This window comes from Anser cygnoides, chromosome 2 (assembly GCF_040182565.1).
Source record: "Anser cygnoides isolate HZ-2024a breed goose chromosome 2, Taihu_goose_T2T_genome, whole genome shotgun sequence".
NCBI lineage: Eukaryota > Metazoa > Chordata > Aves > Anseriformes > Anatidae > Anser > Anser cygnoides.
In genome coordinates this window covers 108,932,658-109,067,513 of record NC_089874.1, presented here as the reverse complement: position 1 = coordinate 109,067,513, position 134,856 = coordinate 108,932,658, and the positions used below count along the sequence as shown (strand labels likewise).

The window sequence follows — 134,856 nt, the reverse complement described above, 5'->3', positions numbered from 1 at the left end:
TGAAGTGAGACAGATTTACGTTCAGTCCTTTGCCTATTTAAGTGGAAAAAAACCACATCATTTAAGTTTGACCTCTCTGTTCTCTTATCAGTTTTGCTCTGTTGAGTTTATAGAAATACAAAAATATTGTGTTTTTCTTTTTTTTTTTTTTATGACATCTTTCTTTTCAGCACAAACTTAAAGATAACAGAGAGAGGATTGTGAGTTTTCTCCTGCTTTTAAAGTATCAAATGTCAAAGCTTTCAATAAACACACAAAAAAATCAGTTGGGATTGTTCAAAACCCACAAACATCAAAACTCTATGTTTACAAAATTTACATTTTTTGATAGAAGAAAACCTTCGTTAATTGAAAAAATGCCTACCATCCCACTGACTGAATTATACAATGGCTTGGTGACAGTTCCAGGAATGAAACCCAGAAAATTTACTTCTTCATGTCAAGCAGGCCACATTGCCCCATTCATTTCCAAGCAGAGCCAATTCTTCATGAAAGATCTCATGAAAGCATAAAAGACCCATTTTGTGAGTATTTTGAAGGTGAACATCTGAAATTTGGGATGAATCCAGGATAAGTGTTACTGACCCTTTTTTAGACTGAATATTAATACGCAAACCTAAAGGATGTTGCTGCATTAGTGTTTATGCTTTCAGTGTATATAAATAAATAAATAAAAAACTATAAAAAAGGGAATGTTTGCATGTAAGTAACCAAGACAAAATGTTCAAGGCAGAGGCCCTGAATTTGCAGTTACAGTCAGATGAGCTTGAAAATACTGTAGTTCATCTTGATAATCAAATATATTTACCCATTTCCTCCATAACCTCTGAAACTTTGTCTTCAGGAAGGTGTTTTTTTTTTTTTTTATTAAATTACTTTTATTTACCCTGGAGGACAAGATAATCCAATATAGATCTTGAAATAGCATATGGGTATTTATACAGAACATCAGTAGAACAGGATAATTATTATTTTTTTTAATTGGCACATTTCTTTTTTGCTTCAAACTCACAGGTCTAATCTGGCCCAACCTATCTTTTGTCTGTTCTGTTCCAACATGCCTGATTAAGTGCCCAAAGCTTGGGGAATCAGGTATTCTAGGGATTAGTTTATCCACTTTTTAAACACCTTCTGTACACTGCAGTGCAAACAGAACAAACTGTTTGTCATCATGCATGCGTAGCTCCCCTTGACTTCCATACAATTGTGGTTCCTTATTGGTGGTTGGAAGTGAAGATGGAGTTGAAAGATTATGGTGGTTGGAAGTTGAAGATGAAGGACAGAAATGTTGGAAGAAAAGAGACTAAAACAAGCTGCTGTCGACAAAAGAAGAGGGTTTGCCAGTAACTTGAATAGGAAATAGTTGAGATACTAGCAAAAAGCTGACAATAAAAGTAGTTTTCAGCATTAAAAATAGAAAATAGGAACATGAGAATGGCAGTGCTGGTCAGACCGGGCACCCACCTAACGTAGGGTCCTGTCTCTAATGTTAGGGAGCTGTGGCTGCCTAGGCAAGAGTAGAACAGAGCTTATTGCTTATTGCATAGTACTTGCCTGGTGTGCTCTCCTGCCAGCCAACAATTCAGGGCTTAAAAATCTCCTGAGCTGGGAGTTGCATCTGTAAAATGCAGAAGTCCGTGGCACATGTTTATTTCGTGAATTTATCCGTCTGCTTTCTGAAACTGCTGTTATCCACAACGTCCCAGGGCAAAGTACTCCAGAGCTTAATAACATGTTGTGTGCAGAACCACTGCCTTTTCCTTGTTTTGAACCTGCCACCTTCTCGTTTCACGTTATGCCCCCGGTTCCTGCCCAGGAAGGGACACTGTTCTCATTGTTCCCAACTTGTTCCCTCCGTGACACATGTGATTTATGGACCTCTGTCATATCACCACTCAGTCATTTCATTTCCAGCCTATTCTGTTTAGTGATTCCTAGTTGGGAAGCTGTTCCACACCTTTGATCATCCTTGTGACCTTTTCCTGAACCTTTCTCAGTTCAAATATATCCTTTCCGAGGTCAGAGAAACAAAACTGCACACAGTATACAAGGTGCAGGCACATGAGAAGCACATGCAGTGGCATAATAGTAACTAATTTTGGTCTTTTCTTAAAAGTTCTCACTGTTCAATTTTCCTTACTGGTGGCTTCTTGATACCAAGCCTGTATTTAAGTTAAAATATCTACTCTAAGGATCTTACTTGAGAGGGGTAATCAGCCATCATTTCATATCTGTCTCTGTAAAGCTAGACTAGATGAGGATGAACAGCAGTAATACCAAAAAAAAGTTTGTTTTAAGAAAAACAAGGTAGTATGATTGTTTTAAAATTCAGAATCAAAATAAACATTTTTAGGGCAATTCACCCAAATTTTCCTTTCAAACTTTTATTTGAAAAGGTTTTGCTTGAATGTGTTCTTTATTTTTCTCTCATTTTTATAGGAATTCTTGGATTGTTTTAGAGATCATTTAGGAATTTTCAAGCCATAAACCTTACATTCAGACCTTGCAAAAAACTAAACCAGTGAAATAAAATGAATCCGGAAGATCGTAATAGGTCTTTGCAGTGGAAAGTTGACCTGGGGAAGCTTGCTGGAATTCTTTGAGTATGTCAATAAAGTGGTCAGAGGATGAAGAAAAATGTGTTGATAACATTTATTTAGACTTGGAAAGACCTTTGACAGCAACTGTTAAGAAATTAAGTAGTCACCAGTGAAAAGTCAAAGAGCTGTTTTTACAGAAAAAAACGGGAAGGGATCAATTTCCATCGGTGATCAGTTTTCATTATTGCAAAATCTTAAGAGGAGGGTCTGACAGGTTTCCATATTAGGGACAATGTTTGATGTGTACAGTAATAATTTGGAAATGATTGCGAGCCCACAGGCAGTAATTCAGCAGCAGATGTCTCCCACATAATTTAGGTTAACCAAGGTGAAAAAAGTAGGTAGGAAGACAGAGACAGGGAGAAATTAGGTGAACATTAACAAATCAGACAAATGAACCACTCATAGCAAACAGAGTTCGGTTTTGCTAAATGCAGTTTATAAATGCAGTAATAGTTATCAAAACAATCGCTAAATGCAGTGCAAATTTACAGAAATGTTCTGTACACTGTAGAAAGAGTTTTATGCTACAGGAATTCAAGAAAAAAAAAAAAAGTAAAACCCCTGCCAAGAGTGTAGCTACTAGGCTGCTGGATGTAGCATATACACTAGACAAAGTTCTACCCACACAAGAAACAAACTATTCAGGTAGTCAAATCATTCCTTTTTAATTTAAGAAGTCCCTGAACCGCACAGGTTTAAAAGACAAAACATTCATAAAGAACATAATTTTGAAGATACTTCTTCCCTCTGCAAAATTATCATCTTGGTAACAGCCAGAAGAGTGTTGTGATTGGCCAAAACCCCAACTTTAACTAAATTAGGTTAATCATCATTCTAAGTTGTTTGAAGATTATGAAGATAACTATCTTTTGATGTACCGATATTTCCAGTAAGTTTGAGAACGTTCTTACATCACCAGCTTAGTTTACTTAAGACTCATGGAGTGGCTTCTATTTTGTGATTGACCGGTGTAGTAATATACCCCTGCTTCTTGTAGAATCAGGGGAGAAAGCACTTTTTTTTTTTTTTCCCTTCAATATGAAGCCTTGTGTATATCTACCTTCTACAAACAGTTGAGCTAATAAAACCTGATATCACAAATAGCCAGAAAAAGCAAGCATAAAAGAGCAAAAAATGTGGAACATTTGTTTAGAAAGTTGATCAAATATTTACAGACTTTTTTTTTTCCCTTCCTCCCCCCCCCCCAGGTATTTACTCTGTTATGTAGGCACAGAGATAGCTTTACTTCTTTATGTAGACAATGCTTTTCACCTGGAGAGCTCCAATACCTTTTACAAACGAGCTGATATATAAACTTCAATTCAATATTACATTACTGTCATCTGAAGTCTGCTTGCCTGTGGTGTGAAAGAGACAGTGCACATCAATCCAAAGCAATCTTCCTTATTTTTGAGAGCGTGTCAGCATTGTTTCAAAGGTGCAAAATAAATGGTAGAAATGGAATTTGACCAGCACCCTTTAATCAACACTGTCATTGTAACGAAGAACACCCTGTGTGTTTTTGTGACTGTATAAGTAGCAAGGGGCAGCACTTAACCAAACCCTCTGGCTGGCTCAGTGGGTCAGGGTGGGGATGGGAAGAAGGTGCAGAGGTTCTGCAGTGCTCTGGTGTTTGTCTGAAGTCCTGCAGTAATGTGCAGACCTCTTCCAGCTGTTTTTAAAGCAGAAGGGAGCATAGAAGGCATCAGAGAGCAGTTGGTGTGCAACATGCATGGGGCAGTGAGTGACCTGCTGTCTGCCTCTCTTTTCTTTTCTTTTTTTTTTTTTTTTTCTTTTCCTATTTTTTTCTATTCAGGTAGATTTGCCGCAGCTTGAATCAAATGGATTCCATTTGTCAGTTTTCGGGGTTTATGCAGTATCTTGCCTTACATCTTGATTGACTTTTCACTCTGTGCTTTTCGCTCTGCAGCTGCTCACAATTCTTTACTGTAAGTTGTCACAGATGTAGACTTTGACTCACATGCTTGCAAAGTGAATCAGTGGCAACATCTGTTCCCCCAGAGGCATGGGTGCACCAGCCTCAAACCACCCACAGCGTCAGTGCCTATGGAAGCTGGTATTTCCTGGCCCGCGTTCCTGCAAGCATGTTTGTTAAGGGGGGGAAATCAATCCATGCTTCTATGCTTTTGTGCATAGGTGTGAAGATCTCCCCTGTACTCAGAGAGACAGGCTTAGAGAATGGGAGTCATGTGGCATTAAGACCAACATGCATTTGAATGTTCCAGTTTAATCCAAGGTTCCCTATATAATTATTGCAGTTGGAGATGCCATGTTGCATGGGGGGCAGATGTTCCAACATCCTGTAAAGAACTATTTTTTATGAAAGCAGAGACTAGTTTGCATTTTCCCCTCTGTTGCTCTAGTAGACACACATGTATCTGAAGCAGACCTGTCAGGATATTCCACACAGAACTGGAAGTGGATCCTTTTGGGGTTCTACTAATCCACAGCGGCATCTGCAGACTGACAAATGAAATGTGGTGGGATTTGGGGCTGTTCAGAAGAGAAGGTACCACGGAGAGGGAACACATGCGTGAGTTTGATTAGGTGTCAGTTTCAATACTAAATCATGACCAAAGTCTACAGTTCTTCTGTGATTAGCTGTATATTATCTTTTAAAGAGTTCTGAAAGAGATCATATGATTGAAAACTCTCCAACTTCAACGGTAAAATGGAGGGAAGCCAGAGATGAACAGCCAGAGAGTTAATATCAGATGAACTGATTTATGAGGGAAGGATTAAAAATGAAGGGAGGTTTACCAAGGTGGCTTGTTTCCCCTACCAACTACTAGTGACACAAGAACCATTGCGAATTGTGGGTGATGTGATGGCAAAGGAGTCATGACAAGGTGTGGTTTCACACCCTGTTTGTGGCTGCACTCAGCCCTGTGGCATCCTACATGGAGATCCTGGTGGTCAGTGAAAAGTCCCCTTGATTCTGAGGAATTGTGACCGGGGTACAGCCTGGCTGAGGGAATACTATTTGGGCTTCTTGGCCCATGTGTATTTGGAGGGTTTAAACATCTTAGTTCTATGGTTTTAGGACAGAGGTTCAGTTACAGAATCACAGGGTGGTTTAGGTTGAAAGGGGCCTCTGGAGATCATCTATGAGGACCATTCCAGGACAAAATTAGGTGGAAATATCTTCTTCTCTGATGTGAGCAAATACAGTATATGAACAAACAGTCTGAGATCTCTGTGGTTTGCTGGCAGCAGCTGTGCTGAGGGAATCACAATGGAGTTACCTCTTACGAGACCCCTAGGAGCACTGGTGTACAAACAAGAGGTTGTAGTACTTAAGAGATGGCCCGATGGGGACTTGATTGCAGGAGTAGGGCTTGCAATCAGAAGTGGGGTCATGAGCCTGGAAGTGCAATGGGAAGTGAGTTCGTGAGTGGAAAAAAACTGAGAAACTGCCCTAAAAGATGCATTTAGTGCATGTTTGCCCTTGCCTCTCTTACATGCTCTTATTGCTGTGTCCTTAACACTTCCACAGACGACTAAAAAAACCCTTCCTGATTCATGAGAGTACTCACTTGAATCCCATTTCTTTGGTACAGTTCAAAACACTTGCCAGCAGGTTAACAACAATCTCCTTTGTCAATGCGAGGAAAAACCTGGGAACTTTGTGATCAAGGACTATTTCTCTTTTTCATTAAAGCAACAGGAAAAGGCTGAGCCACAGGGGAGATATTTAGAGTCAAAGAATAGAACTTGCCTCAGAAAAGCTATAATGCATACACACACACACAAAACTGCATAGCTTAGAAATCTCAAAGTCTGTGAGAATGATCATTGCCCTTTGATTAATGTTGACTGTAATGCATAAGAAATGAGGCTTAATAGATATTTGTAATTACGAAAGACTATTTGTTTATATGTCCCCTTCTCATGAATCCAGAAAGAGGCTAGTTTTTCTCAGTCAAATAAAGAGAAAGTCAAATCTCTCTCATTTTCATTTGAAACTGTGTTAATAGAGGAACTAACGGAGAACATGTGAAATGATGGTGAGATGTTTAATGAATACTGAACCATTAGAAAGGAAGATGGTGCATTGTTCTGTGCAAGCAATATAATAATTTTATGTGATGGCTAATCCTTTTACCGCACAATATTTATGGTCTTCTAGTTTATATTTGATTAGGAATATTTTCCTGAATGTGCAATAAGATCCTTATCTGTATATATTAATTATGTCCCCTTATAAGGAGGCCTTAGAGAGGGTTTCTGTTCTTTACAAGAGGCAAGAGAGATGCAGGATTTCCTTAGAACTGCATTTGATCTATAAACAAAGTTCCTCTCCATATCTCTGAAAGCTTAAATGCCACCTCTTAAGCAAGAAACAATGGAAGTATCTCAGAGTTTGCCAGTTTTGAATAATTATTTTAATTGAGAGCATTGGGTTGTGTTCCCATTCCTACACCAAAATGTCTTGCAGGCACAAAGAAGAGGAAATATTTGTGGAATGCAGCATCAACCAAGTCTCAACACACACGCTGGGAGGAATTGGCATAAGTTCACCTGGTTTTGTGTGTAGTGAAGTGTTGAAATGTAGGAGTTTGGACTTTTTTTTTTTTTAATTCTTTTCATTAATATTAAAGAATAGCAGATCTAAATTACCAGTTGCTTGCTTGCTTTTCACATTTCTCTAAGTCAGAGGAGCTGCGGCTGTCAATAGGACTTACCTTCTTGCAGACAGCATCAGACAATTTTCTCTTCCTCTCCTCTCCTCTCCTCTCCTCTCCTCTCCTCTCCTCTCCTCTCCTCTCCTCTCCTCTCCTCTCCTCTCCTCTCCTCTCCTCTCCTCTCCTCTCCTCTCCTCTCCTCTCCTCTCCTCTCCTCTCCTCTCCTCTCCTCTCCTCTCCTCTCCTCTCCTCTCCTCTCCTCTCCTCTCCTCTCCTCTCCTCTCCTCTCCTCTCCTCTCCTCTCCTCTCCTCTCCTCTCCTCTCCTCTCCTCTCCTCTCCTCTCCTCTCCTCTCCTCTCCTCTCCTCTCCTCTCCTCTCCTCTCCTCTCCTCTCCTCTCCTCTCCTCTCCTCTCCTCTCCTCTCCTCTCCTCTCCTCTCCTCTCCTCTCCTCTCCTCTCCTCTCCTCTCCTCTCCTCTCCTCTCCTCTCCTCTCCTCTCCTCTCCTCTCCTCTCCTCTCCTCTCCTCTCCTCTCCTCTCCTCTCCTCTCCTCTCCTCTCCTCTCCTCTCCTCTCCTCTCCTCTCCTCTCCTCTCCTCTCCTCTCCTCTCCTCTCCTCTCCTCTCCTCTCCTCTCCTCTCCTCTCCTCTCCTCTCCTCTCCTCTCCTCTCCTCTCCTCTCCTCTCCTCTCCTCTCCTCTCCTCTCCTCTCCTCTCCTCTCCTCTCCTCTCCTCTCCTCTCCTCTCCTCTCCTCTCCTCTCCTCTCCTCTCCTCTCCTCTCCTCTCCTCTCCTCTCCTCTCCTCTCCTCTCCTCTCCTCTCCTCTCCTCTCCTCTCCTCTCCTCTCCTCTCCTCTCCTCTCCTCTCCTCTCCTCTCCTCTCCTCTCCTCTCCTCTCCTCTCCTCTCCTCTCCTCTCCTCTCCTCTCCTCTCCTCTCCTCTCCTCTCCTCTCCTCTCCTCTCCTCTCCTCTCCTCTCCTCTCCTCTCCTCTCCTCTCCTCTCCTCTCCTCTCCTCTCCTCTCCTCTCCTCTCCTCTCCTCTCCTCTCCTCTCCTCTCCTCTCCTCTCCTCTCCTCTCCTCTCCTCTCCTCTCCTCTCCTCTCCTCTCCTCTCCTCTCCTCTCCTCTCCTCTCCTCTCCTCTCCTCTCCTCTCCTCTCCTCTCCTCTCCTCTCCTCTCCTCTCCTCTCCTCTCCCTCTCCTCTCCTCTCCTCTCCTCTCCTCTCCTCCTCTCTCTCCTCTTTCCTCTCCCCTTTCCTCTCCCCTTTCCTCTCCCCTTTCCTCTCCCCTTTCCTCTCCCCTTTCCTCTCCTCTTTCCTCTCCTCTTTCCTCTCCTCTTTCCTCTCCTCTCCTTTTTCGTGAAACTAAATCATACTGTCTTTTACTTAGACTTGCTTTGCACACCTTCCCCTGTTGCAGCAATTCATTTTTGTAGCCTGGAGTGCTTACAGTTGCTGAGCAAGTAAGACCTAGCAATTGCAATTGATAGAATGAATTATTAAGGCTATGCAAAGCACTGTTCCTTTTTTTTTTTTTTTTTTTTTCCTCTCTTGACCAAGTTAAAAAAAAAAAAACAACAAGATTTTGGTTTGGATTAAAATGAATTTAGACTTTTTTTCCATTTTTTTTTTCTCCACAAGGAAGAATGAAAACTCAGAAAATTATGTTATATGTTGAATGAAACATTCTGTTCAACCCAAAATGAAACATTTCATTTTCCAAGCATTTGCAAGAAAAGCAAAGGAAATGAAGGGATAGATTCACAAAACTGGAAAATGAAAAGGAGGAGTCAGACACTTTTATCCCATTGCCAGAGAAATCTTCTGTTTTGTCACTTTTCAACTTTGTATAAACATTTATTGGAACACAGACATGAGCCCAGAGGAGTATTCCAACTTGCAGACTACCTATGCCTCCTCCTGAATCTCTTTCCCTTGAACATTTTAAAAAATGTTTAACAAAAATTTGACCAGAAAGCACCACCTTTACTCAAATCTCTGTTCTGAAGCACAGCAGTGGTAAAGATGCAGGAAGAGTTTACATGCTCCTCCTTTGCATGGCACAGCCTTTAACCCCTTCTGACCTGTACAGTTACTTTCTTTTTCTTTCTGAAAGTTTTGTACTTTCTATCAAACTGCTGAGTCAAAAAGCAGTGAATTTAACTCCCACCACTGTAGTAAACAACTAAATTATCAAGCTTTAGTGGGGCCCCATCAGTCCCTTCTGTTTGAAGCTTTTTGGCCAAGAAGGCCAACGACATCCTGGCTTGTATCAGGAATAGTGTAGCCAGCAGGACCAGGGAGGTTATCATCCCCCTCTACTCAGCTCTGGTGAGGCTGCACCTCAAGTGCTGTGTTCAGCTTTGGGCCCCTCAGTACCAGAAGGACATCGAGGCCCTGGAGCGTGTCCAGAGCAGGGCTACGGAGCTGGTGAAGGGCCTGGGACACAAGTCCTGTGAGGAGCGGCTGAGGGAACTGGGGTTGTTTAGTCTGGGGAAGAGGAGGCTCAGGGGAGACCTCATTGCTCTCCACAGCTACCTGAAAGAAAGGTGTGGGGAGCTGGGGGTCGGCCTCTTCTCACAGATAACCAGTGATAGGACTACAGGGAATGGCCTCAAGTTGCATCAGGGGAGGTTCAGGTTGGAAATGAGGAGACATTTCTTCTCAGAAAGAGCAGTCAGGCATTGGAACAGGTTGCCCAGGGAGGTGGTGGATCACAGTCCCTGGGGGTGTTTAAGGAAAGGTTGGGTCTATGATTCTATGGTTGTCTTTCACTCTGCAAATAATTTTTCGATCCTGAGACAACTACAGCAAATTAATATGACTCCCTACCCCAATGGGTAGGATGTGCAACTGAAAGGTGGAAAACCTGCAGTTTAGTGATTTCTTAAATTCTGTGATTACTAATGAAACTTGAACAGTTAACAGGGCAGACTGAAAAGGATTCCCTGTCCTGAATACAAAAAGTGTTGATATTGTGGGTGAACTTCTGGGAGGTGAGGGCTGTTGGTTACACATCCTCTAGCAGAGGAAGGAAAATGGTGTTTTCTCACATCCGCCTAAGATCTCCAAGTGCTGTAAGACTAGTTAAAAGAACACCACAACTAATGCTTTCCTGTGTCTAGCTTTTTAAACTTTTCCTCAAACCAAAATGATTTGGTGAATTTGACCAGTCTGCCCTTTGCTACATGTATTACATGGCAGATATTGCACCAAGTAAAAAATGTCCATGTGTGAATTTACTGTGTGAGTCCAGAGTAAACAGCAATCTGAATGAAGCCTTTGAGATGAAATTAACCTTTTCTTTCAGAAAGCTCTAGAAATCAAGACCATGCATGGCATTTCTCTCCACACAAGCAGAGCTATAGCAGACTGCTCTATGGGCAGTGAAGGACTTTAAATTGCAGATTTTATAGTATCCTGTACGTGCAGTTTTCTACTCTGTCTAAAGCCCTTGACTGAATAAGCTATGCTGAAGTTGCTTTCAGCATTTGGGTGTCTACAGAAAGAATATTAAAGACGAATATAAGGAAAAGCCACTTCAAACTACTCTAACAATGAGGAATTGCTGAGAGAGACCTCATTTAGGACTGAACAGACTTACCAGAATTGTACCTCTCTGTGATGGCATCTTCGTGGTTACGGAAACTTCCCATGTTTTCCTGACACAGTCAAGGAAAAAAAGCTTAGATCAAGTTGATTGCTCTGCATGAAAATAATTTACTCATATTTTGAACTGTGCAGACTTGCAGACTATTTTCAATTCAGTTTTAGAGTTCAGTCTTGGAAAGTACTCTCATCTAGTTTTTGTAGAAAATTGTACCCATGCATTTTTCTGTATACAGATAGAGAACTTTTGTTGGCAACCTCAACTCGTGCTCAGAAAGTCTAACGTAAGTTGAGCAAAGTGCATTAATAACAGTCATTTACTAACATTTATGCCCTGAGGGTAAACAAAGGGAGAGAGAGAGAGAAAGAAATGAGATTTTGCATTCCAATTTTTGGTTAGAACAAGGAAGAAGATGAAAAGTAATTTTGGAGAAGTGAAAAAGTTTCATTTTGTCTGTAAAAATTCAGAAAACTTAGAGAAAACTGAAAAGGGAAAAGTAAGCCTTGCCTCCAGAGTTCCATGCATGATCTCCACTGAATTTCAGTTTAGTAGCTGAATTGAGGACATTGGAATAAACTTCTGATACAATGTTGACCCTAAGTGATTTTTTTTTTCTGTTTTGCAAGACCTTAGTATTAAGACTTTCCTGTGGCATTAAAACATGATATTCGGTATATTTTAGAATAGCAAAGAAGAAAATGACCATCTCCACACTTTACCACTGTGGCTGAGTAAACAGATACACGTAATTTGCTTTATGATTGATATAACTGCATATGTTTACAAAATATTAATATTCATGCTAAAAGCCACATACCCATATGTAATTATACTATAAAAACAAAAACAAATTAATATTGATCAAAACCTTTTGTTTGACTCAAAGTCAAATATTTAGTTTCCTTTGTGGGATTTTTAATTCTTTTAAAAACTCTTTAAAGTAATTGGAAAATTTTAAAGTAAAAAAATAAAATTTGAGATGAGAAAGGAAAAGAATGCTGAAAATATTAATTGAAACTTTGCCTTGTCCTTCATCTTTCAAAGATCTCACTGCCAAAACCATTAATTAAATTTAACCTATCCTTCCCCTGCCTGTTGTAAAGTGTTTTTCAGCAAATGAAATACTTGCTGAGAATAACTAACCTAATCTACCCTAGAGTTCACCTTTTGCTGTACTTCTTTCTCTAGTTTACGCACATTGTATTTGTTATTATTTGCACGCTTAAATAAGTGCCCTGATATTCACTTACACGTTGAGCTGTGCACAGAAATGTACAAGAAGTACTCTTCAAAAGTTTAAACAGAAAAATATAAGATACAAACATACTGTGACTGCTGCAGGATCTGAGCAGCTGTCCTACTAAATTTCCAAAAGTACAGTGAGCAATGTCAATTTAACCACTGATAATGTCATGCTATCCTGCTTTCAGTGAACTGCCTCCAATGGTCTTTCTTTTCTGCTTCCTCATGGACTATCATGCTGGTTCTGCTGAACTTCAACTTCAGTTCTGCATGTTAGCAGAGGAAATAGGATTACTTTTTGCACATCTGTATATTTGTTTTGTTTTCTTCTGTCAAAACCCTTTTACCTGAGAAAGAAGGAGTTAATAAAAATAGGATTTTTGCTCTTGAAATGTCAACCACAGTTTCTCATCACCCCATGAAAAGCTCTCTTGTTTCCTTGCTCAGCTCCTCCTGAACTTCAAACAGTCCTATAATCCCTTTGACCTTAGAAGGTCAAAGATATATAAAAAGTATCATTGTTTGTGTAAAAGCACATTAATCATTCTTACCTAGCCCTTTACTCTCTTTTGAGGGACCTATGATATTTTAATTCAAGAACTTTCTTCTAGCATTAACATGTATATTTTCAGTTCTTTTTTCAGGCAGGTGAAAGAGGAGAAATCCTCTCCATCTCCAGTTTTTTATGCTGACTCCCTGAGTACAGGCATGCAATTTATTTTCATGATTAATTTAATTGCATAATTTAAATAATTAATATTCAGTCAAATTACACCTATGTAGATGCAATTGTACTATAAATATAACTAAAATACTTTAATGAATAGAGGTAGATTTTAAAGGATGCTGCTATAATTTTCTATGAATTAGACAGGACTTAACAGTCCTGGGACTGAATACCGCTATCTTTTATGTCAATGCAAATATGGAGTTTAATTTAGATCACTGAAAAAAAACCAACCACCACCACGACCACCACCACCACCACCACCAACAACAAAAAAACACCTCTGGACCTCTTCGCCTGAAGATAGAATTCATCTCCCTTGAAGAACAGTATCCTGCAGCAGAGGGGGAAATGGATGAGACCAAATGAACACCCTGCTAGAAGTGAAACAAATGACAGCCAGACTTAATTAACTGTGTGGAGCCTGTCAAAGGTCAGCACGAGATCATGCAGGAAATACAAGTGCAAGACTGAAATAACCCTGGCAACGGGAAAGCAAGGGCAAAGAGAGAAATGGGATTTTCAGTAGGCATGGCTTCATGCCAGAAAGCCACGCCAGCCCTTTGGTGTGGTTAGCATGCCTGCAAGGGAAGAGCTCCTGTCTCCTTAGATCTTGTCTGACAAGAGATTAGATGTGTATTGATGCCACTGGCCAGTAACTGTGCTTTTCACTGAGCGTGTGCTCAGTGCACTGATGGATCAGGCCCCAAATTCAGTGCAGACTGTGGAAAGTGCTGCACTGAGGCAGGCAGTGGAAACTGGGCAGGCTTTTAAGCTGCTTTGAGACTGATTCATGCTTTCTCAGCTATCCACACCTGATGCATTTGTAGGATTTTTTTTTTCAAGTGAAAGATCTGTGCACTGGTGCTATTATTTCACTTTTTTATTTTATTTTATTTTATTTTATTTTATTTTATTTTATTTTATTTTATTTTATTTTATTTTATTTTATTTTATTTTATTTTATTTATTTTACTTTTATTTTACTTTTCCAGTAGGATTCTGCATGATTGCCAGCGGATTGGCAGGATAGTTTTTAACTGTAATGTAATGAACACTGTTGAAACCAGCAGGTTTTACTACATGTTTGATTGGAGGATGAGAGGCTTGGGAAGGCAGTGCACAGAAGCCTTTCTGAATGGTGTGCTTCGAAGTAAAACCACATAAGAGCTTCAGAGTGCCACAGCTGTAACAAAAATCACAAGACATCTCTCAATTATTTTTCAATGGTCTTGGGAATGTGGAGAGGTCCCAGTTGAGTGGAAGGTGGCAAACGTTGTTCCAATTTGCAAGAAGGGAAAGAAAGAAGACCCTGGTAATTACAGGCCTGTCAGTCTCACTTGAGTGCCTGGTAAAATTATGGAGAAGATTATTCTGGGAGTTATTGAAAAACACCTGAAAGACAATGTGGTCATTGGCCACAGCCAACAAGGGTTCATGAGGGGAAAGTCCTGTTTAATGAACTTCATTTCCTCTTATGACAAGGTCACCCACGTAGTTGAAAGAGAGAAGGCAGCTGATGTAATCTTTCTGGATTTCAGCAAAGCTTTCAGTGCTGTTTCTCACAGTATCCTTCAGGACAGAATGTCCAGCATAAAGCTAAACATAACGTGATGGGCAAACAACTGGCTGACAGGTCCAGCTCAAAGGGTTACAGTAAATGAGGTTACATCAGGCTGGCTGCCAGTCTCTAATAGGGTTCCACAGGGCTCCATTTTAGGGACAGTTTTCTTCAATGTTTTCATAAATGACTTCAATGTAGGACTTGAAGGTATACTAAATAAGTTTGTGGATGATACTGAATGGAAAGGAGCAGTTGAATCCCTCAGGAACAGAGAGGCCTTGCAGAGAGGTCTTGACAAAATAGGAGCTGGGCAATCACCAACAATATGAAGTTCAACAAGAGCAAGTGCTGGATTCTGGAAAGGGCTGACCATGCCCTGGGATGCATCAGACATGGCACTGCTAGCGAGTCAAGGGAAGGGGTTGTCCCACTCTGCTCTGTGCTGGTGCGGCCTCACCTCGAGTGCTGTGTGCAGTGTTGAGCACCACAATGTCAGAAGGACATAAAAGCGTTAGAGAGTGTCCAAAGGAGGGCTACAAATATGGTGAAGGGTCTGGAGGGGAAGACGTATGAGGAGCAGCTGAGGCCCCTTGGTTTGCTCGGCCCAGAGCAGAGCAGGCTGAGGGGAGGCCTCATGGCGGCCTGCAGCTCCCTCACGAGGGGAGCGGAGGGGCAGGCGCTGAGCTCTGCTCTCTGGGGACAGCGACAGGACCCGAGGGAACGGCATGGGGCTGGGACAGGGGAGGGTCAGGCTGGGGGTTAGGGAAAGGTTCTGCACCCAGAGGGTGGTCGGGCACTGGGACAGGCTCCCCAGGGCAGCGGTCATGGCAACGAGCCTGCAGAGTTCAAGAAGCGTTTGGACAACGCTCTCAAACATTGGGTCTGATTTTTGGGTAGCCCTGTGTAGAGCCAGGAACTGGACTCGATGATCCTTGTGGGTCCCTTTCAGCTCAGGATATTCTATTATTATATGAAAAATCCCAAGGTGATTAATTCTACCTTCTGTATTGAATTTATTCTTTCTGTTGTAAACAGCCTGGTACCAAAAGAATACAACTGGCAACACTGACTGCTTGAAATTAAATGGCTTGATACAGCTACAAGCAGGAAGATATGGGAAAAGTAGGATGGGGAGATGTGAAAACAGGAAGTGAAAATAGAAGAGAAATAAAGAAGGCCCATGCCCTATTTCTTATTCAGCAGTTGAAGAAGACAAGGAGAAAGCTGGGTCTGAGAAGGCCTTTTTACCACACCATTTATTGCATGATGGGCTCTGGCCATGTCCATAAGAGTTTTTGGTTCTAGCTGTTGCTGTGTTGGTGTGCCAGGGAAGGTATACTGATGTGGGCAGACACCTCCACCTTTTTCTTTACCTGCTTTTCTAGGATAGGAAACCAGGTCTGGGGCTGCACTGAAATTTGGGTACCCAACACAGGTGTTCTCAGCTTCCTTCAGCCTTGCTGGCGTTGTTCCAAGACCAGCATAAAGCCCTTGTGCATCTCTTTCAGTCTTGGGAAAGGACAGTGAGGTGATCAGAGAAAGATCACAAAAAAAAAAAACCAAACAACAAACAAACAAACAAAAAAAACCAAGCAAGCAAGCAAATAAACAGTAAAAAAAACACAAATGGAAAATGTCCATTTTTAAATGTGATCCGTCTCCACAAATGCTGAGGCAAAATGTTTCTTGCTCGTTGTTGTCTCCCGCTGGCTATGGAAAAGCTGTTTCTGACAGTTATGTGATTCCTTGGTATTTTTATCTTTCCTTCCTTCAGAGTTAAGCAGCTGTGAAATTGTCCTGCTTCTTAACATCAAATCTATCTCAGGGAAAGGACCAACCATCAGCCCACTGCTCTGCACACACTTGTCTTGTCTGACTCTGTCCTTTGACACCACTGCCTCTGCAGCTCTGCAGCTTTCTTGAGCTGCTGGTGATGGCTGTCCTAACCTCAGGCTCACCACTCCCTTTCCTCATGAGCTTCCCTGTAAGTCTTTTCTTCCTTGTAGTGTAGGGTGACCCAGCCTCCTTCCTGCAATCTCTGTCTTTTCTCTTTTCCCAATAATAAAATTTAAAATTCTGTCTTCCCACCAAGGAAGGACATAAAGGACTCCTTCCCTGGGTCCTAGCAAAAGTGTAGCACTGTGTTCCAGGGCTGTCTCTCCAGATATTTGTCTTTTCTTTCTTAAAAATCTTCAGCTATTTTTGTCCTCAAATATCTCTCTGCCTCCCAGGGAAGTTACCCATTTTAACCTCCTAACTTCTGCTCCAAATAGGTCTTTTATCTACCCCTAGTTATGCATTATCTTGGCCACTGAGCCAAGTGACTGTGCAGGAGAGACTCTTCCTAGTCCTTTTCTCATAGATGAGATCTCAAAATTACATATAGGCGGTGTGTATTTAGTGTTCTTGGTCAGCACCTATTCCATTGTCCAAGCTGTGTGTGGCTTGGTGTCCTGAGCCCACATCTGAGCTGGCTCAGTCATTAAGGAACCCTATTTGGATCAGACATATGATATGGGGCATGAATTTCTCTAACTTACCTCCCAGAATTTGAGAGGTGGGTCAATAGTTCAAGCCTGAGCTGTGATCCCAGCCCAGCTTGGAAAACGATTGAAATCAAACCCTTCCTTACAGTAGAGAGGACAGAACACTCCTCCAGAGACTTGTTGAGAAAAGTACATAGTTGCCTGCAAGTTTATTGGGGGAAAAAAAAAAAAAAATTATTAACCTAGAAACTGTCAGACCAGGTGCTTTACCAAGCATTATGGGTTTCAGGGTATTGGCAAGCTCTGAAGTTGTTAATGGACGTCCCAGGTTTCCTGCTGGGCCACCGAGAATAGGGGCATTTATATTTTGGCAAAGAGCATTTCCAGATACACGTGTGAAGGGAAGAACTGGAATTGCAAAGGCTTGTGTGAAAGTTAAAGAATCTCTTGTTTATATCCTTGGGAACAATGCACAATTTATTCTGGGTGCTTTGATCTGCTGGAATGGTCATATCTAAGCCCCCTTGCTTTTGTGGAAGCTCTGACACATTGCCTGCCTTCTCCTTACTAAAATCCTTCCCAAATCCAAGAAGTGTGGGCATAGCCTGAGACGTGTGCTACACACTGAGCTCCTACCTGTTTCTGGTGAACATGAGGAAGAGTTCAAGGGAAGGATTTTGAGGCACACTCCCCACCCAGCTCCTTTGCTTTCTTTTCACTCCCCTTTTATAGCTGGAGCAAGGCTAATAAGTCTGCCTCTGAGAAAGGCTTTCATGTGTTACAAAGAAGCTGGCTAGAGGAAGTTGACAGTTCATTGGAATCCAGGAAGAGGTTGATTTCCTTCTTCATAAACATCTCAGAATAAGGCTATAGAAGTAATAAAATACTAAACCTCCACCTATTTAGTTTCTTGGGCAGTCCAACAGGAGAGAAGTGAAGGAGAAAGTCAAAGAATCATCAGTGTGCCAGTGCATACAGATTGGATTATTTCCTCAGAAAAGAAATAAAAAGTGTCTGTGAATATCTTTTATGAGGAAGGAGGAAAAACACATAACTTCTTGCTGTTAGAGTCACAAACATCTACTTAGCCCTAGTACCTTTACTAGAGCGGCCAACAACTTTCTGGATTGCATTGGTTCACAGGTATAAGAAAAAGATTAAAGGAAGGATCTAGTACAGGCTCTAAAGCTTAATAAAAGTTGCCTGTGACTTTGAGAAGGTGTACTGTTGTGCAACCTGGTGAAGAATCTGTGCACAGTATCTGCCTTATACTTACTGGATTCCTAATATTAGTCAGAATTAATTTAAGTCTATTTATGAGTAGCCAGTGTATGTGAAACTTTTTGTGAATAGCCAGGGCTTTACCAACAGCAGCTAAAGCAGATTTTGTTCACCTGGCTAGGAGCTGATTCTGACTTTGATGTTGTGGAAGACGACAAAGCCTTTCTACCAGTCCCAACCCCAGTTTACAGTGCTGTCTAATTTACATTGTTTGGGTATGTTGTAACACCCAGAATTCCAGGGAGCTTCGACACACAGACAGAAAACGGTCTGAGGAACCATCCCTCTTTTTCTACCTGATGCCATGGGAAAAAGCTAGCAGATGCAGGCAGGGTGTGGACAGGGGAGCTGCGTTCATCAGTAGGGCTGGGCTTCTCATGCTCAAGAAGGAGTAGTTCAGGTGGAGAATAGACACTTTTGGTTCAGGAGTGGCAGATGAAGGGAAGGGCAGTGACCTTATGTCTGCTTGGTGTCTGTCTGCACAGAGTGTCACAAAAATAGGATGAGACCGGAACAGTAACATGAGACTTGGAGATTTGAGTGGCTAGCTCTGCCTTGGGCTGTTGATGTCCACTGCCAGAGTGGGAAATATGCTTTGTAACAAAACACAGGAAAAGCCATCTTTTACTTGGAGTGTGCAGGGTGGGTCCAGGATATCTCATGCTTGTCTGGGGCCTCTCCTGTATTCAAATGCTTAAGTACAGAAATGTAAAAAGGAATGCAAACTATTTCAGCCTGAATAATATCTCCAAAAGGGGGAGAATGTTTGATGTGGAAGGGATAGGTTGTCTCAGCAATGAATGTAGGCTGGATATCGGTAGTCTTCAAAGATGACTCAGGGGCTAATCTACCACGTTCATCTTCCCTGGAAGGTAAAAGTTATGCAGTAGGATATGGGTAATCAGCCCCCCCACCCCCAACAAGAATCAAGTTGGCATCAGGCTTGGAGGTGGGATGTAGGTTCTGCAGTCAATTACAATTTGGGAAATAGGGTACACTCAGCCAGAAGGGCAAGAAGGTCTTTGGAGGCTTAACCACAAGATCAGGGACTAAATTTCAGAGCAGATTCTGGGATAGCAGTAGAAATAAAGTTTAGGCAAAGTAATACAGGCAGGTCAGGATTAGAAGGAAGAAAATCATCAAAGGTCAAATCAGAAGTTTGTGCAGAAGGGTCAGGAGCTAAGTCGAGAATTACAAGTGAAGTTCGAAGGTCAAAGAAAAGACTGAGCAGACAAGGAGCGCTGTATGCTGAAAACTTACATGTCCCCCATGGCAGAGTCTACCTGTATTGTATTAACTAGGATTAGAAATTGAATTTGTACCAGGGCACAAAGTTTTTCAGGGACCAAACTTGGAGGCTGCAGTTATTTTTCTTCAAAGAAAGAAGATTGCTTTATGATAGACAGTGAGTCTCACTTCTTTAGTAGAGTCTACAAAGATGACTTGATTTAAAAAGAAAAAGGTCTGAGGTTTCACACTTACAGCTAGCTAAACTCCACCACAGTGCTCTTACTCTCCCTTCTTGAAGACAGGGAGAGAATATGATGAAAAAGGTCTCAAGGGTTGAGATAAGGACAGGGATATTGCTCACACATCACCCTCATGGGCAAGGAGATTAATATAATTTAAGGAGATTGATATAATTTGTTGATTATTGCTGACAGACTCAAGTAGTGAGAACTAAAAACCAAGCTAAAAACACCTTCCCCCCACCCACCCTCTTCTACCTTTTCCCCCCAAGGCGGTGCAGGGGAATGTGGAATGGGGGCTGCGGTCAGTCCCTGATGCTTTGTCTCCGCCACTCCCTCACAGTCACTCACTGCCGTGGGGTCCCACTCTCCCCGTGGGGTCCCTCCCACGGGATGCCGTCCTTCCCGAACTGAGCCTGCGGGGGCTGCCCACAGGCAGCAGCTCTTCAAGAACTGCTCCCACATGGCTCCGTACCACAGGGTCCATCCCCCAGGAGCAAACTGCTCCAGCACAGGTCCCCCACGGGCGGCAGCGTGGAGATCTGCTCCGTGTCTCCATGGGCCGCACCTCCTCCATGGGGGGCTCCTCCACGCAGGGGAGATCAGCCAGGGGGACAGCCTGCTCCACCAGGGGCCTCTCCACAGGCTGCAAGGGAACTGCTGCTGCCTGCCTGGAGCACCTCCTGCCTTCCTGTTGCACTGACCTGGGGGGCTGCAGGGCTGGTTCTCACTCCTCTTTCCCAGCTGCTGTTGCCCAGAAGTTTCCCCCCTGCCCCTTTCTTCAATCTGCTCTCCCAGAGGCCCAACCAGCATCGCTCACTGGCTCAGCTCTGGCCAGCAGCAGGTCCCTTTTGGATCTGGCTGGAGCTGGCTCTGATCTGACATGGGGCAGCTGCTGGGCTCTGCTCACAGAGGCCAATCCTGCAACCTCCCGCCTTCCTGTGACCCCCAACAAACCCTTGCCACATAAGTCCAAAGCAGATAATAGTATCATAGATGGTAGTTCTGTCCTTTCTTGAGGGAAATTGAGAATTTGCCGTGTCTAAACCCCTTCCCAGTCATACAAGGGTTCGGGTCTCACTGCAGGAATTGCTGGGTGACGTCTGTAGTCTTCATGCCATGATCACAACAGTCCCTCTGTCACCAAGTACCATGATGTACTAAAAAGTCATACCTTGTGGCATATGCAAGGGTTCCTTACCCAAAGTCGATGCTTATTCTAATTATGCTTTTATTACATCTGGGTTAAAAACTGGCAAGCAGAGAAAAAAGGGTAAAATCAGTGCCATTTTTCTTAGCCTCAGCAGGCTACAGACCCATATTATCAACCACAATAAAATCATGCCTGAAGAGAATTTAATATTTTGGCGCTTGAATGAGCTTCAAAATCTTGTGTGTTCCAGTTAAAAGATCAACATCATTTTGGTTTGAAAATGCTGACACCGCTCTGGATGGCTGCTGCCATTATGACTTCATTAGTGTGGGGCAGATCCTTGTCTCCCTCACCCTGGTTTTACACCGAAGTAGCTCTGTCAGCCCACTGGAGGTATGTTTGACTTAACTCAATATAGCTGAGAGAATCAGGCCACAAATGTCCCAGGCCTAACTCTTTCAGACAGGAAGGAACTTCTGGCTATGATCCGTTTGGGTTAAGAGAAAAAAAAAAATGCTTTTGAAACCTCAAAACCAAACATAACCTTTCTTTCCCCTCAGCAGCAGGTTTTGCTTATGAAGTGGTAGTATATGACTCTATTTAGCATGCTGGAGCTGCCCCACAATGATACAGTACATTTTCTATTTTCCTTCTGGGAAGGAGCCGGCTCCCTAGCAATGATGTGTGGACACAGTTCGGTTAGCTGTTGAACCGGGAAACAGTGGGTTTGCAGAGCTGACGCAGTTTGGCTACATCTGTCATCCTCTGATGGCACAGAAAGAGTTCATCAGGGCAGACGTGACCTAGAAGGATGTTTATGCAATAAGACAATGAAGTATTTGTTTCAGGCAGCTCCGATGACACTAAAGTGATATCAGTAGAAAAGCATCTTTTTCCAATGGTAATTGCAGCTTACTGCTAGATCAAGATCCTGACATCATTTTATTAGTCTTCCTGCCTACCTGACCCAATGTGGGTGTACTGCGACACATCACACTAAAGCAGAGACGATGAGAGTGGAAGAGTGTCAGCATGGCACGGGTAAGGTCCCACAGCAGAGCAATGGCAGAGCTGGGAGCTTGTTTTGGGTTTCCTAAGTCACAGCTCAGCACCTGAGATCTCCTTTGTACATGAAACTGTTGTTACAGCTCACAGGTCCAGTTGTGCTCCAGAGCAGGACAGACTATACCAGTTCTTCTCCAGTGCAAGCTCCTTACTTGTGGGTGCAGCTGAAAGTGTTCATACTGACTTCTGGGCAACAACCTGACAGAAAGGTTATTGCACACAAGGATGCTTGATTCCTTGTACAGCCTGGAGGAAGACCTTTTGAAATTCTGCTTGTCTTCCCAAGTGAGATGAGTATATTGTTAATATAAACAGTGGATTATTAGTATTAATTGATTATGGCCAACTTATGATAGATCTACCGATAGTAAACCCTAACCAATCATTCTTAAGGAAAACTACTTTCTCTGCTAATTTTTTTCCCCTTTAGCTTTGGAGAATCTGATCTTTATGACATGGTGCAAGGCTCAAGTCACTCCCAAACTTCTCTCTGATGACTGGGAGTTGTTGCCTAGATGTTGGTTTTATTCGGGAATTTGGTTTAAGCCAATCTATGACTTTGTTTATACGCTCTCAGAGGCTTTGGTAACATAGGCATTTACAAACTAATCTGTCCATGTACAAGTTGGCAGCCTGTGTTACAGCTCTTGCAAGCCAGCACTGTACTACAAAACACAATAGGATGGATTCATCAAAGTGATAGCAGGGTCAAAATGGTAGAATTGCCAAGACATAATTCACTGCAGTTTAGAGGTAATTTTAGTTTTATTTCCTTTTTGATTAATGTTTAAACTTTGATTAAACGTTTCCAGGGGAGAACAATAGAACTGTGGGATGGATGTTTAAGTCCAAACAGATAATGAAAAACAATTAAAGAAAAAAGGCCACTTTAAGTCCCCCTAAACCTCTTGGCAGAACTTTTTCCAAGAGATGTCCTTCATGTCAAAGCAAACAGGCTGTTCCCCTTCCATCTCTGTTGTTCTATGAATGCTGGCTGTCTGTAAATAAAACTAACCTGTTGCCCATCTGTTATGCACAACTAAAGGAAATTTACAGACAATGCTACTAGAAGTCCCAAAGATATCATCTAACCCAGTAAATAATTTATTTTCACAGTTCAGATCAAAGAGCTTGGGGATATTTGACTCAGTCTGTTTCCACCCCCCCCCTTCCCTCTCCCCCCCCCAAAAAAAAAAAAGAAAAAAAGAGGAATAACATTGGTATGTTGGGTGAGATGGAACATTCAGATGGAAGAGAGTTGGCAAAGTTTAAGTGTTGTTATTTCTCAGAAAATTTTGACGTATTTAGATTTGAAATCATTCTGATTCAGCTAGAATATCTATTTCAAAGTTTTCATTTAAATGTAAGTTGCATATTGAATCCTTGGGCATGAAGATGACATTGTACCTTTCACAATTTCATTGGTGATAAAGGTGCCACTTTTAATTCTGCTTGCTTCTGGTGCAAATGTGGGATTTGAATTTCATACGGGAGTCACTGAAGTAAAATAGTGATAGGTCTTTTGGCTGGCTGCTTTCATGAGTGCTTGGAGGGCATGTAGAAACATCTGCTGATGAGGTAGTACTGCCAGAGCAGGAGAGCTGAGGCGGGGCTCCTCTGCCAGGATTACCAGGTACTCCTGCTGCTGCCAGTCCTGTTCCCTCCATAGAATCACAGAATCATGAAGGCTGGAAAAGACCTCCAAGATCATCTGGTCCAACCATCACACTACTAACAATGTCACCCACTAAACCATGTCCCTAGCTGATCTCCATCTCTGTGTAGTCACTACAGAGTCTCTACTTGTGTGTGAGATGGTGCTCTTCCCTCTTGTCCTTCTGGATGAACTCCTCCCTTGCCTGGTTGAAGTGTTAGAAGCCCACTCTGCCACAGCTGGAGAGTTGGCTTGGTGCGTGGCTGGGAAGCTGGGGACTGTGGTGTATTTTGTGTCTATGAGTCTAGTACTAGAGACTATGCTACATAAATACATTAAGTCCCTAAGACGAAGGCCTGTTGGGAATGAAAATACTGGCTAAAACTGGAAATTAATGATCACTTGGGATTTTGTTTTGTCCTTGTCTTCTGTGTGGCCAGTATATCAGAGCCATATCATGTGGTACCTTATAGGAAGGCATTTATCAAGCCCAATGAATGAAGAAGATAAGGGGGAGGAGAGTCCACCAAGTTTGTGTTCTCCTTCCTTGGGGGATAGGTGAGTGTAATTCAGCTGATGGGCTATACACACACTCCCAAGTGATGGAGATCTTCTAAACCCAATAGTCCTAGCCATTGGCCTGGTGATGGGATGTCTTCCATGACTGCTGGTGGTCTAATGCTGGACCATGACTGCTGGGTTGTAGGGCTGATAGCAAGCTGCTCATGGAGACCTGTTGTTGTGCTGATCCTAATGGGGCTGTGGAGGTCTTTTTTTGAACAGACAGTGTGTCCTTTGTGAGAAACTCACAAAGCAATGTGATTATTATGCCACTGCCCTCTGAAAAATCCTTAAGCTCAAAAGTTGCCTTTGCTCCATTTTTCTCTCATGTCCCTTGAACTGTTTCACATCACTTGTGCTGTAGCCATTCACATCATCCTCTCTAGATTATTATTATTATTTTTAATTATCCTGGATGGTGCTGAGATCCCATGTTGTGCTCAGGTGAATATTATGTTGCAACATGAGTGACAGACTGTCAGAAACACCTCGAACTTGAAGAAGGAATTTTTCACCCTAGAGTGGGGTTGTGTTTTTGCTTTTAGTCTTCTAGAACTGGCTGCTCTCCTGTGCATAACGCTGTTGAGCTATACAGTTAATATACCCAACCCACAGCCCTGTGTTGGGTGTACCAGTTTTGGGAGGCTTTATGAAAATGCTGGTGCCGTACATACTCTTGGATAAAGCAAGGAGGGCTCAGGTCTTCTCTTTGGACCTTGCCGTGCCCCACACAATCAGCTCTTGTGTAGTGGATTAGGCATGATGGAGTGATGTTACCACACATGGGAGAATGCTACCTGTTGAAGGCCAGAGCATATGGGGTTATGTGTTATGTTGGGTTATGTGTTGGGTGATTCAAGCCACAAAGATGCAGAAAACAGGCTTCATGGAGGGGCACACAAGTGCCACAGCTCCGACATATTCATTATGGTCCAAGGTGAGCATGGTATGGGCAACAAGGAAATCAGCTTTGCAATAGTAACTGGGAGCCCTGTGACTTTCCTATAGAGGTGGAGAAGTTATGCTTCACAACAAAATGTAGATTAATACCAAGGAGCCACACAAGATCAGTTTTCTCCTTTCTGGTTGAATGGTGACTACTGATTTTCCTTGGGTAATGAGAAATCTGAGAAGCAGATTGTACACCCATTGCAGACAGTTTGCAGAGCTTTTGGCAATAGGACAGTATGGCCATAGCCAGAAATACATGGTAAAATAAGCCCTGTTCCTTTTAGCTTGTTAAAGCAGGAGAGATTGAGAAAAATGGCCACACTCAAATGTATTTTGTCAGCTACTTAAGTTTCCCTATTCTTTTAGTCACTTTTAATCCTGTGGGGATTGAAGACTTGATGTGGTGGGCTGGGAAAATGTGTTTTGAATTGCCATACGATGTATGTATGTCTAAGAAGTGAGATGAACAGCAGGGCTGTTTGTAGTGCAGATAAGCATACATTATGTTAGTCCTCAAAATGCCAGGAATGGACCTACTTATTTTTGAACAAGCTCTGCTATACCCTCATCTAAAACCTAATTGTTTACATGTACACAGGAACAAAGCAGTTTCTTAACACCATATGCTTAAGGCAGTAACTGGGTATCTAAAGATCTCATTGCTTAAAAATTCTTACTGCTTTAATGTAACTGTTTTAATTTAGTTATTCTGTTGGATCTGTATGTTTCAAAAGGGCAAAAAGGAGATGTTAATAATTACAGGGCAGCAACACCTTCACTGAGTGATTCTTGTCCTTGCTTAAAAAAGAGCATTGAAAGTGAAATAAAACATTAAAAATATCATGATGTATTCAAATATAACTGGCACAGCTTTTGCAATCTATTAGTAAACTTAGGTTGGGTCATAATAAAATAAAAGACAAAGGAAAATTGGTTGATAATTTTAAATTAGTCATTGATCTTGGTAAAACATATCCACAAAAGGTTTAAACAGCCATGGTATGAGAAACTAAGTGTCTTGAGAAAATAGGAGTGTCAACCCTCAACGTAATATTTACAAGAAGGGAGCTGAATTCATATCCTGAGATGGAAGTTACCATATATATTTGCTAATGATATGCAAAAAGGGATGAATAAATCCAAAGTAATAACAAAAAAATATTTCAGCTAATGTGACTGGGGAGAATGACAGATGGATTTAACTGAGTCGAGTGGATGACAGATAAAATTCAAGGGAAGTTACAAAGTAATGTACCTTTGGAAGGAACATCTGGAACTCTGAATGAACTCTGTCATCACATAAAAAGACCTTAAACTGAAGCCAACCAGCATTGATAAGGAAGATGTCCGACACAGGAGGAGGGAAGATCATCTCAGGTATTTGCTGTAGACCTCTTAGGTCTCCCACTGAAACACTTGGACATTGTTGGAAACAGGACTGCAGACTGAGACTTTGACTCTTACACTGTATGGTGATTTTTGTATCCTGATAAACAGTATTTTGGGTGTCATTGTGAAAGCTTTATGTTCAGTATATATATATAAAAAGAACTTAAAATCAAACCTATTGGTCAAATAGCTAAGACACGGGAAGTCAAACAATTGCACGCTCTGATGTCTTCATGGTGATGTCACCTCATTGGAAATACTCTGCTCAGTTATCTGAAGTTATCATCTTATCTGAAGACTGGTTTTAGAGTTTATTCTAGAAAAGAGATTGCTACCTCTGGAGACGCTGACAGGGACTACTCTTAAAGATAAGTCTGTGGACGAGCTGGGGCTGCTCCTCTGGTTTGGTTCAGCAGTGGTGTGTTGCCTTTGTCTCTAGCATGTTAAATATTTAGGCAATGACTATTTCATTTCCTGAACTTGCATTCATCTTGTTTAAAGATGCACTTAACTGATGTTTAATAAAATATCATGGATAGTCTTGAATTTAATGAGTTGCCATGTCAGATTTCATTTAAATGCTTTGATTTTTGTCTTAGTTTTATAGCCTAGAGCTCTGTGTTTCATTTTGACCAGAATTATTGCTCTAGCTATTGGCACTGGATTGCCTGTATTTACATACCTACAAAATAAAGATTGAGCCAAACTGAATTAAAACTTAATAATAATAAAAGCCCCTCAGAAAACGAAAACAACAACTGAGCTCCATACTTCACCTCCTCAGAAATCCTAAACCACAACACATCAGCAAAAAGTACTTTTTTGCCTTATTACTCAAGGCATGTTTATGTATTTTGGGCCTGAAATGAATGGGCCCTTCTTAAATAAGACATCTGTGTATTTTAAAGCAAGCAAAATTTTTCTGCGGGGATTATGCTAAATTGACATCCATGGAGATGACAGAGTCGTCTTTTCATGTGGAGAGAATGTCACCCCACATGTTTGTTTTTGTATGCGTATGTAACCCATGCTCCTGCAGTGACTAAAATAGCTGGTTTGCTTGGGTGGGTCGGGGGATAACGCAGCCTGTGTTCTTGGAGCTCCGAGTCTGCTGATATTTGCATGCATGCATTTGCATATAAGCAGCCATGCCATATGTGCATGTTATATGCCACATGTGTATGTGCAAGAACAGGCCCTGTTGTCGTGATGTATGGCTGCAAGTATTCCGCAGCTAATCCACATGTGAATGAGAGTACCACACTTGTGCATATAAAAAGCAGGCACAGGGCTATGCTACTCCATTAGAAGCCATGAGGGCTTTTGGTAAGACAGAGCAAAGCAGGAGGAGGTATGTGCTGCCCTTGTTGCTTAAGGATCAGTCATGGAATAAAACATCTCTTTGTCTTCCGTGACTGATGTTTTCTCTTAAAAACTGCTTCCACTCCAACAGAAATTTTGCAGACTAAAACTAGTTTTTTAAATGCTTAAATGTTTGAGATGATTACTTTTTTTTTTTTTTTAATTTTTTATTTATTTTTTCCTATAAAAGTTTTGGATGAGCTGTGGTGTTTGAGATTTATGGGGTAGTGGTGCTTTTGGTTCTGACCATTCTATTATGCTGTTATTCTGTTTGGTAACATCCTTCTTTTGCAGCTATGTATATACAGGTAGGTAAACACAGTGGTTAGCAGTATGCACTCAGAGTGGCACATATGAGCAGAAACTTCAGAGTTCACAATATGAAATTACAGTCCCTAAGGCTGCTTCTGCTGTGCATTATATTGTATTATCTGAGAAACTAAAGCAGGCATGTCATGAGATATATCTGTGATGAATATGAGCAATCCGTGTGAGAGAACCTCATGGAGACAAAGCTTCAGTCTTTCATATTCTCATATTTGCCCTTAGCCTTGAATCATAAACCTGGGTGTTCTCCCAACTTAAATTTCTTATGAGACAGATGTTTGCAAGCTTGATGATGATTTAACAAAGTGATTTTGTGAGTGTATTTTTCACCCACTGTATGAGACCTGTTAAAATACTTTCTGACAGGTGAACAGCAGCTAATGTAGCCGTATTCTTCAGAAACAGATGATCAGGTGTGCTCTGGTGAAGAAGCCTGTAAAGTTAACTGCTGTGCGTAGCTGTTCATGCCATTGAAAGATGTATTAGCTGCTCTTTTCTCTACCATTGATGTAATCTCTTGAGAAAAAAGGTCTGCCAGAGGGAATGGCACTGCAAGCTAAATCAAGAGCCACGTTAAAGTTGTAATCAAGCTTTTCCCCCGCCAGACTCTGTTTAACTAAGTAGCTCATGGGAGAGGTTTATTTGGCATTTATAGTGAGCTCAAGTGGGACAATGGGCTTGTGTGGTGAAGGATTAAGAGGAAAAGACCAAGGCAGTCTTTCTACCATTGTGCTTCTTTCTAAACTGAAGAACGAAATGGTACATCAAATACTTCCCTTCTTGTACTTCTGTAAATCACAAAATCACATTCTCTCCTCCCCTATCCCCCCTCAGTTTTCCTTTACTTCATCTCAGGGCACTTTCCTTTCAAACTACAAAGCATTATTTATATACTTCTGTGATTTCCAACCTTTCCTTTAAAGTTTGTTTCCAGGGATTACAAAACGAGCAAGCCCTACAAAAATAGTTTAAGAAAGTTGTAAGCACACTAATCTGCCCCCTGTTACAAAAGAGAGGTGATTGAAATGAAACAGAGATGTGTATAGGGCTCACTCTTTCAGGGCTGATAATGAGATGAAAAAGAAAAAAAAAAAAGATAAATAAATGCTCCTTAATTAAGCACCTGTTATGTTCCATCATGATCAGTGCTGAATGGGACAAAAATTCCAAATGACAGTGACATTTTTCATGGTTTGGAAAAGACAGCCTTTCTACTCACCCTTTGCCTAAAAAATACAACGGGGCTGGTTTTGGTTTGCTAGTAGGTATTTTAAAATCAGTTTGGGAAAAGTTATTCCATGAGGTGAAAATCCTGTTTGAAGTCAACGCTGTTCATCTGAAGAAACATCCGTCACAAGACATGAAAAGAATGATTTCTTTGTGACTGGGAAATCAATGAGACATCTGTTTTAATGTACAACCCAGAAATAATGCATCTAGTTCAAAAGGGAATCATAAAGAAAGCTGCTTTTTGTCTCTCCTCTCCGGAGTGTTTGGGATGGGATTCAGAAAGGTATTTTGCATCAGCAGAACTTCTTGAGTTTGAGTCCTCAGCTCTGTGGTGGAAACGGATCTTTTGGGAACTCTCTAGGGCTAGAGGAGCTGCGGGAATTCATGCGTCCCGACCTCATGAAAGAGTCCCATTTGGGGCTGCAATCTGCTCCTGTTTTCGGGCAGCAGATTAATCGTGTGGCTGACCCTGCCCTAGTCTTGGTGGGGAGTGGGAGCTGGAGCCCATGGAGCCCCTGGGATGCCTGGCAGGAGGTCAAAGCACCAGCTCACCCCCTGCTTTCTCTCCCTGAAAAATCTGTGCCTGGGCTGTGGGCTCCCTGTCCAGACAGGCAGTTGCAGACACCTCTGCACATGGTATGACTGCGGTGGTTTGTCCTGCTTGCTTTTTCTCCATGCCCTGAAGCCCCTGGAAACTGTTCGTAGTCCCTGTCTCTTGTCTTTCAAATGCATATGTAATAGATTTAGGCTTTACCTTCCAGACTGTTCGCTGCAGCCTTTAGCTTTCCAGACCGGTAATGTTGTGGGAAGCAGCAGAGAGAAGTTTAATAACAGTACACATCTTATGCTGGAAGGATCCTCCCCACAAAGCCTAGATACCCTGAATGAGGCCTAGCCCCTTATTTGTAAGGCTTTTTGAGGACGAGAAGAAATTCTAAATCAAGGACTCGATTACCTCGAGGCACTTCAGACTGGTAGTATTTTATAGCTCCCTGGAGCAGATGCATTGTATAAGACACAAAACCGAGAGGAACCCCCAGGCAGGAGGTAACCAGCTTGTGGGAGCTCCGCTGGTGTGTGCAGTACGGAGTCTCCTTATGGCAAAAATGGCCTTGCAGAGGTCTTTTTTTTTTTTTTTTTCCCCCAAGGGAAGGAGAGAATAGCATGGGGATGTGCAGCTCTGGCAATGTTTGAAATCTGAGATCAATGGTTGCCCTGGAAACAATATGCTGAAAATCCAAAAAACCTCCTGGCAGCTCGTGGGTGGAGTGAAAACAGTCCTTGGGGTTGTGTGTGCAGTTGCAGCAAGCTGTGCTCAGCGAGGGGAAGGACAGCTACTGAGGGGACACACGCACGTGTCCTCTGGGGAGCCACCTTATCTCCTGTTCACACAGAGAGCTGCCGAAAATGACTTTGTTTAGGGCATGCTTTCCTCTGGGAAGTCAGCAGAATGAATGTATTTTTGTTCCTGTCAGCACAATCCTGTGGAAAAAAAGACTGTGGAGAGATGCACAGAACAATAAAGCAAATCACCAAAGGTGTGAAAGCTGTGCTGTACCAGAGACAGCAAAACACCCCTTACTGATCTTGCTGAATAAAATTCTGGCATTGCAATCTCCAACCTGTCTTGTTACAGGACAACATCCAGGTCCCAATCCTTCCCATGCCCCGATTTCCTATTTACCTGTATTGAGGATTGTTGCAGTCAGAGGATTATGGATTGCCTGCTGAAGCTGACCCATGGGACACCGTGGGCAGGAGCCATGTAGCTGTGCCTGGTGTACGAGGACCTCGGGGGTCTAATTTCCATGCTAGCTGCTACCTGTGGGAAAGCTTGTGATGACACTTTCCTGGTGCACTCCTCAGGCTTCAGTGAGTTGTACTTCAGGGTTTCCCTGAGCCAGCAATACATGTCTTAACATCTGACAGCTCACGAAAGATTTTTCTTCCATGAATCAGTCTAATTATGTCTTGTAACAATGTAAATTGACATCCACAATGCTGCCTGACAATGTTTCTCTCATATAAGCATACGATGCTTTAAAAGATAACCTCCCTTTCTCTACTGAGATACTACCACCTGATAAATCTTTTGTTGCCTTGATTTCTGATACTGGAAATAATGAACTTTTTGGTCATATTCTCCTTTCCACTTGTAATTTCATCATTTGTCTCTTTTCTGAGACTAACAGTTCTAGAATTCTGAATTACCTTTTGTACAGAAGTTGCTTCTTGCCTTTTGTCATCCTTGTTGCTGTTTTGCATATCCTTTCTAGTTTTGTTGTGCCCATTTTGTGATGGTGGGATGAAAAATGTATTCAGTATTCAACGTGTAGGTGCACAAAGACTCCTGCAATCTGGGGACTGGTATAACAACAATATAGATGTATAACGATATGTTCTGCTCTGATGTCTACCCCTTACCTAGTAATTCCTGGCCTTTGATTCCCTTTTTTGATGGCTATCAGGTGGATGGAATTATCTGTTGTAATCCCCAAATCTTGTCCCTAAGTGGTAATAGTCCAGGTTAAGTTAGGATTTGTATGGCCCATGTGAATTTGTTTACACTGGATTTCCTTTGCTGTCCTGTCACCCAGCCAGTTTTATGACATCCTTGTGCAGCTCCTCACTGTCAGCCTCATCTTTGCTCTGAATGCCTTTGAAACCACAATAGTCTCATTCCATTTTACAGAGTGAGGATGTGCTGGTGGATATGCTGGGTGGTTTATTCCTCCCATGTTTCCTGTCTCTGAAACAGTTCTCCATGGGAATACATCTTTTCTTATCATACTTACCCCACCCAGACACTCAGTTTCTTTAAGAGCCTTGAGTGAGAGGCCTTTTGAAAATCCAGACTGACCAGATCTCCCCTGGTCCACACACTTGTTGAGACCTTCCAGGAGTTACAACAGGATGATGATGTGACTTACCTCTATAAAAGCTGCATGGACCCTTCCCAGCTCATCATAGGAGAGTTTTTAACAACCTGTATGTGTATCTGTGTACGGGATGTCCTACAGCATTAAAATTTGTCTATGCTCCTTTCAAGCACTGATACCAGGAAGCTCTATAGATGACACAGAGGAAATCATATTATTATGCAAAGCAACCCATGTGTGTAAACCAAATCATGCTTTCTCATTTTTTATTCTCGATTCACCATGGATACTAGATAAGGTATGAGAGGGCAATAATTTTGCAAACAATGTTAGAAAAAAAATTGCAAAAACACTGTTGGCGTTAAAAACCTAAACACTGAAGACTAGAATCTGGTGTAACTTGTGAATACATCTCATTCAGCTTTCCTTTCCTTTCTTCTCGGGTCCTTTCCTTTCCCTTTCCTTGTTCCTTGCCGGGACGGTCCGTGCCGTTCCTTTCCTTTCCTTTCCTTTCCTTTCCTTTCCTTGCCTGTTCCTTTCCCTTTCCTTTCCTTTCCTTTCCTTTCCTTTCCTTTCCTTTCTTTCCTTTCCTTCCTTTCCCTTGCCCAATTCCCTTCCCGTGCCCCTTCCCTTCCCTTCCCTTTCCCTTCTTCCTTCCTCCCTTCCCTTCCCTTCCCTTCCCTCCCTTCCCTTCCCTTCCCTTCCCTTCCCATCCCTCCCTTCCCGTCCCTTCCGCCCTTCCCTTCCTTCCCTTCCCTTCCCTTCCCTTCCCTTCCCTTCCCTTCCTTCCCTTCCTTCCCTTCCCTTCCTTCCCTTCCCTTCCCTTCCCTTCCCTTCCCTTCCCTTCCTTCCCTTCCCTTCCTTCCTTCCTTCCTTCCCTTCCTTCCTTCCCTTCCCTTCCTTCCTTCCTTCCCTTCCCTTCCTTCCTTCCTTCCCTTCCCTTCCCTTCCCTTCCCTTCCTTCCCTTCCTTCCTTCCCTTCCTTCCCTTCCCTTCCTTCCTTCCCTTCCCTTCCCTTCCCTTCCTTCCCTTCCCTTCCTTCCTTCCCCCTTCCCTTCCCCTTCCTTCCCTCCCTCCCCTCCCTTCCCTCCCTTCCTTCCCTCCCCTTCCCCTTCCCTTCCCTTCCCTTCCTTCCCTTCCTTCCCTTCCCTTCCCCTTCCCCTTCCCCCTTCCCCTTCCCCTTCCTTCCCTTCCTTCCCCTTCCCTTCCTTCCCTTCCTTCCCTTCCCTTCCCTTCCTTCCTTCCCTTCCCTTCCTTCCCTTCCCTTCCTTCCTTCCTTCCTTCCCTTCCTTCCTTCCCTTCCTTCCTTCCTTCCTTCCCTTCCTTCCTTCCCTTCCCTTCCTTCCTTCCTTCCTTCCTTCCCTTCCTTCCTTCCTTCCTTCCCTTCCTTCCCTTCCTTCCCTTCCTTCCCTTCCTTCCTTCCCTTCCTTCCTTCCTTCCCTTCCTTCCTTCCCTTCCCTTCCTTCCTTCCTTCCCTTCCTTCCCTTCCCCCTTCCTTCCTTCCTTCCCTTCCTTCCCTTCCTTCCTTCCTTCCTTCCCTTCCTTCCTTCCCTTCCCTTCCTTCCTTCCTTCCTTCCCTTCCTTCCCTTCCCTTCCTTCCTTCCTTCCTTCCTTCCTTCCTTCCCTTCCCTTCCTTCCCTTCCTTCCTTCCTTCCTTCCTTCCCTTCCTTCCTTCCTTCCCTTCCTTCCCTTCCTTCCTTCCTTCCTTCCTTCCTTCCTTCCTTCCCTTCCTTCCTTCCTTCCCTTCCTTCCCTTCCTTCCTTCCTTCCCTTCCTTCCTTCCCTTCCTTCCTTCCTTCCTTCCCTTCCTTCCTTCCCTTCCTTCCTTCCTTCCCTTCCCTTCCTTCCTTCCTTCCTTCCTTCCCTTCCTTCCTTCCCTTCCTTCCTTCCTTCCTTCCCTTCCCTTCCCTTCCCTTCCCTTCCCTTCCCCTTCCCTTCCCTTCCTTCCTTCCCTTCCCTTCCCTTCCCCTTCCCCTTCCCCTTCCTTCCCTTCCCTTCCCTTCCTTCCTTCCTTCCTTCCTTCCTTCCCTTTCCCTTCCTTCCTTCCTTCCTTCCCTTCCTTCCTTCCCTTCCTTCCTTCCTTCCCTTTCCTTCCTTCCTTCCCTTTTCCTTCCCTTTCCTTCCCTTTCCTTCCTCCCTTCCTTCCTTCCTTTCCTTCCTTTCCTTCCTTTCCTTCCTTCCTTCCTTCCTTCCTTTCCTTCCTTCCTTCCTTCCCTTCCTTCCTTTCCTTCCCTTTCCTTCCCTTCCTTCCTTCCTTTCCTTCCTTCCTTCCCTTCCTTCCTTTCCTTCCTTTCCTTCCCTTTCCTTCCCTTTTCCTTCCCTTTCCTTCCTTTCCTTCCTTCCCTTCCTTCCTTCCCTTTCCTTCCTTTCCTTCCCTTTTCCTTCCTTTCCTTCCTTCCTTCCTTTCCCTTCCCTTTCCTTCCTTTCCTTCCTTTCCTTCCCTTTCCTTCCCTTTCCTTCCTTCCTTCCTTCCCTTCCTTTCCTTCCTTCCTTCCTTCCTTTTCCTTCCCTTTCCTTCCTTTCCTTCCCTTTCCCTTCCCTTTCCCTTCCCTTTCCCTTCCTTTCCTTCCCTTTCCCTTCCTTTCCCTTCCCTTTCCTTCCTTTCCTTCCCTTTCCCTTCCCTTTCCTTCCTTTCCTTCCTTTCCTTCCTTTCCTTCCCTTTCCTTCCTTTCCTTCCCTTTCCTTCCCTTTCCTTCCCTTTCCTTCCCTTTCCTTCCTTTCCCTTCCCTTTCCTTCCTTTCCCTTCCCTTTCCTTCCCTTTCCTTCCTTTCCTTCCTTTCCTTCCCTTTCCTTCCCTTTCCTTTCCCTTTTTCCTTCCCTTTCCTTCCTTTCCTTCCTTTCCTTCCTTTCCTTCCTTTCCTTCCTTTCCTTCCTTTCCTTCCTTTCCTTCCCTTTCCTTCCCTTTTCCCTTCCCTTTCCTTCCTTCCTTTCCTTCCTTTCCTTCCTTTCCTTCCTTTCCTTCCTTTCCTTCCTTTCCTTCCTTTCCCTTCCTTTCCTTCCTTTCCTTCCCTTTCCTTCCTTTCCTTCCTTCCCTTTCCCTTTCCTTCCTTCCTTCCTTCCTTTCCTTCCTTTCCTTCCTTTCCTTCCCTTTCCTTCCTTTCCCTTCCTTTCCTTCCTTTCCTTCCTTTCCTTCCCTTTCCTTCCTTCCCTTTCCTTCCTTTCCTTCCCTTTCCCTTCCCTTTCCTTCCCTTTCCTTCCTTTCCTTCCCTTTCCTTCCTTTCCTTCCCTTTCCTTCCTTTCCTTCCCTTTCCTTCCTTTCCTTCCTTTCCTTCCTTTCCTTCCCTTTCCTTCCTTTTCCTTCCCTTTCCCTTCCCTTTCCCTTCCTTTCCTTCCTTTCCTTCCCTTTCCCTTCCTTTCCTTCCTTTCCTTCCTTTCCCTTCCTTTCCTTCCTTCCCTTTCCTTCCTTTCCTTCCTTTCCCTTCCTTTTCCCTTCCTTTCCTTCCTTTCCTTCCTTTCCTTCCTTTCCTTCCTTTCCTTCCTTTCCTTCCTTTCCCTTCCTTTCCCTTCCCTTTCCTTCCTTTTCCTTCCTTTCCTTCCTTTCCTTCCTTTCCTTCCCTTTCCCTTCCTTTTCCCTTCCCTTTCCCTTCCTTTCCCTTCCTTTCCTTCCCTTTTCCTTCCCTTTCCTTCCTTTCCTTCCTTTCCTTCCCTTTCCTTCCCTTTCCTTCCCTTTCCTTCCTTTCCCTTCCCTTTCCCTTCCTTTCCTTCCTTTCCTTCCTTTCCTTCCTTTCCCTTCCCTTTCCTTCCTTTCCCTTCCCTTTCCTTCCCTTTCCCTTCCTTTCCTTCCTTTCCCTTCCTTTCCTTCCTTTCCCTTTCCCTTCCCTTTCCCTTCCCTTTCCCTTCCCTTCCCCCTTTCCCTTCCCTTTCCCTTCCCTTCCCCTTCCCTTTCCCTTCCCTTCCCTTCCCTTCCTCCTTTCCCTTCCCTTTCCCTTCCCTTTCCCTTCCCTTCCTTCCCTCCCTTCCCTTTCCTTCCCTTTCCCTTCCCTTTCCCTTCCCTTTCCCTTCCCTTTCCCTTCCCTTTCCCTTCCCTTTCCCTTCCCTTTCCCTTCCCTTTCCCTTCCCTTTCCCTTCCCTTTCCCTTCCTTTCCCTCCATTCCTCCCTTTCCCTTCCCTTTCCCTTCCCTTTCCCTCCTTCCTCCTTCCTTCCCTTTCCCTTCCCTTTCCCTTCCTTCCTTCCCTTTCCTTCCCTTCCCTCCCCCTTCCCTTCCCCCTTCCCTTTCCCTTTCCCTTTCCTTCCTTTCCCTTCCCTTTCCCTTCCCTTTCCCTTCCCTTTCCCTTCCCTTTCCCTTCCCTTTCCCTTCCCTTTCCCTTCCCTTTCCCTTCCCTTTCCCTTCCTTCCCTTCCCTTTCCCTTCCCTTTCCCTTCCCTTTCCCTTCCCTTTCCCTTCCCTTTCCCTTCCCTTTCCCTTCCCTTTCCCTTCCCTTTCCCTTCCCTTTCCCTTCCCTTTCCCTTCCCTTTCCCTTCCCTTTCCCTTCCCTTTCCCTTCCCTTTCCTTCCCTTTCCCTTCCCTTTCCCTTCCCTTTCCCTTCCCTTTCCCTTCCCTTTCCCTTCCCTTTCCCTTCCCTTTCCCTTCCCTTTCCCTTCCCTTTCCCTTCCCTTTCCCTTCCCTTTCCCTTCCCTTTCCCTTCCCTTTCCCTTCCCTTTCCCTTCCTTTCCCTTCCCTTTCCCTTCCCTTTCCCTTCCCTTTCCCTTCCCTTTCCCTTCCCTTTCCCTTCCCTTTCCCTTCCCTTTCCCTTCCCTTTCCCTTCCCTTTCCCTTCCCTTTCCCTTCCCTTTCCCTTCCCTTTCCCTCCTTTCCCTTCCCTTTCCCTTCCCTTTCCCTTCCCTTTCCCTTCCCTTTCCCTTCCCTTTCCCTTCCCTTTCCCTTCCCTTTCCCTTCCCTTTCCCTTCCCTTTCCCTTCCCTTTCCCTTCCCTTTCCCTTCCCTTTCCCTTCCCTTTCCCTTCCCTTTCCCTTCCCTTTCCCTTCCCTTTCCCTTCCCTTTCCCTTCCCTTTCCCTTCCCTTTCCCTTCCCTTTCCCTTCCCTTTCCCTTCCCTTTCCCTTCCCTTTCCCTTCCCTTTCCCTTCCCTTTCCCTTCCCTTTCCCTTCCCTTTCCCTTCCCTTTCCCTTCCCTTTCCCTTCCCTTTCCCTTCCCTTTCCCTTCCCTTTCCCTTCCCTTTCCCTTCCCTTTCCCTTCCCTTTCCCTTCCCTTTCCCTTCCCTTTCCCTTCCCTTTCCCTTCCCTTTCCCTTCCCTTTCCCTTCCCTTTCCCTTCCCTTTCCCTTCCCTTTCCTTCCCTTTCCCTTCCCTTTCCCTTCCCTTTCCCTTCCCTTTCCCTTCCCTTTCCCTTCCCTTTCCCTTCCCTTTCCCTTCCCTTTCCCTTCCCTTTCCCTTCCCTTTCCCTTCCCTTTCCCTTCCCTTTCCCTTCCCTTTCCCTTCCCTTTCCCTTCCTTTCCCTTCCCTTTCCCTTCCCTTTCCCTTCCCTTTCCCTTCCCTTTCCCTTCCCTTTCCTTCCCTTCCCTTCCCTTCCCTTCCCTTCCCTTCCCTTCCCTTCCCTTCCCTTCCCTTCCCTTCCCTTCCCTTCCCTTCCCTTCCCTTCCCTTCCCTTCCCTTCCCTTCCCTTCCCTTCCCTTCCCTTCCCTTCCCTTCCCTTCCCTTCCCTTCCCTTCCCTTCCCTTCCCTTCCCTTCCCTTCCCTTCCCTTCCCTTCCCCTCCCTTCCCTTCCCTTCCCCTTCCCTTCCCCTTCCCCTTCCCCTTCCCCTTCCCCTTCCCCTTCCCCTTCCCCTTCCCCTTCCCTTCCCCTTCCCCTTCCCCTTCCCCTTCCCCTTCCCCTTCCCCTTCCCCTTCCCCTTCCCCTTCCCCTTCCCCTTCCCCTTCCCCTTCCCCTTCCCCTTCCCCTTCTCCTTCCCCTCTCCCCTTCCCCTCTCCCCTTCCCCTCTCCCCTTCCCCTCTCCTCTTCCCCTCTCCTCTTCCTTTCCTTTTTAGTGAAACTTGTAAGTAATCTTTAAGCTTTAATGGAAGTAAAGAATGGTAATGGGGCCACCATTGAAATATTAGCTGAGAAATGCAAGACTTGAGGGGAGATTTAACTCTTACAGAACAAACATGCAATTTTTATGTTTGCTCAGTTCTTTCCTGCAGAGACTTCCTGAAGCAACTGAAAAAAAATTCTTACAAATTAAAAACTGTTATTCTTTCTTGTTTCAGTATTTCCATACTCTGTTATTATTAAAAAGTAGCATCCTGCCTTGATTTGTCATCTTTTTGGAAAAAAAAAAAAAGAAGAAAAAAAAAAGTATAACCAAAGCAAATAATACTTCCCTGGATTTACAGACTCCCTTAAAACCTAATCTTTATTTGGCTTTGCTTTTTCTGTGGACCTGGGTAAAATATAGACTACACTAAGAAGAGTCTGTTTATGTGATACCTCAGAGACTTCCTTGATGTGTGTGAAAATGATCTCTGTGCCAAGGATACACAAACCTATGCGGAGATGAAATAGGCAGGAAAAAAAAAAAGTTGAGTGATTTAAACTCAGCGAGGAAGAGTGATGTGCATAGGAACATTAGCTTGTGCCTTGAATGCTACAGAGAGATGCAATGCAATTTAACCTCTTGCCATTGATCCTTCACTGCTTGGTGAATCTGTCAGCTGGGAAAGATGGAATAAATCTGATACGAAATTCACAATGCACTCAAATGTGCACGGAAAACACACTTTATGGAAATACATGTATCTAGCCTTATTTATATATATATTTTTATTCCTGCATACAACTCATCCTGCTGAATTCAAAATACCTCCTGTGAGTAAAGCTATATATACGTGTGTGCACATCTGCAGAATCCAGACTTACTCGCTGACTTTGTTCTACAGAACCTAGCTAGTATTTCTAAACGTGTCCTGTTTGTGTTGTTTCTTCTTCTTTTTTTTTTTTTTAAAAACAGAAAATCATAATCTATTATTTATATTCTGTGAGGTATTATATTTGCATTCCCCCACCACACATTTTATTGACTGCAGTGATTGCTTCAAGGAGAGTGTATGCTCCCTTATTTTTCAGCAGAGCTTGGCTTGGATGGAGCATCTGGTTTTCAGTGCAGCCGTGCTTCTTACCCAGTTTTCCAGCTGAGCTGAGTGAGGTGTAAGAAAGTTAAAAGTTAGGCCCAATATCATGGAACAGGTTGAAGGTTCAAAGAGGATTAAAGCCATGGGCATTTAGATCCTGGAATTGTTTGACTAAGCCTCATTTAACAAAATGAATCTGAGATCCTTCAAACTGAGGGCAATCTGAAATACAGATTTGAGCACAGGTCTGAATGGCTTTGATTAGATTTCTGTAAGAGCATCTAAGCCAGAAGACTCCTCTCCCTGCTCTGAATGGGGATGACTTCTCAGTATCCAGTTCAAACATGCCACTTCTGCGGGCGCTAGGTTTTACTTTACACCCAAAATACCCATGGGAATAAAGTAAATGTAAACTTTAGCTTGCCTTTTCTTGGGGCTTCTTGGCAGAGAGTTCAGAAGGGAATTCTTTCTGGAGGATTGTTCTCACCGGCCTCTCTAATTTACAGGGTTAACAGGTTGCATTAACCCTTTGTGGAGTGTACAGTGTCTTCACATTTGCTGGTGGGGTGTTTCACTAGGATAATGTTGGTGTCCTTTTACATGGCAAAACCAGAACTCTGCTCAATAAGAAAGACGACAGAATTAAATAGCAGTTAAACCAGCAGGATTCTGCTGACAGCCTTTTTCCAATTAAATTTAGTAAAATGTAAGAAAAAAATCTCTACCTTTAAAAAGCATATAAAGATCAAAGCCGCCTTACAGTAAGATTCACTTTATGGATTAATCCTCTTAAGATTTTAGAGTCATTAAACATCCTTTGCATCCTTTGTAGTAAAAATACAATTTTCTGATATAATCCATGGAAGCATTTGCAACATCTTAGTTTTGAAACCAGAATGTTTTATTTGCTTCCTCTCTAGTCTCATCTGAAATTTGCAGAGGTGTCTATGGTCTTTGCCTCTGTGGTAGTAGCTGTTCTCCCAGCTGCAGACTTTGCTGTAACAAATGCTATACAAGCAATGAGGTATGCTGCCATATGCTCCATAAACACTACAAAAAAAGTAAGGTACGGTGCCCTCCAGTAGTTGTCATCTCTTGCTGGATGCCTGCATGTGCACATAACACGACAGCATGCTCTTCAGTTCTCGAATGAACCCTCGTTCATGGGTTCGTTTTCATCGCATGTGTTTATTTGTAGGAGTGAGGCCTCCTAAGGAGCTTGCTAGCAATTCCTTTTGGCTTTTGTTGAATAGCGAAACATTTGCAACAAATGAACTTTTATTCTTGGAAAACATATACTTTGCCATCTTCAGTCTGTCCTATTCTTGCATTGTACGCTCCTGTGACTCTATAGGGAAGATGTCTTTGGGGTTGGTCGAAAAGAATATTAATAAATGAATGAGCTATAAATAAACAAAGGGAGACCGCTGAAAGAGGAGTGAAGCTGTTTAAATGAGTAGGACACCAAAGTAGCATAATTGTTTCCGGGAATAAGCCCTTATTACAAAATACTTAACTTTTTCCACATTTCAACTTCTGGATATAATTGTCCTTTAACACAAATTTTAGTTCAGAATACAGCATGAACTCATGTGGTTTCATCTAAAGTGCTGTGGATTTCGTTTGCTTCATGATTTTTCTTTTTGCAAATTGTTATTTATTACCATATGGACACTATAGAAATACATTTTAAATGTATTTATTCAAACTATTCAAACTTAAATTAAAAAATGGAAAATTCATCCTAGCACAGCCTATCACTGTAGCTTCACAGAGTCTTGATCATGTTGAATCAATGTATGGTGGATTTTTTTTTTTTAAATGAATTTAGGTGGCTGTCTTAAAGCAATTCTGAATGAAGTTAGTCAATCTGAAATATTAATGATTATATAATTGAACCTGCATGTCCTAACTTCAGAAAAATTTTTGGCATGAAATGCAGAAAACCAACTTTATGTATTACATCTTTCACTTATATATACTGTACCACATAAGAAAAATCAATTCTGTCCATATTAATTTGGCCTGCGGAAGGCCTCAGTTTGGCAGCATACTTAATCTAATTTGCCAGCTTTATAACATACTGAGTTCAGTTATATTTTTTTTCTTAGTACATATTAGGCTAGGATGCCAATTTATTAGGAAGAACACAAAAGTATTGGACTACAATGGACTTTCTGAGTCACTAAGAAGTGCATATTGCAATTAGTTATTACGGATTTGGGGTCAGAGTCAGGATATAGCTTCTCTATTCTTTAGAAAAAAATATTTTAGTTCCCCTATAAAATAGTTTAGTTTATTTTTAGCTTAATATATGATTATTTTACAGCTTTTGCTGATCTTATACTGATCTTGTCTTGCAGTTTAATTAATTTCTATCATTATTGGCATTGAAGTTCCCTGTTAGTTTTTACTGATAACATTTACATCTGCTTTCAACCTCCTTTCTGTAGGGTATACAAATCAAATTGTCTTAGCCTCATCCATCCTAGCAATCCACACCTGTTTCAATATGTGTTTTCATGCATGACTAGGACTATATGGTATTACAGAGGTGGTTTCATAAAAAGTGTTGTATAATGAAGTCTGTGTTTCTGCTGGATAGGGAAATAATTTTGCCTCCATATACATTTAGGGCCACATTTTTCTTTCGCAGTGACATCATAGGTGTGGTTTTTGGTCCTCCTGTTAATGATTGACTCGTCCTTTCTTCTGCTCCTCATCAAACTAAGGAAACCCCAGCCTATGGCAAAAAATCTTATGCTTGGCACTGCTGAATGCTAATGTCATCTGGTTCATCTCAATGTCCAGTCAGAAAAACAGGGAATTGCCTCCTGTCTCCTGCCACTAAAACCTGCCAGCAGTCTCAATAGTACTGGTGAGTATCCACCAGTACTGAAGAGGATCCACCATTACAATCACTGGCAACTTCTAGCTTCATATCAAGCCACACATTATTTATGACATACACATATTGCAGACAGTGCACATAACACACTGTTTAGGTACACCACTCCTTGACACTCCAGCTGTCCTCTTGATTAATGGGTCATTCTGACATTGCTTTTTACACCAAAGGCATAAAGGAAAATTTATAGTTTCTTGAAGGACTCTGAGACAACCTCCCCTCTCAACCAATTGTTTTGTTGTCAGCACATCCCTCCCTGTAGATAGTTTCTTACCATCTTACAATTGTTGAATTCAATTCCCATTTTATACAGCATAGTCTTTTCCCATATGACACTGTATAAAGAACTTTAATGAAGTCCAGATATATTAAAAGTGGTTCATTTCTCTTGTTTGAAAATCTATTATTCTCAAACATTCAATCTTTGGTAAGCCCATCTTACTTTATACCCCCAAATTTCCATTTTCTTCCATGTCTTCAATTTCTTTCTTACCTTCTAAGTGTGTGCTAAAACCTTGGATGAGGTTTTGTAGTTCAAAAGTCTTTAATTATCTAGATCATTTTCTCTTTTGACAAGGTATTCCGTCTGGTATTTGCCAACCATATAGACTCAGTATGTCTTATTTTGAATTATATGGCAAATAGGATCAAAAACCAAAGTACTCACCGAATCCCAAAGTAAAATAATACACCCAACCTGGAACCATGAAAAGACAAGCTGGACTTAGGAGGGGACTTAGAGAGGCTCACATTATAAGATATTTCTGTAATAACCAATATGAAGACATACATACTTTAACTATCTAAACCTAATAACTATCTAAACCTGGGCAAACCTCATATGATAAAGAAAACAAAGACAGAAGAAAGACACTGATTGCAGAACCTGAGAGATGACATTCTTTAGCAAGCTTCTTGCTGATATAAATGCAATTGTGTTCGCTGAAATTCAGAAAGTGCTCATCTAACCTGAGTAATTGTTAGCTGTGCAGCCCCAAGATCTGTATGTCCTCTTCTATGTTCTCGTAATATTCCCACCCTATTTTTAACTCATTGGCCGGTTTCAACCAAACTGGAAAAGTCAGTAGTAATCAGAAAGCTTTTACCTCCCTGGAATTTTGAAGAGATGGAGGAGAGAGAGACGTCAGCATTGTTGCTTAGGGAAAAGTCAGAATACTTACATCGGTACCACAGATAAAGATATCTTGAAAATCCAGTGATGAGCAGAGTTTAAAGTGAACCTTGCATTGGACAATGTGGGTCTTGTATTGTACAAGGAGGAATCCAAATATCGGATTATGTATTACTACTCTTTCTGTCCATGAAACAACTAGTTTAAAACTGGTAATTGAGCCTGACTTTTGCATTTACCTTCGGGCACTCTCTACATTGTACAGATACCTCCTGTCAAGTGACCATCCTTGAGAAAGGCTCTATTCAGGGTCATGGGATTGCAGACTTCAGCCCAGTAAGTGTCCCAAGGTTTTCTTGATAATAAGACAAGGTTTTCCAGATGGTAGCTGAGCTAAGATTAAAAAATAAAATAAAAAAAATCTTCTAATGGCCTTCAGCTCTCAGGTTCTTTCTGCCTTTGTTTGATGTTGTCTGGAACATTCATCTGGATAATGTAATTCTGCTGTTCTTCCATGCACAGCTATGCAGTAGAACAATTGTCTCAGGAATAAACAAAATCATGTATGTCTTTGTTTTTAACAGCTGTCAGGTTATACCTCCATGCTTCAGTGGTCATATTAACAACAGGTTATGTGGTTAAATTGTCTCATTTCTATTGCTTCACAGTTATAATATGCCAAACACTTAGGGGAAAAAAAGCCAACACTTTTTTTTTTCTTTGTTGCAATTGTGAGACAGGATTTTTCTTTTCCTATTCATCCTGGAAAAGAATATTTTTTCCACTCCTGTTGGCTATGCCTATGGCATTTACTCTTAAGCATTTAATATCTTCTTTTCTTATGTAGCATGCCACGTCTCAAGTTATCAGACATTTGGCAGAAGTGTGAGTCTGTAAAATCTTCCCATAAGCTTCTTATCTTCTCATTCCTGTTTTTTTTTTTTTTTCATTTGTTCTTGGCTTAAATTTTTCCTTATTGTAGACAAATACTCCATAATAACTGTGATTTGTGGCTAGGAGGTCTCTGCCATTAATTTTGAATGAAAAAGGCTGTACAACTGTTTTTCTGGTTGGAGGTAGGAACTTAACGGAATGATCGAGTTAGCCAAGAGGATGCTTGGAGAATGGGTTTAGATAAATGGCCTGAGGGAATGGGATTGAATTCATTAGCTTCAAATTCAATAGTATAGTACTAGTTACTATTACAAATTTGGGGCAGTATATTTAAACAAGAACTACACAAACAGGGTAGGAAGAACTGGCTAGACAGCAGTTCTTGCAGAAGAAGTAACTAAGGATTGTTTTGTATCATGATTTGTATAGAGAGTCACAATTGCCACATTTTTTTCAAAAAAGATTTCATACTTTTGTTTTTAAACTAGTTTTTGCCTGGAAGAAGTGTGAAGAAAATTCCTGCTCTGTTCCAAAAGAGTTAAGACTCAGCTAGAGTACTGTGTTTGCTTTTGGGCCTTTCACCTAAACAAAAAAGATAGAATTTCAGGAAAAAAAAAAAAAGACCAAATTGAAAAACAAACCAAACAAAAAACCCAACACTGAAATATATGAGTTACAAAAAAAGTTGGAAAAACTGCGATTATTTAGCTTAAAGAAATGGAAGCTGAGAAGAGATGTGACTACCATTTTCAGGTATTTAACACTAGCTCTGAGAAGAAAGGAATACATTTTTCTACAAGTCTCTGTTGAATAGGGGCAAGCTATGAAGAGTTTAAAACTGAAGCAACAAAGATAGAGGCTAGATAATAGAAAAAACTTTCTAACAGAAAGGATAGTGAAGTGATGGAATTAATTGCCTTGGGAGCACTAGAATAAAGTCTGGATCAAGAATAGACAAATATCAGTCAGGAGTGACATGGAGAGGGTCTCAGAGACAGAAGGTGAACCTGATTATCACCTGAGGTTCCTTTCAGGCCTGCCAGTCACTGTGGCTTAGCTGTCTTATAAAATACTGGTTTTAACATAACCCTCTATTACTGCACTGAAATATGTACTTCTAGAGTTAAATAGGTATTTTAAGATCACAGCTGGTTTAGTTAAATATGCATCATTTCTAGGTTAAATGTTGTTGAGTTCAGAGAAAAAATACTATCATGAAAAACATGAAATGAGCCAAATTAAGAATGCGTATCAATGTTGAAGCATGCGTAACAATTGTGTGGCATCTTCTGCCTGATTTGCAGATGGCATATAGTGTTTGTAACTTGGTTTACAGATCGAGGCATTGTTTTCAGATTTTTGAGCAGCTGAATGAAGTTCCATTGAAGAGTACTCTTGGTTTCCCCAAGACTGCAAGCAGGACTCAGGACTAGCAATCCTTTTATTGCTGATAGCCATATTAAACAAAAGAGTTGATAGAAAAATCTTCTAATATTTACTATATTTACATTTTATTCAAGGACTTCTATCTAGCTCAAAAATTAATAATAACCTTCAGGAAAGTATTTTATCCCTACGTCAGACAGGGTGATATTGCAAAAGAAAAGAAAGTAGAGTCTAGCTTTGACCTTGAGATCCAGATGAAATTTCTCTCTCTGATATATTTCTGTTCTGTCCCAGTTAGACCAATGTTTAGAGAAACACTGCTACATTGTATTCGCTTCCTTTATTTGATGACTCCTAAAAGTCATCAGGAATAATTGCTTACATTGCTTCTGTCTGATGAGGATGTGGCTCAAAATTTATATTTATTAACAGAAATGAAAATGAAATGAAAATAAAACAGGAATACTGTAGAACAGCTACACAAATGCACTATTATTCCTACACACTATTAACAGCTGAAAAAGCACTGCTCTCACTGTGTTAGGTTTTCAGTGGCTGTAGATATTTTTTCACTCTTACGAGATTTGCCATTCACTGTCCTGCACTCAAACAAAAGTCTCTGGGTTTGAGTTGCCTCTGACTTTCCCTGCTGTCTGTTTGAAGTAACCTTGTTGGAAGCTGTGGAGTTCTGGCTAAAAAAAAACACACAATATTTGAACATAGCTATGGCAGAGCTGGATTCTGAAATTTCGTGTGTAAGTGAAACTGATTTCAGTTCATAAAACATCAAAGAAGTTGAAAAGAGATAGGCAGAGGAACACTGCTTGCTTCTGAATATGAGTAACTGCTTTTGGAGCTCATATGCCATTTGACAGTGTACAATTGTTGGAAAGGAGAGTGTGTTAGTGGATGATTTGTTTATATTGGTTTTAGTGGAAAAGCATTTGTTTATGTTCACTATAAACTCTGGAAGAACTTTGGCTGTAGTAATCAGCCAGACCAATAGTGGGTTGCCAGGTCATGGTAGAAAAATTTTATAAAGCTGCCTAGTATGAGAATTGCCCTTTCCATCTTTCCGTTCTCCTCCCAGACCAGGATATATGGTATTTCTCTCACAGTCCCTTATAGATTTTTTCACTCTTTCTGGGTTATTTCTGTGCTGAGGAACATTGCAGGCCCTGCCAACACCTCTGTAAGTTATTTCATCCTGTTGTGCTGTCTTCTTGACATCTCATGACACGTTCATTCAGTAAATCCTTTGATCCTCTTTCACCCTCTCTTTATAGTGATGTATCTATTAAGACTTCCTAAGGCACTTTTTTTTTTCCCTAGTAAAAAAGACTGTAACCCCTTTTCTACTGGATTCAGCAGTTTTGTTTCTGCAGGGCTGAAACTGTCAGCACATAGTGCAGGCACAACCAGAAGGACATGCCACGAACTGCCCAAATCCACCAGCTGGGATTCCAGAGGAACAGTGGTGATTTGGGCTTGTGGGATGCACTGCAGGAGAAAGTCCGACACACATTTAGCATAACGCACGACCTGCTGGTATGTTTGGCAAGGACTTCCCAGGCTTGGGTGGGAAGGCTCTCTGTTCAGAGGTGTTGGACCCACTGCCAATAGGTTGCTCTATGTACAGGCTGGACATCGTTGTGGGGAGGATTATCTTTCTCCAGAGGTCCTAAAAAGTACTGTTATGAAAGGATTGGTGATGATCTGAGCTGGGGTTTAGGGAAGCAGGTAGAAGCAGAGTGGAGATTCAGGGCTGGGGGAGGGCAGAGAGTGTAGTTTCTAGAAGAAAGTCTATAAAACAGACAGCAAAGTTATGAGCAAAAGCAAAGCTTTGAGTGAATGCCTTTAAGAGAAATGCATGCAAGCTGGTATGGGTGTTTTTTAACAGTATTATGGGTTTACCATACCTGTTAACTTTAGTACAAAGTAGCAGCTGAAATGATTTATATCCAGATGTTTGTGATTAGAGAGGGAACCCTTGGGCTGAAGGGTGGGGTGAGTTTGTGCACACCACTGGATTGTAGTAAGATGGAAAGTAGTTTTGGAGTCTTAGGAGAATCAGGATTGGTCACAGGGTGGGTGACTTCCCATTGTGGGGATTATTAATTTTTCAGAGAAGGCATATCTCAGTTTTGAGATGTGATGTGAATAGAGGCCTACAGCTGACTTAGGCTTTAGACACGTAAGGGACTGGGAGACACAGGGAAGACAGAGTATCATGAGTCTGAGTGAAGGGTGCTCGTCTGCCTATAAAATTAATTGTTTGCTTGTTACTGAAGCACCATTTCTACGGAAAAATATGATGTTTTCACCTCATTCTTTTGAAATCTGCTACTACATCCTTGACTCATGCCCGGACCTTCTTGCCTGTGAGAATCACTGAATGATGTAAAACATGCAAACATGTGCTCCTGGCCATTAGGTCAAGGCTCCTCGTGACATACCAGTGCTCTGCCTGTTGCTGTCATGTGCTTAGCTCTCCCACAGCCTGTGGTGGTTTCATGCTGATAGGCAGCTCATCTCCACCACATTTCTCTCTGTATTGGGTGCACATGGCAAGGTTTTGGTAGCAGGGGGGCTGCAGGGGTGGCCTCTGTGAGCAGAGCCCAGCAGCTGCCCCATGTCAGATCAGAGCCAGCTCCAGCCAGCTCCAAAAGGGACCTGCTGCTGGCCAGAGCTGAGCCAGTGAGTGATGCTGGGTGGGCCTCTGGGAGAGCAGATTGAAGAAAGGGGGAAAAAAAAGCCTGCTGCGCAACAGCAGCTGGGAGAGAGGAGTGAGAAACAGCCCTGCAGACCCCAAGGTGAGTGCAGCAGGAGGGCAGGAGGTGCTCCAGGCATGGAGCAGCAGTTCCCCTGCGGCCTGTGGAGAGGCCCCTGGTGGAGCCACTGGATCTGGCCTGAAGGAGGCTGCCAAAGGGCCATCTTTTTTCTGCATTTCCTTACACTTCGGACATAGCTTAACCACCATGCCTTGCAAAAAAAGCAGATCTGTCAGTCTGCAGCTATTCTGGATATATAAACCTGAGCAAGGCTGCTCAGTGAGAGGCTGGATGCCACTGGAAGCAGACCTCTATCACAGATTCCTTGGCTTTAAGCATGTTTCAGCTTTGACTTTAATGACGTTGCTGTCCCCTGTGATCCTTGCTGTCCACTAGCAGCTGGTTGCAAGGAGGACACTATGGGATACTGTGAAGATATCACACTGATATTTTCTTGTAGTCTTCCTTGATATAACACATCAGGCAGCAGGGCTGAGGGAGCACACCTGCCCTGCAGGTCAAGCCTAGCTGTTTCGTTCTAAGTGGCACCATCTAGAAAGGTCTGGATAATTGTCAAGTGGAAATCCAACTGCCGCCCTGTAATTTAAAAAGAAACAAAAAAACAAACAAACAAACAAAAAACACAACAAACTTTTGTCCTCCCACTCCATTTATTCTGTGTTTTGTTTGTCTTGTTATAAACCTGGATGATGAGCTCTTCCTGAATGTCAAGGAAATACTTTCTTATCCTACGGTTGGAGGTTTTCCTGTTTTCCTGTTCATTTTGTTCTTCACTGGGGTGCCTGGTTATCATTTTATACAAATTGGCACTGGTTAAAAAGAGAGGAAACTTCAGTATCAGTCAAGTAGGTGGACCAGGATTGTTAATTTAAACTTTGCTGTTGTGATACTTGACAGACCACCTCTTCTTATTTCCTGTCACCAATGTGAAGGTTTTTGAAATTCCCCTCTCCCTGATAGGAACTATACTATCAATATGTAAGGAACCAGGGTTTTTATGTATTTTCAAGCGTTGCAGTTGGAACAGCTGAGTCATAAATATTCTTGAAAATCTCACCCTGTTTGGAGACTGCATTGCAAAACATGGCTGAAAAGTGAAATGGTATTTCCAAAATGATCAACCTTTTGCAGACAAAGATTCGTTTAAGCAGTGTTATACTTGTATCAACAAGCAAAACCACCTTTTGTTGTGCAACAGCACAAACACTTCTTTTCGTGGTCCTAATTATGTAGATGGCATTTCCTTTGAAATGGTCTCATGCAAGCACTTAGGAAGAAAAAGAAGAGCTTGCCTCTGTGACTGAACTTGTTCTCCTTGACAAATGTGCACCTGATTCTTACTCTCAAGTTCTGATGAAGCCTTTTGTTGTCATCAAACCCTTGACCTTCTGCCCCAGCAAGAGAGGCAAAGTGTGCATTCAGTGATCATGGTGAAGATGAATGTGTTGGAAAGTTTTGATTACTGATTTCCTATTTTAAGTCCAGATTGTGCTTTGTTGGCTCTTCTGGGTTATTTCTCTCACAGTAAGGGACAAAGATTTAAGGGGTGCCTGTTTAGTTTTCCTTTTCCTTTAACAATACAGAATGTCAGCTTGGCCTAAGTAGGTGCACATGTCACCAGCCCCATGGCACTGTACTGAATAAAAAACCCAACCATCACCCTTCCTACAAATACTTGAATATTTAAGTGGACTTAAGGGAAGGGAAACAATAAATGAAATACTTCTAGAATATGAAACTGGTCTGCTATTGGCTCATGTAAAGTTTAGAAATAAAAACATCTTTAAAAGTCTACTCTTCAATTTTTAATGTTTAATTTTAACCTTAGCACTGTTAGGGGATTCCCATTTCTAGGTATTTTCCTTGTGTACATGACAGCTTTGTAGCAAAAGGCCAATTATATGTCATCTTAAATCCCATTATTATTCCCACTAATCCAATTAGCTTTTCATTAGATGTCTTAATCTAAATATATCACATTCTGAATTCAATTACCTTAAGTCTTTTCCCCTCCCACTGTAAGGTATTCTTGTATTTTAAATGCCTCTGCTCCTGTCTACACGATAAGCTTGCAGAGGCAAGTACTATTCATTGTTCTGTATTTAAGGTATTACCATGCTATTATACCCAATACCTTTTAACTTGTTGTTTATTAAAATGATCTGTATTAAAATAATGATTTAGAATAATGCTGTGTACTTACATGGAAAACACTTTGAAGCTAGGACTTAGCGCTCAAAAGTTGGAAAGTACTTTACTCTGCATATAGTCTATATGCAGTACTTGTTCACCAAAAACCTCGTCCAGTGAAAAAAAAAATAAGTCTGTGGCTTGCTTTAATGGAATCAAGACTATTTGAAATCTTGAAGTTGTGCACGCACTTACATGCTTGCTGAGTTAAGTGCCAAGGATTTACCCTGCATCTTAGTTGTAAGAGTGTCAGTATCCAGTCCTAACCTATGGTCTGATGATGTTGTGGCCTTGTGCCTGAGGTCTGTCTCACAACGCTGAGTAGTCTAGCTGAAACTAGCACATTACTTAGGTTGTCAGTACTTAGGGGATGAGTCGCTGATGGTCCCAATCCTGTCAACACTTCTGTATGTGTTTAATTTGGGATTACTGGTGAATTTACAATGAAGTGCATATGCAGGAGCTGGAAGGATTTGATGTCTTCATTTGTAGCTACTAAGAGAGATTTTTTAATATACCTATTGTACTTTAAGATTATTATTATCATTTTCAGTAATCAAGATGTTTACTACAATCAGCAAACATTTGCTGAAACTAGGACACTACTTTTGAGCAGTAACCAAAATTCTTGCAAGTGCTGGTACTATTTATTTTTTCTACAACCAACATATTTCAAGAACCCCTGTCATACCAAATGTTTCACCTCGAGCTAGTGCACCAGGCTGAACCTCAGATGCATACTTTTAGAGACAGTGGACGTGTACTTCCCATGAGCTATTATTTTCCCACTTAAACATGAAACATTCTTGGTAACAGGAATTTCTGGAAGAAATTCTTTACTATGAGGGTGGTGAAGCCCTGGCACAGGCTGCCCAGAGAAGCTGTGGATGCCCCATCCCTGGAGGTGTTCAAGGCCAGGCTGGGTGGGGCTTTGGGCAACCTGGTCTGGTGGGAGGTGTCCCTGCCCATGGCAGGGGGTTGGGACTGGGTGGTCTTTAAGGTCCCCTCCAACCAAAATCATTCTGTGATGCTGTGATTCTGTGAACAGCCCTTAGACAATCCTGATGCAGTTTGATTAGCTTGGTAAGTGCCCTTATTTACCTAATACTTTCTGATTGCTGACCTTCTTTGTAGATAAACAATGGAGATTAAATTTAGAGGTGTTAATGCTTTGAACTTGTTAGGTTGAATGCGGGATTTTGTGCTATTGTTTTTGCATGTTTATTATTATTTTGACAGATGTCGCCACATACTCTTTCACCTACTTTCTGTCTTGTAAAGCCACCTTTATCAGATGAAGCTGTCTTTACACGGCACCCACTCTTCAGAAACCTGGAGAAGCCTATTGCTGAGAAATCTCTTGAATTCATCGCATGACATTATTTCCACTCTACCTTTCTAAAAGTTTTTTTTTTTTTTTTCCAAAATAAGAGCAGTTTGTGGTTAATATTTTGTTAAACACAGTCCTCCAGCTTTTGCAGATTGTGATTTTGGGCAGTATTTTCCCCTATTGTGTTTCCTCTCTAGTTGCTGCAACTGAGTCTGAGTAATTCAACCTCTTGTCATGGGTTATGTCCTTCACTGCCAGAATGAGTGGTGATGACATGAGGATTGTGGTACATGATTAAGTGGGGTGTGTGATGATCATTATGAATTATAAAAAAAAAAAAAAAAAGGGGTGGGGGTGGGGGAAGCACAACTGGCTTTGATGGAGGCTGCTAATGTGTTGTGTTGGGAGATTTGCATAGAAGTCCTATTGGTTTGGGCTTTATTTGGTCTGAAAAGAGAATAAATTATGTTGGCTTTTCTTCTTTCTCTCTCTCTCTCTCTCTCTTTTTTTTTTTTTTTTTTTTTATGCTCTGTGGTGCCGTTCAGATCACTGGTAAGTTCTGAAGCTCACCCTCTGGCAGAGGATCTTTGTAGGGAAGCTGGGGTCTGACATGGTTTGGTTCCTACCATTGGTATGTACCTTGGACTGATGGGAGCGAAGGGAGCACTGGGGCGCCTGTGCCTTCAGCTGCTCACCTGCAGCCCAGTCCTGCCATGACAGCTCACAGCTGCTCTGCTGTGTGCTGTGGTTTCCACCTACCTGGAATGGTTGGGCTCAGCTAGTAAAGACAGAGGTGTTTTTTCACAAATGGGAGCTATGGAGAGCCTGTGTGGCTTACTGAAAAGTTTTCCTGTGCTTCATTCTTTTGGCTTTGACTAAAATTATTATTACTTTTTTTTTTCTCTACAAAAAAATCACTTACAGAGCTTTCTTTTTGTTTGTTTGTTTCTCTGCCTCTTCTTGTCCTGAAAGTGTACTCAGTGAAACCTACTAGATCGACAATGGCAGAGAACAAAGTTCTGAGCAGGGATTGTGTGTCTGAACATCTCAGGAGACAGGCAAGGAGGTTCAGGTGAATAGGCTTAGTCTGAGGGCAGTACAGGACAGCCGCGAGTACATCCTGCTGTACGGATGAATTGGCCCAGGTCTGTGCCATCTTGGTGATACGCTTCACAAAGCAGACCTGTCCAAAATGTGGTTTTGTTGTTACTTGAGAACTCTGTTACAAAGCAGACTTGAATTTTCAGACTGGAATCTCCCTTGTTCTCAGCTGATGTTTCTGTTGACCATTTCTGAATCACCCAACTCACCACTAATAAATCAATGGACGCTGCACTAAAAGGTGTTGATTTTGGCAATCAAGATGTTTTAAAAACAAAAGGGATGTTCATAAAAGGTGCACCATCATGTCTTGTCAAGAATGACTTGGAAGCATTGGTGGGAGTTACCTACAGTTTCTTCAAAGCAGATCCATGTGGTGATCCACACCACACCTTTTAAACATCCTTAGCTTTGCTCAAACATTTGCACCGTGGAGGGAGAATTTTGGGGCTATTTTAAAGTTTACCTAATATTTTCTGTTGGAAAAGTCTACTTACCAAATCACCAAAGCTGGCTGTTTGCTTGCTTCAGGCTGATCAGGCTGATCCAGGCATTACTGTCTTATAAATATATATATTATATAAATTATATATAAAAATATAATGAAGGGATGTTTTGAAGTGTTTTCTGAACTTTGAGTTTTACGTGTTCTCATATAATCCCTTCCGAAAGATCCGAAGTCAATGTAATTTTTGCTTTTTGGTGTGTTTCTGCTTTTTTTTTTTTTTTTTAGAGGTGATGCAGCGTGTAACAGGTGAGGAGAGCCTCCATCTCAGTCCAGCCTCCTGCTGTGGGGCTGCTGAGCAGAGAGAGCTCACAGGGGTCTGAGCACTGCTCGATGTGCTCTCTTTGTTTTCTAAATACACCATATCAAATGTTTACTGCAGTGCTCAGTGCATAATATGTGGCTAAATGCACTCTGGCCCTCTGTCCATTACCCTTCCATGATATGTTATCAGCTCTGGTAAATACATTATATCCCAAGTTAGGGGGAGCGTCTTGTCATTTTAATATTAGCAGATGGATGTTGAGAGGCTTTCTAGAACAACGAAGACATTTCTTTATTCTTCAAAATCTTTATTATTTATTTTCAGTGTGTCCTTACTGATACATTGATATATTTTTGTAGCCATATTGTGAAATTTATTATTAAAAATATGGAAAAGAAGCCCTCTGATAAAAGTTAGCTTTGTGATTTGGGCATCTAAAATGTTCTTTAAAATGTATCACAGGTCAGGTTAATTGCATTACTAATGCTTACCCTGGACATGTTGTTTGTCACAGTAGTAACTCGTGCTGCTGGACTGTTAAATCCTTGAAAAAATGGAGTGACCTCTTTTCATTGGGTCATATATATTACCTTTATAAGAAAAAGCATCATTGTTTGTTAAAAGTTGAAGTTAAAAGTGAGAAAATTGCACATGCATCAAAGAAACTTTTCAAGTGGGGGAAGATCTTAGGAGTGTCATAGCACATTTACAGTAAAATCAGTTAAATATGAAGTCTTTTTAACCATACCAAGGCAAAATATGGTATCCAACAAAAAGGCATTTGTCTGAAACCTCCACCGTGCACAACAAGAAGTAAGAGCTGTGGTGTAAGTGTTTATGAAGCAATCTTGGAGAAGAGCTGTGCTGAGCATGTAGAGGGCAAGTTGGTATGGCTGAGCTGGAGCAATTGGTTGGGCTTTCCATCTTCTGCCAAACTCTGTGTTCTTCTGGTTTAAGTATTAAATGTGAAGCTCTTAATTTCAGAGTAGTTCTTCGCTTATTATATGCAAGACCCTTTCTTCTGCCACACTTTGCAGAGCAGTAGCGTAACAGAGAACAAGTTTTCTCTGTGGGGTACAAAACAAAGAAGACATAAAGTCCTAGCTATTTTCTTGTTTTGTTTTGTTTATTTTTACCCATTTTGCTAGGTTGCCCCCAAAGTCTAGTAAGGGTAGGTACCCTATGAAACCCATGCCCCAAGAAAAAAATCATTTTATTTGGATGCAGTTCCTCTGTATGCTGGAGCAAACCCTCAGCTCTCTTTTATAAACCACATAAAAAATACAAAACCCAAACCCTCAAACAACCCCCCCCCCAAAAATATATATATATATATGTTTTCCTTCTCAGAACAGCATCTGTTATTTAGCAACATCTGAATTTCCATAAATAATCCCAGATTTCCCCTGTGCAAAGATGTAAACGACTGTTGTGCACTCAAGGCTCCCCCAGTTTCGCTGCCTTTCTGTGCGAGGAGAGTGGGAGAGGAGGCGCCGGGGGGTCTCTAATGGGATCTGCACTGGGGTAGGGGTGGGTTGGGGTACGGGTGGCTGCTGGGCTCCCGATGGGTGGTAAAACTCTTTGGCCTTCTGGACGCCGTCCACCAGATGGGACTTTTGAGATTGCTGGGTGTTTTGAGCAGCTAGACTGCTATGTGTACTGGTGATCCTGCCCGGCTTGGCTCTGGGCTGGGGAAGGTAATGCTGGGGTGGGGACAGGGACAGGGACAGGGATGGAGACTGTAGGATGCCACCCTCCCTCAGACTGGAAACATGAGGCTGATGGCTCTGGTGGGGTCCACCACAAAGCTGCTCAGGACTGGAGGCCTCCCACCAGCCCAATCTCTGGGTTTCTTTAACTTACTATTTCTGCAGGAGGAGGCAGAGGGGAAACTAAAACCTCTTGGGGTAATTATTATTTGTTGCTTAATTACTAGTATTTTTTAATGGCACAAATAGAAATGAGAGGCACCAGCTGCTTCATAAACCCATGAAGTTCACAAAATCCTGCTTTGTGATGCCTGCTGTAATGACACTTTATTCTTAACACATGAACTTACCACATGAGAAACAATTTTCTTTAAGGTTTGTTTGTTCCTCTTGTCAGAATATATATATATTTTTTTTCTGCTGGGCTAAAATTACCAGCAAATTAAACCATGCTTTCAGCCAGTTTAATCCCCCACCCTCCCCATTAACATTTTATTAAACTGTAAAATGTCAAGATGGTTAAATTTCTTCAACAATTCAGTAAACAGGGACACCGCTTTTTCTGTTAGGGTCTTGGAATGGCTATTTAACACATCTTACACGTATATGAAAAAATCAGTTTAGCTGGATCAACATGCCATTTCACAGTAAAGTTTTTTCTTCTTTGCATTGACCTTGTCCTATGGTTATTTCTCTTCCATTCTGCCATATGTGATTGCTCCAGACGTTTTTTCTATGCTTTGAAAATCTTGCAAAAATCACCTCCGCTATTAGTCTCAACATAATTCCTTGATTCTTCAGTGGGTCTGTTGCATGCTGACAGCTCTGCTGGGTCTCTCTTTGGAGCTGAAATACTGATCTTACCTCTTACTGCCACTGAGGGTGAGTTATCATGCACTGAATACACAGGGAAAATCTTGTTGTTGGAGCCCCAGCCCTGTGTAGGGGAAATGTGTACAGACAGTGACACTAGCTTTGCATCCTGACATGGTAGAGCAATGTCATCCTACTGTCACCTGCTGAAGTTGATTTGATTTGAATTCAACATAACCTCAGAAATGCTTTTACGCTGCTGCTTGGATATTTTTGTACCACATTAAAAGAACTTCGCATACTGACTCCTTATTGTTTCTTTTCCTTTGCAGTTTCATGACAATGAAGTAATTGACTGCGATAAGCAAAAAGAAAGCAAGAATAATTTAAACGCAGAAGTTTATCCCCTTTGAATACTCTCTATCTGCTTTTAAAACTGCGGTATCCATACATAAATTAAATAACAATTATAAATCCATGTAAATTAAAGTTACCCAAACTCAGCAAGGAAGTTTTGACTTTCTGTACTAGCCTTTGTTCTTGCCAATGTGACTGACTGCTCAGGAAAACTAATTATTTTGCACTGCTACCTGGGATGCATCTGTGAATAGGACCCCCTAGTCTCCTGTAAGCCAGAGTAGCTTTTTATCTTCTGGGTCCTGCTGCTTCTCTAAATATTTCTCTTTAATTTGAAGAACTTGTTTTCCTAGAAGAAGAGATTTCTGGGGATGGCACCAGGAGTTACTGGTGTTCAGATGCACTCTGAGCTCCTGCAGTGTGCAAGAGTCCATGACCAGCAGCAGTGGCTGAGAGCTCCCTGATGCTGTGAGTTAGGATGGGAGATAAAGATTATGAATGCCTTCCCTTCTGTAAGGCACTGAGCATCAATACTTCCTATCATGAGTGTGGTGGAAAGCTCACCAAGAAGCAATACACTAAGAAACATATTGTACCTCTGAAAAAAAAAAAGATATATCGTTAAAAATAATATTTTAAAACATCATCTACCTTCATTTTTGCTTGATTCCTGCCTTTTTCCCCTGCCTTCAGCCCAAGAAGTGAATATGATCTTAAATGTGATCACTCTTTATCTTTAAGAAGACCTGCGGGTTCAGGCTGCGCATTTGGATTTTTGCATGACATCACTTGCTGAGATTCTGGTGTGCCTTATCAAATTATGAAATGAAATTCAAGGTTTTGGCTTGGCCATGTGAATAGCTGAATGGCATGAGATCTAACCATCAGGGAGATTACCCTTTTCCCCTCCATGATGGTGCTGCTGTGGGAACTGGCAGAGATGACAAAGCAAGCATCCTCTCCACAGAGGGGAAGTCTTCTAGATGTTTGTGATCTTTCCCCCCCTAGATTTATCACCTTCATGGTGCACTTCAAAGTTTTTTCTTTCTCAGGGCCCTGCAGAGGAGGGTGGCTTGCTGTTGGCCTTCAGACTGGGAACTGTACCCTACCCAGGGCTTTCTTCTTGAGTGTCTTAGTCGTCCATGGTGGTGAAAGGCATGACACTTTTTTGTGATGCAAAAGGTGTATTGGTGCAGTCTGCATCAAACATCCAGTGTCCAGTGTCTAAAGCAGCAGGGAGGTAGAGGCAGCTAGCGTGTGCTCCTGAACAACTGATGTGTACACATGTACGTGTGCTGGCATCTTCCTCCGAATGTCCTGCAAATGGGGGATGAATCAGAGTTGTACAAATATACAATTTTGGGGTGATTCTTGGTCGAGAAAGTTCCCTATTAGAGGGAAAGAGAAAAGAGAAGTGGAGAGCAGCCCATGCTCACCCCGGCATTGCTAGTTTTTCCAGATGGCTGAGCTTCGGTGAGCTGTGGTGGCTGACCAGTTTGCTAAAAGGTAAATTCCAGCACATGCACTGGTACAGGATAAATGCTCATATCAGCATATGAGCATATCAGCATGATATCAGCAGCCTGTACATTATAAGAGTTTGAGCACTCATCTACCTCTGCTGCTGGCAGTGGCGGGGCTCTCGTGTAGTGCATCCCATCAGGGCACCAAACGTGCCCCAGTCATGTGCTAGCACTGGTGCTACCTTGGGGCACAAAAGCTGCCCACGAGCTCTCACTGTGCAGCCAGTGCCATCACCTGTGCCTCTTAGGGCACAGGTACGGGAGTAAAAGCCCCTGGAGCTGGAGGGCAGTAAGGGATTGTGTTAAGGAAGGGTCATGGCACGGCTGGCAGGGAGGAGCTGTAATGCAGAAGGAAGGGATGGAGGTGGATTATAGCACTGAACCACACGGAGCTCAAGTCCTCCAGCACAGGCGTGGCTGTAGCGAAGATGTATCTTAATCTTTGTCCAATACTAGAGCCCACCCAGAATAGGCTCCTTCATGAGGTTTGAAAATGTTCTGCCGCTTTGAAGGAAAAAAATGAAAAAGAAAAAAAATGAAGAAAATGTTCCACCCATGAATGAAAAAAGCGCTGTTCCTCTCAAACAGTTCTTCTTCTTACACGGCATATATGCTATTAATTTATGCTTATTGAGGGAAAATATTTGCATATTTTGCTATGTAAACAAATGCCGAGATTGTATGATAGCAGTTCTTCTTGTAGCCATGACTTTCCAATTGAAAACTGAAATTGTGGTAATCTTTCTGGGAGAACCTTTTCTGAAAAGTCTCACATTTATATTTTCTTTTCCATGCCTTCCCCACAACAAAGCCACATGGACTTGATATGCTCAAATTCAGCCCAGATTTTGGTTTTTCTAGCATTTACATGAATTTTGTGCTTGTGAGCTTCATTCACACAGCTGAAGAGCCTTGAGGAGGGATGGAGGGATACACCCATCGACTGTTCAGCTACTGAACACCTGAACAGATAATAATTTATGGCATTTAGGTTGGAAACATTATGATACTCATGCAATCTATTGCGCTTATATAGCTAAACTCCTACTGTTTCTGCACCCTGTATAACAGCCTACTCCTGAGGAGAAAATTAATGCGAGAGGAAAAAGTGATGGGGTAGGAGAGCATCGTGTCAAACCTGATCAGTTTGTGCAGCGGGAGGCCGGGAGACAGCATGGGCTGCAGGTGAGAAGAGGGTCCTGTTCAGTTGGCTTAGCTGCATCTGCAGGTCTTCAGCAGGAGACTGAGGTCATGGGGGTTTTCTGAGAGTCTCAATCTCAGAGCCTGGGGCAATATTTTATATATTTATTTGTCAATACAATGTTTTTTAGATTTTGCTGTCTTGGAAATCATTTGGTCTCATGGTTTCTTTTCTGTAACACTACCACTCTCTTTTGTGTTGCCTTTTCAAGATCCTCAGACAAAGGCTTCATTAAGAAGAAGGAGGTTTCAGCAGTTCGGACAGACCCCCAAGTGCTGTGCGCTGAATGCAATACTTGCAAATTGGGATTTTTTTCTCACAGGTAGGGTTTTCTCTGCTCTGCTGACTGGCTGTAGTTGGTGTGCAGTTGCACAGCCTAAGCTGGTGCTGTCTCGTGCCGTGGAGTCAGAAGTATGTAAGACATCTGTGTAAATAAAACACACCAACAGGAATTCTTCCATGGCTGCTGGTGACTGAAGTGACACCAGCAAAAATCACAGCCAGATCAGGACAGACGAGTGGGACTGTGCCAAATGGGGTCTGATCTGCCTCAGCCCTGTTCTTGGTGGATGCAGTAGCTTCACTGAGTTTGTTAGTGCAAATATTTAGAAATAGAGTTGCTTTAAGCTCCCTGAGGTGCTACTAAATCTCGTATTGCAGATGTTTGCTGTTTACCAGAAACCTGAATGACTTTAAGGCTCCCAGGAGTTCTCTCGCCTCTTCTGCAATGAAGACCTTTCCAGGCAGAGGCGCCCAGAGAATTGCTGCCAAGATCAACTTTCCTACCTCCAGTACGTGCGTGGCAGGGAGGAGAGAGCACCTGGAGCGCTGGTGCTCCTGCCTCTGGCTGAGGTACCGGCAGGGTTGTGCTGCTGTATCGCTATGTGGACAGCAGGGAAGGGGAACATCTGAGGCTCCTCTGTGTGAGCCCTAATTGCCCTTAGGTAAATAATACAACCAAGGGGGGATAAATCTTCCTTTCCTCATAGGCAGTGCCCCATTTCCACGTAACCTACCTCCTGCACATCCACTGACCTCCTCCTTCCAGGGTGGTGGTGAGACCTTGTGGCCTGGTTCTGGAGCAGAGTTTGCCATTTGAAAGGCCTCGTTCTACCCCCTGGGGCTCTGGGAAGCCCCCCCCCCCCTCAGGTGCCATCCATGCGTGATGTTGAGCCTCATCATCCTGGGCTTTGCTCAGTGGGAAAAAGGCGTGGATAATCACTCACAGGTGCTCGGAGCTGGTGCTGCTGCTGAGACCAGCTCCTTGTGGCAGGTCAGGCAGGTCTGGGCAGCTCATGCTGTGGAACATGACTGAAGTCTCAGAACAAGGCTTTGGCTGTAACACAAGGAGACTCAGCTTGTGCTGGCTCTCGGGTGAGGACGGCTGCATGGGTAGCGTCCTGGGCTTTGTAGAGCTCAAAAGGTCAATTTATTTTTCTTTCTACTTACATGGAGTTCATTTTCCAGAGGAAGTTTCTGATTCTGTCCTGCAGCACTGGTGCAGTTGTTAGGAGCCAGTGTATTCACTGTTCCACTGTTGTCATCCCCAAATCTTTGCAGTCCACAGCAGTGTGAGGGCCTTCAGCAGCAAACACGGAGGCTACAAGTGAAAGGCAGTGAGGGGATGAGCTGCCCTTTGCTAACTCTTGTGGCCACCACAAGTCTGTGTGATAACTGCAGTGAACTAGTACAGGAAGATGAAGTTTTGGGCTTTCTCAGACCTCACAAGAACATTTGCTGTCTGCAATGGCCATGTTTTTGAACATATTGCAGCTTGTTGCACTTCCTGTGAAAAAAAGAAAAGTCTGTGCCTAATTATTGCAGTGCCATTCCTAAATGTTAGAGATGCTTCAGTTTGGCAACCACACAGCTAGTGATAGTAAGGCTCCTTCAAAATGACGTGCAAGAAAATAAAGAACCATACACAGTTTGCTGTCTTTTTGTACAGAGGAGTTGAGAGAGCAGCTGAGCATCTTCTCCTGCTTCTCCACATAATGCAGCTCAAAGCTGAGACCCGTCACTCAACCCAAGGAGAGCTAATGCGTGGGTTACAGCCTTCCTGCCTCAGTCTTCCAGGCATGCTGGTGCTTGATCCCTCACGTAGGAGCTCCTTGGCCAGTCTGATGTCTACCTGCTGCATCCCTGGCTTTTGCAATATAACCCAACAGCCTGTGATACTGGAAGCATTTCGTAGCTATTTTGTACCCTGTACTGTTTGCACCTGTGCAAAATGGATTTATAGAGCTGACAGGCAGATTTGGTGCCATCTGAGCACCCTGTGGATGACTGCACAGAGAGGAAATCCTGGCAGAGAACAGGGCCTGATCTAGGCATCTCTTGCCTTGAATTCCACGAATTGTCGCAGCACAAGAGAAGAAATTAAGCCTTGATTTGGCTACATTTAGGCACTGGGTTTGGAGATGGATTAAGACCTTTCAAAACTCATCTAGTCTATCCCATCCCCTCCTACCTCCTTTTCTAAGTAAACGTGGCGATCCCGTATACCGATAACACTCTCTCAGATCTGGGATATCTTTTGGCTGTATCTTTCGCCCCGCTGGAAATCTCTCCCTTTCTGCCCTCCCTCCGCTCCACCCCACTCAAATTCTTCAGCTGCAGCAGGGCAAGCAGCCAACCTCATTTCTAAGCGCCTCTTGTCTGAGGCTCTATCCAGATGCTTTCGGAGAGAGGCCTGATCAAAGCAGACAGTGCTGCGATTGAGTCTGGTTGCAGGGAGCTGTGAAATGATCGTGGGCTCCCAGGAAAACCCCACAGCTCCCTGCCAGGATTGTCTGGTGAGGCTTATCACCAGCAGTGCGGTTGTCCCCAGCATCGAGGATGGCACAAAGGGCAGAAAGAGATGAACATCAGCATTCGGTTGGCAATGTGAGCGGGTGGAAGGATTTTGTTTTCTCTGTGGCAAGGCTGATTTTTGAGTCCTTTCTGTGATGTAATTTACCCTTCCCTCTTTTTTTTTTTTTTTTTCTAACTGTGACAAGCTGACTAGCTTACTCAGAATTTCCTTGCTGAACAATACGTATAATTTGATGATGAGTATGACAGCAATAGTAATTATGATCTCTGTATCTACAGAAGGAGTTGCTTTTACAATGGAAAGTTTTTCCAGCTTGTGTTCAGTAAAGGTTATGTTCACCACATAATGTCATGGTGTATATCACAGCCTATAAACTCTGGAGCATTTTGAACTGTTACCCGCACACAGTGTTGACAGTTTTCTGAAAGACTTAATATAAAGCTGTTCAGCCAGCTGAAGTAAGGTGCACTTGTCCATGCTGTAACCCATGGCACACTGATGACCCAAAGGTGGAGTTATCATAAAACATGAAGTGTTTTCCTCATCAGTTGGAAAAAAAAAAGCTGGAAGAAATCATTTTGAAATTTTTCATCAAAAATGAAAACAAAATTCAAGACCCAGTTGTGGTTATTTTCTTTCCCTTCTAGCATTCTGTTATGAAACACGTTTACTATTTGTGAGCTGCTCTGGTAAGAGGGCAAGTCATGTAATTCCCAGAGAAGGATGATCTCAGGATATGAAAGAATCTAAAGTGAAGCCAGATGAAAAATGGGGATTTGGGGGATTTCCTTTTATATTTCTCCCCAGCTTGCCAGTGTTTGTGGAATATGCCTAGGTGATTTTACGCCTGTGTATTTTTCAAACTGAGGATGCAGCGGAAGCAGCAAATGACAACATAAACTTATAAACTTTGTCTAAACAGATCGTTGATTACATGACACATTAGAATTTGTAAGGCAAATTCTGAGCCTTCCTTATGTCCAATACTTTCTTCCTCTGTTTTTTTTTTTTATTTTATTTTATTTTTATTTTTTTTTTTTTTTAATTTTTATTATTACCACAACCTGATTAAAAATGCCAAGGTGACAAAATGATGGTCTGCGAGTTGCACCTCCCACTGCTAGCACTTCAGCTCATTCTGCGTTTTGTTAAGTATTGGGAAATGCACTGCTACTTCTCTGACTGAGGGACTTTGTTCATATCTTTGTGTGCATGTCAGATGGATATATCTGAATACAGCCTGTGAGATGTATCCCATAGTAGGTCTCTTGACTTAAGACTGGTCTCCTGGTAACTTTGAAGAACCTGTGGACCACACTGCTGTCCCTCTTGTTGATGGAAGTGTTAGATCATTGGAAAGTTGAGATGTTCCTACATTCCCAAAATCAACACAGTTTTTTTCATTTGTGTGACTTCATAGGGGACCTGTGCTGGAACAGTTTGCTCCTGGGGGATGGACCCCGTGGTATGGAGCCATGTGGGAGCAGTTCTTGAAGAGCTGCTGCCTGTGGGCAGCCCCCGCAGGCTCAGTTTTTAGTTTGCTTTTAGTTTCTCACTGCTCTAGTCTGTTAACAATGGGCAATAAATTACATTAATCTCCCTATGCTGAGTCTGTTTTGCACATGAAGATAATTGCTGAGTGATCTCCCTGTCCTTATCTCAACCCTTGAGCCTTTTTTTCACTGTATTTCTGCCCTGTTCTTTTGAGGAGAGGGAACAAGAAAGCAGTGTGGTGGGGCTTACCTACCTACTGGTGTGAACCCACCACATCATCTCAGGCCTTTTCACTCTTCCAGCCACGCGTCTCATGGCTTTAAAATCACTGAGGGGTTTTGGAGGGAGGTGAGGGGGCAGAGGAGTGAGGGGGCGCCCAGAGGAGGGCTAGGAAGTGCAATGAGCTCCTCTCCAGCTGCGGTGTTGCAGCAGCAGCTCTGCCTCCCTTTGACAGGGGTGATTATTTCTGTTTGCCAGCACTCGGCTGTGGCTTTTAGGGTTTCAGGGCTACCTCACTGGGAGGCAGATGTGTAAAGAGTTGGTGCTGTCCCTCTGAGAGATGCAGTTTGGGCTGAGCATGAAGAGACACTTGTGGGCTGCTGGGGGCTGGGAGCAGAAAGCTGGCACCCATGGTCTGCAAACAAGCAGCATGAGAACTGGTGTCTCCTCTTACTGTATCTTCTGCTTGATGTCTCACCCAGAAGAAGTCCTCCATCCGTGAAATAACTTGCTGTGGGAGAACAGGACCTTGCTGCAGGTGCCTGCTGGGTGCTAGCAAATGGGCACAGGTTACAGGGAGCAGCTCCTGAAAGCTGTTTCTCCCCTCAGCCTGCTGATCCAGACTTGCTCTGATGGCCTGTGAGGGATTGAGAGGAGAATCAAAAGCAAAGAGGGGAGATGCAGGCACCAGAAAAACACGGGAAACCCATTCCAATTTGCTTACTGCTAGTGTGAGGAGTGAGCCGTGTCAGGGAGAGGGGAGCAGGAGGGCACGCACAGCGGCAGTATGGTATTTAGCAGGTGTCAGGGAGAGCAGGATCTAATGAGAATCATAGAAACACTTGAAAGCTTTTTAACTCCATCCAGGATTTGCAGGAGCTGTTGATAGGAAACAGTAGTGACCCAACTGACAGTTGAAGAGATGAAAGGAAGCCCTTCGGATTAAATAAGATTTAGGAAATAAAAGGATTAGCGATACACAAAAGCTAGATTTAGGGGTTTATTTAGCCAGTGCAGTGTGGCATGATGGGATGTGGGGCATCAGAAAGGAGATGAAAGACAAAGTAAAAAGACGAATGCGGGAGGTAGTAGGGAGGCGAGGAATCAGCACAACATCTCCAAAAACCCTTCACAAATCTTCTTATAATTGAAAATGGCACAAAAAACTAGTTTTCATTAGCAATCCTGGCTTCTTTACATAGTAACAAGCAGTGTTACAATGACAAGAAACCTTCTGTGATGTGACTGTCAGCTCAAATCCGTGCCACATGAGAGGAGAGCCCACATTGTCAGCCCATCCACAGTTACAGGTCAGATGTCTGAAGAGGTAAAATCAGATTTATGTAAAAACATACTCTATTAGATTCATAATTAACTGTGCGTTCAAGTAGGGGCTGCTGAAGGACTCTTCTTGTTTAAGAGATCTCCATTTGCAGGTCTCTAGTGAATTTGGTGTTAGGCACAGAAATGAGAGGTGAGCACGTGTCGGTGGAGCCAAGAGGACAGAGCGCCTCCAGCAAGCAGCTGCCATGGGACTACTTCATTCTGTAGCTGAAGAAATGGGACTGATGGGCTTCCAGGGCAAAACCGCTGGAATTCCAGCTGAATCATCAACAGAAGACCATTTGTACTGTTAGAGAAGTATAGAAAAAAGGATGCGGTAAAGTATTTGACTGAATGGTTGTTCGCCTAAGGAACTACTCCAAAGAGCACTGAAGACAGTGGAGTGGCTACCAGGGGATTTTGGCTCAGACCTTAAGACGCTGTAGTCAGGTAACTGACTACAGGTTGGTACTCTTGGTTTCTTTCAAGTGCTATGTGGAGAAAACACCACCTCCTCTGTTTCAAAGATGCTCTTACTCCAAATCTCCAGGATAGTTATGGCTTGCCTAGTCTATGAGAGGCTATCAGGGACAATAACGAATTCCACCCCCCTCCGTGTAAAGATTTTTTTTTAGATAGATAGATAGTTATGACTAGATTAGAAAGGTTTATAAAGTCTGTGGGATGTTGAAATTGAAGTAATCCAGATTTTTCCTGCGAGGGTTACTGGAAGTACATTAGTGTAGAAATGTTTCTTCAGACAATATTTACTTTTCATTTGTTCTGTAATCTTACAGGAATGCTAATAGGGTTACAAAAGGATTCAAAAATTAGGGAAAGACATTATTTAGGTTTCCTGGGCATCTTTTGTTTGGCCTTGTTTTGCTATGGTACTTGATGGTTTAATCCCTTGAATGTCCCAGAGTAGTTTTTTCAGTAAACTCTGACCTGAGTAAGAAATCAAGATATAAATAACAGTTTTAAATTTTATTTACGATTGCTTTGCATCTTTTGTACTGCTCTCTGTAAAGAGATCTGCATTCCAGTTGGTTGGCTCTGGATTGAAGTGGAAGCTTGACTGAAAATTCATACAGAGTGCATAAGAGGCATTCTATTTGTTCAGTAAAATGCCCTTTGTAAAAAAATCTTTGTAAAATATTTTTTTTTGCACCTAAATGAGTCCTAATTTTATGACTGTTTCAATCCAGTTGAACTTTCTTTTCCTAATAAGCTACTCATCACATTATTAATACATAAGCAATATGGTCCCCATGCAGATACAATTTTCAAATGTGCTTAGATGTCTGCTTGGATTTTCCAAAAATCCTAACTGGATGAAGTGTCTAGTTGTCTCTGACTCATGATGCCACAGAGCATGTCAGCATCTGCAAGTGCTCAGGTGCCCCTGAAATTGGGTTTTTCAAAATTTGCCTCAGAAAACTTTCCTGGGACTCGTGGGGAACCTCCGGGGCACAGGCAATGGCGAAATCTGCCTCTCTGGAGCTGACTCACTTTTTGTCTTCCTCGCAGTCCCAGGCTCCTTGAGCACGTATTCCCACTCCCATGCAGGTGCAGCCAAGTCCAACCAGGAGGACTGTCACTCCTTGGACCACTCCAAGGGGGCACAAGCCCCTCCAGGCCTCTGAGCTCTTCAGCCTTCATTGTGCCCTTGCTTGTGAGGGCTTGAATTTACAGCCTGCACAAATGTCCTATAACAGTAAGGCTTTGTTCATATACCCGAGGAGGAGGTTAGATCTGGTTGATTTTTTCCTTTTTTTTAAAATCACAATGAATAATCAATCACCAAATGCTGTTGCAGGTGCTCAGTGATGCTTTCAGACTCTTACCCCCAGCCCCTCCTTTCCCAGAGTGGATAACCTGGCTAAGTTTAAGTACATGGGTGATTGCTTTAACCTTTATTGCAGAACATCCTGGGACACTAATTTTTACATAAGCGCATGGTTATGATTATCATTAATTCCAAACTTACTTATACTTTTTTTTTATATCATTACTGAATTGTGCATCATTACTGTATTGTGCATCATTACTGAATTTTAAAATTATATTTAATTTGATTATGCTTCTGCACTGCTGTCTTCTGTCTACGTTGCCTCTCTTCCAATTAGAGTGGATGACATGCTGAAATACTGTTGTGGTAGACTTGAAATTCCTAAAGCAGAACATACCAGAGATTTCAGAAGAACAACCCCCCTCTTTTGTTCTACAGCAGATTTTTCTGTTGTCCAAATGCGTCCCTGGTGACAGCCTTCACAAGTAAACAATTTTTTGGTCACCAGCAGCAGTGGCTTACCCAGCAGTTCCTGCTTTGTGTCATACCAGTTCTCCTGCCCAAACTGCTGCTGCTGATCTAAGTGCACTGAATTGAAGAGCAAAGAGCTAACACCCCTCTCAGACACTATCCAGGATCTTTCTTTCAGCCCCCAAAATGAAACTGGCAGAGCAAGCAACAGACATTTCCATGCTAATCCCATATTATAAATATAGCCACAAAGTAAGACGGCTAAGGAAATTGCATATGTTTTTTTCTTATCTCTGGCTTATTCATTCTCAAAACACACTTTTTCTCCAGGTGATACATGTGGTTTAAGCTTAGAAAACCTTACTTCACTTCTGCTGACTGGTTTTGTTAGTAGATATTATATTTGAAGACTGTTTTTTTTTCCCCTTCCTTCCCTTCCCTTCCCTTCCCTTCCCTTCCCTTCCCTTCCCTTCCCTTCCCTTCCCTTCCCTTCCCTTCCCTTCCCTTCCCTTCCCTTCCCTTCCCTTCCCTTCCCTTCCCTTCCCTTCCCTTCCCTTCCCTTCCCTTCCCTTCCCTCCCTTCCCTTCCCTTCCCTTCCCTTCCCTTCCCTTCCCTTCCCTTCCCTTCCCTTCCCTTCCCTTCCCTTCCCTTCCCTTCCCTTCCCTTCCCTTCCCTTCCCTTCCCTTCCCTTCCCTTCCCTTCCCTTCCCTTCCCTTCCCTTCCCTTCCCTTCCCTTCCCTTCCCTTCCCTTCCCTTCCCTTCCCTTCCCTTCCCTTCCCTTCCCTTCCCTTCCCTTCCCTTCCCTTCCCTTCCCTTCCCTTCCCTTCCCTTCCCTTCCCTTCCCTTCCCTTCCCTTCCCCCTTCCCTTCCCTTCCCTTCCCTTCCCTTCCCTTCCCTTCCCTTCCCTTCCCTTCCCTTCCTTTTTTTTTTTTTTTTTTTTTTTTTTTTTCCCCATTATGGTGAGCAGCAGTGAGGTGGGATGCTGAAATCACAGCTCAGATCAGCTGGTTCCCCGTGTAAAGGCATCAAGATGAAGCGTGTTGAACTCAGACTCTCTCTTACATGAGGTCATTGTGTTGGTCGTCTCAGCCCTGTGTTCAGCTTTGATGTGAGCTGCAATATTTCTATGACCTCAGCCTGGGGATAAGCTAGTGGCCCCGGACTCAGCAGTGGTTCAACATGAATATAAACAAAGTGGAGATTTGCTTTATGCCAGACGAGGTTACTTTCAAGCATACCCACAAACTCGTAGAAAATTGATATATTTGGTTTATTGAAAATAAGTAATGGTACCAAAAGAAACAGTATTTCAGGCAAAATAATATTTAATGCTTACCAGCTCATGTACCTTGACCCTGTGATTTCAGGCTGTGGAAGAGATCAGCCTGTATCTCGGTAAATATGTATTGCCAGTTTCATTTTTTACAGATTAAAGGGTTTCTGTACTACCTATTACTGCCATTCATTTTCAACTTTTTTCCTTAAGTCACAGAGCCAGCTTTATGGGGAATTAGATCATGTGTCAAATGCATGTATAAAACTTTGGATAGATGTATTGTTATTTTTTTTTGTCCTTGAGGGTATTTATTTTGAAGTAAGTTATATATAAACTGTCAGCTGTTCTTAAATGACTAAAGCATTTAACTGCTGCATTTTGGAGAATAGGTGGTTTGTCTGCAACTACTGAAGGATGGTATCCTATATTTTATATTTTCAAGCCAAAGGCAAGAGAAAATGTAAGCTTACTTAAAAGATGGTGGCATGGAAGGGACTGTTTAAATGTTCCCAACTACTATTACTAGTAGATTATGCCAAACTGGGCACATCAAAGGGAGCATAGGAAGCTTCTGTGGTGGTGCAGAGGCAAGAGGAAGGATTTTTGTGTAGAAAGAGATACACATGACCTGCTTTAGTAGTCAGCTCAACTCCTAGGTCTAAGTCTAAGCTGAACGTAAAGCCATAATCTTTGGAGGAAGCTCTGGCTTACTTCTCGGTGTGTCTGCATGCTGGGGGAAGCTGAGCAACATGTTCTAGAACTGCTTTGATGCTTAGCAATTGGGTTTAATTTTAGCATTTTGGTTAAGCTTCACAAAGTTACAAAGACATCCTTTGGGACTGCAGTTGTTGAAGAGTAAACTTAAAAGGCAGCTATGGAGTAGTATTAGCCTGAAAACTTCTCAAGGTTCCCTATGCATCCACTGTAAGACAAAAGACCTTTTTGGGAGCAATTCTTTCAAATAATAATGAAAAGCTATGAAGCTGTCAGTGCAACCCTTAAAATCAAGGTTGTTTTGAAATGGTAATGTGTTCATTGTAACAGGTAATGGGAACATTACATCTGGCCTTCTTCAGGATGAGTCACACGCTTTTCCTCTTCTCAGAGACTTGGCACCTCTGTGTGATGAAATCCAAATACTGGCTGTGCTTACAGGGCTGAGCAAAACACAGAGCAGATGAAGAGATACAGGTCAATATGTACATCTATAGCTGTTTGCCAAGATGACACGGATCCAGAGGAATGTTTGAATATCATCCAGAAATTGTCATTCCTGAATATACATCCTCTGAGATGACCCTAGAGAATACACACCTGGTTTTCACGTAACCAATTGCAGAAGAGATACCAGCTGAAGAGCACGGGAACACTGGAAGGTTTTCAAACAGATCAATGCTGTTGCTAAAATAACCTGGAATTTGGGGTACACTGGTCCGTATTGTTTCTTTTGCTAAAAAAAAAAAAGACACTGCCCTAAGAAATAGGACAGTACAAAATGACTTCATCTTTGCCATTTCAATGAACAGGTCTGTTCTTATTTTTTTTCCGCTTGCTTGCTTTCGTTTTTATCTTACATAAGCAATAGATAATTTTTAGCAGTGAATTCTGCAATGAATGATATTTCCTGCAACCAGCAGTCCCTTATCTGGAAGATGATGCTTATGCATAGAAACTCTGGCAGTTTCTGAGGTTAACAGTGCAAGATTCTGTCTTCCATATGGACTGACTTTAAATCGGGAGGATAAAACAATGTTTACTAAGCAAAGGTATTTCTGTTCAGGTCCTTGGGAATATTCCACTGCCTAGGACCTGCTATGGTAAAAAGTATTTGATGTTTAGTCTAAGTTTTGCTTTTCTCAGAGTTGTCATTATTTCTAGTTGTTGCTCTTTTACTATCCTAACTTGTTATTCTTCTGCTAGCTGTTTATTTCTAACAGATGCTTATAGCCAGTTAACATATGTGCCCTCAGCCATTGCTTAGCTAAGCCGTACACACAGCAACTACTCCTTTCATTTTTCCCCCCATTTGAACCCCCTCCTTAACATTTTCTTCGGTTTCTCATGGCTTCTAATATGTCTACAGAGCTGACTGAAGTATCCTGGGACTGGCAATTTGGTTTTGAAAATATAAATAAATAAATACAAATACAATCTTTTTTTAATTAAAGCTATTTATTATTTGCAGGGCTGTAGCTCGCGGGGCCTCATTGTTTGGGAATGCTGCGTAACAAAGAGAAAGGCTGTGCACTGAGGAGCTTCTGCGAGAAATCTCTTCAAAACCGAACCGAACCGAACCGAACCGAACCGAACCAAACCAAACCAAACCAAACCAAACCAAACCACACCAAACCAAACCACACCAAACCAAACCAAACCAATCCAAACCAACAACTTACTCTGCAGCCAGGAATAGCCACTGCCAAAAATTGACTTGGTACCTGGCATCATTCAACAGGTGCGATACTTCTCTCTCTGCTTGCCTGTTTTCCTATCCCCTCTGCTGTCGTTGCCGAGTGTGATTTGTATGACTTAATTCAGCAGCTGTAGGTAGACTTGGGCTTGCCTGAGTGTGGCTGTGGCTTTATTTTGTGTTGGGAGCCTCTGCTTCTTTTCAAGCTGGCGGTAGCTGGCAGCTTGCGGTTAAAAGCAGCTGACAATGAATGCTGCTGTGCTTGAGGCGCTGCATGTGCAGAGGCAGATGAGCCCCGGATTTCTAGGCGAGCAAGCTCTGGTCTCATGCCTGGAAGGCTTCCTTTGTTGCTCCAAGGAAGACGGGGTGTCACCATACAAAGAGCAGTGGGCACCTTGTTCCAGTGAGACTTGGAGCCTGGGGATGGCTCCTCTTCTTGTGGATGGGGATGAGAATGGTGGCTGCTGTTTTGGGATGGCAGCAGTCCCTGCAGGAGATGCCTCCCTAAGTGGCTGGTGTCCATCCTGTGAGTTGAGGAAAAACAGACTGCAGATGAAAGCAAGAGTATGGTTTAAAGGGCCTTTGAAAAGAAGTATGAATAAACATCCAGAGTAGTGGAAAACACTAACCAAGGTGAGATGCTTTCCACGAACAAATTAGGGATGATTTATTCTGTCACTGACATCAGTTACATGTATGTACAGATGGATCATAGTCAGCAACAGCTCAAAGGCTTACTGTGATCCACAGGGCCACTGGAGAGACCAAGCTCTTAGGTTACATTTCCAAGCAGTCAGCTCTTGTTCTCCAAACACACCTAGGCTAAGGATCTGTGATCCTACAAATGCAGGAACCGGGCAGTCTGCATGTATAACATTTTTCCAAGAGTTTAAATGTTGCCATTGAGCAGCTCGTGTTACCTGTAATTGTTTCCTCCAATGGGAAGAACAAGGTGGGCATTCGCACCCAAGTAACACCGCTTTTCCAGCATTAAGTTGGGAAAGGAACAGGAGAATATTGAGAAGCAAAGCCGCAATTTTCTCCAGCATTTTGCTGTCTCCCTTCATTGCATGTCTGGGAGAAGCAAACAAGGTATGATGAGTTTCTGTTGGTAACAGTTTGGCAAAATTGGGATCCTTCAGCTGCAAGTGCTGGATGTAGACATGATTCTCCACATTTTGGGTCTACTGCATACACAGGGCTCTCTCTGCCTTCAGTTCCAGCACTGCTTCAGCCCTCAGTTCATTAGGTTCACTTTGTTCAGCCTGCAGCAATGTGGCTCCCAGATGTGTTTTCCGGTATTTCGTTTATAACTGTGAGGAATCTACAGCATCCAGTCACCCCTGTGTCTGCCTTTTTTTTCCTGGCATTGAAGTTCTTTGAACAGGACATTCCTATTAACATCAACAGTCAAAAATGAAATAAAACTAAAAAAACCCTGTCAGGTTTTCATTCTCACCAGGAAGATCTTTAAGGTAGAACTTCAACAAGCACTCCGGTAGAAATATTTGCTTGTATGGCTTTGAATTTTCCTCACCACTATGCTAAAACAGTTTTCAGCTAACAAGTTATATGCATTGTGTCTTTAAACTCTTCAGCTTTGTGAGTATCAGTTTCAGTGTTGGGACGTAAATGGTTTATTTATTATACCAACTTATGTAGCTTGGGAAAAAAAAAAAAAAAGAGCTGGAGGAAGGCTTGTATGCCTGGAAACTTGTCTGTTTCTTCCAGCTATATGGACTTGAAAGATGTTATCTCTCTTACAAATCTTGCCTTCCTTTGTAAGCATGTGGTTGGATAATTATCTTCCACTATTGCTTGGATAAATGGTTTCTAAAGAATTTGGGCACACAAAGTCATCTTTGCCAAAGTGTCTAAAGATGATTTCTTAAAAGAAGTGATTTTCTCTCTAAGTTTATTTCACAGGCACACAAAAATGCTTTTTGCCATATGTATTTCTAGGCCTGTTTTTAAAGCATCCCGAATGATTTGTCATAAATTTTCACAGACATAGCAAAAAAATGCAGGCAATTGTTTTTGTCTAAGTCATTTTGAGAAGGTGTCACTATGTCTGACTTCAAAGCGCCTGGTAAATTTAGATCAGAGAGGCAATCAATTTGAAATATTAAATCATGCATAGCACAGAGCATTGGGCAAAATTAAAAAGGGAGGCTGATTAAAAGATCAGAAAAACATAGCTCAAGCAGGACTGTGGGAGTTTGATTTACTTTCTTTTTTAAACTGATTTTGTTTCACAGGATCTTCCTGTGCCTCCTGCCACCATGAGAAAAGAGCTTCAACACACTTTGCTTTTGCACTTTGCACTTGCAGACTCTCCAGCTGGCTCCTGAAGGAGATTCATGAACTCTGCATCATGCAGCTAGTCTGATCTTGCCTACACATAACTTTAATTGCAGTATCTAACAATTGGTTTATACTCTTAATGCAAAGAATAACATCTCTGCCAAAAGCATCATAAATGATGAGTATTTTTCATAACCTTATCCCAGTATTTGAATCTTGACCATGCCTCAGCCTCCCCAGTTCTTGGGAAAGTGTGTTCCTCATTTTAATTCTCTGCTTTACAGACAAGCACTGTTTAATTTCTGTGGATATTAGTTGTGTTTTATCACAGTGACAATAGGGTTCAGGACAGGATGAAGAAAGGCCCCCATCCTGTCTTTTCAGAATATGCAATATTTTATATATTTCCATCAAATCCCAGACTACCTGCCACTTTTCTAATGTTAGTTATTCCAGTCTTTATTAAACTTGCTTGACAGGAGAATCCACTTCTTGGCTACACCTACCTCTTCCCTGCAGTACCCTCACTGAGATGGTTACTCCTCCCCATCCTTATGAAGCGTAACATTCACTTTGCTCTTGGCTGCCCCTGAACACAGTTATTCTCCAAGCTATCTGCAGTGCCTCACAATCTCTTTCCTCCAACTGAAATGGTTGTCAGGACTTTGTCAGGTATAAGATTAGATTACATTTTGCCTGTCAAAGAGGTGTTTATTATGTTTTACATTTGGTTTTACCATTGTGTTCTGGTTTGCCTGACCTCGTCGTCCACCCTGGCCTGGATGAAGACCTAAATAACTATATCACCTGTCAGTTCCTTTCCCCATTTTTACAGATACTACAATATATTTGTTAAGCAATGCACCATTTCAAGGTTCTTGCTGATGACTGCTACACAGAGAATTCATCATTCAACGCTCTCTCTTGTTTTCTAGCCTCTTTCTGATCTTGTTGTAATTCTTTGCCTTTCTCTCCATAAGTATGTAATGTTTGTATGGCTCCTTGAAGAGACATCTCAGGTTGTGTCACCACTTCAGAAGGAAGCTCATTCCAGTCCCACCAATACCACTACCAATTAGAAGTGTTGTCTTCAAAAGGGCTGGAAATCCAACAGTTGTAGTTTCAGACTCACACAGATGTCAGCTGAAAAACACGTACAAAAGCTCTCTAAAAATATCTGACAAAAATTCAGTTCCAGGCTAAACAACAGCACTGTGTGGGATATACAGAACCCCAGTTTTGAAGCCTATTGGAAACCTCTTTGGGCTGAAGCTGGCATCAAGGATTCGAGGGTTTACCTGACATTTACCACCTATATCCCATCCACTTGTTATTGCTGCTCCACCACTGCTACCACAGCCTAGTGTCCCTCCCTTTGTATTTCTTTTCTCTGTGTAATTCTCTCTTCATTCTAATACAGGCAAATTTCAAAGTGAGATTTCACTCTTTTCCACTATTATTTCTATTATGAATATTTGTGAATTTTGGGGCATTTTAAAGTTTGGGATATGTCATGGCACAGTTTGATGAGATTTCTAATTCTGTAGCCTCAAACCACTATTCTGCCTTATGGGTAACATTAACCAGGCTGACTTGATCTTCTTTGAGACAACATTACAACCATTCTCAATCTAAATATTTTCTTTCTTTCTTTTTTTTTAATTTTTTTTCTTCACATTTTTATTTGTGTGCAAAAAAAGACCAGCTCCTGTTTTTTCCTTTTTTTTTTTTTTGACCAGCTCCTAGTTAAGCTTTCAAGTGCTGTTAAAATCCAATGTACTCTCCAAGGTCTTGTTCTGTGTATTATAATCTCTAATCATCTACGCTTCAGTATTCACAGAAGTGCTAAAACCATTTTACCACCCCTTTGCTGGCAAGAGCACTCAGAGAGTCTTTCAAAGAATGAAACTTTTCATGAACTACAAATCCAAGACATTTGCGAGGCTTTCACAAAAACTTGGCATTTAAATGACTGTGTTAAATCCAAGAGTAATTTTCAGATCTACAGTATATAAAATTGGTCCTCTAGCTCCTTGTAAATATCAGCACAAAAGTACGACTGTGAAAAGTGTGTATCATAATTAGTAGGAGAAAATAAACTGATATTAAGTGTCACAAAACAGGTTTGCAGAGGTGAAAATGCCTCCACACTCTTGTCTTTCTTCCAGAATTGTATACAAAATTGAAAATTGGCCTCTCTTACTAAGAATTCATACATTTATGAAAATTATTATTGTAATAAAGATATCCACTCTAGAATAAAAAACCTTAACTCAGGACAAATGTTACTCCATGGAGAACAAAGCATGTCATTTTACTGTTTTTCTATACCAAATTTTCAATTTCAAATTTTGGAGAAGAAAAAAGTGGAGGAAAGCAAAGCTTTCCAAACTGAAATTGTGTAAAATGGAAATTTCACAGATTTTGTTCTCCATTTCCTCACAAGGAATACCAGTACAGTCAGACCTTACAGAAGAAATAGGGAGGTAGAGATGTAAAGGTTTTATTTATTTGTTTATTTATTTATTTATTTATTTATTCTTTTTAAAACTGGCTTTAATTTTCAGAGTGGATCCTGGTCTGGAATTTTTATTGTTTTCTAACTCACCCCATTTTCCTCCGCCCTTATTTAAAATATAAAAAATAGAGATGGAATACATTTCTGCTCTCACTTAACTGTGACGGAAGTCTTGAATAGTGTAACTCTACCCAGTGAAAACAAGCGTATATGAGATCGGACTTAAAACCTGTTTTTATTGGACATGTACATGGCATGGGAAGAATGCATGCAAACCAGCACATTGCTGTCACTCCAGCTTTGGGTGGAGCAAACACACTGTCGCCTTCATGATCTTACATAATTGTCAACAGGGCCTTCCTTTTTCAAATCCCATGAATCTCTCTCAATCTATGAGACTGTGTAAATGCCACAGAAATCTCATTCCTGACTTTTGATCAATACCAGGTAAGAGATTTGAGCCTGTTCTTTTTTTTTTTTTTTTGGTGAGAATCAGATGGGTTTCTCTCAATCATAATCACAGATGCAGTGTACTCAATGCTAAAATTACAGTAAATCTCAGGGGGGATGAGAGAAGTTACTGAATGCTTATGAATTAGTTATGGTGTCTGGACGCAGCAGGTGTGAAGAGTTTGCCAGCTAATGGCTAGAGGAATTCATTCTGAGGTTGTTTCTAAATCTTGCGCTGCATTCACAGGCTGTGAGAATAAATCATTACATAAATATCTAACACCTCACATGTGCACATGATTGTTTTTATTCCTAATGCTTCAGGCATGGGGAACACTCGTGTGATTATATGCTGTGCTTCACTGAGGGGAGAAGAGGAGCTCAGTGATTTTGCCCTTGCACAGGAGTCCTTGGCAGAACAAGAGGCTGAGCCCAGTTTCCTGCACCCGGTCTGGTGTTGCAATCTCATGACCAGTGTGCTTCTCTGCAGATACTTCCCTTGCATCACTCCTACAGTGGGAATTATTCTGAAGATTTGAATGTAGCTCCCCAGTTCTGGGACTGTCATATAGGTGTCAATATACAGCTTGACATGCATTACCGTAGAGACCTGCACACCTACTTGCTTGACAGACACCTCAGAGATTCAGTCAGTCCTGGAAATTTAACCTTGCCATTCTTCCATGGATGAGAGGTGTGAGAGAAGCAATTGTACAGGTGTGACAGAAAAGAATGAAGCAGGCTCTCTCCTCAGGTAGTGTAATGTGAGCAGTTGTGGTAATTTACAGACATTTTAATCCCTTGCTGTTAATATGGTTTTGGACTGAAAGGATGAAAGATCTCCTGTTTCCTAGAGGTTGTAAGCCTAATCTCCAAAGAAGAAATTTATCCACAGCAGACAATAAGAGTAATTTAGATATTGATACCAACTTTTATCTCCCTTGTGCTTTGCAAGCTTTTATCTTAAAAAGCTTCTGAAATTTAGCAAGACGTCAAAAGAGCAGTAGCAATTTAAATTATGGTGTAGGAGCATGACAGCTCTGAAGACAGCCACGGTAAGCTCTTACTCCTATAAAAAGCATGGCAGAATATTAATCATTCTTGCAAACTGGAGTTGAGTACTTCAGACCAGTGGTATTAACCTCCAAAAGGTGAATGTTGACAGGTGTTTTCTCAGGTCCTGTTCCTCATCTCCACTGCATCAGTCTCTCCCTTAGAACACTGTATTAGAGCTGTGAGCTGTAAACATGTCATGAGCATAACATAACACCATATTACATGTAACATTTTGGAGCGTGAGCACGTCTTAACATACCACGTGAAGTTCTCATGGGGCAGCACTAGCAGGTTTAGCACATTTTCTTCATCCTCATTTCTCGTTTCCACAGATTTTTTTCAAAAATCTGAAATAGTAGATCACTTAAGTGAAATATGTGTCCCAGGTCTTTTGGATTTTTCTTAACCCTGTGTCTTTGGATAGCTGCAGCACTTGTGGTTTTTCTTTTTTAAACTAGGTTGCATTTCTATGGGGTGAAACACCTGTTTATTCAAGTGGGTGAACCAAGAGCGAGCATAACCCGCGGATGAGGCAGAGTTGTTTGCAAGAGCAAAGGAACTTTTAACTACCGTACATCTACAAGCCTGAAGACTCAGAGCGCCAATATAATGTTTTCGTATTTACCTAAAATAATGGCTACGTGATCTTTTGCAAGCAGATGTGAGCTTACTCTGTCTTTGCTCTGAGCTGACTAGAAGCCATAGAGCAAACTAGTATGGCACTAGGCCTAAACTAATATACCCTGCTCCTCAGCTGAACTTTATTAGCTTGGGCTTGGTGCCCTACTAACCACAGCTGTGGGATTCTTGTCAGCTAGATTATAGGCAGAACAAGCTCATGTCTCTTTATAGGTAGCACTATAGGGTTTTAGTTCTTGTGAATAATGCTAGCCTTAAAAGACTGAATGTTTCTTCTTTTGCTTCCTAGAACAAGCTATGAAGTGAGTTGCCTGCTCTTCTACCTCCATCCCATCTATCAGCAAGCCTAAGGTGTTTTTCAGTCTTTGTGCTCTTTGTTTTGCCATCAGAAAGTCATTCTTTATGCTATTAAATAGTTTTTTTCCCTTTCCTTTGTGCTCCTTTTGTATTTAAAGAGACAGTGATTTTTCTAGCTCCAGCTTTTTCTTTTTTTAATTTCTTTTTCATTCCTGCAACAAAACAAAACAACTGTAGAAGATTATCAAAGAGCAGCTGAGGAAAGACTTGGGAATTCATGTGGAAGAAACTGATGTTCCTTTGAAACTTCTTCAAATTACTTAATCTAGATCTCTAATCTAGAAGTTGGCTTGATTGTAAGTAGAGCTTCTTAGGAATTTTCCTTTTGAAAACATACTACTGGAAACTGCCTGCTTGTTAAAAGCTGGGTTTGATTTTAACAGAAAAAAAGATTAAACGTTAGTTTTGTTGAATGTAGCGGAGTAGAGAGAGGAGAGACAAAATCTAGCCTGCTTAGCTATTGGTAGCTTGTGGTCTTGGGGAAAATAGTCCTTCTTCAGGATCTGGTTCAATACAGTTCAAATGAAGTTGGATGGAAAACTTCAGTGAAGGTGAGAACCGATCTGCCTCTGAAAATCATAAGCACTTTTTTTTTTTTATCCTTTGTGGTGTTTGATTTTGTGAGTCGTTACAGGGTCCATGGTTCATAGATTCATAGTGCTTAAGAGTAAGGGGATATACTGCTTACTGAACTGTTGGGCTTAAGTGGATTCTCCTCTCCCCTCTTTTCAGTTTCCACTTCTTCACACCCAAACACCCGCTACTGTTGAAATGGGTGCTTACCTCCTACTGCTAATCTTGAGTTTGATGAACTGGATTTTTCATAGCAAAACTTGCAATGAGTTCTTGACAGTTCTTTCTTCCTGTTTAGAGTTGCTCAAACATTTCTCTAAGCTTTCTAACTTCGAGCAAGGTGAAGGTATGAAAAGAATAATCTGTACTTTTTTTTTTCTTCCAGACTTTAACGAAAACTAGATAGAACAGGAACATGCAGAAATAAAAATTGGTTAAAAAAAAGTTCTGTTTAAAATGCTCTATTCTCTTTTTTTTTTCCAGAAGTTTGATTTGTGTGTGACCAATATTTGTAAACTTATCATTTTACATAAACTACTGTCAGTTTACAGACACCTCTGCAACAGCAAAAAACTGTCTCCAAAATTCACTGATCATCTTATCACTGAGAAAATACTCTTTTTTTTTTCTTGCTCACAAATAAAAAATGGCAAAAGCTTGTCTTCCACCTTTCCACTTTTCTGTAAAGTCATGGGATCTCCTGTTCTTTCTTGGGGCAGAATCCAGTCCTCAATGTGGAGATACGGTGTAAGTTGCAGTTATGAGCTGTATGACTGTTGGATGCTATTGTGCACCAGATCAGTGAGAAAGAGGAACTGAGAATTTTGGATGCTGTCTGATACCTTGCTATTGATACTCTTTATACTGTTGTGAAGGAAATATTCCTATGGTGTATTGGAGAGTGGTGCAGTCAGAATACCTTCTCCTTTGCTGTAGAGTGGTAGCTCAGGATGAGATTGCCTTGAAACAAACAGATGTTGTTTACCATTGTAAGTGTTATTTTACTTGACTTGTATATTCATTTTTTTGTGCTAGTAGAAAGGATTTCATGACACTGGAATAGGATGGTATTTAGAAGACCACGTTTTCTGCTCACATAGACGGTATAATGATTTGCAGTGAACAACTCTGGAATTTCTAACACCTGTTTTTTATAATCCCATAGAGAAAAAGATGGATGTATTTTTATTGCTTATCCTTTGGGGGTGGGGGAGATGGAGGCCCACATAGCAGTGAGGAAAAAGCATATTCAAGGAGTTGGGAAAGCGGCTCCTTTATCTATGAAGGGCTGAAAACGTGTCTTGTAACAATGCAAGATTATACTTCCCAGGCAAATGAATATATACACTTTTCTGTTTCTTCTGGACAGATATTTTATATTTTGAATGTGCTTCATTAAAGTGGGAAAGAGGTGTTGAAATCCTATTATTATTTATTTATTTATTTAGTGGGATTTTTTTTTGAAATTCTCTATTTTCTACATGATTTTAATGTTACTCAGCTATGGGAAATAATTAGATGCGTCTAGATATACCATTTTCTTTCTCCCTTTAAGGAGCTCATTAAGTTTCTGTCACTTGCTGCTTTCATGTTCTGCTCCACTGTAGTCACCTCCATAGCAATGGAAAATAAAATCACAAACAATTTATAATTTCAAATGGAGGAAGGTTCTGATTCAATAGAATGTTAAGGGGAGCGTGACTTGGGTATCTGACAGGGGACAGAAGTAGCAACATATACCAGAGATAAACTGAGAACCAGGTTCTTCACAATCTGCTCAGAGGTGATTCCTACTTCTGCACCATTTTTTCTTCTTCCCATGCTCCCTGGGTGAGATAGAAGACCAAACCAAAGATTGGTTTGAGAATATATTAAATTTAAAAGGAACATTAAGTGTAAGGCTAGCAGTCTTGGGCCTATTTGAAGTGCTGGGCTGGGATTGAGGCTCTTAGCTTGGTTCCATAAGTGCTACAGTCCCATCGTGTGTCAGTGTTCTCATGATGTAGTTGAAATTAATGAAAAGTGACTGGGTGAGAGAAATTCCATCTCTGTGGAAAAACTGCAGTACTAAAAGTTTAGTTTCATTTGTTCTCTACTAGAATAAAACAGGCACTTAAAGGTACTCCTGGGGAAAAACCCTGAATTACTTTAATCTGAGTCTTGAAAACTCTCAGCGAGCCTTGAATCTGTGATTTCTTTACTCTGAAATGTGTCTTGATAGGTCAGTTGGTTTGAGTAGCAGGAGATGGTCTTGTTCCATCTTGAAGAATGATGATTTCTGGCTATTGCCTCTGTGAATACACTTTTAAACAGGAGATGGCTTTTAATTTTTTTCTATTATTAAAAATATTTGACCTCTCTCAAGTCATTTCATGGGACAGTTTAAATTAATAAAGAACCAAGCACATGCCAAACTTGCTCAATAGCTTCTTTGTTCTGAAAATAACTGTAAAATGTCTAATAATTGACCAAACTTATATGAAGCGCTGTGTTACAGGGTCAGGATAATGCACATATATACATGAACCAGAGAGATGTTTTTTCCATCTACCTTGCCTTTGATCACAGGTGTGTTCTGTCATTCCACTTCAGTAACCAAACAGATTAGCCCCTAAAATGAAAAATAGCTTGAAAGTTGATATAAAAGACCTAGTGTCCAGGCCAAAATTAAAGGAGAAGGGAGACAAGTAGTTATAAATTACTCTGGCTTAATATTGTGACACTGGCGGCACAATTTTCTACAAAGGAGATAATCTTTCCTCATTATTCAACTGCCCAATGAGGTGCACATTTTTTGCCAGAAGTAGGACAAGTCACTATAAAGAACATGTCAAGTTATAGTCTGCCAAATTAAACAAAAGCAAAAAGAAAAATATCTACTAACTGGATATCTGCAGTATGGTGACAGCTGGGTCACCTCTGTAGGCAAAGAATCTAGATTTGTGAATATTACTCAATTTTTCTTTAAGAAAAGTTAAGACAACACCCTGTCTCACCCTGAGATCACTGACCTCTGTTCTGCTGGCGGTTTCAGGGAATAGTAATCACCCAGACATTGTGTGGGTTTGCTTTCCTTCTTCTCCTGGAGGAATGGAGGGTGTTGTTGACAGCCAGCCTAGAGCCCTCCAGTCTGCCTTCTGCACCTCTCCCATGCACTGTGAGTATTGGAACTGAGTTTTTCACTTATGGTGGGATGAACATATGATGAGGCAAGAAGATCCTGAACTTACCACACTTTTTCCCCCTCCTTTTTCATACAGCCACTTATGAAATGGCTGTTTTAACATTTATTCATCTTAGACGAGAGCTGTAAAAAAGCGGTGAATGGGTTGGCAGACTGACCCTGAGTAGATGTATTGTTCTGAAACACCTGTTAAAGAGTTCTAGCTGATGGCAGGATTGTGTCTTATCGGCATAAAAAATAAATATGACAGTATTTGTATCAAATGCACAGCAGCAGTATGTACAGAGAATAGCAATTGAACAACTAATGTGACTTTTGATATTCTCCACTGGGGTCTTTTCTACTGGTTTCAGAATACTTATGGTTTGTTTGTGTATTCTGGGCTTTAGAAATTTTCCTAAGCTAATGCTCACTGATGTGGCTATTTTAATTGAGACTGTATGCAGTGACTTGTGTTACAATACGCAAGCATTGCTAGAAATCTAAAAGGAACTTCTTGAAGCCTAGGGGTTGCTTGAAGAGCTAAAATGTACTGGCTGAGACTATTGTCAAATTGAGTTTGAAACCATTTCTAGATGCTATTGTTTGTGCTTTTCAAATTGGGTTTTGTTAAAAAATGTGCTAAAATTTTGATAAATTAAAGTAGTTCTATAATATATGAAAAGATGACAAAACACTTTCCTGTTTGTCTGTATTTTGTGGGTCAGCATTGGTGCCTAAATTATAGTGTGCACTGTAAATCTCAAGGCAAACACTGGGATCAGTGTGATTTACTTAGTTGCAAACTGTCAAACTCTCCCACCTTTATATACAGTACAGGCTTTGCATATTCAGAGAAACCAGCTAGCTGCAATTCACTGTTTGCAGAAAGCAATGGTAAATCAACTTTTCAGCAAGACTAGTCCATAAATCAATGAACAGTATATTCCTTTGAGATGCTCAAACCTGCACAGGAAAGCCACTCTAAAGCCAGATTAACGGGAATCCTGATTTATGGTTGAATCAAACAGCCAAAGTCTATTTTCAGAAATCTGAAATACTAGACTTATAGAACTTATCTAGGTGACAATCTTATGGCTTGCCACTGCTGCTGTTTATTCATTTCTTGTAGATATGTAGGGGCTGAAAATATGCATTGCCATGTATATATATATTCTACGCTTGTAGGGGGCTGCTGCCATTAAACTGTAAGATACAACACCATACCTGGTACTGTAAAGGTATGCATCATTGCTCTTTTCCTTCGCTTCATCCTTTTGCTGTCATTTTTATCCCTATTATCTACTGTAGTCAATTGCTGAGCATCAAGCCTGGGACCCTTTACAAAGAAGCAGGTGATGCAGCCCTTCAGCTGGACTAAGGAACCAGTACCACTGTAGTCAGCAAATCTTATTTCCCCTTGTTGATGTGGCTGAAAGTACAAGGTATATTGTTATTGCTACGTGACCTGGCTGTCACGACTGACCATTTCACCATCCTGTGCTTCCTGCTAATCAGCTAGTGGAGAGCTGCACCGGGACTGATAACAATGTAAATGGTGTGGAGGCAAATTAAGAAGTGCTTTGAACAGACCGCATGAATGAAAATATACTGTGTTTAATTGGCAGACTCTAGTCATAGATGTGGAGGTGATGGTCAAGTTTCAGTTGGGATAAAAATACTTTTACAACAATAATACAGCTCTGAATGACATTTAAAAAAAAAGTACCTCCCCTTAGCTGGACAGCAGTGGTAAGTTCCCTTGCGTTCCAGAGGCTAACTCACGGGAAAGATAACTTCATTTTCAGAATGCCATATGTTATATATTCCTAAGATAAATATTCCTACTCCCATTTTTTTCAGCACTTAGCTTCTCTCTGTAAAACTACCGAATTTAAGCTTCAGAGGCTGGGGGTGAGCACAGGTTGTATGATTAGCTACAACCTAGGAGGGCAGCAGGTGCCTGTCTCCACTCTGTGACAGAGGTTGTGTTGAAGTGCACTGCAGCACCCTGGTCCGAAGCATCTGGTCTGCTGATGATTTCTATAGCAGTGGCCTTACTGGTAGCATTTTTTCAAGACAGGAGCACCAAACGTGATGCTTGTTGTGACTCACAGAACAGGAACCAGGTATGTACAACTGAAAGCATCCCTGATATAAAAACAAATAAACAAAAAAATCTAAAAGTCAAAAGCAAAACTTTGCTAATGCTACAGGAAATTATCAATAACAAATACAAAGACTGATGTAAAGGGACATTATAATGGTTTGTCCTTGATTAAAAATAATTCAGCTGTTTGAATTGTGCATAAACTGAACCAACAACACAAGGAATTACTAAAAGTAGTGTATCTCCAAGACTTAAGATACCTTTTGCCAATTTTGTGATAAGATTAGCCGTATGTTTCAGTATTAGAAGACTATATCATATTAAAGACAAAGTTGTTAACTTTTATAAGACTTTTTTTTCCCTTCTAAAGCAGAAAAATCAAAAGAGTGCAAACCTTTTCAAAGCAAATAAAAATGACTTATGTTTTTTTCTCTGCATATTTTTACCAACTTGGAGGTAGCTTGTCTTTTAATTTATTTTAGTACCTTCTTGCTACTATTGAGCAAAAATGCTTGTTTCTTTTTGATGTGAAGCTGGTGTGTAGCCCTGCTTTTTTACTAGCTAGAAATTCTGATTTGGGACTTTGCCACCTTCATATTTACTTAAATAGCCCTAGGCTGCAGGATGAGTTCCTCTGTCTAGACTTATAGCCTTAACCTCCCAGGGACTGACTTTAGAGGAAGCCTCTATACCTGGCATGTACATTCCTTTAGTCTTTAGAAACCTAAAATTATCTTATTTTTCTGTTCTGTTGTCATTTCTCATTTTTCCAGGTATTTGTTTATCTCTATTTATTTTTAGCTGCCAAGGTTTCACTTTTCCTCAGGGAGGGAAGAGGAAAGCTTTCTGGGCCTGCTTGTTAATAGATATAGCCACTATTTTTTTTTTTTTCTCAGAAGCGTGCAAGCTGGTAAATCCGCTTACTAAGGCGTCTCACTTCAAGGCATACAGTACAGACTGTCTCCTTTCATCATGGTCTGACCTTTTCAGGAGGAGGGAAGAGCTGCCTTGTCCAGGTGAAGCACTTGTAATCAGTGGGCTGAATCTTTTATTGGCATTTTAAATGTAAATGCTATCTGACTTAGAGTTGTCTAAGTGAGGTGTCCATGCGGTTGAATGTATTGTCCTTTGCTGTCAGTTCTCAGTTTTAAGGGGATGTCCTGCTGAGGTACTTCTCACGATGCTGGATACAGGGTTTAATCCTTCTCATTGCTTTATAAAAAGTCTCCCTGAGTTCAGTTGGACTGTGTCTTAAGTGGAGGGAGGGCTGGAGTAAAGACCCTACAGGATATGACCCTTTCCTTCTGTTCATGCCGTTCCTATTTTCCTTTCCTCTTTAGTAAGTGCCCATCAGTGCTAGGAGGCAGCGCAACTGACATATCCACAAAGCTGATTCACTTTTTCTGATGGTTCAGTAAACCATGAAGTTTGCTGCTCAGACTGTTTCTTGTAAAAGCACAGTGATGTGGCACAAACCTATTTGCCTGGCTGAAGGCAGGTGGAAGGAAAGTGTTGGGAAAAGCCTGTAGCTAGGCAGATTTTTTTTTTAAGGGGATGGGGGTTTCACTTCTCAAGATTTTAATGTTTTCAGACAGTATAAATACCTTGTGAAAATTAAGAGTATATTTTGTAAATTTATCTCCTGGTTGTCATGTGCACATTTTATTAGAAGCATCCTTTGACATCTTCAGGTTAATTTTTATAATTGTTTTTCTGTATAGCTTTTCTTTCTCTGCCATATTCTCTGTTACTCTTGCCAGCTTGAAAATCCCTTCTCTTTTTATTTAGATCTTGCAGAGTGGTGGGCTATCTTTGTTGTGAAGCCAAAATGCAAATGTCTTGCTGCCACTTCAATTTCTTGGCTTGAAGTGGACCATGATTTGATACAAACCAGACATACGTGGGGAAATACGAGTACAGAGGGTATTAATTAAGCTCTTGAGTGCTGCTCCTGATGATATACAGTAAATAACTGCACCTGACACCTATTGAGCACCTAAAACTGCACTAATTCTTGCACACGTAAATCCTATGCCTTGTGTGCAAAATGCATGTTGGTGGGTGAACTGGCTGCAATGCAGTGGCTGTATTGCTGTCCTACCTGATCAACACCAGCATTACATACATCTGTCAGAACCACTGTCCACTCAGACGTGTTATGGAAGAAATATATGTGCTTAAGCAAGTCTGTGCTTTCCAAAATGTTGAGTTGGTGGTTGTCTAACAGCATTAGGAAGCTCATCGAGTAGCTTGTAATAATGTTTGAAAACCTGGGCCAATCTTTGATGCTGGCAACTGCGCCTAGGTTATTTACAGTGCTTGGTGTTTAACTTTTTCTGATAGAAAAAGGAAGGAAGCAGTCTGAATAAATGTGACACTCCCTTATTACTGTAACTTGGAAATTAATTTATGGTTCACTGTAAAGTCTTTCATAGTCACTGCTATTGAATGCCAAAATCTTCAAAGGATAGGCTAGTAAGGTCATGATGTTTTTAAGGAGCCTTAGTTATACAACATCCAGTTAAATTCCCAGCAGGATTTCCAAAAAGCTTAGGTACCAAATTCCCTCTGGAGTGTAATGGGATTTCGATAAGCATTAGAAGAGTTTATTCTTCGATTATTTGATTCTGCAGTATTTGTAAGTGGAGGGCTGGGTAGCAGGGCCTTGTAATACTGGACTGTGCAAACACAAAGGGACGGAGTCCTTCTTTGCTGTCACAGTAATTGAGGTAGTTGGAGAATGGGTGAAGAAAGGCACAGAAAAGGAAACAAGTTGCCTGGAGTGTGGCTGATCCTCTAGCAAAGCCTGGTTCACTTCTCCATGGCCTTGACAGTGGCTTCCGGCAGGTCTAAAGGCTCTGCAGATGTTTTGCTGCTTCAGCCTAGCCCATGGGGACTGAAGAGCAGTGCCTTTTGGCGTTGTTTACCTTGGCTATTAAAGGTATAACCTGGGCCATAATTAGATTAAAATTGTTTTTTTCCCTCTTTGGTGCTTAGCGTTTCAGCCAGGCTCATAAGACAGACAGGCTGCTTTGTTCTGTTGCTCTGTACTAGGTGACCAGACAGCACGGTGATCTGAAGCCAGCATGCCTGTTTTCTTGGTGACCATGAGGCAGTGGAGGAGCTGCCATCAGAGGAGGCTAGCAGGAGGCCTCAGCCATCCTCCTGAGTGCTCCACTGCGGAGGAGCTGTGGCTGGTGCATTGTCTCGGGCACTACAGGCCTGTGCCATGCAGGTCCCTCCAGCTGTTGCATCTCAGCTTCCAATTTCAAAGCCTTTAGCTCTCCTGGAAAGGGCGGTCGCTGTTTTGCTTTTGGAGGCTAACAACCGCTACGCTTCCCCAGGAGCTTTGGAGGTCAGGCTTTCATCCGGATGCCTCCCCCACCTCTCTGTTCTGTCCTTCTTTTCCTGGAGATTGTAGAAGGCCATAAAATGCTTTGATAATTAAGCAGGGAAAATTTCCACAACCCATAAAACTTAAAAGGTAATACTAAGCTCAATTTAGCTTTTGAATGCCTTTCAAATAACTTGTATTTAACACATGGTAAAGGTGCTCAGCCAGTGCTCTTGAACAAACAAATCTCTGAGTTTGATTTTAGTGTTTTGTGTCCAGACTGGTTGTAGCTGCTCTAAGAGCATTCCTTGGTTCAGGTTTCCGTCATAAACTGCAATATGGGAACTGGCGGAGGCAAAATAAAGATCTGACCTGAAACTTTGTCCAAACCACGGACTGGACATAAATTATTCTTTTGAAACTTGAAATCATTTTTGCTGGTTTGTATAATCTTTCTCAGCCAGCACTGTGACAAACTTGGTAAAGGCTGGCACTTGCAGCAGACTTGAAGAGAGATTTGCAAGCCTGGAAATATTTGGAGAATGACCTGAAGTGTGTTTTGAGATGACAGGAGGATTTTGGTAAAAACACTGTCAGAATAGTTTGTGCAAAACTTGCAAGAAAACATTAAAAGAAGTCAGTGGTATCTTCTTCAAAATTTTGAATGCAGGACAAACTCCTGCAGAGGGTGGACTCTTTCAGATTTAAACCACTATGTTTCACATACCCCTGTCAAGGGAGGAAATGACCATCCTTAAAAATGATTTTATGTCTAGACTGTAGCTGAATGGCAAGTTGATCTTAACTTCTTTCTGTCCCATCATATTTTATGGGTAAGGTAAGGCATTTGATACATTCCACATTACGTGGGCCCATGACCATGACTCCATGTGTTGGAGTACCTGCACAGGACGAAACCAACGTGAGCGGTTGCTGCCCCAGGGCCAATGGGGCCTAGCAGAGCTGGCTGAGGAAGCCCTAGAGAGGTAGAAGGAGCTTCAGACATTTGTCTTTCTCCTTCTGTATGCTGAACAGTAGTGAGAACAGCAACGGAGGAACAGAGGTCTGAGATGGGGGGACAGCTTTGGAGGATTAGTGGAAAAAAGATGTGAGGCCAGGAATTCTAGATATTGAAACAGGGGAAAGAGCTTGATGTTAACAAGCTTATAAGTCTTTAACAGTTGATGTCTAATGCAGCTGCAGGCCTCTGTATTTTTGTTTCACTGACCAGGTAAAATCAGGAAATGCTGGAAATTTGCAGCTGTCCAAATAAGAATTTTTTGTCCATGATAAACTTAACCAGAAAGCCCTTCCTTCCAGTAGTTCTTGTGATAACCTGTTCTGGTGATGTCCACTTAGATGTTTGCAAGGCCAAATTAAGGTGTAGCTGTTAATCTTTTAAGACTTACATTGTTTGAGACCAGGTATTCTTGGAGTCTATTTAATATACTTACAGTTCTAACTTGTTCCTATGGATTTTCTCATTGCAGAGCTGCCATCACATGTTCTCAGTAGAGGCCAATGTTTTTTGCAAGGTATTTGCATACCCCTTGGTTTAGTCTTTGACTAACCTGCCTACAATAATCATTTATGCTGGAACATCCTGGCCTGATAATTCAAAGGCAAAATACAATTGCCTCTGCCTCTAAAGCTCAGTCTGCTGTTTTAGGAAAGGTTATAGCACTGTCAGGATCAGTCCTTGCAAGCTTACTGAGTTAGTAGTGTATAAATTCCAGAAAGAGTGCTCTTAACGGAAAGCGTCAATAACTCAGCATTTCATTAGATGATAATGACTTGACAAAATTGATCTGCAAGTCTGTTGTTCATTTCCTGAAGCATTTCTAAAATTCATATTCTGAGTAACCAACTTATACTAGTTCCCTAAAATCAAACACAATGCTCTGACTAGCGCTAAACAATTAGTATGATGGTTGCACACATTTATTTATGTTTTGAAGAGGCAGGCACCGTGTTTTTGTGAACTGGCAACTGCCAACCAAATCTAGCTGTGCTTCCAGAAACTGTCAGACATTTTTAGCAGTGAATTTCAAGCAAGATGGAGATCTGGAAAGACTTTACACTGGGGAAAGTGTGTGTGTCTGTGTGTCCCCTATTTTATTTTTATTTTATTTCTAGTGAAAAATTAACAGAAATAAAGATTGTGCTTTAGAACATTCTGAAAGGCTGCAACACAAAGGAAATTTAATGCCCAGAACAACCAGCAAAGCCAGCTAGCCAAGCTGAAAGATGCCTTCTATATATGTATACACACTTATGCACAGTCATTTAGCCAGGGAGACACTTTTTCTTTAAAGACTGTTAAGTGACTTTGGGGGAAAAATGCATTGCAGATGGTATTTTTTTCTTTTTAATTAAAAAAGGGGAACTTTTTGCTGCAGTATGTTGAAGGACTGGAGGTTAAGACCTTTTACATCCTCTAATATAAGTTATTGCTCCATCTTAAAATGAACTTCATATGCTTCCAATGATCCTAGGTCATTTCCTCTAGGCAGAAATCAGCATGGTGTCTTAGAATATAAGTGTGGGTAATTAAATGTAGGGCCAGGCATAACACTGAAAATTCAGTCCTAGTTAATTTTAAGGAGCAAGATGGTAAAGAATTTAATTGAACATAATATATTTCAAAAGGTTTGGAAGTGAGTGTTGGGTAAAAAAGGAAATTGCAGTAAAACTGCATAAATTTTCTTTAAAGTCTTTTTTAATAATATCCCATAGATAGAGTAACTAAAATAAATGTACACAGGTACTTGGTTTACTTTGAGGTTTCACTTTCATATGGGAAATAACCTAAGTAACGTTGTTACTCTGATATAGGTCCCTTTTACCTTGCACTGAATACAGTGCCAAGATTCCCCTGGATTTATATGATACTAAAATAAGATTATCTTCACTTAAGTAGTTAGAAAATGTTAAGGTATTGTAGCACTAAGTTCAATAGAAAAGTTAATACCAGACTCTGTTCTGTTGGACTATCGTCTATATAATTATCTTGATAGATATTTACAGAAAAACTAGCTTCAGCCCAGGGAGGGTGACTTGTGTTTTCTTCAGTCATTGGTGGAAAATGAGATTCCCCAAGAGGTTGATTCAAAATGTCTAAACCAGGCCTTTGTTGTCAATCTCACATTCTGGAGAAAGGTATCTCCATTAGGTAAAGAGGCTTAATTTTCATTGCCCCCCCAGCTCTGCATCTACTCCTGTATCCTCGAGCAAAATGAAGAGCGGTGGTGGAACTTACCTGCCTTTCCTAAGATATTATTGTTAGTATAATTGTCAACACATACGTCTTCTAATGTTATGAATTTTCTTGAAGTGCCACAAATGTGTTTATTGTGTTCATTGGTTATAAACATTACATATCTCCACTGATATTCAGACAAAAAAAAGCCAACAGAACAACAAAAAAGAAATGCAGCTCAGATGTCGCTTTACACTTTTCAGCTGAGTGTTTTCATCTGCTGAAAGCATAAACAGAGGGGGTCATTGAACAGAATTTCAGTACCACTCATCTTTGATTAAAATCTTTGCTTAATTTTTTTAAAGTTTTCTTAATCTATGAAAGATTTTGTGGAACTTTAAAATTTAAATACAAAAGTACCATATTCCAAGGTACTGAAGGGTCACTATCTCTCTAATTATCATGCAATCAGACATCTTTGCCTAATTCACTAGTAGAACCATACAAGTGAATATATTCTTTAACATATAAATTAAATTAGAAGGAATTTAACAAAAGACTAGAGAAGGATGTTGTTAATTAAGCTTCCTTGCAATACTTACAAATATATTCTGTAAAAGAAGCCTCATTAATGTCTGCAGTGTAACAAACTTTTCATTTAATAAGCTGTTGAATTAGAAATTTTCCAGAATGAAAATGTCGAGTATTAGATAATTGGAGCATAAAATATTGTCTGCTGCTGTGGCTCTGATCTCGTCTTGGCTCTGCTCCACAGTTTGAGAGAGATTCCACGTTTATGGCATGCTCGAGACACGGTTACGTTACAAGCTGTGCTCTGAGCAACAGAAACATTAAGAAATCCTTCTTCTGTCTGAGACTAAAATGTGTTTGATTTGTCAGGGAGACTGAAATCAAGATGCATGTGATAATGGAGGAGAACAGACGAAATGATATGCCAATAAGGATAAACAGTTACAGGTTTGAAGCTGCACTGCTGTTGCTCCAGGAGCGCTCAGAGCTGAGATTATTGTGTTGCAGAAGCATAATACTGCAACAGTGTAGAAGAAAAACATATCGCTATCAGTTCAAATAAATCATCTGGGTGGAGGAATAATTTTAGTCATTTTTCAAGTGATGTTATCTTCCCAGCCTCTCTCATCTCTTATAGAAAAGCAGGATGGAGTGTTGAGATATGTAGCTCCCAGGCTGCATGCCTCAGACCACAGATCTGAAAAATTGACAGCTGTGCTGCCTATCTGCTCAGCACAGAGAAACTGCTGGGTGGGTGGAATTTGCAGGTCCCTCTTCAGTCTGTTTTTGAACAAAACTCCTTTTAAGATTGCATGTTTTGGACAAGCAAGAACAGCAGGAACTTTTGAGTTTGGTCCAGTGACATGCAAGTGCTTTGGAAATGCTATGTGTTTTATAGGATCCTGTGAAATTATGGGAAAGGCATAAAAGGACACCAAACGCTTAGATGGAATATGTAGAGAACAAGAAGATTCAAGCTTCTGAGACATTTGGAGACTAATTTTAAATCTGGAATTAGGTTTTGAAAACTTAACAATATCTGGGGGTATTTTAGTTCACTATATTTTTTTTCTTTTTCTTCTCTTCTTGTTTCTTTTGCTTTTCAACAGCCCAGGTTTGGTGGCAGACACCTAGAAATAGTACACACTCGTAACAAAACCACAGAGTTCTATAACTGATGAACATTTGTTTTATGATGTGCTCCTTGAGATTCACCTGAGCAAGACAGATTTGTGTGCATCTCATTGTTTTCTTTTGTATGCATACAAATAATTATAAATACTACAGATGGGTTAGGCAGGTTGGAACAGCTAGAAATCCTCTGGCAAAGTGTTCTGGTCAGTCTACAATTACAAGAGAAAATACCTGAGTCATCAGCTTAATTAAAGTACTAGTAGATCTTTCATTTGTCTCATCTTTTCTGTTTTGCTGGCTGAACTGAAGCAATGAGACCTTGGAGTGCATGCTCAGCCTGAGTCCTTATTTTCCTAAAGCCAAAATCTAGACTCTTACAAGGATCACTGTAGTCATTGCTCCTCCTAACTGGTCTCCAATGGAAAAAAAAATTGTCTGTGTATGAGTCTGGGAACTAAGCTTATTTTGATAAAGATTTTGAGAAAATGACTGATGATGCTTGGCACTCTTTGCATGCTTCATGCATAGCAAAGTCCTTTTGTACTGAGGCTTTACTTTGTTTCTCCGGTATCTTTTTCAATGATGCCAATGCAAACTTTAGAATGCTGGGAAACTAAAACTGGTATCATCCACTCATGCTTGCTTGGTTTGATAGCCCTACACTTTGGATGACTAGTAATGCTAAGGCATCTTCTCCTGAATAAAGAGTTACATGAAACAATGTGGTCAACAGCAAATGATCAGTCTTGTGCAGGTAGAACCTACAAGTCTGTAAGAACTTACAAATTTGGAGTTTTTACCTATATGTATATATGTACATATACATATGTGTTTATATGAAGTATTTTATATACATATAAGTATATATAGCGCATATATATATAACTTGGTTCATACTCCGGAAAGCTTGGTGTTTAGATCAAATGTTCTAACATAAGCTTTGAATTTACTCTCTCTGGTTATTTAAGTGTGATTTTATCACTTCTGGGTTTAGTGAGATTCATTAAAAACAAAAGCAACAACAAAATGTTTTTAGTGTCAGGAAGCGTTTAGCGTAATTTGAACATACCTATTTAATTTTATTAGCACTAGCTATATTCCTCTTGATTCTATTGAAAGGCTATACAGTTCTGATTGGGAATTTGTAGAAGCACCTGGCTTGTTATTTATGCTGCACCGTCCCACCCCCCCCCCTTTTTATAACTCTATCCCTTTTGTTTCAGTTCCAGTAATCCCAGATGTTCTGATTGTTTTGTAAACAAGGATTGCAAAATCCAGTGCTCATAAATAGAGATCACGCAAGTAACAAAACTGATCTTAACCTTTTCTAAAGTTTTGGACCAAACTGAATCTGAATTTTGATTCAGACTCCTAAGAATCAAGAGAGGGAGAATATACATGGATATGGAATAACTGGGGTTCTCACCAGCTCTGTTCAGAAAGTATTCTAAGTGACTGTGGGTTTTGGTTCTATCTAATTTCATTCTGAAATTAAGAGCTCTGCATTCTGAGAGTTGAATTGAAAAAACATAATAGAAAGCTTATGAGAAATTTGGTATGTAAAACAAATTCTTCACTAATTTTTCTTTGCTGGGAGGTGGGGAAGAGGAGGAAGAAATTAAAACCTACAAAATGATCATGCAGTGCTTCAGAAGACAATTGAAACTCTGGCTTTAATAAAACCCTTATTAAAATTGTTAAAATTTGTTAAACAAAACAATTTATTTTTCAATTTAATAATTTAAATTTATTTTTGTTTGGTTTAACTTAATTTTTTTTAAAGTTACATTAGCTTAAAAAAATTTTGCCTTGGTGTGTGTGTGTGTGTAGGAATCTAGAACATTAATAGCACCTTTAATTCATCCTGGTAATATTCCCCTGGAGAAGTCTGGATAATGCTATGCAAATTTCTCCATTATAATAATGCTTGTTGAGATCGTGAATGTGTGCTACTTTAATGCTGGCCACGTATCTGGGATGCTGGTATTCTGGATAGCTAACTGTCCAGACAAGTATCAAAAATAAAATGGTCTCAGGTTGTGCCAGGGGAGGTTTAGGTTGGAAATGAGGAGGCGTTTCTTCTCAGAAAGAGCAGTCAGGCATTGGAGTGGGTTGCCCAGGGAGGTGGTGGAGTCACCGTCCCTGGGGGTATTCAAGGAAAGGTTGGACGTGGTGCTTAGGGACATGGTCTAGTGGGTGACATTGGTGGTAGGGTGATGGTTGGACCAGATGATCTTGAAGGTCTCTTCCAACCTTAACAATTCTATCATTCTATCAATTATTCAGTTTTCAGGTTTTAAGTTACAATAGTTACCTCCAAAATGAGGTGAACAGTGCTGAATTGCCAGCCTCGTTCTGCAGAATCTCCTTCATTAACAAATCTGAAAGTAGCATGACAGAACTGCCTGCAGTTAATTGTAATGCCAGCGGATAATTCAGGTTGGTTTCAACCCCCGCTTGCTGCCTAAAGCCAGGTCAGATCTGAGGTCAGTTCTGGTTTCTCAGGCATATGGTCTTGAAAACGTCTAGGTATGGAGACTGCACATTATGGTTTTGGGGGGAGCAGCGTTTTCACGTGTTGAGCAGACACCGCCTTTGATTGCGTTCCTCTCAGCAGTTCCCTTAGGGACATAGACAACTGGAAACACGACAGATATGAGGAGACTGGTCCCTATTCCCAGCTCCTGAGGTGGAGGGTAAAGTGAGGGAGCTGACTGTAGGTTTTGAGTCTTATAAGCTATGCAACTGCAACCCTGGGGCCATCCACAAACCTGGGTCATCATCATGAGAGACACAACTCTAAATCAGTGGAGTGGCTCACAGTGGTATTTTTGTTTTATTATTATTATTCTTTATTTTCCTCTGTTAAGGCCTGTATTGTACATAGTGCACTTGAGAGACAACTATTTAGGGAATGAATGGAAATATCCTCTTCAAATGCTGTGTTAAGAATGGGGTAAGAAGGGTGTTGATGAATGCAGATGTGCATGAGCCATCTGCTGCTGCTGCCCAGGAAGGGATGCTGCAGGTCTGGGGTAGCCAGAGGGCAAGCAGGGAAAGGGCCCGGTCCCAAGAACTGCCCTGTCTCACCATGGCCCTTCTGACTTTCCCTTCATTGTGTGTTGAACGTGTCCTTATACTGCTCCTGTAAGTGTTTGCAGCTTTTCACTGTTTCCCCAAATGTAAGAAATGTTAAAAGTGATTAGCTGGGGTATAATAACGAACTGTTTGAAATCTTCCCTATGATGTGTTTGATTTCTTCTTTAATCAAAGCTGGATTCATAAGTTGATAATTGCTGTGAAGCCTGGATCATACAATTGCATCAGCTCTAGCTTTTTCTTAAAAATAAGTGTTTCTTGAAAACCGTGATAAAATATTCCCAGTGTGATTTAATCTATCCCAGTTCTATTCAGGACTGAAGTTTTAGCACTTTTGGATTCAAATGCCAACATGTATGCCTTATCTCTTACACCAAGCCACATTTTTCTTCCTTTTTTTTTTTTAAATTTATTTTTGAATAGCCTAACTGAAGTTACTTATGTTCAGCCCACCCCTCTTTGTGGAGCAAAGGGTATACGCGACCTATGGAGCTGAGCAAATGCAAAAGTGACAGCTAGCATTTTAGGCAAATATTTGAACAGGGCACTGAATAATCTGGAAATATGAATTTCTTATACATTCTGCTTTTGGTATAATTTGAAAATTTGTGATCTTTTTATTGTCAGCTTGAACTGAAACATTTGAAATGTGTCTGATACTTTCTGGCAAACATGCATCTAAAATTTTGTTGTTTTGATTTTTCTCTTGTTGCTTTTGGATTCTCAAAGATGAGGAATCATGTTCCTTAACAAGGTAGGATACCATTCAGTTTGAGAGTGACGTGATGGTGCTCTTAGGCTATGTCTACTGCATCCCTATTGAGCACTCTCCACTCTGTACAGTTTTATGAATGGGTCAGAACGCGATAAGCTCCAGGTTGATCCACATCTTTACACAAAATGCTTTATAGGAAAGCTGGGGACAGACCAGCTGATGTGTTTAACCATATATTATGCTGCCAAAGAGTCTATTAGCAGCATTCTGGCTCTCTAGATGTCCTCAAGCACGTGGTCTTTCCATGGTTCCAGGAAAAATCTTCAGATCACGCATTTGACTTTTGCTCCCATATTTGTTGTCTGTATGGAAAGTAAGCTTGTCACCAGGAACAGCCCTTGGAGACCACTCAAAAAGTGATAAAGACATTTCTATATAGTGCCCAGATAGTTATTGAAAAAGCTTACAGGGAATTCATTCATGCAATGAATAAATGCATCAGACAACACTGTAGTTTCTGCCCAATAATGGACACAGCTGTGGCTTTCATTCAGCAGTTTCTGGCAGACACTGCAGTGTACCATAAATTGTTATTCAATAGAGAAGAATTTGGCATATGAAGTAAGGTGAGCAATTTTATAGCATTATCCAGAATGGATTTCCTAGTGTATGACATACTCCCTTAAGAATGTTCCCCAAAAGGCTGCTGCAATTTTTCCCTTAGTAAATTTTCTGTGGTAGGGTCTGTTCATTTTCAGAGATATTTATCTTCACAAGCAACTTCAAAACCCTATAAAAATCTAGTTGTTTACATAGATAATGCTCTGGAGTGGTCCAAATTATACTGAGAGATTAATTTGCATTTAGATTGTGCCTTTCCAATAGCTCAGAAACACTTTACAAATGCAAGTTAGGGTTCACATTATGGCAGTAGAAACCTCTATTGCAATTTTTTGGTGTAGACAAAATTAGCAATGCTGTGACCTGAGAGGCCCTACTTCCAACTGCCTTCAAGCTGCGCAGTAGAAATTCTGTCCATTCTAAAACAAAAGTCATTGATGCTGATCAAAATAGATTGTTTTTGCAGTATGTTGATCTGGTGGCCATTTTGTTGAAAAGATGACATTGTGGTGCCAGCAAGTATAAAGCTATTATAACTGACTGAGCCTTTCTTGCATTTGTAATTTAATGTGAAGAGATGCTGTTTAAGTGATAACTTACGGCTAATATTTTCCACACTGGTATTCATTTTATCATGGAGACCGTGTCAACAGTGTCAAGCACTGCCTGTAGTAATATTCTGAGACTTTTTTTAAAGCGCTTTTTCTTTGGAATATAGTGTGTGCAATGTAACACATTGCAATGAGGAACCGTTGATACTGTGGTCTCACTTGGGGAACTCCACTTATTAGGCCGTAAAAAGGAGATACGGAACAAGTTATCTGATAATTAATGGAACAGCTGAGAAAAACAAAGAAATGCTTTGTATTTTCCTGGTTTTAGCAAGATGAAAAATAGAATCACTGAAGAAAACTGGTTCTTGTCACACTCTTACCTTTCCTGAAAGAAGAAATATGCAATATTTTTAAAGCTTTGGAGAGTCTTTATATAATTCTTAAGAGCTTTTGTAATTTCACGTACGTATTGGGCCTAAGTCAGGTTTGGTGTGTTCCCAGTGCCAGTTCAACATGGCCCAAATCATACGATATACTCTCAGGCTAGTGTGAGATCTGGATAAACAGTGGATGAAAAATACGCTTGGAAGAGCTTGGTTGCTGTTTGATTGTATGCTATTTTAATTTCTTTTTACCCTTTCTCCTCCCCTTATTTCAGTAGCTCCTCCAGGGATATCTTGTGGTCACGTTTAATTTATGTTTATGTCTGGAAAGGGACTTGTACTTGTACCTGACCAGAATCACCAAGTAGAGAGCTGAAAATGTGCCGTGACCCTGCACTGACCAGCTATGCAGTATACCTGGACTACGTCAGTGGAAAAAACGTGCCACGCACATGCTGGTGAAAATCTGCTCTTCAGCATAAATACCATTACAGTGGGCTAGTGGAAAGAGAATATTGTCCTCTCCCTGATGATGGCCAGTACCAGGTGCCAGTGGAAAAATGTACTAGTAGGGCAGTTAAGCAGCAATATTTTCCCATATTTTATTTTCATGGCTTCTGGAAAACTGTCATTAAAGTCCTTCTTGAGCTGGAGGCTCCTTTACTGTTGTGTTTAAACATCTTTGATGGACTTCTCTGCATATTTGTCTGCTTTTGGGCCCCTTTTGCTTTTAGCCCCTGTAATAGTATGTTGTAAACAGTCCTGTGATTTTGTCATCTACTGTGTGAAAAAGGACTTTCAGCAGCTTGTGTTAAATCTGTTGTCTGGTGGCATCGTGTGAAGTTTAATATTTCGCTGTTCACATTCTCCATGCCCTTCAGAAACTGCAGATCTCTATCATGTCTGTCACTTATTGCCTCTTTTTCAGCCTGAGGAGATCTGGCTAATTTCATTTTTTTTCCCCTCATGGAATGACTCTATAACTCTCCCTATCCTATTGCTTTTTTCTTTACCTTCTCTGTTCTAATATATCTTCTTTCAGTGACCAGGTCTGCCCATGCCATTCAAGGGGCAGACCCATCACAGATTTATGATACTAAAAACATGATAATATTTTATTTTTTAATTTCTCTATTCTTTTCCTATAAGATTGGTAGCTTCTAATATGTTATTTTTTTTAAAGGTCTGCTTTTGTTATATATTCCCAGTTTCCCTGATCTATCTTGAATGATAATTGACATAAACCTTACCATTCTCCTTATATAGTTAAGGTTATTCTAACTGGTATGTGTTAGTCTACATTTAATGGTGTGAATTACTACCTGACATCTTATTGTCCAGTCATTCAGAGATGTTTTTGTAACTTTCTGCAGTACATTTTAATTTATATGAATCAGAAATTTTGTGTTACGAACAATCTCTGTTCACTATTCAGCCTCTGTTACAGATCTGTTATGGCTAGGTTGAGAAATGAAGTTAATGGAGCAGATACTTCTTTGAGAGCTGGTTGTTTCTTTCCTTTTTTAAAGTTACTATTTAATAGTTAAATATATCTTTCTCCTCTTTCCATGACAGCCTAGCTTCCTTATAGCTTCTTTATGTCTCCCAATCTGCTAAAGCCTATTGGGAATCCAAATATATTAGCAAGTGAATCATCCCATTCACATGTTTATTGGTGTATTCAGAGAAGTGCAATGCATCTAGGAGGTATGACAGCCCTCTATAAAGTCTACTTGTTTCTTCTCTGTTATGAGATATTTATGGGTATACCTACTATGAATGTTCCAAGCAATCTACCTGACACAGAAGCTTGACTAATGATCTTGAGTATGTCCTTGCTCCTGAGACCTGTTCAGTAAGTTTTGTCACTTGTGCAGCCTTCCATTTTTCTAGGCTGGAAGCTCTTAGAAGTCATTGAAGTGATAAAAGGCATAGTTAGGATTTTGTACATTGGTTCCTCTAGGACTGCTGGGTGAGTGGCATCTGATCTTGGAGATTTGCTGCTGTTTTATTTACCTAATATAATCCCCCCCACACCCCCAAACAACAAGAGAACAAAACAAAAAACAGATATTTCAATCTTGTTTCACACAAAAAATGTTCTCTGAGCTTTTTCATTATAAACACCAGCACAAATCAGTAATTTCACTTTTCTGATACAGTCTTATCTTCCTTGAACTCTCCTTTTATATCTCTGTCATGTGTTAGTAACACAGATTCTGACAAAGCTCTTGCTGCTTTTGTGTTTGCAAGACTTTTGTGATTAATTGGGATGCCTGTGGCAAGATGTTCTTCAAAATGTTTTCTGATTTATAATGTTTTTGCATTTCACATACAAACTTTTGTACACTATATGTTCTTCACTTGGACATGACCTCTGCTTCTCATTTATGTCTTTCTACTTGTAAGAGCCTTCTTTAGCCTGGCATTTATCAATGCTAGATTTTTTTTTCTGTCCCCATATGAAACTTTTAAAGAGGTGGTACGCATTTACTTTGAAACACTAGTAAAATATTTTTAGATGGTCTCCTAGCTGACTTCAGCTGCTTTAACCTTTTGGCAACTTATCTTATTTTCCTTTAACTAACATCTCTTACTTTTATGTAGTTTCTTAGATGATACTACAGTGGATTTTTCCCCTTATTCCTACATGGATCTTGAATTTGAGTATGTTGTGATAAATTTTGAGCCAATGGATTTCTTAGAACTAGGTCAAGAAATGAAATTTTTTCTTCTTTCAGGTCTTTGACCGGTTGCTTCATGAGGCAGCCATTTATACCATGTAAAAATAAAAACAGTTGATTAACTTTTAGTCCCACAACCCGTTGTGTCACTCTTCTGGTTTGCAAGGAAGTAACTGAAATCTCTTGTGATTATTACCTTGGGTTTCCCCTCACAACTTTTGTAACGGGCCTTAGAATTTCCCAGGCACCTTTTAATCCAGAGGGATTCTGTAGCTGAGGCATCCACTTTTTATTTGCCTCTTGGATGATTCCAAGTTTACTTTATATCTTTCTTCCATCAGTACAACAACATTGGTCTCGTTTGGGTGATTTGTGTCCTGATTCCACTTATTTATCATCCTTCAGTTAAGATTTGGAGATGATTTGGAAGGGATTTTAGTCTAGGTCTGATTGCCTAATTTCATACATTGAACTCAGATGAATCTTTGTTTACTAATATTGTTTTTCATAGTTTCTTCCCTGGGTTGCATTGCCTTTATCCCATACCTTCTTTCAGTGTCTTTTGGCAGAGGGTGTTATAGCAGTCCACAATTATTATGTGAATCACATACCTTAAGGAGATCTAATTAATCAGACAAGGAGCTGCAGCGAGCTTGAGAAGGGAAGACAAAGAGAGAGATACTACATGGAAGGAAGAAAAGGGAAAGAAGTTTAGCAGCTCCTCTTCCACCTTCCAATCATCCTCTGGTGATGAGCTGAATTCCCAGGACTCAGAGCAGAAGAGGCCTGCACAAATCACGAGAAGACAGACCATGCCAGTCCCATCTTGAAGAGCTGCTTACTTAATGGTTTGATGTGGTTTTAATCCCATGCCATAAAAGCATTAGGGACTCCATGGACTGTTGTCTATGTTTTTGTCTATGTTTGTGTATGTTTTTAGGGAGAGAGACCATCTGAATGTCTCAGCGGGGGAGAACAATCATGAAAGGGCATAGCAGCCTGGAAAAACCACTAATTACAATATATTCCTAAAAACATGTTAGAGCTTTCTTTCATTCTTTCTTTTTTTTTTTGTTTTCTTTTTTTCTTCCTCCTCCTCCTCCTCGATTCCTCTTTCCCAGGGGTGGCTTCAGCATTTCATTTTCTTGTTCTGTTGTCAAGCCAAGATTTTGAGAAAGTTTTTCTAATTTTCTATTGATTAGAAATTTTGGGTCCAGCACCCCTCATAGCCAGCTCTGGTGAACATTGAAGAGAGAAACTTACTGGTTGGCATAGTTAAGGTTTGGAAGGCTTTGAGGATGTAAAGAGAAGTAATGCATCTGAAATCAGTGTAATATAGGTAATGGTAAGACTATTAATATGTACATTTACTGTTGCTACAGATCATTATGTTAGGACAGTGACACAACCAAAACTGGGGAAGGATGAGGGTTTTGTCTTTATTGTTCATTTCCCAATTTTCATCCACATTGATGACCTACAGCAGCGAAACTCTGCCCATCTGAGGGGAATATATTATACACAAAAAAAAAGAAACAAAAAAAATGAGATACTTAATTACTTTCTCATTCAGATTAAAAGGTATTGCCATCTGCCTTGAGCAACCACCCCTTTCCCAGCACAACACATGACACAGGCCTGCACAAAAGCTACAGAATTGGAGCAGTCAGAGCAAGCATGTTTTATTCCATGATCCCACAAAGTTATCTTATGATTACAAAGCCTCTTAATTTTGTTTCAAAGTTTGTTATAAACTGGACTTTGAAATGAATGAGGGTTTTCATTAAGTCTCTAGACTAGCTTACACTGTCATTAGAAGTCAGTGCTAATATCTGTTCATCACAGCAGATGCAGTAATAATCTTTCCTCTTTTGGCTACTTTTTAGCTGAAATGTGTTGATTACTTAATTACTTAAGTAATTGATTACCAATTATTTAAGTCCATAATTTCCCATGATAATGATAAACTCACAGAAGGAGTTACATTGTGGGTAAAATAACACCTCCTGCTATTTCAGAATTCGAGCTATTTCTATGAGAAATATTAATATATATTAAAATCAAGGTGTGTGGGATGGTTTTACAATGTCTTGGATCTGATCCCCACTTGATATTAGCTGAGCTATGAGAGGGTTAACAGAAACTTAAAACAATGAAGTGGTGACTCTTCTGCAGGTCACTGTGGTCACAGGCAGCCAGGCTCATGGAGTCAGTAGTGTAATCACTGGTAAGCTAGCATTCACTCTGTTGTGAACTGAATGGAAATCTTCCAGTGTTCAGTAATAATATTTACATATTCATTATTATTATTGGTTTTTTTCTCTTACGAGGGTTAATCTGGGCAAAATAGTATGCAGGAATTATTTTTAATGGGTTTTACCCCTTCTGCTCCCCACCTTTTCTTTGGCCTCAATGTTGTCAACACATTTTAGTTTTGTTCTTTAAAAATATGTTTGCTATTATAAGTTAATTGTGGAAAAATGTACATTCTTAGCAGAATATGTAAAATATGAAGACCAAGATGTTTTTATTCTGTTGTGAATTAAAGGTACACTTCCATTCTGTGATCATCCTCATTTCGCTCATGAAATCAACTGTTGATATGAGCTATCACAAATCTGCATTTAATTTTCTGGGTGCACACCATTTTCCTCCTGTTTCGCTCAAAATATGTGTATAAAATGAGCTCAGAAAGTATAGGAATGCTATTGAGGAAAACAAATTGGGTTAATATTTGAATCTGTTGTTGAAAACTTTAGGTCACTTCAAGTCATGAGTGATGGTGTGTGGGGTAAGATGACTAATGACATCTTTCTCCAGTAACTCTCTCTTCCTGCCCCTGATTTGCTTTTCTGGTTGAGAAGAAAAACAGTATATTTCAGAGGGGAGACCAGTCTGACTGGATCTAAGAGACCACTGTAACTCTGAAGAATGGCAGTACCAGACGGGACAAAGGTCTGTCTCCCCCAGTGCTGTCTCTATCACTGACAATAAACAGGAAAACCAGGATGAGTACGCACAGGCCAAATATTTTTAATATTACTTCCCCACCACCAAATCTGATCCCAGCCTCTATTTCCAGCTCAAGGACCTACTGATCATGTCACGATTTGTCTGTTTAGTAGCTCTGCATGGATCTTTTTGGCCCCTTCTTCCCATGAACTTGTGCAAGCTTGCATTCACAACATCCTTCAACAATGACGGCCTTACCACTGGCTGCATGAAAAGCCATCACCTGACTGTTTGAACTTGGTTCCTACTAGCTTCATCTGAGCACATGTTGCTTGTGCCTGGGACAGAGTGGACTGTAGATCTGCCTCCAGCCTTTCCACACCCTTTGTGATTTCGTAGTCCTTGGCTAGAGATGCTCTAAGTCCTCCCTCTTCCAGAACAAAGAGGCTCAGACTCCTGGCTTGTTCATCATATGGAAGCCCTTCCACACCCCTTGTCAGCTTCCCTGCACCTCTTTGAACAGTTTCCAGTTTAAACTGTGTTCTCCTCCTCTCCAAAAGGATGGCATGCAATCTGAAAGGTATATGAGAACCATGGCTTGATACAACTGCACCAAAATAATTTTGCTTTGTTCTCTTTTCTTTTTCTGATTACTCTTGACATTTTCACTACGCTTTTATGGAACCATCTATCATAACACCAAGGTCTTGCTCCAGTGGTAACTGTTAGCTCAGAAACCATCGCTGTCTATGCAGAGCTAGGATTGTTTTTCCCCACATGCATCACTTTATGTTTATGCACAATGAATTTCAGCTGCTGTTTTATTGCCCAGCCATTCAGTCTCATCGGGCCCTTCTGTAATAATTCACAGTCTGATCACGTTCTTAGTCTTCTGCATAACTTAGTGTCATCAGCAGTCTTTACCTCATGCCTTATCCATTTTTCTAATAATGCCTGAATATATTAAATAGCTCATTTCTCAGCACCAGTGCCAGTAAAACTGAACTGGTGACCTCCCTCCCTCTGTTGTGAAAACTGACTACTCATACCCTGTTTCCTATTTTCAGTTAATTTATTCATGCAAGGACTCTCCTTATCCTATAGTCAGTTTCCTCTGCCACCCTTAGCTAACAGACTGTAGAAATCTCAGTCTGTAGATTCCCTTTGGTGAACGTGAACGTTACCTCCAGGGTGTCCATCTGTTGCCTGTGCCACTGATATTCCAGCAGATCACCACCACATGTCTTTTCCCATGCTTCCTCAGACCCTGTTCAGGTTTCCGGTGAAATCCACCACCTTTCTGCTTGTAATGCAAGCTCCCCTGTGGCCCTCTCCAGGGTCATGCACCCTGTTGTTTATTTGCCTGATGATTGAGTCTTCCATTGCTACAACCTGCTTCTTCCTATCTGGTCTTTGATCTTCCCCTCACTTCAACTTCCTCTGAAGAAATCTGTCCTTGGACATAAGAATGTAGCTTCCAGGAATTTTCTGCTTGGTGAAGCTTTGTTTTGAAGTGGGAGAGGAAGGCCTCTTCTGTCGCTTCCTCTTGAGGCCCTTCCTAAGGGCCAGGTGCTGCTTGTGAGCACGCATCGAGCTGTCACTGCGAGGGCTGGCAGCGTGCAAACTGAGGTACACTGCTCTGCAGGCATACGTAGATGAGAGAGAGAAAAAACTATGGATAATTTTTTATAAAACTGTAAATAATAGGATAAAAACTAATCTACAGACTTGGGTATTTTGTGCTTCCACTTATTTCTTCTTCTGGACATAGCTTCTCTGTCTAGAAGAAAACTCCTCCTATATTTTGTACAGGAGACTTTTAAAGTCTCCTATACAGACGTGGTTCTCCATTTGTACCCATAACCTGCTAACTTTCAGCTAGCTGTAGCAGCACTTCCATTCTGTATACTCCAGGGTGAGTGACTTTTGAAACACAAAGGACTCTGATATACTTTGTCATTCAGAAGAAACCCGCATGCTTCCAGGTGCAAAAAAGACAAGCAATGTATGAATGGTAGCCTTTTCTTTCCTTCCTTTTTTGCACTAAATTTTCAAGGAGAACCTGATGGCATTGCTTCATCAGGGTTGGCTGGAATATATGCTGTAAATAATCTCATTGATTCTCAGCATAGTATATAGATTTTTTTAGAGCAGTTAAGAACAAATTGATTATTAAAATAATACCTGGGAAATCTTTTTTTTTTTTTTTGATTCAAATTCATCATTTTAATGCTTGTATGTTGGATCAATATATATTACTGAGCAAATTTATGAAAGCCTAAGCTATGCTGGCTAATAGCTGGCGGCTGTACATTCTCTGGCCCAAACTTCTGCTGGTATGCAGCAGTGGTGATTTACAGCTTAGCTTGGATCTCTGGCATAATCACTCTAGGAAATAAAAACTAGAAATCAAGTAAGAAGATCGAGGAAATGATTTTTAATAAAATGAATTAATTATTCAGCAGGTGAGTGTATGATTTGCAGTGAAATAGCTTTGAAGTGATAAATCTCTGGATGTTCTCTGATGCCCTATGTGGGAGGTGGGGAGGAAGGAGGAGGGCAGCCAGACAGTTTGAAAAGAAGCACACATGCATGCTTCACTGTCAGCAAAGATACTCCAAGAGTTAAATATCTGAGATGAAGTTCAACTGTTCTTGACTTAACAGGAAGTGACTGTTTCTTATGAAGGCTGGAATAAAATCTAAATCATACCCAGACACAGCTCTGAGCACTGGGAGGACAGCCTCCAAGCCCTTTTTTCCTAACATGCTGCCTCATGCTGATGAGTGGCTGTGATTGTCAATGCCCTTCATGGTTTGGAGAGCAACTCTCGGTGGCTGCTTACCCTTCTTTGAGTGCACTCTAGGCTTTTGGAGCCTTGGTGTTCTGAGACCTGGCAAACATAGGGTTTTCTGTGTTGTTTTTTTATTATTGTTATTATTATTAATTATTTTTATTTTATTTTATTTAGAGAGAAGGGGGGACGGGGGTCAGAGTAGCAGTCCAGCAAGCTTTGCAAGAAAGTCTCTTTGTACAAGGCCCGGTTTAAGACCCTAGCCTACTCAACTGTGCTCTGGGTTTTACAGGTGGGAAGGAGCAGGGAATGAAGCAGCTGGCCGGGTGCCACCCTGACTGGCCTTGTTCTCCAGCTCTCTGGACCTAATTAAGCAACTCCATTTCTACAGGCGATGGCAGAGTCTAATGGCAGCAAACAGAAGATAGTTAACACATGGGACATGCCTGTGATGTGGCTTTCTGGAATGAGAGATTGCAATCGCGGGAGGAGGAGAGAAAGGATGAGAAGGAGTAAGGGGAGCGGAGGGAAGGAGGTCCCTCCACAGAGACAAAAGTGGCAGACACAGGAAGGAGTTTTGTTTCCTCCCAGGAACGTTGGGAAGAGCTGGAGAGAGTTCGATTTCAAAGTCCAACAATGAAGCTATGGCATTTGTTTCCAATTCAGCAGGAATGAGTATATGGTTTGAACAATTCTTTCGAGGTTCCTGGCAAGGGGAATATAACTCTTCTCAGCTGGCTGTTTTAGGAGATCAAATGACACGAAAAAAAATCACTCAAAGCCTAGGGTATCCTTCTGGCAGCCAGAGACCATGCACATCTTCACAGATTCATTATTTGCTCTAATGTGGACCAAGAGCTGCGTGCTGTGTAGAAAACTGCTTGCTTACAAAACAATCTTATTACTGCCAGATGTTGGCTCCCTGCCTGCTTTTACATAATTCAGGCTTTTCTTTGCTCAAGATGTTACAATTTAAAGGTGCTTTAGAAGTTTTATTTTAAAAGCCTTGATAATACTTTTATCCTTATTCTTTTTGTCTCCTTGCTCAGAGTGGCTCTTCCGCCACCACATGCTGCAGTCTGGTGTATGTGGTATATGTTAACGTATATAACCAGGAACAGCAAAACTCTTTCTTAGCTCTACCTCTGGGCTGATTGAAACAAGAATAAAAATATCCCTAAGGCTGTGCTGTCTGCATCCTGGTGACTCACATATACCAAATACAATGCGCACCATTCTCCCAAATGCTGTCCTGTATAGCGTGTGTGTATATATATTTATTTATGTATGTGTATTTTTAATTAGAAATTTAGGTGAGGGATTATTGTAAGTGTCCAAGAACTGAGAATAGAGGCTTAAAACAGGCAAGAGATGCCTCTCTAAGCATATTTCTCCATGCAGCTTTGCTCTCACAGGCTTCATCCTTCATCCATGGGTCAAATAACTACCAAAAAAACATCATTATAATCCCATGGTATGTTCCTTATTGGCTTTGCAGTGGTTATCCAAAGCCCCAGTGAGTAATAATTATGGGATTATTTTAGCAGGTTACTGGCAGAGTTGGAAATGGGGTGCTTCAGTTCTGACTCTGAGCTTTTTGCTTTACTTGCTTCAAGGATGGGAGTTGCAGCCACAGGTGGCTGCATGGCTTGGCTAATGCAGTCTGGCCATCTAAAACATGTGGGTCTAAGGGAGGATGATTCTCAAGGCTCCCTTTATTGCCAGTGAGGAGAACATCTTCAGATGCTTCGACACAATTGTTCACACCTACCTAATAACTTCAGGTACCTATTTGCCTGGAAAACAGAGTATAGTCAGTCATTTCTTTTACTGTGTCATATATTTTTTACTTCCTACTCTGTCACCAGGAAGTTCAACATAGTGCAGAAAATTGTAGTAATTTGAAGGAAATAATGCAAAAATCAATAGTCTGTCTGAGATTCTCCTCCAGTTCTAGATGAGCATCAGAGTAATAAAAGTTTGAAAAGTTTAAGCCAATTATTTCACTCTGTCTTTGGAAAAACAACACTGAAAGTCACAGGATAATCCTACCAGAAGTGCAGTCATGTGAGTTGATGATGAAATGTTCTTCTCCCCTCCCAACCCATAACCCCTTCATACTTAGGCTTTTGAATGAACCATTTTCCATGGGAAATCAGTTCCAGTGTATTTTACCATGCAAGTTCACAATTTTCCAGCACCATTAATACACTTCAAAACAATACAGAGCTCTCATGCTTAGAATGAACACCATTGTAGTAACAGAATAAACAAATGATGGCAATAGTTGTAGGAAAAACAAAATGATAATAAAAAGTTATTGTCATTTGGGGACAAAGACCTAGTTAATATTTTACCTATTTAATTTTTTCCTAGATTTTATTCATTGAAGAGGATTTATTTCACAAGACACTGGTCTAAAAACATTGTGCTGATTACAGCAATAATAGCATTTTGGATAAATAAAATAAAACTTATTGTAGTGCCTATTATCAAAGTCTCTCAAGGACACTTTGCAGACTAGATTACCAGTAAGGACTACACACACAATTAATTCCTCAGCATCTCTCTCTCCTATATATGAAAGCATAATTTTTCATCTCTGTTGGAGTCTCATGTGTAACATAAAAGTTTAAAATGTTTCTCCCACTTCAGAGTCTGAATTCATAGGCCAATATTAATTATGTGCTGTGCTGGGACTGGTATGATCAGATGTTGCCCTTTATTTGCCAGTTGGGGTAAAGACTCACTGTGTTATTCTTCCTGGAGGAGCTGGTTGGTAATAAGATCTGGTTGACATTATGCATTTTTATCTTGTTAAATACATCAATATTTGGAAATGCATTTTAGTCTGAGAATGAAAACATTGTTTTAAGACTTCATGCAAAACAAACTGCTACAGAAAATGAGGATGTATAAATAAGTGAACATTTGTTTTCAAATGCAAACATTTCAAAACATTAAATTTACAGTGTTTTAGAGTTTTTTATTTTTTTCTGTAATAAATGGAAGATTTGTCTAAGAAGTCACGAAATAGTATGCAAATAATATGAAAACAAAATTATCTTAAAATTAGATTTTTTTTTTCTGAAATAAAGTTATGATGTTTCCCTTTTGAAAGTATTCTCACTGAAATCAATGTATAAAATTACCTCAAAATACCTCACTTCAAAGGAAAGCATTTTGAAAACATTTGGGTGAATGCAGCTGGCAAGAGCTTGTTTTCTGAGAGAGATATTGCTTAGGAATACAAGAGGCAAACACAGCCTTGTTGACTAACTGCTCTCTACTACTGAGGAACTACTGAAAGAAGTATTTTTTTTTCTTTCCGTAAACTTTCTATTTTTTCAACAGAGAAGAAAAGACATGTTGCGGCAGGCACTAGTTTGGCTGTTGCACTGCAAACACAGGAACAGAAAAATGAAGTCTGCCAGTCTTTTTTCATTCTCTCTCTCTCTTTTTTTTTTTTTTTTCCCTCCCCTCTGGGCTCACTTTTCCCTAAATCTAACTCTGCATACCAAGTGCATGTGTGTGTGCATGCACCCACATGCACAGAAAGGGAATTGCAACTCCATCATGTTATCTGGAGTGTGCATTTCCCACCAGGTGGTGCTAATGGAAGAATCTCAGCCACATCGCTAAAATTATATTTACATATATAGTTGAGACACATAATACCATTTAAGCTGGGCTGAGTACTGTCTAGCTTTGAGATTTAAACATGTTGCTTTGAGGCTGTGATATTAACATTCAGACCATGTGTTGTTACAGAAGGATGTATATGCAATGTTCTCCCATAAATGATAGTTAATCTGGCTATTCTCTGATGGAGAAACTGTGCAGAAAAAGCAGCCCTGATTTTCATAATCTCTACTTTTTTATTATTTTTTTATCTGCTTCCAAGACTGTTAAATAGTTCGTGACACTGCTTTCCGGAAGTATAGAGTAGCAGATTGAAGGAGGATGGAGGGAGACAAAGATTTCTGGGGTTTATTATTGAGTACTCATTTGACTCAAATAGATCCTTTAGTTTTACTTCATCCCCAGTCATAACATAGATATAATAATAATTAGCCATTTATAGTGTATTTGTAAGATTATGCTGTTACCGTTAGGATTATTTGATGGAAGGATCTCTGGAAATGCAAAGTGTTCTCATACAGAAAAACAATCATGCTAAAACTGCAAAAGCTTGCTTTATTTTGCCATTGGAGTAAAACAATACACTGAAACATAAGCTCCTGTTCACAGGATCATTTTAAACAACATATCTGAAAAAGCCTTTAGGTTTGGAATTTTCCAGAATGATCAGCATTTTCCTGCTGTTGGAGCCAAAGGTGAATCTCCCATGAGTCAGGCAAATGCTGAGTGATTTTCAACATCCCACTCCAAATACTTGCTCAATCACTTCCCAAACCACAATAGAGCCGAAAAAAAATCACAGAATTTGTTGAGGAGAAAGACTCGATCAGCTTTCATACCCTAAAATTTACTAATTAGTGTATTTGTTCCCAGAGATGAAAACAGAAGATACGAATGATGACACTGTGAGCTATTTTTGGTTCGTTTTGGTCCCTATGATACAGGCCAGAAACATTGCAAACACTGTTGATAATGCCTTTACAAAAGGGAGATGTGGATTTTTTTCACTGGTGCCCCTAAGTAGCAAGCAGCCTGTGTGACGTGCAGCTTGATGGATTTGAAAGCAAAGCCTGTAATTACACTAGGTATGTCTGGGTCAGCTCCTTCCCAGTCAGGAAACTGTGGCTGGGTGCTGGATGGAGAGTCCCTGGGTAACACCGGTGCTCTCAGAGCACTCTTCACAGATGTCTGTTTCTTTACTATTTATGGGTTAATAAAGAAGGAAGAGCACCTCAAATGATAGGTAAAATGAGCAAGGATGAATATTAACAGTAGCAATTCTCTCATGCCTTATCTCTTTTTGGTGTCTTTGGAGATGGTACTGCCTTTTACGAGTCCAATTTTCTCCTAAAATACAGATCCCTGTTGAAAGCTGAAGAAATGATTGTGGATTACGGCGCAAGGTATAAGGATGTATTGCAGGTCCAAAGATTATGAATGAGAAACTGGTTATGTGATTGGTCTTCCCCAAAGAAGATGTTTACATTTTGGACATTACAGCAAAAACTAGATATCCGCTCTCCTTTAGAGTCACTTCAGGAAATGCACGTTTTCTAGAGCACAGCTCATGTTTTCTTTAGATGACCGTCTTAGGGTGAGATGAATCATAAGTCAACAGCCTACACTGGGGCTGACAAATCCCACCCTTTCCACTGCTGGCTCCAAGACATATTCCAAACATGCAGATAAAAGTCACGCGTGCTGCCTCCCTCTTGGCAATGTGCAAACTCTCCCTTGAAGAGCTGCTCATAGGGGGACATCAGGGATGGTGAATGCTCCTGTTTTTTTTTTCAGCTACTTGATGCTGGATGTCCCTATCACTCTTCCATACCCTGATATGTCAGGGATTTCCAGGCCACCTCAAGAAGGGTAGAATTGATAGAAAACATATCAGTTGATGAAGACAGTTCAACGTGAGTTTAAGGAAAGGTAGCCTGAGGCTGAGAGATCCTGTCCACCAAATTATGTCCTAGCTGCTGATGCTATTTAAAACTGACACAATTTGATGTAGCTTAGGGGCACCCTGGCAGGGCTGTTTGCCCCATTCACATTCTCATGTAATAAGGGCTCCTGAAGGATTTGTCTCCCCCAGTGGAAGGCATAAACATGTAAGCAGAAGCTATCAGCGCCTGTGTGGGAGGTCCCAAAGTAATGAGGAGTCCTGCTGGTCCAGATGGTGTAGCCCTGAATCTGACAACTGCAGTGGGAATATATTCACTTTCTTTTGCTAAGATTGGAATATTTTGCTCATTAAAATTTATGATATGGTGGTTTATTCCTTTTGTTTTCTCACTAAGCAGGTTTCATTTATTTATTTAGTCATTTTTCCTGAATAGATGTGTGTGAGAGATGCTATGCTTATTCAACGTTTAAAGAGAAAACTGACTCGAGTCAGATATATAGACAACCCTGTGGACCCCTGTCTTCAATACCATAATAAGGCTCTGGCATTGGTAATAGATGTAACAAACGGACTGAAGCTGAGAGAGAGTAGAAGAAACAGAAATCACAACTCCAAACTTTTAAAGTAACACCCAGCCTGGTGATTTGTGATCTATTGCTCTCAGTAGGATCTGGCTCTTAAAGATGTATTGCACTGAAGAGCTAGCATTTCCTGCTGCTGAGGAGAAAACAAATTAATCAGGGAAGCTGCTGGTGAACTGTGATGGAAATGATGCAAAAATATCTTAAATTTAAGCTCTGGAGGAATCTTTTTAATCATGTAGCAAGATACTCTCCTTCAGAGAATCAGTAAGTAAAATCTTGCATCAAGATAAACAATTTCATTTCGATCTTTTCTTCACCTTTCTAGGAGACTTCCAGTAATCTGTGACTTTCTGGGACAGCATGCCCAGACCTCTTCCAGTCAGGACTCAACAAGGGTGAACACTAGGATCTCAGAGTCGGAAGTACTCTTGGATCCCACAGTTTAGACATAGCTTCAGGGAAGCTTTCCTCCCTCCCTCCCTCCCTCCCTCCCTCCCTCCCTCCCTCCCTCCCTCCCTCCCTTCCTTCCTTCCTTCCTTCCTTCCTTCCTTCCTTCCTTCCTTCCGTCCTTCCGTCCTTCCGTCCTTCCGTCCTTCCTTCCGTCCTTCCGTCCTTCCGTCCTTCCGTCCTTCCGTCCTTTTCCTCCTCCTCCCTCTCTCACCCTCTTTTAGCATCTCATGAACTCCAAGTTTAATTACTGCAACTTACATGGGGGTTTCTGTTTGGTATGAGTGACCAGTGAAAGGAACAGGAGGATGAGCTGATGTCAAAACAATTTTCGAAGGAGAAAACACATATTAGACACCACTCTAATCTCACACTATTTGCATACAGCTGTAAATTTGACATTGTCAACGGAGCTGCAAGAACAGGCTTCCTCTTGCCAGTGAAAACTCTTAATAATAAGGTAGAGTTAGACTGGGATGTTTCTGGCTAGGGTGACATGGAGAAAACTCACAGAATCTAACAGCTGACCAAGTAGATTGATGAGTTTCTGAGCTGCTCTGCAATGGGTGCAGGAGAACTGTTGTTAGAGAACAAGACTTATTTTGAATGAATTGCAGGAGAGTTAACTGCACTTACAATGTAGAAGTGCAACAGCTTTCTAGGAAACACAGTTGGGGCTGGCTAGCTCCTAGATTTGGGTCAAGCCATGAGGTCTGGCAGTGTTTTTCCTGTAGCTGTGTCTGGGAGAGGTTTGCTGGTGTCAGGAATCCATTCCTTGACTGTCTTTGAAACCACCATCTTCTCATTCGTTTAACTGCACCAGTCTTGAACTGGAAACTCTTGCAATTTGCTATTGCCCAAGTTCCTAAAACACTGACAGCATTTTTCCCAGTGCATGTTTAGTGTGGGCTGATAAAGCCAAGCCACGGCAAGCAGCAAAACTGGTCAGGAATCTTCATTTGCATTTTATTTCCTTGCTAACTACAAACTGAAGAAAGAGGAAGCAGAGCAAAGACCTGGATGGCAGCTGAAGTTTTGAATAGCCCTTTAAAAACAAAACAAGAGCAACCCCACAACCAAGTTTTTGCTGGATACCATCCACAGCCCTCTGATCAGCCTTATATGTTGTGGGCTAAGCATCATACATGGTAAAAATATCTAGCTGTGCTTTCCTCACTTGTGTTCCCAGACAGCTGGAGGCTAGATAATGGTATGCTATTAAATACAATAATAACTCCCAGCAATGCCAACATACAGCCATGTGTTCTGAAGAAGAAAAATTAGAGTGCTTAAATGTTTTAAAACATTTATCTCCTGGTGGGAAAAAATGATCCGTTTTAAGTAACACTGACTGTCATGTTCTCCAGCTAGAATAAACAAACAGGATCTTCTGGCACAGGAGTCTGAAAGTAAATTTGATCTTTGGTGTAATAAAATTAACAAGTTAAAAGCTTATTCTGCTATTATTTCTAATAGATTAACAGCATCTTGAGCTATAGCCAGCAAAGTGTGATTAAACAAAAAAAAGCTGCAGTTGATACAAAGGCATGCATAGAGCTCCTATATCTAAGGTAGATTTTCATCAAAATCTAATCTTCCACTTTTTACTTATTATTGTCTAATTGAAACATATTTACACTGTGTAAGCAAGAGAAAATTTATCTGTTATGTGTGCAGTTGCTGAGGAGAGTCAGCCAGTGCCATTTCAGAACGCTTTGCTAAAACATCTCGCAGCTATGTCAGAGCTTATTTAACAGCCAAAACAACCATGTGATTAAGAAAAGCACATTAGAAAACTGCATTCTTCCTCACAGATTTTTGTTCTGTCAAAAAGTCAGTCAGGCTCAATTATAACCACTTAGATGTTGACTAACTCTGGTAAAACTGAAATTGGTGTAAGAACCCTTTGAGGGAAAAAAAAAAAAAAAAGATGACTTGAGCATAACTATTTTTGACTTTGACTTCAAATCCTAGATAAAAGCAAAAGCTGTCAGAACTGTATGGTGTCTTGACAACAAAAGCATTTAATATAATTAAAAGACTGCTATATGCAAAGTAACTTTTCATATTTTTTTTTTGTAACAACAAAACCAAAACAGAACCACCACCACCACCACCAAAACAAAACAAAACAAAAAAATAAAGTTAATCCTGTTTGAAAATCTAAGAAATGACTTCTTTCTTTGTTGACACTCCTTCCCCCAATTAATCTCTTTGACCTGCTTTCATTGAACTATGTAAAGCATAAGTCAACAGCGGGGAAAATATCCCTTTTAGCAGTTTTGTGTGGGGAAAAGGGGAAAATAATTTTATGACAAACTCTTGGGCTTGGATAATAAGCATTTCCTGTCTGCTACTGCACAGAGGTGCTAGAAGGGGGAAAGGTGACTGAAAGGGCGTGCTGCACAAGAATATACTTTTCCAATCCCTTGATCCATGCCTAGCTGCAGAGCTGTAGGGGTTACAGACCTGGCCAAAACAGTAGAAGAAAGAGTGGTCTTCACCACAGTAACCATTATGGAGCAGTCTGTTTCCCCAGAGATGCAGCCTGAGTCAGCAGTGAGGCCCTGCAGCGGCATGGTTGCCAGCTGGGACATAACGCTGGCCTCCATACATCCTGCCTGAATTTCCTTCCTGGGAAACCTGGGCAAGCCAGACAGGTTGGAGCTGCTCTGACGCAGCTGATTCCCAGCCTGGACAACTGGTGAACTAGTACACAGGATGTGGATGTGCCCCGAAAGAGAAATTCTGGTTCAGCCAAAAAAGATAAAAGAATCTATAGATACTTGCTGCTTGCAGTCTGGTTTTGATGGGAACAGCAATATGGCCTGTAGGTATACGCTGGGGGAAGTACCTTGACCACCACAGGGATGGCTCAGTGCTAATATTACTTTGCTCTCTTCCCAAATTCATGGTTATGCAGTTCCTCTGTGGGCTCCTTTGGAGAGCCCTGTTCATAGGGTACGTGCCTGTGTGTTTACTGAGGAGCACTTGGGTTTCATAGGGAATGAGGGGAATTACCCATCTGGTTTCTCAGCCTTTGGAGCTACCAGTCTTTCACTTGGAACTGGGTGTACTTGCTTGCCAAGTACAAAAAATATGCTGCAACCTAGAAAGATCTCTTCATGTGCCCACAGCCTTAAGTTTGTCTTCAGCAGTTGAAGACAAAAGTTTCTATATAGTCTAGAGTATCAAGAGATGCAGGATTTGTGATCCCATTTATGGGCATTAAGAGTGCTGTATTTGTTATTTATGAGTTAATAACTCTATCCTTATAACTCTTGTATGGACGTCTTGTTGCTTAGCAGAAACATGGTCCAAAAACCAAACCTACAAATGAGATGAAGTTACAAAGAGTGGTTCTATTTCTGTGGCTTAAAGTAATGTGCTTTTCAGTGAACTCAGTTGTATAATACCTTTACACACAGTATATTTCTGCATTTGTGAAATATTAAAATTCCCTGGTGGTCCCAGTTTCTCTATGCATGGAACAAACACACTCATTGTGTGGTCTACACACTGAAATTTACCTGAGTATAAATCAAAATCAACTTTTTTGTTTGTTTGTTTTTGTTTTCAACTAGTATTCTCCAGCAGGTTACCTTAGGCAATATATTTCAGTTTCATTTTCTATGTAAGAACTTCATGTCATTGTGTTGGCTTTACCCTACTACACAGCTGAAATACACCACAATGTCTCTCTCACTTCCTCTCCTCAAAGAAAAGGGAAGAACTTTCTTAAAAGTTGTCTTGGTCTGTTCATGCCTTTGTTATGCTTTTCAAAAGTCTTTTAGTATAAGTAAACCAACAAATGTATAAGCATCTTTTTCTTTCACTTTTTCAGATAGTTTCTTAGAAGCACTTTCCAGCCCAATATATTTTATAGAAAATATGCAGGATCTGAATCTGAATCATACATACACTTGAGACAATTCTAAGGTGCTCATAGGCAAATGTTATAATATGCATATGTGGTATAAACTTTGATTACTGCTTTGATTACCCAGGTAAAATCAGTAAGATGATTGTGGTTGGCAATAACCTGATTTTCGCTCTCTTGAATTTTTGTGTATTGGCATTTTCAGTAGTAGATGGCTTTATTTAAATAGCATTTTAATTGATTAAATTTTAATAATGAAGATTCATTATTATGGGCATGATTTAGAAACTTGCAGCCACACTTAGAGAAATCACCCAAAAGTTGCATGGGAATTTTACTGTTATTTCAAGTGCCAGGTTTAAATCTAGACATTATTTATAACAGTGCAATTTTTTTCTTGATGAAAGAAAATGTGATTTTTCAGCTGTGACTGAACGTGTTTGCTAAGAGTTGCATGCCTTCTGGTGACACAGGCCCAGTTCCAGTACTATTTCTGTAGACAATAGTCTTATTGCATCTGCCTGTAGGGGCTAAACCTTTCACAAACAAAAATGACATTTAAACAAACTTTTTTTTTAGTTTATGGAAATTCAGTCACTTATGTGCAGAATTGTTAGTTCTGGCCATGTATGTGGAGAGGAAGACTTAGTACATAAAAAAAGGACAGCGTGTGAAAATTAAACACAAGGTTTTTATCTACAGCTACAGATAAAAGTTCACTCTTATATTGCAAGGAAATAAGACACATTTGGAGTGGTGTGTGCACACAAGGTGCTCTTCCCTCTCTTTATGCAACGTTTGATCCATGGGCCAATTTCAAAACAGTTACGAAATGGATAAAATGATTAACTGTCAATTCCATGAGTATAGGTGACTGGCTAAAGAGATAACATTATGATCCTCAGGAAGTAAAGAGGCCTCAACATAACATATTCTCCCTTTTGAGGTAGATCAGCTCAGGAAAGAGAAAGCTCAATCTGAGGAAAAACTTTGACCTTAGCTTGCAGATGTGAGAGAAACCTCTTGGAGATCCCAAACCACAGGGAAAAACAGATTTTTGTTTGTGATATTGCTCATTACTGTATCGCTCAGCTTGTTGGGCTATTTAGGAATAAAGAAACCCTGGGAGGGAATGATGCACAGAGAAACAGCTATCCTTTAGACAATGTGGGAGCCCTGGTCAGAGCAGAGACATGGGTGGTGCTTTCCTACCAGGAGATCACAGTCCTCTAAGTAGTCAACATGTAAAAATAGAGAGCTGTGATTCCCCTTATCAAACAATGGATCACAAATCTACATATAATTTTTGCTGGAAGTTGTTGTGCTGTAAACAAATGTAATAATTAATTTTTAATAGACTAAAAATAATTTTGTTGTAAGAACTTCTTGTCAGAACTGAACCATCAGACATTAAGGACCATATCTCCAGCTGGAACCTGATTTCTTTGCAGTTTAGCTCTCCAGTTCTTTCTGTCTTTGCTTTCCTTCAGTGTAGCCACCAAGCAGAACCTTCCAGAAGTGTCTGAACTACAACAGCCATTTACATATTCACGTTAACATTGCTTGTTTCTGCATGCACTGATTCTGTTGCATTTGCTTTAAGGGACGCCTGTAAGAGCCCATTTCTTTGTCATGGGAATATTAAAGCAGTTATGCCTCAGTCCTGTTTTCTACAGAGCTACCTCTGAGCCGCCATTGGAAATGATGTGACCATGGATAAAGGCACAGACACTGCCATGCCTTTGTACAGCTAGTACCCATTTTGCTCTCTCTGTCCCTCTGAACCCGTCAGATGGCTGGTTGAATCATACAATGGTTTGGGAGTGCTGCACCCAGCTAAGCCTGCTTTGTGTGACACTTTCTCCTGCAAAGCTCACTAAAATTACAGGTGTGTAGACAGTCACCCGGGCCCCAGGGAGAGGAAAACCTAAGCTTTTCAACATGGGATATTGTTGCTGAAGTCTAAAACGTCTTTACTGTGTGGGTGAGGGGACACTGACACGGGTTGCCCGGAGAAGTTGTGGAGTCTCCCTCCTTGGAGATCTTCAAAATCCATCTGAGCATTGTCCTGGGCAACCTGCTCTGTGTCCTTGCTTGAGCAGGGTGTTGGTCCAGATGACCTCCAGAGGCCCCTTCCAACCTCAGCCGCTCTGTGATTCTGTGAGTTTAAGCCACGTACTTCTTTTAAATTCCATGGGAAGTGGTGGTGTGGCTATGGCTGCGGAGTATAATCTCTACCCTCTTCACAAGGCCTCCAAAGCTGCTGTATCCCACATCTAATCCCTCCAACATGCTTCCAGCTCCGTTCCTCACTGCAGGGACACTCGCTGCTGTAGCAATAGGGACTAATGAGAAGTGCACATCTAACTTTTACTGTTTCTTTGCTGTCATTTTTGAACTGTGGCTGAGGATGGTTGAGATGAGGTCATAGCAACAGCATCCTCTAATGGGACGTTTATGGAGAGACACCATGGAGAACAAGTAAATATCAGTCTAAATTGTGCCAGCCATTAGCCAGTGACTGGAGGGGCTGAAAAACCCTAAAGGCTTTTGGAACCACATTGTGAGGAAAATAATGACTGTGCTATGAAAATAAAGAGAACGTTCCAGTGCTTGCAAATTTCTGGCAGATTTTCATTCAGATGTAGAAGTAAAACAATACTGCCTACCCAGCATTTCCTGAAGAAACCTCTGCTTCTGAGCACCTCCTGTGAACTCATGTTGCAAGAAGCCAAAAGGAGCTCAGCATGTAAAGATTCAAATATCCCCACCATCATGTTTGAGACACAACATTCAAGGGGAAAAATAAGCCTCTCAGCCCTTTCCCCTTTGCATCTTCTTTTGAGCCCTCTGAGCCTGTCTTTAATGTTAATACCTATTAATGGTTTTGGAACTTATGTATTATTTTTAATAAGATACCAGACCAGAGTAGTGCTAGAAAATCTGTGTTGGAGACTCATGTCTGGGTTAACATGACCCTGGACACTTCCGAGAGAATGCTCTAGGGACAAAAGACAAAGTGTCTTTGTTTCGTTCCCTACAGAGAAAGCCCTTAGAGATTGAATCCATCATTTTAGGACTAGCTCTGTCTCTTCAACTCTTCTTACTATTTTTTTTTCCTGAAGCCCCTGTAAATTAAGCCCAAGCCCAGGTAGTTCCAATGCTAGAAATTTTATTCCACAGTATTTAATGAGAACATTACAATGGATATGATATATCTGTCTGAATTAATCTTTTTCAGTTTTAGAAAATTCTGTTTTGAAAGACCAGGGAAATAGCATGTCCAAGATGATATAGTTGTTTAATAGAGGTCTGAGTTGTTGCTACAACAACCGGAAGAAACTTGTGTTGCCAAGGGTCTTGCTGATGTTGGTACTGCATACTTCTAGCAGTGTGAAAGGACTGGGGCTGCTAGTCTGAATCACTACCGAGACAAGAGGGGCATAACTTTTATCAATCCATAATTGAGTTATCTTTCCCCTCATCAATATTCAGGAGATTTTTGCAGCTGAGCCATTCCCTCCCTGGGCACATCTGAATACAGAAGTGATAAAACAATAAGTTGAACTTATAGCATTGTAAATAGAAGTCTGAGGTTAAAATTTGCAGGCTCGAAATAAAAGGATAGGACTGATGAGAGTCTAATAAGAAAAGTATCAGCTGTCTTTGTGTAATTCACCCATCAGCTCTTTTCTGTTGATGTTGATGTTAAAAGGTTCAGATAATAAAATTCCTCTGTGCAGCTTTATTCATGAGCAGCTCCTCATTTGATGTCTGATTTTCAAACATGCTGCATAGATTTTCCTAAACTTGCAGGCATTGCTCTCCCAGTGTTTCATGATAGGAGAGGTGTAACCCCCACAGATCAGTCTGTAAGTGTGAATGCTCACATCAGTAACTGAGATTACTACTTAAAATATTCTTATTCTTTTCCCCCCAGAAATGTTGCTGACTCCAAACTTGTCCATTGGAATATTTCCCAAGAAAATTGTCATAAATCTGGAAACATAAATGAAACAGAGTGTGTTTGACTGAGTGTTTTCAGAAAAGATTTAAAATGGTTGTTCTACATTGCTTGATGTAGTTTAATGTTTTGGCTGATTGTGTTGCTTTTTGGAAGACTATAAAGGTGAGGCTTTTTGTAAAGGGTAGGTTTCACTGGTAGATTAACCTAGTGCTTACCCGTGGACACTGTTTTCACTTCCGGTGCTTCTCAGATTTCTCAAGCCAAAAGTGTTTGACCCAAACACTTCTTTCACTGTAGAGTGAAACCGAGAGCCAGTCTGTACTCAACACTGAAGACACTGAAGTTTCCTCCCAAACAAACTCAAAATATCAGCACTCTGTATTGTTTTGATACTACAAGTGAAAAAATACCTTTTCCCTGGGAAAAAAAAATTAAAAATCACAAGCTCTGTGAAGAACGGGAAGTTTCTTGATGTAGGTTAGGACTGCTGTTTTGGGCAGAGATCTCAACAGTGACAATTCTGTCAGTAAAAAAGAAAAAAGATGGAAGACAATCATATCTCTAAAACATTATAATTTGTGCTGTTGAATGTGCTGTACTGAAGGTGCTGAAGAGAGTTATTAAATTCTGCTGCTTTCTTTTAGTATTTTCCAAGAAAATACTAAAATAAAAAGATAATGGGAAACTCTGCTGCTCATTTACAAAATGTTTGCAACTAGCCTCCAGTCTCCTGAACATTTTTTTTTTGTACTGTAAAATCCCATTTCTAGATTTGTTTAAATGCTCATACCTTAAAATAAGAAGTTCTGGTTGATTCAGATATCTGACGAATAGCACAGATTCCTATTCCCATTAAAAGTCACCCAGCTGGAATAAAAATGACCCACTGCTTGCCAAATCAACGCCATCACAGCTCAAAGCGATAAAAATGTAACTGAATACCCTCACAGGCACATGAGACTGTCCTGAAATGCTCCCTGCTCCCAGCAAGCAGGGTAAAAGCTACTTAGGTCTTAGCAGTCAATGTTAAATTTTCTGCTTCCAAGGTTGTTTTCCACTCTTTGCTTCCTTCTTTTGGAGGCTTGTCTACTACTGCATCTCTTTGGGTGTATCATATAGAATCACACAACTCCTTAATTAGGAATTACTTTCTTGCCACCAAAAAATTGCACTTGACATTAGGGCAACCAGTCATCAAACGCTGAGCCATGGCATTTTGATTTATGGATCCCATAGGCTGTAATCAACTTGTTGCACATGGTAGCACTGGAATGCTGCTCCTTTTTAGAAGCAATAACATCACCCATGGAAAGTCATTATGTACATGGCAGCTCAGAGGTAGAAACTGGGAGGTTAAAGATTATTGGAAAGACACCTCCAGAAAGGGTCTCCACCTTTTCTTTCCTCTAAAATGGTTTTTTAAAGCCCATAAAATTATGTGGCTTTTGCCAAATGACCTGTGAAATAACCATCCCCAGCTGTGGTTGTAAGAAACATTATGTACCGCTGCTAGCACTCACACTGATCTGATGAAATCTTTCAAATGCAAAATCCTCAAACCTTTGAAAAGATGAACCTGTGCATAATGAAAGAGCATGAACCACATTTTAGAGGAACGAAGGATCACTGCCATCAATAACAGAAACTCTTGAAGGTATGGGATACAGAATAGATTTCTGGGAATGTATCTGAAATTGCAGATGATTTGCTGTGGGGATTATTCTGGCACAGCAGCAGAAAGTCACATGTACATTATAGAAACTCTCTTGCTGGAAGAAAGTCTGTATATAAACTAATCCAAATTATTCTGTGGAGAGGACCAAATTATAGTTTTAGTTGTGGCTTAGTATACTGATTTATATTTAGGACTTATTTATAGCCTTTCTTGTATCAGAAGCTCAAGATGTGAATGAAAAATTTAAACAAAAAACAAGGCTGGATTGTAGAGGCTGTTTACTTACTGAAGCATATTGTATCTCATCCACTGTATCAGAATGTCAAGTGGAAAACTCTATCCCTCGAAAGGAGAGTTGATATTTGTGTTTCTCTTTTCTCCTTTTTCTTTCTCTGTGTTTTTCTAGCATCATTTTGATCTCCTTTTTGTAGCCTTCCCAACTAACAGTAGCATGTTACACGATCCATGGTTGTTTCTTCGATGAAACCAATGCCATCATCTGATGCCAATTGCCTATGCCAGTGATAAAGGTGAATGTCTGACATCTTGTTGTCAGAGATTCATGTTACCAGCTTGAAGAGATGAGCAGCAAGGTGGATCAATTCCCATTGATCTGCTGGCTTGTTTGGTTTTTGAGTGCCTCAGGAAAATTACCTTCCCAAACACCTTTTGCTCTTTTAACCTCTTCTGAAAAATGGACCATTAGATTCTGCCATGCATTCAATATGCCTAGCATGTCACGCATAAGTAGAGCACATGGTTTTACTTATTAACCTTATTAATAGAAGAGAGTGGAAAACAAGCCTTGTGGACATCAACGCAGATGGCCACCCCCAGATGAATTCTCTGCCAGGCCGTTACCAAGAACCTCACAAGCATTTGCTCTTGTGCTGCATGCCTGGGACTTGCTGGCAGGGGTCTGAAGATGCCTTTGAGATTTCCAGGAAATTGGTAGTTCAAGTTTTCCTACATACGTAATTTATCTGGGAGCTGCTTTTCTTCTGGTTTCTTTTTTTTTTTTTCCCTTTTCTTTTTTTTTTTTCCCTTTCTTTTTTTTTTTCCCTTTTCTTTTTTTTTTTTTCCTTCCTTTTTTTTTCTTTTTTTTTCCAGGGCATTTTTCAGCTAGTAGAAAATCAGTTTGCACACTGAAAGGTGGTAATGAATGTGTTATAAATCCCCCAACCTTAAATAGAGCTCAGAAGACTGCGATCCTCACATGGTGAGACAGGAGAGAAAGAGATGCACCAAAACAATCCTCTCTCGATGTTGCCTGCCATGATCTGGGAATCAACCCAGACTTTAGAGCTTAATAAGAAGGATGACAGGGTACAGTCTTGTCTTCCAGATCATGGCATGGCAAATTTGCTGAGGTTTGTCACAGACGAAGAGCACTTTTCTTTTATTTCAGGAAAGGCAGAGCTGCACAGCAGTGTGCTTTTCTTCTCGACACCCAGGGAGCACATGATGAGGAGTATAGCCCTGTGCATGTCCCTGTCTCCCAAAGGCAGAGAGGGAACAGTAGGTCTCCTCTCTGGCATACTGCCTCCAAAAAAAACATGACTTCAGGTACTTTCTCCCATGCTGTCCTAGCTCTACAAAGTAAATCTTGGTAGCCAGCCCCAGGAGCACAGTGCTGTGTGGGGTGATCTTGCTGCCTCACAGCAGCTTCTCTGGGAACAAAATAGAGCAGCAAAACAGGTGTCCTTGTGTTGGAGTATCCATGGTAAGGCCAGAACTATTTTGAAGAAAACACAGAAAGCCTTAGTGATTGCTATAGTGTAGTCACACAGAGGTTGTAATGCTTTCACCATGTTTCTACTTTGATGACAGTGAGTTTTGGACACAAACCAGTAATTTCTGGTACTTGCAGGTTCTCTACTAAAGCAAGTTTACATATCAGTTCAGCTGGATTCAGTTGCCTCTGAAGCAGAAACCCTGTGTAGCCCACTCTAGTCATTGGAGTGAAGTGGTTGAAAGTAAAATCTGGATTTTTTTTTTTTGCGTCTGAATATTTTCCCTTTGACTGAACCCTACATTCATTAAAGGGATGTTCCGTTGTTGAAGAACTATTGATGAATGCTTTCTCCTGAACTTGTTCTTTCTCTCACCTCTTAAATTGGTACAATTTCAAGGTGGCCTAGCCATCAGAAGTGCTTAAATACAGGAATACTACTTAAACATATGGGAGTAAACTATGACCATAGAGTTTTCAAATCAAAAAAATAATATAAGTTTGGTTGTATGGGATGTATGAGATTCCAGCACTTGCAGCTTCAGACATCGACATGAAACTGTTTTGCTTCAGCTACTGACTTTGTTGGCCATGCTGGAGCATTTTGGGAATCATTACATTCAGCCAGGGCTGGCCCCCTCTCTTTTGCAGAGAAATCTCCAATAACAGCTTTGGGAATATTTGCGTGTGCGTTGCCAATGTAGCATCCCTGTTGAAGCCACTTGGCCAGACTGGGCAGGGCAGGAATGACTCCTTGGTGTTGGTCGTGGTGGTGGTGGCAAAACTCTCTTAAGAACTGATTTCAGACGTGGAGTCTGGACATTGCTCTGGAAGCTTTGGGCCATGCTCAGATACCCATCGCTGCACCCTGGTCTGTGCCATGTAGATGTAAAAAGCATTGGAGACTTTAGCCCTGCTCAGGCTGGCTTTTAAAAGGTGCTTTGTTGATATAAGTGTCCATAGAGATGTAACCACTGCCATCTTGGTTTCTCCCAGGTCATAGGTTAAACAGTTGGTGACTTGTATTCTCCCTACTTTCCAAGCCAATTCTCTCTCACTTCATAAGGCCATCAATAAAGAGGTAAGGGAATGATGCTTAATGCAAATAGCCATATTTCCAAGCAGATGATTGTGTGCTCTGCACTGGTCCATCTTATTCTGACAGTTTGTTATTTTATAATATTGCTTAGTAAGATTAAGACGGGGGGTGTGGCACATGACTGATCCAGTCCCTCAATGTGTTTTGAGAATAAGGCTGACGCCCTTTTCTGAGGACCCAACGGGTCATGCTGTGGTAGCCTCACCAAGCACTGGGGACACTCCCTTGGGAGAAGACTTCCCCCCAGTCCAGGTACTGCTTATGCCTTCACCGACTGGCAGCTGAAGGCAAGGTGAATGACAGTTTATTTCTGTTCAGAAAGTGCTTTGAGAAGCATTCGAAGCTATATAGAAAATCAAACTGCTCATTGACATCAAGCAGCACATCCAATTTAATTGAAAAAAATCTGGATTATTACCAGAAAGACTGGCCAAATTATCAAATTCCTGGTTCGTGGGAAATTCTGACATTTGGTTTTGTTCTGATTTGGAATGAAACCAGTTATTTTGAAATTACCCACAAAAGAGAAGTTTATAGGGAAAAAAAATAGGAATAGGAAACAATGACGCATAGTATTTCCAAAATAAAATGTGCTCCCCAGGACGTGCTTCTTTCCAGCCTTGTTGCTGCTTGCTACAGAGTGAGGCGTCAAGCCAGGGCTGGGGCTGGGAGCTTACACTTTGGGACAGCTGACTTCAGCCAGGTCTCCCAGCTGTACCAGGCTCCTGGCTCGGTGGCAGCGAGCCTACAATCCCTGTGTCCCAAGAAGCCCACCAGGCTAGCTGGTAGGAAGCCAGGCAGTTCTCCAGTGGAAAACTACCTGTGGTTTGATGTCGCTTCGTTGAAACAGATATGTTTTAACATGAAACTTTCTGGCTCTGACGAATCAGTGCTTTCCAGTGAAATGGCATGTCGTCAGAAGTCTCATGACCGACTCTAATTGCCACTTTGATGACCAAAATCTTTATTGACCAGAGTCCCATAACTTCCTGGCAATCACCAAAGATCTTGAGCAGAAAAAAAAATAGAAAAAGCCAACCAAACAAAAAACATATTTTGTTTTGTACTCAATAACTGTGAAATTTGCAGGGCTGTTTCTGGTCAATCATGTTTTGAAGAAAGACTCTGCCTTCAGGGCAGTGATGCTGGGCATACATACACCTCCATTTCAGTCCCATTGCTGATGTATTAGCTTACAGACAACTTAGAAGCATAGCAATCCTTCCTCTGAGTGGAAGACAATGGCCTCATCACGCAACAAAGCATGTTGTCAAGGTCTAATTAGAAACAGGGCACTAGGGCACTATTTATTCTTGTTCTTACAGTGTAAGATTTCAATAGTCCTTTTTCATTGTTTTTATTATTATAATAGAGAAGGCTGTTTATTGTTTTTTCTACTATAAGAGTGTTTGTATACACAGAGACTTCCCGCTCCTAATGAAATGGAGCCTGCTAAAACAAAAACAAAAACAGCAACAAAAAAAACCCTTACTCAAGAGTAAAATAATTGTGGCCAAAGTCATACTTCAGTGAAAATGTTCCCCCTTCTGAAACTATTGACAGAGAGTTTCTGTGGTCTCACAGTGGCCTCACAGTCTCCGTGGTGGGGAGAGGATTTCCCTCCATAGAGAGCGAAGTGCATCAGCCCTTGCTGGGACTGCTCTCAGCTGGCTGCTCTCAGCTGGGTTTACTCCTCCGAGAGCTGAATTTCGCCCTTTCTCTGAGCTCAACTCCATTTGTGGCAGCAGCCAGTGTGGGGAAGTGTGGCAGAGGCAGGCTGGTGACACTCATGACTGGGCCCCACAGCTTGGACTCAAGTGACTTTGACTGAGGAGCAGTGGTGTTGCAGAAGGAATACAGAATCGAAAAGGGTAGAGAGAAAACTGTATGGGCACAAACTTGGATTTTGTTTTCAGAAATGTAAAGTTTTTCCTCTCTATTCTCATTGTGGAGCTAGAAACATGAACTGGAAATGGCTTTGTGTTCCCAAAAAACTGGGAGCAACTGGTACCTTTTCTTCCACCAAGATTTTGCTTTTCCAGTTTCGCTGTTTCCTTCTGTGCTTTCTAGATTCAAAACTGAACCAATCTCTCGATCCCCTCAAATCTGAAACAATCCATCTCCATATCTGAGCTCATTAGATTAAACCTGCATCTCAGAAGAACACCTCAATCTTTTGCTGGTAAGTTTAATGCCACTTTTTGGTTCTAGAAATGTTGGTATCTCCCAAAATTTCTTTCTAAATGTGTTCTTAAGACTTGCAGAGACTCAGGGCTGAAGAGCACTTGCTATATACAAGTCAGTGCTGAGAACAGCTTGCAGCAACATTATTTTCCAAGGAGTTCAAGACAAGAACAAAAGAAGCAAAATTCTTCCCAGCAGTAGCCTTAGCATTTTGGCACGAATGTGCACAGACCACAGTAGCACAATATAGCAGTGTGTGAGGGCATATTTATTGCTGGAAGTAGTCTAATCACAACAATAAATCATTGTACTTCCAGTACCCCAAAAAGTCTTTCACATCTCTGTAACGTAATTCAATGTTCAGGAAGGTGTTTTCTTCATCTAACCAATTTTTGGGTGGATATAGGTGGGATGAAGTGGCAGTGCAGTTCTAGGTTTTCTATGCCTCCTCTGCAGTACCTATTTCTCCTATAGGAAGGCATCTGATTTGTGCTTCTCAGTGACAAAGAGCATCTTTTGCTTTCATTTGCTGTCCCTGCAAGGATTAGACCTAAACAAAATCTTGTTGAAGCCACCTCCTGCTACTTTATCTTGAGGGTTTTTTCTAGCAGCATCTTAGCATCTTTCTTCCATCGTATTATATTGGGTGTATAGAGATCATGGGACCATAACCAGCCTCTGGACCTAAAGGCACAAAGCTTTAATCTTCTGGGCATGGATGTAATCAATGGACTGAGTCAAGCATTCACCTCTTGGTGCGTTATCTTCCATGCTCTGTCTGCCTATGTCAGGAAACCAAGAAGAAAGTCTTGTAAGACCATTTTCCTCAAAATGTTTCTAAAAGAGGGTTTGGAGGGAGGGATGCAGAGGGGCATCTGTGGCTTGAGCCCTTGCTAGTACATGAAAAGCTGGTTTCCTAACTCTAACGTGGTGATTTTCCATCTGTGCCAGATACACAAAAGCACTACTGAACTTCCACTGAGACTCAGTTGGAACCAGGTGCCTGAAGGCCCCTCGCAGATATGGTCACATACACTTCCTCATCACTGTTTGTGAATTACAGGTCCTGCAGAATATGGGGCAAAGCAGTGTTTGTCTGCTTGTGTTTAACTTTGACTGTTACTGTGCTCTTGCTCTTTGTTACCTGGTGAACCAGAAATAATGGAGAAAAGGATAACTTAAGAAAGGGTTGGTTTGGTTTCATTTAGGATTGCTAAAGATTATTTAGGGTTATAGTTTTTAACTCCATTTCTTAAATAAAACTCCTGACAGTAGCAAGGTGTTTTGGAAAGTAAAGTGGCTTCTAATTTTGTCTATGTGGGATTGGTATACCCATATGATGGCTGACAGTCCTACTCATCTCTGAAGTCTATAAGGATGGCGTACATTACTTCAGCTGTGTGTTGTCAGTGAGCTGTGTTGTCCAGCATGGTTATTAATCCAGGCCAAAATGCACTGAAAAGAACCTAAAATCTCCAATGTATTTAAATGAGCTTTGGACTGGGGTGCACATGGCAGTTTTTCTGGATGTCTCACTAAGTAGCTTTCAGTGTGGGACTGGAGTCTATGTTGCTATTATTGCCAAAGGTGGACCTGACCTTTGGACATGTGGGGCCATCCTCAGCAGGATGTAATAGCCCTCAGTGAAATCCTTTTGAGCCTTGCTTTCCTCCTGTGCCAGGCACGCTGCCCCCAGCCAGGCACCACCATCCTCAGCCAGGAAGGGACCTGCGCCTGCCATCAGTGGGATCCTCACCAGCTTAAAGCACCTTTGGGACACCCCTGCCTTTCTCTGGGCTCCCCCACTCAGGAGTTATAGGTAGCTGTGAAAGGGGTATCTGGCTTCTGTATCTTCACTTGAATGGGCTCTGTGTGCAATGGATTTTATGTGCATACAGCTAAAACCAGTTCCAGGGATCAAACAAGTACTGTGTTCTGCCCTAAGATTATGTTAGTGCCCCATATGCCACATGAGGTGAAGGCTGTGTGTTGGCTTTAAATTAAAGGCTTCTCAGATGGGGTCAATACATGGTGTGGGGTGTCAGATTTGTTTAGTTTTCTTCAATAAAACAATCATTTTCCCTTTTAATTTAGAAAAGCCATCCATGATGAGTTGCAGGATTGTGCTAGAAGTGATGGGAAAACAAAACATCCCTTTAAAGAAGGACTCACTGACAAGCTCTGAAAGTCTCGGGTTCGCACTATGGAAACAGTCAAACCAATTCTGTGTTCAGAAGTTAATTGGTATAAATGGTAGAGGAACCAGCCTCTTTCCATGGCCTTACATTTCCAAACATCTCCTGGAGCCAGATCAAGACACTGCACAATGGGTGTTCAAATACACTTGTCCCTTTTCCCCGCCTTGCTAGGAGCGATGCCTGGAATACAGGTTGTAAATCTAGTCCTACGGTGGATGATCCATGTGCCAGCAAGTGATGCGTAAAAATAGCAGTATGCTTGAAAGGACATAAAGAAAAAAAAAAAAAAGGAAAACAGACTATTATTATTTCTGGGCTGGAGGGAGAGAGCAGTTGAACCTGACATGCCAGCCAAGTCTGAGTAGCCCTGGCTTTTCTAAAAAGCACAGACAACTGCTTTGCTCCCTCCTCAGTGGCCACGTGGCCCCTGTAAACAAGGAGCTGGCCCCATTTTCTGGCCTGTGAGCCTGGCACCCAGAGGTCTGATTCATTTCAGGTACTTCTTCTGAACCTCTTTTTGTCTGCTGAATCACCTCCCATGTTTCACTGGATGCAAAATAACGTATTGGCGGGATGAATCGCATCTTTGCTTTCTCTGATGCCTTCATAAAAGCTGCTGACATTCCAACTGTACATTTGAAGCACATTTGGCCTTTTTTCTTTTGCTAGGGTGAACATTTCTGTGTATTGCATGGTATTATTAGATGTAGAAAGTCTGTAGTATCTTAATTATTCTGACAGCTTAATTGGGAGTAAGAAAAATCTGTCCTGTCAATGTTTAAATAATGAGAAGTGCTCTTTGAGCAGGAAGGGGCTACAACAGGATGGTAGTATTTTTATTAAAATAGAAAGATGGAGATAGGAAGGGAAAATGTGCTGCTAACTCGTTTTGTCATTGATTGAAGAAAAATAGTCTTTAGTAATAAGCACTTCAATAGCTTATATTTCTTGCAGCACTCATTTATCTGCCATTATTTTATTATAAATGAGCACCGTGTAGAACTGAAACATCAAGAAGGACTATTCAAAGTGTCTTTAAATGTCAACCATATACATTAAATAGACCTCAGGTATGGATGGGAAAAAGGAGCATTGAAATAGTTTGATAACTCTTGCTGTTTTCACTGAGCATAACTGTTTCACAGGAGACAATTTCACCATTTCCATTATTTTGTTGCGTATGCTTGGAAAACCCTGGTAAATTTACTTGCCATCATAACACATACACGTGTGCCCACACCCACACACATGTGTGCATACATACAGAGTCTATTTTATATGTATATTATATATTACTTATATAATATAAAGTTTTGAGGGACTTTTGCCATGAAGTTTTGTTGTTTTTCAGGTGGTTCTGGTGACATTGAGCTCACCTTTAAAAGAATGATTTTTTTGTTGTTGTTCAGGTAGAACACAGTCTTCGTTGAATTACAGGCATTAGCAAGCCTTCTGACCTGTCTCCTTATCCTGCTTCAGAGGAATCAAATAAGAACTCACACTCCTGTGATTTGATGATTTCTTAAGACTTCTATTTTTCCCCACACCTAGTTGGTGTCTGTTATTCCATCTCCAACTGCTCTGAGACTCATTCAGCCTTCTGTCTCTCAGTTCAAAGACATTTTTTTGCTGTTTTGTTTGTTGTCACCACCAATGCTTTCTTGCTAGAATTTCTGATCACCTTCTATTCTTGGAAACACGCATCAGTGTTCTACAAGACCTAATAATGGCTTGTGTTATGTGATCAGTTTCTCAGCAAAAATTTGACTTGAATGGCTTGAAAATTCCTGCTTAAAGTGATGGTTGTGTCCAGCTATGTATCTCTGAACACTAAGATTGTGTCATTTTCAGTGTACTGCTCTAGAGGTATTTTCTAATGACTGTGCTCTTACTTCTCCATGTGTGGTTTGAGAAAGCAGTCTGACCTTCTGCCAGAAAAGTGATCTCTATTAGCTTTGACACAGAAAGGAGTTACTGGGGGGTAACACAACTGAGAGTGGGCTGCTCCATGTAAAGGTTTGCATATGTTCTCTTTGGCCAGAGCATTTGTGGTAGAAGTGACATTGTCCACCAGGCAGTGAGGTAGCTTTTTCTTGGTTTAATCTGTTTTGCTATGCATGTACTTTTACTGAGCCAGTCTCCATGTTAATTAAAATGACACTCAGCAAGGCAAAATCTAAGGCAATTATCAAATACATCAAAATGTTATTACTCAAACCTTTGTACATGCCTATCAGCATTAGTATGATAAAACCAAACAAAGTCCTGAGTGACTTGCTCACAACATGACAAAAATCTACAATATTCTTATAAGCTTTTCTCTTTGATGAAAATATGGGTCTTTTCTGACACATTTAACTTCAAAGAAGTTTTAATGTGGCATGGACACCTAGTATGATTTAGGAATGGCTTGCTTCAGTTTATTTTAAAGCCATTCAGCCTCAGGGCTGAGATACTTGGTCAAATTACAGCCATTCAGCGAGCTGCCTTCCAGTGGCTGAGTCTGCAGCGAGGCTGAGTCAAGCTGAAAGAGGATTAGGCCTGCCTTTGCTCTGGGGTAAGCAAATGCATTTTGACAATTATACCAGCCTGCCTCTTGCAGGGAAAGAGAAGTAAGACATAGTCTAGAGGCACAGCAAAATGCACTGGACTTGCTGCTGGTCCAGGTTAATGTGAAAATCAATCTGCAGCCAATAACACAGGCTCAGGTGAGGATCTCAGTGAAGGAGCATTTTCATCCATGAGTGCAATGGCAGGTGTCCTGCAAGCAGGAACACACAGCAAAAGTAGACCATAACCTTATATTTCCTATTACCTGATGCTTAATTCCTTCCCTATTTCTGCATTGACTGAGTACTACAGGTTCACAAATTATTCGATGCTTATTACTATGCCATATATGTACAATTTTATTTGACCAACCATTAATTTCTCCTTTTCCCTTTTTTTTTTTCTTTTTTTTTTTTCTTCTTCTCTCATGACTAGAGGGCCCGTGATTTTTTGTTTTTACTGATTTTGCAGTGCTTGTCTTGTTTTCCTTAGCTATCCTCCTTATTTTGGGACAGTGGGACCTTCCACTGTCCCCTTATCTGCTTAACGTACTCCCCACTTTTATGCCACAGTTATGCCTGCACCATCACTTTTGAATATGCAAGGTTAGTGGAATTTTCCACTGCAAAAATACAACTTTAATTCTCATATTAAGAGATTTGTATTCCCTGCATTCCTGTAGCCTGCTTCTTTTCTGTCCATCCCCTCATCTTGAATTCTGTTTAACTTGTTTTCTGGTTGCCCTTAAATGGATCCTGTGAAATGATGCGATCTGGAGATGGTAGGTAGTAAAGTTACTTTATCGTGTCCAAGCAACCAGTATCTTGGGGTCAGGACTTAGCTTATCCAGGGATCATTTTGACAGCAGAAGCAATAACCTGAATAGACTCTGAAATGCCAGCTAAAATCTCTGTTTGTGCTATTCTTCTTCATTGATACAATATTGTTGCTGTCTGTGATGATGCAAGTCCATCTATCTCACTTTGCTTTAGTCAAAGGCAATCATCTGATGTGAGATAAGTACTCAAGAAAAATCTCAGACCTCATGTGATGCCTGGGATTGGTGAGCAGAGTTATGGATAACAGAAAATAAGAGATTTGCAGGCACTAAGGAAAAAAAGATACAAGCCTAGTTTAAAAGTGCTTCAGATTGGTAACTGTATGAAGGACAACCCAACTGCAGTAGAAAGCAAAGGAAGTAGAAACAAGTTGGAGAAATGAAAACAGGCCAATATATTTATCACATGGATAGCAGGCATCTACCTTATAGCTAGTTCAGAAATGAGGGAGATACACAATCATAGGAGTTTTACTCCCTCTGTTTACATTAGCCCATCTCACTCAGAAAAGAGAATTTTATCTCATTCCAATCACGTTTATCATTACTCAGTACCTTACATTAGGGACTATTTCCTATGTATTCAAGGTCTAAGATTTCAAATTTTTCTTTTCTGACAGAGATCCCAACTTTTGAGATGCCCACAAGCTCTAAGTAGTGTGGCCTTGCTTCTCCTGCCATGCTGTTGCTTAGCCCACTGTAGTGAGGAGGAGGAATGTGACAGCAGTGGAAATCACTCTTCTCTTAAGCTAGCCCTACAGAGACCTGCCAAATTTAAACACCTGCTGTGTATGAGCCTCACCAGGAGACTAATGACGGCATCATTTCCTAAGACAATTGACTTAGTTCCCTATGTAAGGCAGTGTAAATAACCTTCTTTGTTTTGCCAGGCTGGGAACTTAGAGATCAGAAATAATAAGTAGTTTCAAAGGAGGCTCTTCACAAAGCAAGGAGAGAAATCACACATGGGTTTCAGTCACTCTGTAGCTGAAGATTATAGTGTGGAAGAGCCTTTAGGGAGCCTATGTAGAAAATAATCACTCAGCTGGTGAACTAGACAAATTGCTTCTTTGCTTGGGAACCTGTTTCCTCTGAAATGCTTTTGTTTTGGTACACAGTATTTTGCATGAAAAAGGCTGTTGTCACTTGATACTGCCGTCCCTGATTCTGGAGGGAATTTGCGAGGTTTGGAGATTTCTTGGCCTTGTTGAAGTAGTTTTCTGTTTTCTGCAAGGCATAGTGGGGAGCAGGAGGCTGCTGCTGTATTCCCCTGATACATGCAAGGTAGTTGGAGGTCAGGGGAAAAACAATCACAATGGGGACCAAGAGGCTCCAGAGCTGTCAGCAGCTTGTAGCTAAGATACCAGCCAGTTGCCTAAGATGCTAAAAGGCATTATTCTTCGTGGCAGTCCATTTACTGTTTCCATAGGCTAACCACAGATTATTACATCCTGTTTAAAAGCAAGATTTACAAATGGGACGTGGGACAAGGGTCTCTTTCCTTGCACCCTGCTGCAGGGTTTGTCCCCGATGGCCATGTTGGTTACCATGCCCTGTGCAGATGACACTGCAGCACTGACAGTTTTCCCAGAAGCTCCAGGAGCGGACATGAAAATAGCTTCCAGCTGCAGCTTCTTGCTGGACAAAGCCCAGGCACTTCATATATAGTTTTGTTTGTTTGACATACAGGCCTGCACTGCCTCCCTCCCCTGGCACACAGTCTAGGAGAGCACAGCAAAACACATACTCCTTTTGAGCTCTAAAGACTTTATTACCGCAAGCCCCAGTTTGGGCGAGAGCAGGCCAAACTGGGAGCAGAACTGAACTTCAGCCTTCCTCAGGCTCAACC

The 134,856-nt window shown here is 41.3% G+C and overlaps 4 long non-coding RNA genes across 13 annotated transcripts; 3 read left to right on the top strand and 1 right to left on the bottom strand.

Annotated features, from left to right (window-relative positions):
* Positions 1 to 21,110: 21,110 nt before the first annotated feature.
* On the top strand, positions 21,111 to 26,930 carry LOC106034920 (uncharacterized). Of its 2 annotated transcripts, XR_001206420.3 has the most exons (4): positions 21,111 to 21,167; positions 21,623 to 21,815; positions 21,923 to 22,124; positions 26,173 to 26,930. It is a non-coding gene; the product is annotated as an uncharacterized lncRNA (long non-coding RNA). The 2 variants fall into 2 exon arrangements; XR_010829609.1 differs by lacking the exon at positions 21,923 to 22,124.
* Positions 26,931 to 27,710: 780 nt separating this feature from the next.
* On the top strand, positions 27,711 to 73,691 carry LOC136790166 (uncharacterized). The gene is made up of 5 exons (XR_010829607.1): positions 27,711 to 27,745; positions 59,209 to 59,322; positions 59,550 to 59,660; positions 70,914 to 71,183; positions 73,397 to 73,691. It is a non-coding gene; the product is annotated as an uncharacterized lncRNA (long non-coding RNA).
* Positions 57,690 to 60,467, bottom strand: LOC136790167 (uncharacterized). Its single transcript, XR_010829608.1, has 3 exons — positions 60,355 to 60,467; positions 59,276 to 59,762; positions 57,690 to 57,931 (listed from the first exon to the last, which is right to left on the bottom strand). It is a non-coding gene; the product is annotated as an uncharacterized lncRNA (long non-coding RNA).
* A 3,831-nt stretch (positions 73,692 to 77,522) lies between the features above and the next one.
* Positions 77,523 to 109,377, top strand: LOC106034909 (uncharacterized). Of its 9 annotated transcripts, XR_001206403.3 has the most exons (8): positions 77,523 to 78,456; positions 78,640 to 78,758; positions 78,881 to 79,013; positions 82,070 to 82,192; positions 83,387 to 83,439; positions 84,278 to 84,327; positions 85,205 to 85,324; positions 87,363 to 89,529. It is a non-coding gene; the product is annotated as an uncharacterized lncRNA (long non-coding RNA). The 9 variants fall into 9 exon arrangements; XR_010829606.1 differs by lacking the exon at positions 87,363 to 89,529 and adding an exon at positions 106,700 to 109,377 and having other exon boundaries at positions 78,640 to 79,013; XR_007168441.2 differs by lacking the exon at positions 87,363 to 89,529 and adding an exon at positions 106,601 to 109,377 and having other exon boundaries at positions 78,640 to 79,013.
* The last annotated feature ends 25,479 nt before the right edge of the window (positions 109,378 to 134,856 follow it).